General features: G+C 56.6%; 4 protein-coding genes and 1 long non-coding RNA gene across 9 annotated transcripts; 2 read left to right on the top strand and 3 right to left on the bottom strand.

The window, feature by feature from the left end:
- Nucleotides 1–523: 523 nt before the first annotated feature.
- Nucleotides 524–48,619, bottom strand: LOC124983942 (uncharacterized). Its single transcript, XR_007108511.1, has 3 exons — nt 48,469–48,619; nt 6,095–6,205; nt 524–1,020 (listed from the first exon to the last, which is right to left on the bottom strand). It is a non-coding gene; the product is annotated as an uncharacterized LOC124983942 (long non-coding RNA).
- Nucleotides 48,620–50,152: 1,533 nt separating this feature from the next.
- Nucleotides 50,153–61,181, top strand: Sox10 (SRY-box transcription factor 10). The gene is made up of 4 exons (XM_047551628.1): nt 50,153–50,345; nt 50,813–51,318; nt 55,558–55,826; nt 58,028–61,181. The coding sequence occupies exons 2-4, from the start codon at nt 50,891–50,893 to the stop codon at nt 58,729–58,731; spliced, it is 1,401 nt and encodes a 466-aa protein (XP_047407584.1). The 5' UTR covers nt 50,153–50,345; nt 50,813–50,890; the 3' UTR covers nt 58,732–61,181.
- A 2,161-nt stretch (nt 61,182–63,342) lies between these two features.
- Nucleotides 63,343–72,043, bottom strand: Polr2f (RNA polymerase II, I and III subunit F). Its single transcript, XM_047551635.1, has 5 exons — nt 71,923–72,043; nt 69,915–69,984; nt 68,113–68,243; nt 63,784–63,855; nt 63,343–63,532 (listed from the first exon to the last, which is right to left on the bottom strand). The coding sequence occupies exons 1-5, from the start codon at nt 71,940–71,942 to the stop codon at nt 63,442–63,444; spliced, it is 384 nt and encodes a 127-aa protein (XP_047407591.1). The 5' UTR covers nt 71,943–72,043; the 3' UTR covers nt 63,343–63,441.
- Nucleotides 72,044–72,123: 80 nt separating this feature from the next.
- Nucleotides 72,124–78,078, top strand: C4H22orf23 (chromosome 4 C22orf23 homolog). Of its 5 annotated transcripts, XM_047551634.1 has the most exons (7): nt 72,237–72,402; nt 72,518–72,625; nt 73,713–73,775; nt 76,659–76,841; nt 77,033–77,164; nt 77,270–77,370; nt 77,549–78,078. In XM_047551634.1, the coding sequence occupies exons 2-7, from the start codon at nt 72,583–72,585 to the stop codon at nt 77,618–77,620; spliced, it is 594 nt and encodes a 197-aa protein (XP_047407590.1). In that variant the 5' UTR covers nt 72,237–72,402; nt 72,518–72,582; the 3' UTR covers nt 77,621–78,078. The 5 variants fall into 5 exon arrangements, with proteins under 5 accessions (XP_047407588.1, XP_047407587.1, XP_047407586.1 ...); XM_047551632.1 differs by having other exon boundaries at nt 72,124–72,625; nt 77,033–77,370; XM_047551631.1 differs by having other exon boundaries at nt 72,124–72,402; nt 77,033–77,612.
- On the bottom strand, nt 76,182–105,565 carry Micall1 (MICAL like 1). The gene is made up of 16 exons (XM_047551636.1): nt 105,272–105,565; nt 101,005–101,053; nt 100,526–100,667; nt 95,267–95,358; nt 94,546–94,688; nt 92,886–93,328; nt 91,655–91,712; nt 90,554–90,921; nt 88,690–89,096; nt 85,461–85,595; nt 84,847–84,973; nt 84,679–84,769; nt 84,514–84,587; nt 82,595–82,709; nt 81,901–81,947; nt 76,182–80,517 (listed from the first exon to the last, which is right to left on the bottom strand). The coding sequence occupies exons 1-16, from the start codon at nt 105,415–105,417 to the stop codon at nt 80,396–80,398; spliced, it is 2,559 nt and encodes an 852-aa protein (XP_047407592.1). The 5' UTR covers nt 105,418–105,565; the 3' UTR covers nt 76,182–80,395.
- Nucleotides 105,566–114,998: the final 9,433 nt, after the last annotated feature.

Here is a 114,998-nt window from a genome sequence, read left to right as displayed (position 1 = left end):
GAAACCATGAGCCCTTAAATAAACTTTTCCTCCTCTATAATTGCTCTAGTTGGGTCTTTTAGTCACAGCAGTCAAAAAGCTGACTAAAACAGGAATTGGTACTGGGAATGGGGCCTTTGCTGTGCCTAATCTGGCCATGTGGTTCAGAAGCTTTTTGAGCTTTTTGGAATTGGTGGGAATGAATTTTGAGATGTTTAGCAGTGCAAGTTGGAAATGCTTTAGGTTGTTGTAAGTGGAGCTTAATGGCCGATTCTGGTGGGAGCTCAGAAGACCAGAATACCAATAGGACCATGGACAGTGAAGACAGGGCTCAAGAGGGTTCAGAAAAGGAGAACTTTGTTGGAATTTGGAGTAGAGGCCATTCATGTTATGTTCTGGCTGAGAAGTTGTCTGCATTTTGCTCATGTCCTGAGATTTTTCTATGAAGCTGAATTTAAAAGTGATGGACTTCTTAACCTGGTGGAAGAAATGTCTAGGCAGCATAACATTCAGGAAGTGGCATGGGTATTGTTGATTACTTTTAAACAAGTTTATTGTGATATTCAGAAAACAAGGCAGAAAATTTTTTAAAACTTGTACTTGAAAGGCAGGAGTAAAACTGGACCTAAGTTGTAATTTTTAAATTTTATTTTTTACAATCACTAAAGAAACCCTGAAAACTTTTCCTAGAGACAATAAGAAAGATCGCTTGAGGGCATCTCAGGAGTTAGCAAGATCACACCCATCTCAGGTTCAAGGGTGTAAAAGTGAAAATTCTCTTGAGAAGAGACCAGTAGGGCGCCCCTCTTGCACAAGAGGGCCTAGGAAGTTTCTTCAGCTTGCTTAGCCACCCACTCAAGGCTGCTGCAGCCAGGGTCCCTGGAGGCTTGGCTACTGCTCAAGATGGCAGCAAACCTTGGCGTCAACCATATGCTGGTTCTGCGGGAATGCAGGATGTTGAAGTTAGGGGGTCAAGGAGGCTTCCACCAAGATTTCAAGGTCAGGCAAAATGCGGCAGGGTCAGAGTCCTGCAGGCAGCCCCTGAGAAAGCAAGATGTGGAGATATGTGGAGACCCTTGAGATTAAGAAATGCCAGTAATGTGGGACATCGTCCTAGGAAAGCTGCAGGAATTGAGCAGAGACAAGTCAACAGAGAGAGGCCACTTGGGCTGCCACCAACCAGGCTTCAGGGGTGGAGCTACCCAAGCACTTTGGAGAGGACATCATGTCCTGTGCTCCAGATGGCGAACCCAGAACTATAGGACTTATCTGTCTTGCTGGATTTCAGTCTTGCTTTGGTCCCATCCCCTTTTTTTTTTTGGTGGTGCCGGGAATTGAGCCCAGGGCCTTGTGCAAAGCAGGTATTCTACCAACTGAGCTATAGCCTCGGCCCCATCCCTTCTTTCTATGCCCCTAATTTTGTAAATGCAAATGTTCACTCTGCACCATTATATATTGGATGCTTGTAAATTGCTTTTAATTTTAGAGGAGCTCACCATGAGAGATTGCCTTGAGCCTCAGAGAAGACTTGGACTTGAACTTTGAGCAATCTTGGAAATGTTGAGACTTTGGGGATTCTTGGGAATAGACTAAATGTATTTTGCATTGAGAGATGATTGTGAGCTTTTGGGGGCCAGGGGCAGAACGTCATAGTTTGGGTATAAGATGTCCCCCAAAACTCACGTGTTAGACAATGCAAGAAGGTTCAGAGGAGAAATGATCAGGTTGTAAGAGTCTTAACCCAATCAGCAATTTAGTCCCCTGACAGGGATTAGGCGCGTGGTAACTGAGGTGGTGGGCGTGGCTGGGGGAGGTGGGAATTGGGGCGTGGCCTGGGTGCACACCTGTATCTGGGAGTGGAGCCTCTCTCTGCTTCCTGATCTCCTGTGAGCAGCTTCCCTCTGCCACCCTCTCCCGCCATGATGCCTATGGACTGAGATCTCTGAAACCGTGAGCCCTTAAATAAGCTTTTCCTCCTCTACAATTATTCTGGTTGGGTTCTTTAGTCACAGCAGCAAAAAAACTGACTAAAACACCCTACGTCTCCCTCCTCTTCCCAGAAAGTCACCCAGAAACAGAACCATCTACACTGCTGTCCACACCTCCTCGCTCCCGGATGCTCCTGCCTCTGCCCCGGGGAAGGCTCCTCAGCACGGAAGCTTCCCCAGTGCCCTCTCCCCCGAGTCTCTAGAGGCCACTTTACTGGTTGCCCTGGCCTCTGTGACCCTGTCCTCGAGGGGGAGGTCAGCAGCCTCACCCAGGCTCACACCTGGGGGCACTGCGGCAGACCCAAATGTCTGTCTCTGGCCTTAGCCATGGGTAGTCACGGTCCATGGGTGCAGGGCAGTTGGGGCTGTCCACACTCAGTGGGATGCAGAGTGAGGGACTGGGTGTTGGCCTGATGGTGACAGTGACAGCCAGGTGACCAGAGCCTCTGGGACCAGGAGGGCTGGGAGGGAAGCAGCCCCCACTTCCTGGGGCCCAGCAGGCACTGGGCTGGGGAATTGTCTTTCTGGGAGAGGCAACTGAGGCCTTTTCCTGCCCCCAACCCTCCCCCAAAGACTCCCCCAAATCTCTATAGTAAGCATTGAAACACCCGATGGTTGAAAGCCAGGCACAGTGTCATCCCAGCTGCTCAGGAGGCTGAGGCAGGAGGCTCACTTGAGCCCAGAAGTTCCTGGGCCGCCTGGGAACCAGGGAAAACCCACCTCAAAAATTACTCAAATAAAACAATACTGGTGACCAGGGTTTACTCCTTCCTGAGAGGGAGAAACTGCCTCCCAGGAGCAAAGATGTCCAGGTACACAATGACGATGTCTTCCTGGGAGACTTTCACTTCCAGATGTGCCCGCCTTCCTGTGGGGCCCGGGGCCCCCACCCATCTGAGCCAGGTCACCAGGGAAGATCCAGGTCTCACCCTCGGACCAGCCAGAGCGGCTGATGCTACAGACCCTCCAGGGGCTGCGCTGTGGAGGCCCCCAGCACTCGGACCACCTCCCCCCACGCCCGGCTCCCGGCGGGGCCCGTGCTCCCTGCTCTCGGCTCTTGGCAGCAGCTTTATCGAGCGTGACTCCCAGGCCGCCTCATCCCCACGCGGAAGGCACAGGGCATGGGCTGGTGCCCTCAGGGACTGTGTCTCCACACTCATCCCAGAACATTTTCCCGCCACAGGAGAGAAGCCGCACCCTTTGGCCGTCACCCCTGGCCCCTTGCAACTGCTCACCCACTCTGTCCCTAAAATCCCTATTCCAGACATTCCAGAATGAACTTCTCTTGCCTCGGTTTCCCCCTCTGTAAAATGGGGGTGCTCATGGTGCCACCAGTTGAACACAGTGAGGCCGTGTCAGGGCCGAGAGCTGTGTCTGGCGAGGCCAGAGGCCGGCCTGCCCCCGGCTGCGGCTCCACCCGCCCGCGTCCCCTTGCCCTGTGAGCTCATTCCGCCCTCCTCGCCCCGCGCCTGGGCCCCCTCCAGACTCCAGACCTCCTGGCAACCCCTCCCTAAGCTCGACTGCTCTGCTGTGTCCCCGGCTCAGGAAATGGAGTGACCTTCCACCTGGCCACCCCCTGCCCTGTGCCTGCCCCCCGCCATCCGGCCCATCAGTCTGGACGGTCCCAGGCCACTGCAGCTCCTTCCCACCAGTGGTCCCCAGTCGCTCGGGGGTCTTATGCATTTCCATCCACCTGCTGGCCAAGGAGCCCCGGGCAGGGCACTCCTCTCTGAGCCTCAGCTTCCCGGATGACCAAACAGGAGTGACAACAGGGCCTTGTCCCAGCAGGAACGGAACCCACGCCAGCATCGCTGCCCTTGCCGTCCTCTCCCGCCAGGGCGGCTGGCGCTCCTGCCTCAGGGTCCCCAAATCCTACACGTGTGTCCGGGTGCCACAGGCAGGACGGGGACCAACCACGTTCCTTGAACCATCATGACACTTTCATGCCTCTGTTGCTCTCATCTCCCAAATGGGGAAACTGAGGCTGAGTCCCACGGTGGAGCTGACCGTGGCCCCGGTGTGCGGTGGGCAGCTGTGTATGGATCACAGGTGTGCCGGGCACCGAGGTAGATGCCGGGGAAACAAAAACCCAGACGGGCAGACCCAGCCACAGGACAGTGGCCTTTCCAGAACACACATCAGACCTCTTGGAATTCAGGGGCCATCGCTCTGCCCCCAGGCCAGACGACGCTTCGGAACACCTGGGCCTCAGGGCCCCGCTCTGCCCAATGGTGCCTTCGCCATGCTCAGCTGGGGCCGGCCCTGCCCTACTCTGCTTCAGCACTGGGGCAGCTCGGGCCTCACCCAGCGCTCCTGCCCCTTCTCCCTCTCAGGCTCCCCCAGCTCTTCCACCCTCCCTCCAGGTCTTTGCCTGCCGGACCCTCATGGATCTCATCTTGGTCACCTTCTCCAGGAGGCTTCCTTCTTATTGCTGGGCAGGGGTAGGGGCACTGATACCTCAGGCCTGTGTCTTGCACATGCGATTTATCTCTTGTCCTTGAGGGACAACCCAGGGCCTTTGTCAGTTCCGAATGGCCACCTTCTCCTGTGCCCCACGTCCCATCCACCACCCAGTCCTCTCCCCTCCCTAGGACCCTGGGCCCGGCATGGTGGTTTCAAGGGAGCATCTACACAGGCCCAGTGTGCTGAACAGGCAGTTATTTGCTGGGCCATCTTCTCTCTATACAGGGACGGAGGGAGGTGGAGGGAGCGCTGGACATTTGGGGGTGTGGGGCACAGCCTCCCCAGGGCTCTGGCTCCCTGTGACTCTAGACCAGGGCACCGGGGACTCTGAACCGCCTGAGTGTCCACCCCCTTCCCAAGTTCCAGGCCCTCTCCGGGGTAGGCAGCGTCCTTGATGAGATGACCAGAGTTACAGTCAGCTGGGTGAGCTCAGGTTCTGACTGTGCAGCCTCCCTGGGCCTCAGCCTCCTCATCTGAAAATGACGTCATCAGCCTGTCCTTGCCTCTCTCCCAGGGTGGTTGTGAGGGTCCATGGGAGGAGACAGTGACAGAAGCTGTCTTTTCAGAGAGCAGACACTTCATTGTCTGGCTGGCTTCCTGACATTCCCATTTTGGACATTTTCTGTTTTGTTTGTAAAAAAACATCCCAATGAATTAGGCTTTGGCTTTCTCTGGAGGCCCAGGCCCAGTGTGGGTGTTGCCCTGAGTCGGGGTCAGTGCAGGAGGTTCTTTCTGGAGATGTCTGAGGGAGCGTGCGACTCAGCCCAGCTGCAGCACCTGCCCACTGAGGCCCTGGGACAGACCTCACCCTTGGGCCCCAGTCTCCACCTCCCAAGACAGGCAGCTCGCTGGCCTCTGGAGGCCGCTGTGCGGATCAAGTGGGGTGGCCCACGGAAGGCTCCCGCCTCACGGTGCAGGGAGGCGGCCTGGGCCGGGGCTTTGGGAGAGGAGGGTCCCACCTCTTCCTGGAGGATAAGAAGGGGCCACAGGACACCACCCTGGGTCCTAGACACTTCCGATGCGGCCACCCTGACCCCGTGGCTTCAGAGAAGCTGGGACGCTCAGAAGGGCGCTCTCAAGATGGCCGCCGGCCGCCAAGGCCCGCTCTCCTCCCAGGCGCCTTGGGAGAGGGAGGGCACCGCGGCCAGGCCACGGTCACTCCTCACAGCCCAGGGGTGCAGAGTGGGGCGGGAGGCGTGGGGAGGAGGGAGTCGGGTGGGTGGGGGGCCGGGGAAGAGCCAGAGAGAGGGGCCGGGAGGGAACAAAAGGTCCCTTTGTGGCGCAGGGCAGGAGACGAGGGAGCGCATTACCCAATGCCCAGAAGCCATGTTGGTAACAAGAGAACCATTCTCTGCCTTGCTTGGAAAACAACTTGGAGCAGAGAGAGACAGGGAGAGATTTAACCCCATGGGCGCGGGCGCAGGGGCCTGAGGCCACTGTTGGGGTGGGGGGAGCGAGGGCACCTCGGGGCCTTCCAGTGAGCAGGCCATTTCCTGTCTCCCAGGCCTGGTCTGCAGTGGCCGGGACCAGACTCCCAACATGGCCGCTTGGCCAAATCCCAGCAGCCTTTAGACTAGGGACAGGAGCCGTGGACGGGCCTCTACCTGCCTGGGCCCAGTCAGGCTCCACGGCCTGGCCCACCCCCGCCTCTGGGGGATCCTTACATCTTCTGGCTTCAGGTTCCAGGACTGGTCCCAGTTCCAGGGCTGCCCGACTCCTCTTCCGCCTGGTTCTTCCTGAAACACTGCATACTTCTGTCTGGTAGAAAGTTTTCCCTAAAATTTAATCAAATGTCCTCATTCTCAGCCCAGTTTTCTCTCCTTCTCCCACCTTCACCCACCCACCCCGATGCCCAGGTCCTCTAGACCTCGCCTGGTAACAGGGCAAGGGATACCAAGAGAGCCTGCCGGCCTGCCTTCCCCAGCTCTGGTCAGGCCCCGGGGCTATGGCTATGGACAAGAGAGACACCCCTGCCCTCAGGGAGCGGGACAGTAAACCCTTGACCTCAGGAAGATGGACAATAACCCTGCACGAAGAGTCAGGTGGTCATCAGCTCCATGATGAGAAGCCAAGCAGGTAGAGGGGAGTCGCATTAGAAAGGTGGTCAGGGGGGTCCCTGTAGGAGCTGCCTGAGAGAGGAAGGAATGGGGAACGGCGTTCCAGGCAGAGGGAGCAGCAAGGGGAGGCCTGAGGGGGGCGGCCACTGGGCTTAGCCACAGCCAGAGACAGTGTGGCCAGGGGGATGAGGGAAAGGAGCCTGGGCGAGGGGGTCGGAGGGCCTGGCCAGGGAAGCCTAGGTGTGAGGGAACTCGGGGCCTTCGGCAGGGACCCTGTGGCTGGGACTCTCCGGCTGCCCTACACGGAATACCCTGAGGAGTCCAGGGCAGAAGCCTGGGACCTAGCAGGACATTGCTGCCGCCCCTGCACCCTGTATACTCCTGACCCCCGGCCACAGGGCCCTGGGCTGCCCACCCCTCCTCAGTGCAATCCAGCTCTTGCGATCCGTGTTGACCCAGCCCTGCTCTGTGCCAAGGGAGGCCCCTGTTCCTACAGGACAGGTGCCCAAGGAGAGCGGCACTGGCCTGCGGGGTCCACAGGCTCAGGTCAACTGAGCCACTCTGGCTGCATGTCATGAAGCCTCCCCCGCGGGTGGTTATTAAGCTTCAAAGGGCCCTGAGGACACCCCCCCACCTCCAACCCTACCTTGCAACATCGGCAGATTTCCCAGAAAAGCAGAGCCCAGAGCCCAGCCTCCAACCTCAGGCTGGTCCCTGGACTCCCAGAGCCTCAGTTTCTTATCTGTAAAATCGCGCTCACCAGGCAGGTTTGCCGGTAAGTGCAAAGAAGACAGCTCGCTCTCCACAGGCAGAAGGGACGCTCTGCCGGGTGAGGCCACAACTCTTGGTCACCTGGCTGGGAAGAGACAGCGTCTCCCAACCAGCCCTTGTGCCAGGGCTCGCCACCTGCTGCTGCCACCAAAGCACCTGCTGGGCCGCAGTTCAGTTCTGGGCATTAGCAGCAGGCAGGTGCCAAGTGCCTGCCTGTGTCAGCATCGCCCGGAGCGCGGGGCTGTCACCGCGGAGAGTACTGACAGCGTCAGGGGCTTCAGACGGCAGAGAGGCCAGTGGGCAGGAGGGGTTGCGCAGCTTGGGGACCGTGGGGCAGGTGGGTGACCCCACCTGAACTGAAAGGAGCTTGCCTGGGCCAGGCACCCACCCCAGCAGGCAAGGGGGCTGCTGGCTCCCGCCTGCCGCTTGACATCCTCCCCTATCCCAGGGCCCACAGGATGGCGGTGGGAGCCAGCCGTGTGCACGCTGAGTGTGTAAAGCCCTCTGTGAGGCTGCTGGTAGGGACATCCAAGCCGGCCAGGCACCATTTACAAAAGAATCCAGCAGGATCGATTCCTGCCCCAGGCAGTGTGAGGAGGAAAGTGAGAGTCGGGACCCAGAGGGAAAGAGATGCTGGGGCAGAGGCCAGAGGAAGGCCACGGGTGTGGCCGGAAGGGAGGATTCACCCTGACCAGAGGGGCAGGAGGGTGGGAAAGGCCGGAGCACAGGATCTGCTCCGAGGACAGGGAGGTCAGCCCCCAGCTAGCAGGGGGCGGGGTGGGGGCAGCTCTAAGCTGGAAACTCCAGCCCCCAGACCAAGCGGCCGGCTCACCTCGCCTCCTCACCTCCCCACATTCAGCCGAAAGCTCCCCGCTGGAGATTCTGCCCCAATTTCATTTCAGCCCTTCACTTGCCTAACTGTGACCTTGAGCAAGCACTGACTCCTTTACGTTATCTTTTTATCTGAAAAATGAGAAGGTATTGGCACCCACCTCTCAGGATTGTCCGGGAAAATAAACTTGAGGGTGGGGAGGTGGCTCCTCGGTAGAGTACTTGCCTAATGTGGGCAATGCCACGGGCTCTGTCCCCAACATCACACAAGTGTGCACGCACGGGCACACGCACGCGCACACACAGAGAGTAATAGCAATAAACTTCAATTTAGCTATAGTGCCTGATGCTGATATAAAATAAATACTAGTTCCTATTAAGAATAAATTATCAGTTAATTTTTTAAAAACTTCCCAGCTGTGGCCGATGCCCACCCAGTACTCCCTCCTGTCGCTGCCCTCAGGCTCCGACTCGCTGCCCCCAGCTCAGTGGCAGGACCCCTCCGGGAACCGGGGGCGGAGGGTCTCTGCCGCTAGTTCATTCCACCCCAAGGGGAGGGCACGGCCGTCATCCCCGTTTTACAGCTGGGCAAACCGAAGCTCAGAGAACTGCCGGGGTGCGTGCTGCCGCGAGGGCCGCTCCTGGAGACCTCCCGCCTCCCGACCCTGCCCGGGCCAGCTGCCTCCGTCTCACAGGTCCGCTGCCCAGAGGTCACTGGTGGCACGGTTACCTCCCACTTCTCAGAAGAGGAAGCTGGAACCCAGAGGCAGGCTGGGACTGCCAGCTGCCACCCAGCCAGAAGTGGCCGAGCAGGTCCTGGCGAGGCTGGACAGGTCTGCAGATGCAGGGGCGGGTGGCAGGGACAAGGCCCTTCTGATGCCCTGGCCAGAGCGTGGGACAGCCCAGGAAGGCAGAAAGCTACCCTGAGGGTGGAAGCCCCCGGTGGACAAGCCTGAGGAAGGGTGGGGACAGAGGGCAGGTGACAGAGGCAGCAAGGCCCGGAACCGTGGTCCCGGAAGCTGGACAGCAGGAAGGAGTTGAGCGGGCAGCTGGAGAGGCAGGAGGGAGCTGGGAGCTCAGAAGGTGACTATGCCAACCCCAGGTTTCAGGGTACGCTGCCTGTCCAGGTACTGACCCCATGTTGCGGAAAGTGGGGGTCAGCTGTGGTCTTGACTCACAGGATCAAAGGGGTCAGGGCCCAAGGACGCACTTGGAGACTGTGGTCACATGGGCGGTCACCCATGTGGGCCCAGAGCCCTCACCCAGCTGACCCACTCGCCGGCAGCCCAGGACGGAAGCCTCCAGGCACTTCCACGTGGCTCCGTGACAGTCGGCTGAGTCACATGGGGGCAGGCAGTAGGGGCTGTGGCGCCTTCCGGTGGCTTCCCCGCCTCCACCACGCCCCTCAGGATCCTGCCACCACGTTTGGAAAACAACTGAGGAAATCAAGTGGAAACACAAATCCGCCCCCAGGCCCCTCTGCTCCCCAGGACCAGACCCCCGGCCCCCGCACGGGAGGCCATGCCAGCCCAGCAAGCTGCCTTGGCCAGGCCCCCGGGGCACTGTTGCTCCATCCCAGGGTTCCCAGCAGTGGGCCTGTTGCCTGTCCAGTCCTCAGAGGGACCCGGGGCACCAGGTAAAGCTCCGGGCTCGGGGACCCAGGGCCAGGGAACCTCCAGGCCTGGCTCCCGGCAAGAAGCGCCGGCCACCCTCCCCTCTGGGGACACACACTGCCCGCCTCAGTGCTGGTGAACTGTGAAGTGCCACCCCACAGCGCTGATGCGCGGGAGGGCGGGGACTCCCAACCTGGAAGTCAGGGGCATTTGGGAAGCACAGATTATGGAGGGGACAGGGGTTCCAGCGGCTGCTCACCTCTGCTCTGCCGCCTCCCACCCTGGCTTCCTGGCCCCTCCTCACCCTGCTGCCCCAAACACCCTGGCCCTTCTTATCCCTCCAGGCGCGGTCACCTCCCCTGCCCACAGTACAGCTCTCAGACAGGACCCTCCTCCTTCAGGCCCATCTCTGCGGTCTGTCCTCCTGAAGCCTACAGTAAGGATTATGTGGGCGTGACATCATCCACTGTGTCCCCTCAAGTGCAGGAGCCGGGTAGGAGTTGGCTGGGGTCCCTCCTCCCCAGGTCGAATGGCATCAGGCCTCATGGCAGCCTCTCCTGGGCTCCTCGGCCTCCGGGACGCCAGGGGAGCGAATGGAGCCTCTTCCCTGCCTGGGAACAGCTGTGCACTCCTAGAAGGACTCTAGGGAGCTCACAGGGAGCTGGCTGTGGAGGGGACGGGAGGGGACGCTGGCCGTTAGAAAGTGGGCAGAGTCATCCAGACTGCAGATCAGAACAGACCAAGAGAGAAGGGACTGGAATCCGGGGGCAACAAATGTGAACCGTGTTTTGAAGGAAAGACTGTCATAACTGATGACAAGCCACGGGGGGTGACAGGGACCAATGAGTCAAATGTCTCTGAAGTTTCATGCCTGCCTGGGTCACGGAAGGACAGTGGGTGGTGGATGGGCCAGGAAGTGGTGTGGGGCTGGCTTGGGGGCAGGATGGTGACGCGGCCATTTTCAGAGATGGCCCGGGTCACATGGAGAGGGTGGAGCTGGGTGAGGAGCAGCCCTCGGCTGGGACACCTGTGACATGAGATGCCTGGGACAGGGTCAGCGTTGGTGTCGGTGCTGAGGCTGGGGACCCCCCAGCGTCCACGGCAGCCGGTGCTGGTCCAGGTCCTGGGTGGGGCTGGGGAGATGGCGGTGACTCAGGGGGAGACACACGTGGTCATGACTACAACTCAGCTTCCAGGGTTCCCAGGCCTGGCCGGGGCTCAGAGGGCCGCCCGCCTTGGGGCAGGATGTGGGGAAGGGGCGGGCAGCCAAGGGACAATGTCACCAGTATCAAAAGCAGGTGTCACGTGCATCTCACTTAATCTTGACACACCCGTGGCGTTCCTGCCCCCATCACAGAGATGAGATTGAGGTGAGCGGACTGTCCAGGGCCTGCGGGGCTGAGGATGCCCAGCTCCAGCCCTTACCAGGCTTCCGGGAAGAGCTGTACTGAAGTCGAGGCCCTGCGGCTCTGCCCAGGAGTGTCCCCGGTGACGGGAAGAGGGGAGACCCATCTCCCGCCCGCAGGGTCGAGGCTCTGGTGGTCTGTAGCCTCCTCCTCCTTTGTCCAGGGCCTCTGCGGCCCGCACCCTGTCCCCAAGCCCCTCACTACACCCTGCCTATCCCACTCCTCCTGGTGACAGCCTGCTGATTTTTCACAGATAGACCTGGGGCTAGAGTGGGCTGGGCCGCTTCCTTACTCCCAGGGGACCTTGCGCAGGTCCTGAGCCCCCCCATTCCTCTGTTGGTGGTCCCTTCTCTTCCCCGCTTCCCAGCAGCGATCCTGTGACAAGTCAGGCCTGGAGGGTTTGCCCCAGGGCCCTGCACACTCAGAGCTGAGCCGAGCCCTCAGAACCAGGGCTCAGACCCAGGCAGGAGGAACCACGGTGCTGATCCGTCTTCAGCCGCCATTTGCAGGCCACACTGGGACCCAGCCAGGGGAGGAGGAGCTAGCACAGGCTGGCCGGCCACTTGGGCAGCCGCATCTCGCCAGCCAGGTGCAGCAGGAGGTTGGCCAGCTCCTGAGAACCAGCCGCTGGGTTTTCTGCCGCCTTCCAAGACTGTGATTTTACCTCAGAAGCTTGTGCTGGCCCCATGGGAGTCACTACAAGATGGGAATCGCCTCTAACCCCAGCACCCACCGCAGACAGAGCTGACCCTTAACCTTTCCCAGCAAGCCGCTGACCCCGCGCCTGGCTGCCCTGCAGGTTTCTGGGCTGCCTCAGGCTTGCTGCCCAGCCTTGGGCCCTTGGGGGTGTTGCTGTCACTCAAAATCCCTCTATGTCTCCCAACTTGCCACCCGTGAAGGCCCCAAATACTGCACAGGGTTTCCCAGCCCCAGAGAAGGGTGGTCCTGGTGCCGTGGTGGAGGTGGGGCCCTGGGAAACAGAATCCAAACCCCCGCCATGGGACAGAGACATGGAGAACCCGCCTCCTGCCCTGGCTCGCTTGAGTCTGAGGACAGATCGGCCGCTGACTCCAGGAGTGCAGAAGCAGGCGCCAACTCGACCCTCCCAGGTGCCCGGGAATCCAACCCCTTCCTCCCCTGGCCATGCTCCTGAAGTCCTCTGCCTCCTTCAAAACCCAACCCAGATGCCGCCTCCACAGAGAGGTCTCGCCCTCTGCCTGGCTCGCCCTCTGGTTGCTGCACTCATGGCACTGGGGGATACTTAACTGTCCGTCTGTCTGTTGCCAAGCTAAGCACAGTCAATTGGCATAGAACCTAACTTAAGGCCGAGTCCTCAGCCTGATACCCCACACTTCAGGACCTGCATGCCTTTTCTGTGTGTGTGGTACTGAGGATTGAACTTTGGGACACTCTACCACAGAGCTACATCCCACCCCTTTTAAAATTTTTTCATTTTGAGACAAGGGTCTCACTGAGTTGCGGAGGCTGGCCTCGAACTTGTGATCCTCTGGCCTCAGCCTCCAGAGTGACTGGGATTACAATCACCACTGCACCCAGCAGAAACTGCTTGTTGAATCAACTTGAATTGACTCTATCACTGTTTGGGGCAAAGCACACTCTCTCCCTGGGCCTCATTTGCCCCTCTCTATGAGGAGACTTCAATAGCTCACCTCTGAGGACTTTCCAGGGTTCTGGGTCCCCACCTCCTCCCCTCATGACTAATCCCCCAGCCTCCCTCCCTAAGTTCCCAGCCCACAGCAGGTGACGCCCCTTCCTTGGCAGCCTTCACCTCCCACCCACCTACGGACCGCCATCACCCCTCAAGCCCCTGGGCTCCATTTTTCAGGGTGCTCTCTTCTCTCAGACTGCGGGTCCTGCTGGACAGGCTGAGGCCTTGCCCACTGCCCCTGCCCCGCTCCTCTCTGGCAGGGATGCGACCCGAGAGGGTGCCCACCCGCAGGCTGTGATGGGGTGGCTGGGCTCGCAGGCCTCTGGCGTGTTGGCAGAGTCCAGGTTCAGACAGGCCCGGAGCCGCCTGCCCATCACGGTTGGGGGTGGCTCTGCTGGAGCCCCAGGGCAGACAGCCACATACCTCTCCTCCTGTTGGCCTCAGCCCTCTCCCCAGCCTGCAGGGGGCTGTGGTGGGCCCTGTGGCCTCCGTCCTCCCTGACCCCTCTGCCTTCCTCCACCTCCCGGGCACAGGAGGAACAGAGGCATGAGTGTGCTTGCGCAGGGAGCACCCACGCACACCCACACGCACACCCATAGGAATAGCAGGCCCACACGCGAGGCCCCCGGCCGGCAGTCGCCCTGCGTGGTAGGAGGAGCCTGGCAGGGTCAGCGTGCCGTCCAGGTGAGCTGTTAGAAGGGCGCCCCATCCCTGGAGGGCCTTGACATCCCAGAACCAGGACACCCCCACCCGAGGCAGCCACCGGCAGCGGAAGAGAAGCCGACCCCGGCTCCCACCCAAGCCCCCCGTGCTCTCCTGTGGCGACCTCCCACATCTCGTTTTTTTTTTGGGGGGGGGTACCAGGGATTGAATCCAGGGGCACTTTACCCCTGAGTCACATCCTCAGCCCTTTAATTTTTATTTTGTTTTTGAGACAGGGTCTCCCTAAGTTGCGTAGGGCCTCACAAAGCGGCTGAGGCTGGCTTTGAACTCTAGATCCTCCGGCCTCAGCCTCCCGATTTCGCTGGGATGACAGGCGTGTGCCACCGCGCCCGGCTGAACTCCTGCATCTCTACCTCAGTCTCTCTGTCTCCCATGTGCAGGAATCGACGTCCTTGGTGCTGGGGAAACACCAAGGAGCTGACCAGGATGGGGCCAGGCGCGGGCGGGGAGAGCCGCGGCCCCACACGCACATGCGCACACACTGCATCTGCCTCTGGATGTCCCGGGACACCGGCGAGGACAGTGAAGAGGCCAAGTCCTGACAGAGAATCAGAAGCCATGAGGGCTCCTGGAAGAGGGGGAAGTTCCCAGAACAGGGAAAGGAGTTCCAGGCAGAAGGAGCAGCCTGAGCCACCGTGGGTGCGGAACTGGGGCCAGCGAGGGCGTCCACAGGACCACCAGCCTCGACACCCACGCCTGCCTGGCAAAGGAGCAGAGGCCCTGGGGCCGGCCTTGGCCAGCACCCATCAGGCACATGTGCCCCCAGGACCCACACAGGGCGACGCCACCCTTCCAGAGGTTCGCGCAGCCCCGCCCCAAGGCGCTGTCCTGAGAAGCGCGTGACCTGGGCTGTTCCGCGGGATGGGGGCCCGTCTCCCACCAGGCCGGGCACTCGAGACCCAGCCCAGTGAGTGATCCAGTGACTACCATCCCCCTGGGTCCGCCAGTCACCTGATGACTGACGCCACCGGCATCCGTGACCATGCCCCACAACCCACGGAGCGCTGACCCCCCGCCGGGCGGCAGCACCGCGGACCTCGCCACCGCAGCGCGGGAAGCGCAGCCGCTGGAGCCCCTCCCCACCCGCCGCCACCCACACTTTCCCCCTCGCCTGGGGCAGCTGGTGGGAGGGGGGCCGGGCCAGGGCAGGGGGCTGGGAGCTGGGAAAGTCCAGGCTGTCCCTCCTGGGGTGGGGGCGGTGGCGGGGCGCTCACAGGGATGGAGGGAGGAGGGTCGCCAGCCCCGTACAGCTGCGGTCCCCTCCCCAGCAGCCTGCCCGGCACAGAAAGGCCCCTTTGTTCTCCGCCTTTAAAGGGTAAGAGAAACACTTACGCATGGCAAATTAGCCCAAAAATGTATTTCTCTAAAGCACCCAATTGTCTCCCCAGCCTGCAGCTGCAGGGAAGTCCCAGGGAGCCAGGGAGGGGTGGCTTTGGGGTGACCCTGGGGGACAGGGAGAGGAGGTGGGGAAAGAGGGGCCATCTTGCCTTCCCGCCTCTCTCTCAGAACCTCACAGTCACAGAGGGCACAGCTGGGGGGGCCCAGGGTCAGGGTGACCAACACTGCCGAGTCACAGGAAGGGAAACTGAGGCCCAGAGAGGCGGTGCGACTGGCCTCAGGTGACAGCGCAGAGCGAGTGCTGGCCGTGCAGGGAAAGTTCTGTAGGACTCCCACTCTTCCCCCTGCTTTGCCCTTGCTTGGAGGGACAGGGCTCTGTGTCCCCTTGGTCAACCAAGCCAGCTGCCCCGGGCATGGAGAGAGCAGGGCTGGGGGCTCTGCTCAAAGGTGGCCCCCCAGGGCTTTGGGCCAGAGGATGGGCAAAGCCACCTACAAGCCCACCTGCTCCCATCCTGGTGGCCGCTCGCAGGCACCCGAATGCCCGCAGGCCTGTGGCCCGCCAGGCCCTCCCCAGGAGGCAGCAGGGGAGCCAGCCTCCGGGGACAGCCAGAGGTGAGGAGGAGGTCCCGGGGTTCTGCAGGGTGCTCCTTCTCCAGGAGCCAGCCTGTGGGCCCTGGAACTTTGCCGGACTCCCAGGGATGAATCAGACATGGTCCCTGTCCCCAAGGAGCTCCCCGTCCTGTGGGGGAGACAGATGATTAAACAGACACTCTGATGAAAGAGTCCCACCCAGAGAGGCACCAAGACTCGTCCAGACTCAGCCACCCAACCCTGAGGAGGGCATGCCTAGGAGGGCCCCAAGTGAGACCGCAGAGGGGGACATTCCAGCCAGAGGGGACAGCCAGAGAGCTACCCCTTTGACACTCTGTTCAGACTAGTTGATTTGGAAGGATCTGTTGACCACTCCCCACTCCCTGTCTAGCCATAGGTTAGAGACCTAGGAGGAAACAGGTCCTGACCCTGGGATCCTGTCCTCTGATTTGACCAAGTGAGTTTCATATATAAAAAATGGCACAAAACCCAGTGCAGAGGCCACACCTGTGATCCCAGTGGCTTGGGAGGCTGAGGCAGGAGGATTGTCAGTTGGAGGCCAGCCTCAACAACTTAGGCCCTGTCTCAAGATAAAAAATAAAAAGAACTGGGGATGGCTCAGTGGTAAGCACCCCTGGGTTCAATTCCCAGTACAAAAAAAAAAAAAAAGGCACCAAACTGACTACAGAAGACCCCCAAAAATGGTGCAGATTTGGTGCCCAGGGATGCTGCCTTTGGCTCCTGTGAGGCACCCAGGCTCGGCGTGAGCACCTGTACCTGGGGGTGATCATGTACCCAGCAGGACTGTCACAAAAAGCCAGGAGGAGACACAGAGGAGTCCAATCTGGTGTTGGTGCTCAGCCAACGTGCCCGCAGACTCCAGGGTCTAGAAGTGTGTGTCAGGAGGAAGGGGCAGGCGTGAGGGAGTGTGGAATTGTGTGTTTGTGCACACATGTGTGCATGTGTAGGAATATGGGCTGTGATCACGTGGACATGCATGTGCACGCGTGAGTGTGAACAGTGAGGGTGCACACACGTACGTGTAAGTGGATTGTGGTTGTGTACAAGTGTGTGAGTGTGTGTGTGTATGTGTTGTGGGTGTGAGTGTGTGCTCGTGCATGGTTGTGTGTGAGAGCGCCTGTGTGTGCAGAGTGGGTACATGCACCTGTATGTGAGTGTGCGTGTGTGTGTATGTGTGTGTTGCCATGAGGGGCTGGTGTTCCAGATGCTTCTCTGGAAGTGGACTGAGCTAAGCCTTAAAGTGTCAAATACATGAAGAGGCCCCGCTGTCTGGGGCATGTCCTTTTGGGTGGCAGGAGGGACCAGAAAGGACCCAAGAGACAGAAGGGACGTCCAAGAGGCCTGGAGATTCCGAGATGGGGGAACCTGCTGTGGGTGGAGGCCTCCCTGCCGCCCCACAGCAGGTGAGCCAGACCTTGGGGCAAAGCGGGTCCGCTCCCCACCAGCTGGAAGCTCCAGGGCTTCCTCTTCCCTCCAGCAGAAAGCCAGTCTCCTCACAGGACCAAGCACCGCCTGGACGGTCCCATGCTGCCTGTCCCCGCCGGGCTCCTGGGTGCCCTGCACCTCAGCCACCTGCCTCCGCCCTCCTCCCCGCCCTCCCACCTCCCCGCCCTGTGTGCCCACCTGCCCGCCTCCCGCAGCCCCAGCCTTGGCCTGAGCGGCACAGACGGCAACCTCTGGTGAGCTGCGGCCTGCAGACGGTGACCGCTTCGCCCACACCCGGAAACCTCGTCGCAGGCGTCTCTCTGTGAAAGGGCCCTGGAAGCGAAAGCGGGCATGTGCCCACACGGGTTCCCAGCAGCCTGTCCACGCAGTCCAAGGGGAAGCAACGCGTCCGCGACAGGCGGGTGGACAAGCTCTACCCGCAGGATGGACCCTTCACTCATCCAGAAGGAAGGGACTTCTGACACCTGCTGTGACCTGGGCGGACCTGCAGGGCGTCATGCTGAGCGAAATAAGCCAGAAGCCAAAGGAGCAGTGTGGTGGCTTCCTGGCGGCAGGAAGTGAGTGGTGTCCACAGGGGCTGGGAGCCGGAACCGGAGTCGGCCTCTCAGGGCACCGAGTGTCGCTCTGGGGGAGGAAAAGTTCTGCGACCGTGCCGATGCTGCACAGCGTGCATGTAGTTGACGCCACTGAGTAGCACCCTTACTTCATGGTTCAAATTGTAAATGTTACATATATTTTAACACACACACACACACACACACACACACACCCCTTTTTAAAATGTTTTGGGTGCTGAGGGTGGAACCCAGGGCCTTGTGCGTGCTAAGCACGGGCTCTGCCACTGAGCTCCACCCCCAGATCTTTTTATTTTTCATTTTGAGACAGGGTCTCATTAAGTTGCCCAGGCTGGTCTTGGACTTGGGATCCTCCTGCCTCGGCCTTGTGGGGACGATAGGTGTGCATCACCAAGCCTGGCTCACGAAGGCTTTCCTAAAAGGCACTAGGCCCAGACAGGTTTACAAGGATGTCCTTTTCATAGACTTAAGACCGCACGCTTGCTACGTAATCCGGTGTGGAGAGCAGAACAGATGTCCCCAACTGCCATCAGGCAGATGTCACATTTCATTGTCTGCTCTTCCAGTCCCAGCCCAGGGTGCAGGTGGAATGGGTCACGGTAGAGCGTGCTGATGGACAGATGGCTCCTGCGTGTGGGTCACTCTGCCCCGGGATGACTGCTCTGGTGGCTCCCTCTCCACCCCAATCCCCAGCACAGCTCAGGCACCTTCAGAGAAGGCTGGCGCAGCCCAAGAGGACATGGATGACCCAGTGGGGTACAGAAAGAACCTTGGTGTTTTCCTTTCTACTTTTACTCTCGTTATCTTAAAACTTCTACTGTGTGTATGTTTAATATAACAACATTATTTAAGTTGTAAACAGGCAGAAGCACCTTGGATCTGCCTCCGGAATCGAATCCACTCGGAGGATGTCCTCCACCGTCCAAAACGCAGGACCCACGTGCCGCACTTACAAGCCGGCACAGAGGTGCTCCCGGCAACCCCAGCTGTTTGGGAGACTAAGGCAGGAGGATCACAAAGTCAAGGTCATACAGGGCCAACAGGACCCTGTTCCAAAATAAAATATAAAGAACCAGGTTGGAGAGGTAACTCGGTAGTTCAGCTCTTAGTACATCCCCTCCCCAGGGATCCATCCTCGGCACCACAAAAACAGAAACAAAACCGAGAGGCGGCGGGCTGGGTGCAGCTCAGCAGCAGAGCCCTGGCCCAGTGTGTCCAGGACCTGGGTTCCGTCCGCGGCTCTCAAAAAAAAAAATGAGCAAATAGAAACGCATCTGATTCTGGTTCCCCATACTCAGAAGCTGGCGAGGACTCTGCCTATCCTGGCACCCCGGCCACACGCCTACCAAGAAGGAAGTGCCATAGGACTAGCCAGAGTCAGCTGCTCCAACCCAGGAGAAGTGAAGACTGTGGCCCCACTTCATAGGCTAAGAAGTGAGGCTCCCGCATGCTCACAGGGCCCGCCCGAGACGCCTCACCGGGTATGATCTCGAGGCCAGAGAGGCCCACTAGCTTCGCCAAGGGAACAGCGAGGCAGAGAGCCCCAGAGCCGAGGCTCACCCAGTCTCACCCGGACTCCACTGCAGTAACTCTCGTCCCAAGGCAGGGAAGAGCTCGGCGAGAGCACCCGCATCCACCAGCCCTGGGCCCCGCTGCCACCCCAACACAAGCGCACCACCGGCAGGTTCCTCCCTATCTCGCACCTCGAGGTCAACAGCTCTGAGGTCCTCCCTGCCCCGCACACTCCCTCAGCCCGGCCTTCCCTCCTGGCTGGCACCCCCGGCAGCAGTGGCTCCCAAGGACAGGCTCACATGGGGCTCCCCTTTGTGGCCTCGGTCCCATGCTCAGCCAGTAGCCTGGTACACAGTAGGTGCACAGCAAGTGACACTTGAGGGTGTGGGGCTGGGGGCCCCTCGGGTCCCTTCTGACCCCAAGCTGATGAACTTGCAGCTGACCCCAGACCAGAGCCCAAGGCTGCAAGCTCACGGGTGTCTTCGCCTCTGTACAACCCTGGAGTTCTGGAGCGGGGCTGGGAAGGAAGCCGAGAGGAGGACCAGGCAGGGACAGGGGCTGAGAAGAACCCGAAATGGCAGTGCTGGGGCAGGCGCAGGAAAGCCTCAGGACCCCCAGCTGCTTCTCTGTTTTTCGAGGCAGGGTCTCGCCAAGCTGCTGAGGCCTCCAGCCTCCTGCCTCAGTCTCCGGAGCCGCTGGGATTACAGGTGATCCCAGGTGCCTGCCACTGTATCCAGCCTCCAATTCTTACAAGGCCACGGAGGACAGGACTAATGGCTTCACCCATGCTGGAGGAGATGCCCCTTCTTCCGGAGGACAGCCTGACCCTGGCAATGCCTTCTCAGTGCCTTGGCCTTGGGCAGACTCTCACCAGCAGAGCCCTGTTTAGGCTCTGTCTGGGCAATCTGGCAGGAAAGCTGCGTGGGCCAGGGGTCACGACCAGGCAGCCCCCACGGCCCTGAGCCGTCTCCAGTGCTTTGCCTGGCGCTCGGCCCTGGAGCATCCCCAGCCACCCGGCCTGGTCACGGGCTCTCAGCTGATGGGTCGTGCAGAGTTCAGACGCCAGTCATGTGGGGAAGGTGAGACCCTTGGGGGCAGAGCCCAGGGGCTGAAGAAGCAGTTCTGGGTGGGGCAGGTAGCGGGTGTCACCTTACCCTCATCCTGAGCTGCCCACAACCACGCAGTACCCCAAACACACCTGCAGACACCATCACCCGACAGCGACGGCCACAGCGGACTTCTCCCCACCCCCACACACACCACCCTACAAGGCATTTGTGCCCATGTGCTCAGGAGTGAGGGCCGGATGTCCCGGGCCTCGTCCTCTCCTGTCCCACCCTCTTCCGTCCCTCCCTCCCTGGCCCAATCTCTTTCACATTAGCCACCGCAACCCCAAAGCACCCCAGGAGTCTTTTGGAAATCCTGAGGCCAGAGGCCCGGTTCTCATTGAAGAGTGGGGATTTCTCCTGGTCCCCCAGAGGTCCCTCTCCCGCCTCCCCGCACACACAGCACACCGAGCTCGCCAAGGGCCACCTGGAGAAGTGACACCCTCCTGCTCTCCAGCTGAGTCTGCACTGGCAGGTCCTAGAACCGCCAGCTCTGCAGGCGACTGCCAGAAGTAGGCGTCCACCACAGAACGCTTAGGTAGGCCGCGCCAGTAGGACCCAGCTGCGCAAAAGCCACATTCCAGAGGTCAGCCCCAACCTGGGGACTGACCCAGTAGTCAAAGCCACAGCCTCAGACCGAGTACTTGACTCATTAAAACTGGACCCTGACACCAGCCCAGCCTCAGGCGGACTCTGGTTAGATACTGTCCATCAAAGCTGGGTGAGAGCCAGTGGACTTGACCCCAGTCTCAGCCTGAAGCCTAATCCTGACCCTGACCCCCACCTGACCCCTGACCTAAACCCGGAATAAATGCTTACCAGCCTTGATCTTGGTGACAGACTGAACCTCCTTAACTCCAAAAATGAACAATTACCTTAGTCATAGCCTGAGCCCTGACCCCAGACTGAACCATTAGCCTAAATCCAGAATGGACCCTAACCCTCTCTCTGACACTATCTATAAGTTGAGCCCTGTTCCAAACCCTGATCCTGACCCTGGACTAGATCTTAACCTGGCCTACACCTCAGCCTTGATCCTGACTGAACCCTTCCTCCCTTCCAGAATGAACATTCACTCCAGCTACTGACGGAGGCAGCCCTGAACATAGATCCTGATCCTAATATAGACTGAGCCCTGATCTAGCCACAACCTGAGCCCTGAGCCCTCACCCTGGCTATCACCTGAGTCCTGACCCTGACCAGTCCCTTCAGAAACTCTGCCCTGTCACATAAGGGAAGTCCTCACCTGCTCCCAGGACAGGACTCCTAGCGGAAACCCAGGGGGTCTGGAGAACATCCCAGACCCACGTGATGGCCTGCTAGGTGGCAGGAGAGCAGAGACAATTGTTCCCAGGTGAGGAAACCGAGTCTGAGGGAGGCTTAATTTGGCCCAGGTGATTCCACTGGACGGAAGTAGAACCACAAAGAAGAAGCAATAGGGAAAACGAATTTCAGAAAGGACTTCCTAAAGGTCTGGGCTGGTCAAGGACAAGGAGGAGCCATGTGAGGAGCCGTGAGCTTTGCGTCACGGGAGGCATGCCAGCAGAGGCGGGTGACTCTTGGCTGGTGCTACAGAGAGGCCTACAGGAAGTGGCAGGGAGGGGCCTCTGACCCCAGATGTCAAGGGGCTTCATGACTTTCAGGGGCCCTGAGCTCTGCCCCCACCTGGATACAGTCCAGAGCATCAGATTTGGAAGGACACTCAGGTTGGTCACTTGAAGAGGGAGAGCCCCTGTCAGAGATGGAGAGCCACCTGCCAGCCCTCTGCCGAGCCAGGCAGGACCAGGGCTCCACCCTCCCGTGCTGGGCTCCCTCTTCCCCCTGCCCCGCATCTGTCCCAGGCCAGATGGGAGACAAGGCCCCCAGAGCCAAGCTGGCACTGGGCATGGTCACGCTGGGGGCAGTTCAGGATCTAACCCAGCATGTCCCCTACTCCACCCAGGTTCTCAAGTGCAGACCCAGAACTGTGGGGGACACGCAGCCCTTTCCGAGATGCCAGCACAGCTTCCCCCACAGCACCCGTCTCGCAGATCCTGGGCACCAAGACAAGCAAAGAAGGCTGCCTAGGGTGGCACAGCCAGGCAGGGCCACATTGGATGCAGACCCCAGACCCTGGCACTGCCCCGCTCAGGGAGAGACCCACAGCTGCCTCGGGAGAGATGGAGGATGGTGGGGGGACCTGGTGCCAGGCAGCAGAGGCTGGCGTGGGGCGCTGGATGGCCCCTCGCACCATCCCCCAGGCACCCCGGCCTGGTTCCATCCAGCCCGGCTGCCCAGCTGCCGGCACATCCGCCCGGGCCCAGACATCAATCCACACCAGGGCCCGCGCTCGGCTCTTTCTTTGCTGCCCTCTTCCCTCCCTAGCTCTTGTCTTTTTTTTTCTTCCCCTCTCTATCTCTCTCTCTCTCTCTCTTCCAACATGTCATTACAGTAGAAACAAAAAGCGCGGGGACAATGCGGGCATTGACAGCGGCCCCCTCCCGCCCCCTCCCCCGCGGTGCGTGCCAGCACTCTTTCCACCCGCCCAGGGCTGGAACCGCTGCCAAAGGAGCCCTGCTCATAAACAAGAGGAACCAGATAAACCAGGAACACAATAGAGGGATTTGTTGCACTTAGAATGGTGGGAACAATGTCAACGTCGCGCGCAGCTGCTTCTAAGCCCCCACCCCACCAAGTCCTGCCAAGCAGCCCCCTTGCCCCCAGCCCCTCTGATTTATGAAAGGTCAGAGGGCATCATGGCTGAAGGGCCCCTTCCTTGCATCCCTCGTTAACCCTTCGGACACAATGGTCCCTTCTCTGAGAGGTGGCGCCTGGGGGCGGGTGTCATACACAGCACTTCCTGGAGCATCCTGGGGCCGGCTGGTGGTGGTGCAGAGGGAGGAGTGGGCTCCCAGATTCCTTCAGACTGGGCTTCTTCCCCAGTGGTGAGTGAGGTCTCATTGATCTCAGTGATCCCTAAGGGCATGGCCAGAGCCCACATTGGGTCAGCAGGCTAGTGACCCAGGCTGCTTCTCCAGCTCTGCGTTTGAGGGCAAAAGTGATTTGCCAAGGTCCCAGTGGGTGCTGAGCCCTCACAACATACAGCGGGTGTGAGGAGGACAACATGGAGTCCCTGATCTGGGGGTGACGGGTCAGGGTGAGAGTGAGCCCAGGGGAGCAGAGCTGGCACTGCTGGCACTGGACAGGGAGTGGAGGGGACAGCAGGGAAGAGTTCCAGCAAGAGGTGATGCTTGAGCAAAAGTGTGACAGGCATTTCCCAGCACACTTCCTCCTCTACCACTCAGGGCGGAGAATCCTCTCCACAGCTCCCTCATGGTAAAGTGGAGACGATAATACCTGTCTCATGGGGAGCTTTAGGAAAGGAGTCGAATGAACACAAATAAAGTACTGAGAACAGAGCCTGGCACGTGGTGAGGTTCAACAGGTGCAGCCATCGTTGTTGTGTATTCTCACAGCAACCCTATCTTTGTATCATGGCTCCCACAGATGGGCAACTGAGGCTGGGACTTGCCTCAGGTCACAGAGCTGGCCTAACTTCAAATCCAGGAATCTCCTGTCCATTCAACTGCTTTGGGATGGGGGACCCAAAACTAGGAATTTGGGATTGAGGGAAAGAGGAATGATAGCAACCTTTTTCAGGGCTGATTCCAAAATAGGCTTCTTTTTTCCTTAAAACCAAAACCAAAACAAAAAAACAAAAACAAAAAAAAAAAAAAAAAAAAAACACGACATAAATTCTCTTAGTCCCTTCATATTTAAGCCCATTCCATTAGAAGGAAGACTCAAGAAAGTCTCTTGTTCAACCATCTCTCATCTCTGCTGAACAGGGAACTCTTGACAATACCCTGACCACCTCTCTGCTCCCCATAAATCATTCCCACCATGCCCACTGTGGTCACTGACTCTTTCACTAATAGGAGGCTGTTGTTCAAAATAATCACTGACCTTCAATCCTTTAGGAAATCCTGTCGATCTACCTTCAAATCACATCTAGAATGTTCAATCTCATTTCCATTCAACATTGTACTAGAAGTCCTAGCCAATGCAGTAAGGCAAGAAAATGAAATAAAAGGCATAGGAATGGAAAGAAGTAACACTGTATTTATTCACAGAAAACATATCTACATAGAAAATCTGAAACAATCTACAAAAAACAACTATGACTAATATAAAAGTAAGTTTAGCAAGGTTGCAAGATATGAGGTCAATATACAAAAGCAAATTGTATTTCTATACACTAGCAACAAACAGAAATTAATTTTTTTCAGAAATTAATTTTTAAAAATATTTTAAATTGCATAACAAAATATGAAATAGAGATACATTTGTATTATAGCCAGTGCCCCTGAGTTTAATCCCCAGTATTCCCACCAAAAATATTTGTATTATAAATGTATGTCATAATGACACTGAAGAAGGTAGAGAAGGAAAGAGATAACCTAAATAACTGGACAGTGGTTTTTATCTAAATTCTGGAGGTTAATGGCAAAAAGAACTATACATGAATGCTGTATTCCAGTTGGTAGGTTTATTTCTGATGATGTTACAGGTTAGCAATTCTGAGACCATTTTACACGTATACTAAGATTGAACAGATGGGTAAATACAGTATAAATAGCGGGAGCCAAGTTTCTTGCTGTTGGAGAAAGAAGGTGTAAGTGAGCAATAGAGGAAGCCTAGAATGAATCCCTCAGCCGGAGTGGAGCTTCATTTCCATCTCCTTGAGTGTGAATGGGCCTTCCACCCTCACTTCTAACAAACAGAATATGAAAATAGTATCTTTACGGGGAAGTCACCAGGCAGACAGCACCTTAAGTAAGTGGCCACGGTCGCCATCACCATTAATAAGATTCAGCAATACATGTACCCCTAAGATAATGCAATGACAATTCCCTGCTGTGGTGTTCTTCCCCCAAGTCCATAGCTTCTGGAAAGTGCCGTGGCACACGCCTATAATCCCAGTAGCTCAGGAGGCTGAGACAGGAGGATCGAAAGTTTGAAACCAGCATCAGCAACTTAATGAGACCCTGTCACTAAAAATAAGGAATGTTGGGTGGGGATGTAGCTAAATGGTAGAGTACCCCAGTGGGGAGGAACAGAAAGAAAAAGCAAAAACATCCACACCTTCAAACTAATAAGGAGAAAATAACAGAAAAAAATAAGCACTTGCTACAAAATGCCTAACTCTTCAAAATGTCAAGGTCATGAAACATAAGGAAAGGCTACGGGGTAACTGTTCATAGATTATAGGAGGACTGGGAGTGTAGCTCAGTAGTAGAGTGTTGGTGTAGCATGCACAAGGCCCTGGGCTCCATCCCGAGGAGCACAGAGAGAGAGAGAGAGAGAGAGAGAGAGAGAGAGAGAGAGAGAGAGAGAGAGAAGAAACAACAACAGATTGGAGGAGCCTAAGGAGACATGATAACTAAAGACTCTGTGGGATTCTGGCTTGTAGCCTGGAGGAAAAACTGGGCACATTTGAATAAGTCTGTAGTTTACTTGTTAGTACTTCAACCAATGCTAATTTCTTAGCTTTGATAATTGCATCAGAGTTATATAGGAAATATTAACATTATAAAAAGCTGGGTAAAGGATATAGAGAACTTGTATTATCTTTATAATGCTTCTAAAAAACTTAAAATTATTTCAAAAATGAAAACAAGAAAACTTTTCAGTTAAAAATGCATAAAATACCAAATGCTTAGGGACAAATTTAATAAAAGATATGAAGACTTATACATGAAATCTATAAAGTAAGAATGTCAAGTGGCTTAAAGTATTAATATTCCCAAATTGCTCTAGAGATTAAATCCAATCCCTGTTTAAAAAAAAAAAAAAAAAAAGGTATTTTTTTTAACAGAAAATGACAAGTTGATTCTGAAATTTGTCTGGGAATGCAAACATCTAGAATAGTCAAAACAGTTTTGAAGGAGAATTACAAAGTTGGAGGACTTATGCTACCTGATCTCAAGACTTAAAAAGCTACAATAATCAAAATGGCATAGGATTGGCATGAAGAAAGTTACAGACCAATGGGAAAACAGAGAACCCACGACAGAACTGCACATCACTTTTCAACAAAGAAAATACAAGAAAAGATTAACTAAATGCATCACACACATAAATGGAAAAAATCTAAGACTATAAGACTTCAGGGAAAAAATGTCGGAGAAAACATTTGAAACTTTAGTTAAACAAAGATTTCCTAGACACCTTCAATGCACAACTACAAAAGAAAAACAATTGATAAACTGGACTTCATTCATTTTAAAAACGTTTGCTCTTCAAAAGACACCATCCGAAAAGTGAAGAGAAAAACCAAAGGCTTGGAGAAAATTTTTGTAAAACGTGTATCTAACCAAAGATTGTGATGTGAACGTAGGGAGGACTCAGAACACACACAACCAGTTCCCGAAATGGGCAAAAGCTTTGCGGAGATGTGTCACCAAAGAAGACACACAGGTGGCAAATCAGCTCATGAGAAGAGGCTCAGAATGACCCACTGCTAGCGAAATACAAATCAAAACCACGTGAGACGCCCATCATATTTATTAGAATGGCTGACGTGTACTAGACCGTCCAACCCGGTGCCGTCCAGCACGTGGAGGACGGGAAGCCTCACACCCTGCGGGCGACATGGCACGGTCACTTTGGAACAGTTTGCGGGTTTCCTAAGGAGTTGATATTCTTGCCCTCTGACCCACTCAGTCCACTCCTAGGTGTTCACCCAGGAGAAGTGAAAGCCACGTTCACACCATGGTCCGCAGCGCTCGTAGCCCAATCTGGAAGCAACCCAGACATCCATCAGCAGACGAGTGGATAAACAAACTGTGGTCTGTCCCTACCGTGCGATGTTCTTGTGTAATAAAAAGGAAGAACCACAGGTACATACAGCACTGATGAATCTCAAAACGATTATGCCGGGGAGAGAAGCCAGATCCCGCCCCCCCCCCACAAAGTACGCACTGCAGGACTCCAAACAGATCAACTTCTAGAAGATGCAAATTGATCTGCAGTGACAAAGCAGTTCAGTGGTGGCCCAGGGATGGGGTGGAGGGAGGGACGGAGGAAGGGGGTCCAAGGAGCAAGAGGAAAATCGGGGGCGAGGGACATGCCCGTTCCTTTATTGCGGTGATGGTTCTGGTGCGTATGTGTACCTGGGTCAAAGCCCCCCTCTTGTATGTCAACTCTGCTGTTCAAAAGTCATTTTTAATGACTTTATTTTATGTGTGTATTTTTATGTGGTGCTGACGATCGGACCCAGTGCCTCCCACCTCTGTGCAAGTGCGCGACCCCCGCCCTCAAAAAGTAATAAAAGCCACGCACGCCTGTGATCTCAGCAACTCATGAGACTGAGGCAGGGGGATTGCAAGCTTGAGGCCAGCCTGGGCCATTTAGGGAGACCCTGTCTCAAAATAAAAACTAGAAAGGTCTGGGAGGGTAGCTCAGTGGTAGAGCGCCCTGGGATGTGAGCCCCAGCCCTGCAAAAAGAAAAGGAAAAACACTGTTTTATAAAGGACCAACAAACCCAACCAGGACTCTGTCAACTTCTGGCCTCCTCAAGGCGGCCACCTCCCTCCGCGGTTTCCCAGGGAGCCTCCTCCTTGGCTGCCCAGCTCCTGTCCTGACCCTCGGGCTGTTCACCAACGAGGGAGCAGGAAGTCCTTTGAAAGAGTAGGTCGATCCCTCCTTGGAACCTCCACGGCCACCCTGCCCTCAGAGGAGAAGCCCAAGTTGCACAGTGACCGTCTGGTGGCCTCTCTGACCTCTTCTCCCACCAAAACCCCTTGCTCCCTCAGTTCAGGCCTCCCAGCCACACGGCCCCGGGTTTCTCTGGGTTAGCTGTCCCCTCTGTCTGGAACATCCTTCCCCAGGCACCCCCCGCCTAACCGCTCAGCAGCTTCAGGTCTTCGCTCAAATGTCACCTCTCAGAAGGGCCTGCCGCGACCCCCATCACCGTTCTCGGCTCCTGACACGCCATCCCTGCTTGATCTTCCCCATATTGTACAATAAAAAATTATGTATTTTGGTTTTTGTTGGTTTCCCTCAGCTAGAATGTGCACGTTGCTCTGGTGCATTGAGTAGCCTAGGGCACCGCTGTTCAATAAACACTCAGCAAAGGAACGTTCACTGAGCACCGGTGCACACGTCCAAGTGCTCTCCATAGATCACAATGACCCCCCAGAAGTAGCACTATCGTCTCCCCCATCTTATAAATGAGGAAACTGAGGCACAGGGCAGTTAAGCATGCCCAAGGTTATTCGACCCTGGTGACCTCATTCTACAGCCTGTGCTCTTAATTGGCACTCTCTGCCACCTCCCACCAGTGCCAAGCTTGGGTGACCTGGTCACAGCTTCTGGTCACACCTGGATCCTGTGATTAGCCTCCCAGCACCCAGAGTCCAAGCCCCGCGCTTGCCCAATTCCAGGCATTGAGTCCTGTCCTAAGAACCACAGGAAGGACGACCCTTCGGTTTCTGCTGACAGTTCGTCCTGCTTGGGTCTCAGAGCACAGAACTGCCACATCAAGGCGCAGGGCTGGAGGCCAGTGGCAGAGGCTCGGCAGGTGAGCACCAGGAGGAGGAGAAACCCGGCAGAGCTCAGAGGGAAGTGGGGTACACCCTCTCTGCAGAGACCTCTAATCCCAGGCCAGTCAAAGGAGAGTGCCGGACAGCGCTGCAATGCCCAGCATCAGGACAGAGTGGGCGGTTGGAAAGGCCCCCTCAGGTGTCGCTGTAGTCAAGAAGCAGTAAGGGGGCTGCTGCCCACCCTGCAGCTCCAAAAGCCCCACGGTACCTGCTCTGCCCTTGCCCTGCGCCCACCCCTGGGTGGCCCTGCTTCCGATGCGGCTCTGCAGCTGTGGAAGCAGGTGTTGGAGATGCAGAGCCCGCTCCGCTCCGCTCCTGCGAGCCGGCGCCCCGCCCTCCTTCCCCGCCTCCTCCCACTGGGGCTTCAGCACCTCCGCCTCCCTCTTCCAGCGTGGCTTCTGCGCCTCTTCCCCGAGCCCGAAGCCAGATCCTGCCTTCTTCCAGCCCGTCCTCAGAGGTCAGGGTCTTGCCTCTGAACATCAGTCCCTGCAGCTGGACCCCCTGGTGCCTGGGCCACCTTCTGTCCCCAGGGGTCTGCCTGTCACCGAGCCTATTCTCCCTCTGATTACTGGTGAGCAGTGCAGGTCTGCAGCCCGAGCTGGTGCTGTCAGCCTAGTGAGGACTGGCGGGGGACTTGCTGGAGACACGCCCCACCGAGCAGCTCTGGGACAGCCCCTCCCCCAGAGCTCACAGTGCACTTTGCAACTCACACTGGCCACCTCAGTCACATCCCCTCCCTTATTTTTTTGTTTTGGGTACTGGGGATTGAACCCAGGGGTGTTTAACCACTGAGCCGCATCCCCAGCCCTTTTTTATTTTTAACTTGGAGACAGGACTTCGCTAAGCTATTTAGGGCCTTGCTAAGTTGCTGAGGCTGGCCTCCAACTTGTGATCCTCCTGCCTCAGCCTTCCGAGTGCTGGGATTATAGGCATGCACCACCACGTCCAGCCTCCCCTCCCCTTTTTAGGGTTTTACAGTTTCATTCACTGTAAAATGGAGCACAGTACCAGTAAGATCCAGATTCCTTGGGCTGGGGTTGTGGCTCAGTGGTAGCGTGCTTACCTAGCACGCATGAGGCCCCACATAAATATAAAATAAAGGTACTTTGTCCAACTAAAAAGAATTTTTTAAATAAAAGTAAAAGATCCAGGTTCCTTCCAGAAGCCCCAGAAGAAACTGGAAGCAAAGCCCCCGGAAGGCTGACAGCTGCTCTCTCCAAAGCTTCCTCTAACCAGATCCCATTTCCATTTTAGTTCTATGAGGTGAAAGCAGAGAACCCAGGACCCCCCTGGTACAGCTGAGGAAGCTGAAGCTGAGAGATGACAAACTTTCCCAGGACCACAGGATAAGCAGAGTGACACAGTTGGACCCGTGGCTGCTGGCCCAAGACCTAGCTAGCCCTGTCCCTTGCCTCTGCCTTGAGCCAGGCCTTCCTGGGGCTTCGGGGAGGGTGGATGGGGCCATGGTAGGGCACATGGAAGAGCTGCCCCTTGCTCCCGTCTGTCTGCTCCTCCAGGAACCAAATTCACATTTCCCTTCTGGCCAGATCCCTTGGGACTGGAGCAAGAAGCGGGCAGCACGATTGAAATACACATAATTAGAAGCTATTTTGAAAATCTCTACTCCAACAAAATAGAAAATTTCGAAGAAATCAACAGGTTTCTAGAGACATATGAATTGCCTAAACTGAACGAGGAGGACATACACAACTTAAATAGACCAATTTCAAGTAATGAAATAGAAGAAGTCAGCAAAAGCCTACCAACAAAGAAAAGTCCAGGACCAGATGGGTTCTCAGCTGAGTTCTACAAAACTTTTAAAGAAGAGCTAATTCCAATACTTCTCAAAGTATTCCATAAAATAGAAGAGGAAGGAACCTTCCCAAACTCATTCTACGAAGCCAATATCACCCTGATACCTAAACCAGACAGAGACACATCGAGGAAAGAAAATGTCAGACCAATATCCTTAATGAACATCGACACAAAAATTCTAAACAAAATTTTAGCAAATCGCATACAAAAACATATTAAAAAGATAGTGCACCATGATCAAGTGGGTTTCATCCCAGGGATGCAAGGTTGGTTCAACATCAGGAAATCAATAAATGTCATTCACCATATCAATAGACTTAAAGTCAAGAATCACATGATTATTTCGATAGATGCAGAAAAAGCATTTGATAAAATACAGCACCCCTTCATGCTCAAAACACTAGAAAAAATAGGGATAGTGGGAACATTCCTTAACATTGTAAAGGCCATCTATGCTAAGCCCATGGCTAATATCATTCTAAATGGTGAAAAACTGAAAGCATTCCCCCTAAAAACTGGAACAAGGCAGGGATGCCTTCTTTCACCACTTCTTTTCAATATCGTCCTTGAAACTCTAGCCAGAGCAATTAGACAGACCAAAGAAATTAAAGGGATACAAATAGGAAAAGAAGAACTCAAACTATCCCTATTTGCTGATGATATGATTATATACTTAGAGGAACCAGGAAATTCCACCAGAAAACTTTTAGATCTCATAAGTGAATTCAGTAAAGTAGCAGGATATAAGATCAATGCACATTAATCTAATGCATTTTTATACATAAGTGATGAATCTTCAGAAAGAGAAATTAGGAAAACTATCCCATTCACAATAGCATCAAAGAAATAAAATACTTGGGAATCAATCTCACAAAAGAGGTGAAAGACCTCTACAATGAGAACTACAGAACACTAAAGAAAGAAATTAAAGAAAACCTTAGAAGATGGAAAGATCTCCCATGTTCTTGGATAGGAAGAATTAATATTGTCAAAATGGCTATACTAACAAAAGTGCTATACAGATTCAATGCAATTCCAATTAAAATCCCAATGATGTACCCTACAGAAATAGAGCAAGCAATTATGAAATTCATCTGGAAGAATAAAAAACCCAGAATAGCTAAAGCAATCCTTGGCAGAAAGAGTGAAGCAGGGGGTATTGCAATACCAGATCTTCAACTCTACTACAAAGCAATAGTAACAAAAACGGCATGGTATTGGTACCAAAATAGAAAGGTGGATCAATGGTATAGAATAGAGGACACGGACACAAACCCAAATAAATATAATTTTCTAATACTAGACAAAGGGGCCAAAAATATGCAATGGAGAAAAGATAGCCTCTTCAACAAATGGTGCTGGGAGAATTGGAAATCCATATGCAACAGAATGAAACTAAACCCATATCTCTCACTATGCACGAAACTAAACTCAAAATGGATTAAGGACCTCGGAATCAGACCAGAGACCTTGCATCTTATAGAAGAAAAAGTAGGTCCAGAGTTTCAACATGTCGGCTTAGGATCAGACTTCCTCAACAGGACTCCCATAGCACAAGAAATAAAAGCAAGAATCAATAACTGCGATAGATTCAAACTAAAAAGCTTTCTCTCAGCAAAGGAAACTATCAGCAATGTGAAGAAAGAGCCTACAGAGTGGGAGAAAATCTTTGCCAATCATACTTCAGATAGAGCACTAATCTCCAGAATCTGTAAAGAACTCAAAAAACTCTACACCAAGAATGCAAATAATCCAATCGACAAATGGCTAAGGAAATGAATAGACACTTCACAGAAGATCTACAAGCAATCAACAAACATATGGAAAAATGTTCAACATCTCTAGTAATAAGAGAAATGCAAATCAAAACCACCCTACGATTCCATCTCACCCCAATTAGAATGGCGATTATCAAGAATACAAGCAACAACAGGTGTTGGTGAGGATGTGGGGAGAAAGGTACACTCATACGTTGCTGGTGGGGCTGCAAATTAGTGCAGCCACTCTGGAAAGCAGTGTGGAGACTCCTTAGAAAACTTGGAATGGAACCACCATTTGACCCAGCTATCCCACTACTTGGCCTATACCCAAAGGACTTAAAATCAGCATATTACAGAGATACAGCCACATCAATGTTCATAGCTGCTCAGTTCACAATAGCCAGATTGTGGAACCAACCTAGATGTCCTTCAATTGATGAATGGATAAAGAAACTGTGGTATATATATACAATGGAATATTACTCAGCCATAAAGAATGATAAAATTATGGCATTTGCAGGCAAATGGATGAAATTGGAGAATATCATGCTAAGTGAGATAAGCCAATCTCAAAAAACCAATGGACGAATGATATCGCTAATAAGTGGATGATGGGGGGTGGGAGGGGTTAGTGTTAGGGTTAGAGTTAGGGTTAGGGAGCGGGCCAAGAATGGAGGAAGTAAGGACTATATAGAGGGAAAAGAGGGGTGGGAGGGGTGGGGGGGAAGGGAAAAAATAACAGAATGAATCAAACAACATTACCCTATGTAAATTTATGATTACACAAATGGTATGCCTGTACGCCGTGTACAGAGGAACAACATGTATCCCATTTGTTTACAATAAAAAAAAAAAAAGCTCCACATGAAAAAAAAAAAAAAAAAAAAAGAAGTGGGCCGCTCCAGGGCCGGGGCAGGTGTGGCTCTCTCTCTATCCCGCGTGTGCTGCAGCACCCGGCTTGGCACCGTGTATGTGCTCGGTGAATATTTGCTGGATGATTGCCATGGGGTGGGTGGCCATGGTCGGTCACCCATGGTGGCTCTGACCCTCTGACCAGTCCCAGTGCCCTCCAGCATGTACATGGCCACCTGCACGCCCACTCGCTGCCCCTGACTCACTGCTCTCCCTGGACATCAGCCAGCCATCTAGACGGGAGCTTCTCCCGCTCACTGGGATAAAGGACGACTTTCTTAAAGAAGGAATCTTTTGTGGATCAATACTTTTAGAACATACAATAAAAATGAATGGCTAGAAACGAATTGCAGTCTTGGAAATTGCAGCCACATCACATCACTCCAGGGGTTTCTAAACTGTACCTATTTAAGTTCTCCACTTCTCGGTCACCTTGCTGGGGACCAGCAAACAATTCAGGAACGGCACCATCTGCAGACCTCGTGAGAGGAGCTGCTCTAGATACGGCCACCTCAGTGGTAGCTCCTCCCTTCACCTGTCACGTCCCTGCCACTCTGCCTGACGACCCCTTGCTCTCCCCACCACACGCACCAATCAACCACCCACTTCCTTCTATCAAGGTCTGGTTGGTGGACCCTCCTCTCCTGCCTCCAGTCTTGCCCCTGCCTGGCCAGGGCGAGCTCTCTAATGTTCTACGGGCCCTGATCACTCCTGAGCTGAAACCCGTAATGGCTCCCCATTAGGGCTCCAACCTCGAGCTCAGCATTCGAGGCTCTCCATAACCCAGCCTTAAAGACTCCCCAGACCCTCTCCTCTGCTCCTCACGACCCTGAGTCCACACAGGCTGCAGCCCTCGCCTGCCTACACAGGCACTGCGCATCAGGACTGCCTCCGCAGAGAGCCTTTGGACCCCAACCCTTCTTCAGCCAAGCTGGTCCTGCCCCTGCTCTGTCCCAGTGAGGGCCCCTCCCTGAGAAGCCTTCCCTAAAGACCCTGAGCTTTCTGCCTCCACCCTCCCAGCTCCAGCAGCCCCTCTGCCCAACGCTGCTGCAAAGCCTGGTGTCCCACCTAGCATTGTCACCAGTGCAGCAGATGAATATGCTCACCCCATGGACCCTGTAGCAGCTGCTCCAACAACCTCAAACCCTCCACTGCGCAAGGCCCTGCAGACAAGGAGTGCTCAGTCAGAGCGGTATTTCATTTTTAATGCAAGAATTTTCTCAGTAGTCACAACAACCCTGTGAAGGTCATACACCTAGTGAGTGTCACAACAGTATTCCTCACTGGGTGTGGTGGCGCACACCTGTAATGCCAGCAACTCAGGAGGCTGAGGCAGGAGGATTACAAGTTCCGAGTCAGCCCTCAGCAACTTAGTGAGACACTGTCTCAAAACAAACTGAGGATGTAGCTCAGTGATAAAGAATGACTGAGTTCAATCTCCAATACTCCCTCTCCAGAAAAATAGGATTCCAACTCAGTTTTCTTGGCCTCTGGAGTTCAAATTTTTAAGTATTTATGTGTAGCCAGACCTGGTGTTGCACACCTATAATCCTGGTGACTCAGGAGATTGAGGCTGGTTTGAGACCAGCCTTGGTAATTTATAGAGATCCTATCTCAAAATTTAGAAGTGGGGAGACTGAGAATATAGCTTAATGGTGGAGCAAGCACCCCTGGGTGAAATCCCCAGCACCTGAAAATAAATATGCACATGCATAATAAATATTTGTTGATAATAAACGCATACCAACCAAACACAGATCAGGGGTTCAAACTTGTGATATGACAAAGTTAAATTTAGGACAAAGAGCATTTAAACATAATGAGAAACATGAACTTGATAAAGCTAATAAGTTAATCATAATATAGACATAAAAACAAATATATGTGCACCAAGTAACATAGCATCAAAATCCATAAAGCAGAAACTATAGGAGATTTGAGGAGAAAACAAATTACATTAGCGAGACTGTAATCTACTTTTCTCAGTCCCTAACAGAGTGAACAAAAGGGAGAATTCAGGGCAGTATGCTGACACAAAAGTTGATGTAAACCCCAAGACTCATATGCACATGTAGGCAGATACAGACATCTACCCCTCGCCACTCTGAGACCAGTCATCTGCTGTGCATTTCACTGTTCAGGCAGACACAGACACATCCAGAGGTACACACAGCTGCACACACACAGGGATAAAAGTTTGGAAGTGTTCAGATCAAACTGTTACATTCTCTGGACATTGTAATTAGAGGTGACCTTTACTTTTTGTTTCTCTATATTTTCTATTTTGCCCATGGAGAATGTCCATGGCATGCTTTCACATTGTTTTTAAGTGCAAAACACTTGAGAGTTCTGGTTAGTTGAAGGTTCACGTGAAGCAGGCCTGCCCCGCATCTCTCCCTCCAGGCAGGCAGTTATGGGGACTCAGTGAGGAGACACACTCGCCGGGGACACAGAAAGTGCCAGGCCTGTGGTGAGCACTCAGGCCGTGATTCCCACCTGTTTCCAGTCGTTCACGTCAGCCATTGCTTCACCAATTCTCAAATCTCCCCTCTTCTCTCCCTTCCCACGAGGTCCTCGTCACTTTTTCACCAGGAGAGGCACTCCAGCCTCCAATGGTCTCCTGGCCTCCAGGCTGTTGCAGCACCTCCCTCCCCTCCCACCTCCTCCAACCACGAAGCTCCCATGATACTTTGAGAATGATTTTTTTTTAAGGCTGGTGCTGGGGGTGTAGCTCAGCGTGGAGCACTTGAACTTACCCAGCATGCATAAGGCCCTGGGTTCCATCCCAAGCACCACCAAAAAAAAAAAAAAAAGCTGACCATGTTGCCTCCCTCACGTTCCTCACATTTCCATGACTCCCCATTGTCTTTGGGATAAACCCAGGTCTGGTGCATAAGAGCCTGCCAGCCTTCCTGTTGTCACCAGAGCCGTCCTTGCTCTCTGCCTCCTCGCCCTTCACCTGGATCTCCACACGCCTTTGTTCACACATCTCCGGCCCCAACCCCCAACCGTCCTCAGGCCAGTCTTCCTTCTGCCCAGCCCCTCACCCTCTCTAAGGTTTGACCAAACACCACCTCCACTGGGACGCCCTCCTGGATTGGCCCCGGACAGAGCTGTGTGCGCGGAGCACCCTCAGCCTCTGGCCCTCGCTCACCCGACACATCAAGTGCACTGGAGTGTGCCCGCCTCACTTAATGAAGGGACTTGTTAGGCTACAGACAAGCTTTAAAGGACTTTCACAGGTTTCATTGGAAAGTTTGATTGTTTCTATTTGGCTTTTTTTTTTTTGCGATACTGGGGATGGAACTGAGCCACACCCCCAACCCTTGCCATTTTCTCTGTTTTTTGCAACTGGTTGTTGTTGTTTGTTTTCTTTTGGTTTCAAACATTTCTATGGGCCAAAAAAGAGCCTCCAGACCAGGACTCCCAAGGTTCCAGCGTGGAGGGTTTAGAAGTCCCCAGGCACATTCTCCAACCCAGCGCTGACCACCGCTAGGTGGTGTTTATCCACCTGCCTCCCCCTTGGGACTGGGGGCCTCAAAGGCAAGAAAGCGCCTAACTCCTCTCTGTGCCCTCAGAATGAATGAATTCACAAATTCCCCTAGAAATCTGCCACTGTCTCTCTGGGTCTAATCACACTGCAACTCACTTATTCCTGTGTCTGTCAACTGCGTCACTATAAAGTACTTCCACAGTTGTCATCTGTTCTCTCTGCAGCTCTGTTTTAGAAACACTAAGTGTCTAGCATTGTGCAGATGAGAGCCTGCCAGGCACCCGTGTGTCACCTCTCTGGAGCCTCATGACAACTCAATGACAGATTCTGTTATACAGAGAAGGAAACTGAGGCTCGGTGGAGGGAACCAACTTGCAAGTAGGAGAGTGAGCTCCTACCCCGGCCAAGCCCTGAGCTGGGAACTGAGGCTGAATGAATGAAGGCCAAGGGCTCCAAGGTGTGGGCCCCTCGAAGGCAGGGGCCTATCAGGGCAGGGGATGGACGGGCTTCATGGGCCCACCCAAGGGTACTCCGTGGACTCCGTATGTTCCAAAGAATTCCTGACTTTGAGAATACTGAAGAGCATCACCTTCCAACACCTACCACTCCCCCAAAGCTGAGCGGGGCACCCTGGGATACCCTGGCCCTCACTCCTGTTGGAAGTGTCCCTCTGGGTAAGGCCCCGTCTGGCAGCTGCCCGAGAGCCCCCTACCCGGTTTGCAGAAGAGCTTGGGCAGGCCTGGAATGCCTGCTGTCCACCTTTCGGGACACCCTTCTAGGCCACAGGACCAGTACCTTCTCAAGGAGTCCCGGAGAGAGTCTCCCATCACCCCCACACTTGTAGTTTACTGTTTGCAACAGGCTCACCTCCTTTCCACATCCTCCCCGCACTCCGATTGTGGGTGAGGAAGCATCCAGATCTACTGCTCCAAGCAGCAGCCTTCGGACCAGAACCCTCGAGTCCAGCTTCCCAACTTGGTACGTAAAGGCCTGAAACTCAGCTCAGCCCCAGGGCCTCGGCAGGGGCTGGCTCTTTTCTGGACCTCAGCTCCCCACCGTCTACACAATAAGACGTCCAGCAGGACAGCCTCTAAGGCCCCGTCAGGCTGCAGCAGGCCCAGAGTCGACCAGGAGGGAGCCTGGTCATTTTACAGAGGAGGAAACCAAGGCCCAGAGCTTTCCGGAGGTGCCACTGTGGCTACATGCCCTGTCCCAGCACCAGGGAGGCGGCGCATTCCACGAGGACCAGCAGGATGAGTCACCAGATATGGAAACGAAGCTGGCGAAGCTGGGGGAGCCAGGAGCACCCCCCCTAAACCTCAGCTGAGGAGGAGCCAGGAAAGGATCCCGCGCCTCCCGCAGGGGGCTCAGGCTGCCAGGTGCGGTGCGGGCAGCCAAATGGTGCGCACAGCCTGCCCTCAGCCCCAGGGCATGGAAGCCGCCCAGACTTCCAAGGATAATAATAATCACAATAAAAACAGCAGCACTCAGCCAGCGGCTCCCGTGTCAAGCGCTGTCCACCCGCTAGGGCTTCCACTGCAGAACAGGCTGCCTGCTGAGGATGATGCACCCTGAGGACAGGAGCCCAGGCTGGACACTCCGAGGAGCTCTGCCCGCTCTGACCGTCCCAAGCCCTCACCCTCTGCACCCCTCTAGCGGCTCCCGTTCTCTCCCTGCCATGAGGTGGAGGCACGTAGTCACCGGGTCCCTGGTGGAGACCCTGGGAGGGGACAATCAGGGTCTGTGATGACAGGCAGACCCAGGCTGACCCTGATTCAGCACCGCACCCTAGGGCAGGCCAGGGTCCCCTGGGCCTTCACGTCCACAAAGTCAAGCGTGGGACCGGAGGCCCTCTGAGGCTGCCAGGCACTGAGACATTCGAGATGTCTCCAGAGGCTGTGGCTGACACCGGGGGCTTGGCTGAGGGCTGGGGAGGCTGAGTCCCTGACGGCCAACCGCCCAGCGCCCCCACAGATAGGCAGCTAAAGGTGTCTGTGGTCACTGGCGGGATGTGTCTCAGCTGGACCTGGAGCCAGGCCAGCAGGTCTGAGACAGAGGACACGGCTCAGGAACCCAGGCGGCACCCCACAGCACCCACAGCTGCTCCCCAAGGGTGCACCAAAGACCCTAAGCAAAGATGGGGGACTTTGGGGATCCCCGGGAAGCTGGCCCGTGGCCAGTCCTGACCGGCCTACAGCTGGGGAGGGCTCCGGGCCTCAGGGGAGAGGGCAACATGGGGGTGAGCGTGCAGCCATTTGGGAACAAGGAAGGACAGAAGGGGAGACCCTGGTGTGGGAGCAATGAGAGGTCCCCTTCCTGCACACCTGGATGAAGAGCAGGCCCCACCTGGGGGAGGGGGCCACCAGGCGGCTGTGCTTACCAGCCGGGCCTGCAGCTCAAGGCCACCCACACACCTCTCCCCCCTCCCTCTCTCCCTCTCCCTCTCCCTCTCTCTCTCCCCCTCCCCCCCCCCCACTCTCTCCCCCTCCCTCCCCGCCCCTCTCTCGCTGTCATTCGCATCCCTCCTGGGAGTCGGTCAGGGCTGAATGACACCCCAGATGACTCTTGCTATTAGTTCCCACACAGAGAACGGGCCCCTTGTTCTCTCCCAGAGGAATGGCCGAAGCCATCCCAGAGCTCCGGATTAACCCTTCTCCCCGCTGCTCCCCACACCCAGGCCACGGGGCCAGCGGGCCGGAGGGTGTAGACAGGGAGTCTGGGAGGACAGGGGCTCCTTCCAGCCCGGAGTTCCTGGAACAAAGTCCCCAGGGAGGGAAAAGAAGCCCACCCCAGCCTGTCAGGGGAGCCTGACCCCCACCCTGTGCCTGTGGCTCTCAGCAGCCTCTCCAGTCAAGCATGGGAGGCCAGGGAGGCCCTCTGAGTGGCAGGTGGAGGCTCAGGCCCTCACCTGCACCAGCCCCGAGGGGTTAACAAGGTCTGGAGGCAGAACACGCCCTGTCAGCAGGTGCTGAGGACAGCGGGCAACCTGCCCCTGGCCTCATGGACCCTCGGAGGCTGGAGGATGGAGGCCCAGAGGCCCTTGTGCCCTGCCCCGCCCTCACTCCCACCAGAGGCTGGAAGGAAAAGCCAACTGGGATAACAAGCGGGAGGACTCCAGAGGACATGCAGGCCCACCTGTCACTGTGCAGCCCCCATCTCTCCACAGGCCTGAGGCACAGCCCAGCTCCAGGGCCCTGAACCTGACCTTCCTGCCCGCTTCTGCTCCGCCCCTTCTGCCCGCCTCAGCCCAGTCTGCAGGCCCGGCTATGAGACCCAGCAAACCATCTTGGGCTGGCGCATGAAGGGCAGCTGCCCTGAGGTCCCTGCCTCCCGCCTTTGCCTATTATGAGGATGAAGCTGAGACTCAGGGAGGGTCCTGAGGGTCGTGCCCCTGAGGACTCAGCCTCTGCGCCACCCTCTCCAGCCTCCATCCTGCCTGCAGACAGTGCTGTGGGGGCAGGGGGTTGGGGAGCAGGGCCACCAGCTGAGGGGGCCCAGAGGCAGGGGCAGTAGAGCTGGAAATGCGAAGAGGGGCCCAGGGTGCTGGGCAAAGGCCCGAGGGAGGGCAGGGTGATCCAGGTTATGCAGGTGGACTGGGCTGGTGGCCCGGGAAGAAGCAAGCAGGAAACCTGGGCTGGACCCAGGGAGGGAGTGTCCTGAAAGTCAGGTCAGGAGGATGGCCGCCAGCCCAGAGCAGCCATCTCTGCAGCCATTTGCACAGAGCTCATCTTTGTCTCCATCTCCCTTACCCAGGACCCCTGATCCCCAGGCAGGGTCCCTCCATCTCCAGTGGACAGAGAAATTCAAGGAGAGGGAGAGAGACAGACAGGTGGGGACCTCGAGGGCAGAGACAGGAGCCGGAGAAGGAGAGTGAGGACAGAGACAATTCTGGGCCAGGGCTAGTGAGGCCCCCAAGAGGGAAGAACCAACCCTCAAAATTCAGAAGCCTTCCAGAGCAAGACCGGACAAAAAGAGGAGGAAGCCGAAATAATGCGGAGAGGGAAAGAAACGTGGAAGAGACAGAGCGGAAGTGGGGGAGAAAGAAAGGCCAGGAGGGAAAGATCTCAGTGGGGTGTGGGGCAGGGCCGAAAGCCAGGGCCACCCGGCTCGGAGTCCCCGCAGCAGCTCTGCTCAGTCTTGCCACCAGGACTCCAGGTGAGGAGTCGCCCAGGAGATTCAGGGGTTTTCAGGCTGGGAGGGGCCTTAGAAGCATCTCTCCCAACAGTGCCCGCCAGGCGCCACGCAATCGGTGCTGAGCCCTGAAAACTGCTGATTCCCCCCAAAGCTGCAGCTCGAACGCGGCCCAGGAACCGGTATCTACAACTTCCCCAGCGATCTGGCGCTGACGCCAGGTTTGGGCCACTTTGGCAGCTAAAGAGAAGGACAGTGGCCAGAGAGAGCCAGGCCCCACCTGAGGCCAAACAGCAATCCTGGCGGAGCTGGCCTCCCACCTGGGGCCCTTCCTCCTGCAAGTGTCACCTCCTGCGAGGTGCGGTGACAGCACACAGGAGGGCTTAAGTAGGCCGCGTCCTCTCTGCTCCCCTCCGTCCCTCTAACCTCAGGGCTGCCAGGGCAGGGACCATCCTAAGGCCCAGGAACCAAACGGGAGAGAGGAAGGCACTTGGCCAGAATGGGCTTTCTGTCCCGCCCTGCTGCCTGCGTGCCAAGAGTGCCAAGGCCTGGGGCTGCGAAGGCTCGCCAGAGAAGGGTGGCAGGAGGGAGGAGGGGCGGACACCGCTTCCTGTCCCCCCTTTGCCCTGCCTCCCTAGGCTCAGGGCGGGATCCCCTGGGGCGGTGTGTCTGCCGCTGACAGATCTGCCCTGTCCTTCCTGCCTGCTGGGGAAACAGGTGGAGGGGGCTTGGATCCCCTTCCCTTCTCCCCTTCTCAAGGTTCTCAGGGGCCGGGCTCCCCCCTAAACCCAGCCAGAACCCCAGGGCCCCAGTCCCAGGGGAAGGAAGTGCTTTGGACAGGGGATCAAGCGCCCGCCTCATCACAAGGGGCCTGGACAAGCCTCGCCTCACCCTCAGCCTCCTCTCGGCTCTGGCCTCCCAGCCTCCCTCTCCCCATGGGCTTCATTAGTTTGCTCACTCATTCGCTCACTGGCCCCTCCCATGCACCTCGCACCACACTCCGGCGACCCCAGGACCACGAAGCTGACACCCTTGTGGGGAGACAAAGACTCCTCAGACAGTACCTCTACTGTCCTAAAGGCGCAGAGCGCTGGCAGGGAGTATCACTGGAACCGGAGGACCAGGGAGGTGTCGCCTCCACACGTGTGACCTATAGGCTGAGCCCAAAGGAGGCGCCAGCAGGTGGGGGGTGTGGATCCACAAGGCTCACAGGAATGACAGGACCCAGCCAGGGGACAGGCCTGCTGGGGAGAGATGAGAGCAGGGCTTCCAGTGTGTTACTCCACAGCCCACGCGTCCAGTCAGCGCTTACTGGGCACCTGCCTTGTGCCCTGTGTCCAACCCTCAGCAGCTGATTAAGTGGGAAACAAAACCAGATGTGAGTCTTTCCCTGTAGAACCCACAGACCCTCGAGAAGAGATCTGACAGAGTCCCTGGAGATGCCAGAGGCCAATTCCTTCATTGTACAGATGAGGAACACATCCAGAGAGGGCAGCTGATTTTCCCAAGAACACACAGCAAGAGCTGGCTCTTTGGCAGCATCAGGAAGAGTCCTATGGTCCCTGCCAAAGCTAAATCTACAAGACTAACTCCAGAACCCACGTCTGAAACAGCAGGCACTCAGACTCCCTGGTGTCTCAACTTGCCACCTGGAAGGATACCAGATGTCATGAGGCAGACCCAGCCCGGAGGTGGTGGTGGGCGGTGGGCATGTGGGGCCTCAGCCCGGCAGCCCAGCACTCTGAGGCTTGGGCAATGCCCCAGGACCCTGCTTTTGCTCTTGGAGGTCCTGGAGAGTGCAGGGCACCCTGCTCTCGTCGCAGGAAGCTCAACTCCTCACCCTAGGAAGGGAGGATTGTTCAGGGTCATGACCCCCAGACATCACTAGGGCCAGAACATCGGCCCCTGCCAGGTGGACACTGACCACTGAGCACAGCTCACTCATCACTCTGCCTTGTCCTCTGCACTGTGCTGAGCTTGCCCTCCCTCGATCCTCTTCACCTCTGGGACATCCCCCACGAGGCAGTTGTCACCCTCATTTTACAGATGAGGAGATGGAGGAGCAGGAAGATTGCATGATTTGGCCCCTTCCCTCTGTGGTAAGTGGGGCAAGGGCTGGCCTTGAACTCTGGCCTCTCTGGCTCCAGACCCCAGGTTCCACATCACTCAACTCCCTTTGTGACAAAGTGACACCATGGAAGAATAAGGAACCCCACTGTAGGGAGGGATCTGCAAGCTCACGCCAGTGTGAAAATCCTTCCAAATCCCCTTGGTCTCACTTCTAGGGGACAGAGGTAAATTCCAGGAGAGCAAGAAGGCAGCATCCTGGGGCCAGCCATGCCCGGTAGGGTCCTATGAAATGCCCTGGACTGCAGAATAAAGGGACAAGGTATCCCGAGTGGGAACTCAATGCCCAGTGGTCACCTGCAGGCTGGGCAACATCAGCCCCGCCCCCAGGTACCTACCTCTCAGGGGCCTGCCCTCCTCCCCTCCTCCACCGCCATCTCTCTCCATCCTCACACGTCTGCTCCGCGTGGCCCACGGGACTGGGGACGGATGAACAAAGGGATACATTCCCAGCCCGCAATAAGTTCTTCATTCACCCGCCGATGGCAGGGCCATGCCTAGGGTGTGATTTAGGAGAGCTGGAGGCAAAAGTCATGCAACATGTCCGGTTCCATGACCAAAGGTCACATGACCCCTGTCACCTGTTTCCCTTTGTTTGGTTCGGTGGACTGGCAACCCTGCCCTTGCTCTGCCAGCCTCCAGGGTTAGCAGGACTAGCTGGGGGACACACTTGATGACAGCACTTCCACAGGACGGGAAGCAATGGCAGCTACAAACTCAAGGTCAACCGACAGCCGCCTGGAGAGGCTCCTAGCAATCACTGCCGCGCCCTGGGCCCCTCAGGTGCCAGGCGCTGTGCTAAGGTTCACAGACGTGTCTGGCATACCCCTTGCCACAGTCTGGAAGGAAATGGAGATCCAGAGACCTTGAGCTATTTGCCAAGGACACACGGCTACCAAGTCGGGTGCGGGAGCCACACCAAAGCTGGGAGACTCGAGCACCTATTCACCCTCGCCCCCCACTACCTGCAACCTCCCTGCGTGTGTCTCCCTGTGTGTGTCACTGCAGCCCTCCAGGGCCAGGCATCGGGAGAGGGGACAGGGACACAGCCTGCAGGAAGGTGACCGAGGTAGGCCTTGGCAACGGGCGAGGGGCCCAGTCAGCACTGGGCCTGCAAAGGGCCGGGGGCCGTGACGGGGAGCAGGGTGGACACGGCTGAGGTTGGGGTGTGGGGTCGTGAGCTATTCTGGAATTGGAAGTGCTGAGGAACTGGACAGTGCCCTAAGGGACGCCCAGACCCTGCCTTGAGTCTTCCCTTCTTTGAGTCTTGAGAGGGAGGCCGGGGAGGGAGAGCAAAGGAAGCAGGAGGCCCCCCAAGTCAGAGGAAAGGAACTTGAGGGGAGAGCAGATGGAAGATCACCAGCAGGAGGGTGAGGACTCTGGTGGCACGGGACTTGGGACCCTATGGGACAAGGGTCATAGTCTGCCTAGCCCACTCCCTCTCCAGGCCTGACACCAAGTTGTCACCCAGCAAATGTTAAGCCCATCTGAAGAGAATTAGAAGCCAGGGCACATCTCACTCAGGTGCCAAGGTGCCTCGAGGTCATTTCCTCAGCTATTCCTGTCTGGAATAGGGTGATGCCATTCTCCATAAAACTATCAGACATTAGTAAGTGTTAAAAACAGTATTTAATTAATTAATTAATTTTTTTTTTCTTTTCTTTTTTTTTTTTTTTTTTTTTTTTGCGGTGATGGGGATTGAACCCAGGGCCTTGTGCTTGTGAGGCAAGCACTCTACCAACTGAGCTACGTCCCCAGCCCCTCAAAGGGCAATTTCTTACCCACAAAATTTAGGACTTTCACCACACTAATAAGCCCTGCATCTCTGGTAGAAAGCAACCTTCCCAAGCAAATCTTCCCAGGAAATGCATTTCGAGAGAGGCCTAATGATGTCCTGAGGAACACAAGGCTCTGAGACTCCACCATGGCGAAGCTGGGTCAGGCATGACCTCCTGTTTGAAATCTAAGGCATGGGCTCTCAACTCTGCAAACACCCTGAGGGAGATTCTAACCTGCTCCTCAGTTTATAGATGGGAAAACTGAGGCGGGCGACCCAGGGCCTCTGCAGCCATCGGGACCTGACCCATCCCTGGGGCTCCAGAGGCCCAGCCCCAGCCACCCATGCGGCTGTGAAGGACGTCAGCTGTTCCAGCCTCTGGTCTCCATGCCAGTCTTACCCATGGAACCCTGAGGTCCTCACCAGCGGAGCCTGGTCTGCATCACCCCAGCCCCAGCTCCTGGCCCAGTGCCCTGCACAGGGGCACATTCACAAAAGTTCACAGCAGCAGGAGAGGTTCAGGGCAGACCCAGGAAGGGCTTTCCACAGCTGGGCTTGGATGACAGGAACAAGCAGCCTCCTCTGAAGGCTTCTAAGAAAAGAGAGGCCAGGCTGCCCCAGGCAGCATCGGGCACTGGCCCCAGCTTCCTTGTTCCCGGAGAGGGTGGGGCTGAGAGAGAAGGAAGATCCAGGGCCCTGGAATGGCCTCCAGCGAAGACCAGAAACAGGCCCCTTCTGGGCCAGGCCCTGACACCTCCTTCTGCCCCAGAACTCAGACCCTCGCAGCCTCCAGGAAGTCACTTCCTCCTACTCTGGCCTCCCTTGCCTTTTCCTCCTTGGACTGCTACTCAGGAAAGATGACCCAAAGTCACGCTGGGCTCCGGAGAGGCCGACGAGGAGGGTACAGCCCTGTCCTCAGGGGGCTCCAGCAGGAAGTAGAATCTGACCAAGGCACCATGCTGGGCAAGGCTGCAGGGAAGAATTCCAACCAAGGCGCCCAGGAACACCGCTCTGAAGAGGGTGGGCCAGCAATCCAGGCCTGGCAGGCACAGAAGACTCCGGACCCCAGGGAAAGACAGCAAGTGCCAAGGCCCAGCAGGACAAGAGGAGGGTCAGGAGGAGGCAGCAGACAGAGAGCTCGGGGGCTGGGCTGGAGAGAGGCACGCCAGGCCCTGTCACCAGTCAGGGGAGCCCAGGCCCACACAGAACCTCCTCGCACCTCAGCTTCCTTCCCAAACGAAACTGATGAGGCCACCTGTTCACGGGATTGTTAGTAAGATGGAGACAAAGGACAGGAACCCTCTGACCCACGGGAAGCCCTGAAGTGTCAAATCCACTATTAAAGAGGTGCAGGCAGGCAGGGAGGCTCAGCTGTGAGGGAGGAACTTATCACACCTGGTCTGAGCTCTGAAGGTAGGTGGCTGCTCCGCAGGTACCGAGCACTGGATGGCGTGAGCACCCCTCCACGCCTCCCTCTGTAGCCTAACACTATGTTATTTTCTCTAATTAACATTTATTGAGCAGTTACTAAGCTAGGTTCTGTGTGTGTGTGTGTGTGTTATTTCTCTTGCCCACTCAGGGAGACAGTGGCTACACGAAATCACCCACGTCTTACACACACTGAACCCAGTCCTGGGATTCACAGCCTAATTCGACCGAGGCGACTTGGATACTAGTGTACTTTCTATTCCATCCATCCCAGACTGAGGAAGACAGCCTGGCCCAGAGATGGAGGGGGCCTAGGAAGTGTTCAAGGGAGGGCCTCACCCCCCAGGAACTCCCCCAGGCAACGCTGAGGCTCCCCAGGATGGCTTCTGTCGCTGCCGCAACTCTACCCTTGATCGCTAACCCTGCCCCTCGGTCCTCCACCTCCACAATGCACAGCCCTTCCGTGCCGTACCCCCAAACCCCCTGGATACCTGAGTGTAACCTGCAGGCCTGGCCTACAGTTCTGGGGTCCATAGCCCCAGCCCAGTCCCCTCTCCCTGGGCATCCTGGCTCTGGTGGAGGCCCTTCCCAGGCTGCAGAGACACCCCTCTGAGGGATAGCAAGTCTTGTTGAGGAACTACAAAGACCCCCATCTGCCTCTTGTCCCCAGACGTTCAGAATTAACCCGTCTGGGGTGGGATCCAGACCTCAGTGGGTTTGACTTCACATCCGTGACCCGGCAACTTGGGAAGCAAAGCGGGAGGATTGCAAATGTGTGACTGGCGTGGGCAACTTAGTGAGACCCTGTCTAGAAAAAGAAGAAAGAAAGAAAAAGAAGAGGAAAGGAAGGGAAAAAAGAAGGAAGGGACGGAGGGAGGCGACAGGAGGGAGGAAGAAAGGGAGAAAACACCGCCACGCACGATGCTGAAGGGCAGGCGCGGGCTGTGGGAACGCAGACCCTCGGGCCCGCAGAGAATCGTGTCTGAGAGGCACTGGCCAGTCCCTGCGCCCAGGAAGGTGGGCAGGGCCGCAGGCCTGGGGAGACAAGCGAGAGGGCAGCGGGGCCCCAGGTGACATCCCTGGCCCCTCCTCTGAGCCTCACCTGTCCTACAGGGGGTCTGGAGGAGAGGCTCGTGAGTGCGGGGCGCCAGGCTGGGCCGAGGCGCACCCCTCTCCTCTGCACACCCCCACCCCAGTTTGCTACGAAGCAGATTTCCTGACCTTCATACGTGCCCAAGGCAGGGCGGGGGCTGGGTGGGAAGGAGAATCATGGTCCCATGTGACAGACGAGGGACCTGGGGCCCAGGGCCTTCCACAAGGCAGCACCAGTGAGAAAGAGGGCTGGGAGGGAGGGGTTAAGGGTCACTCCGACCTGGTCAGTGGGCTTTGCCGACTGGCAGCACTGCATCTCCTCTCCTGCCCCCAGGGCCAGCTTCTAAGGACATCTGGGAGCGGCCTGACAGGACCCAGGCTGAGTCCCAGGAAACCCTGCTGCTCCTGAAAGTCCTCCTAGGGGAGGAAGGAGGCCTGAACCCCAGCACGCCTCAGGGCCCAGCCCCTCTCTGCTCCCAGCACACCAGGAGAGAGGTGGCCATGGAGCCCGCCAGTGCCTTACCTTGGTGAGGACAAGCCCTCCTCTCAGGGCAGATTTGGGGGTGGTAAGGACACGGCCACTCCTGGGGGAGGGTCAGGAATGAGGGGTAAAGAGACCCCTCACACCACAAGCAGGGAAAGCAGCAGAAGGTGACATTGGCTCTCCTGGCCATCTTTCCAGGGACAAGGCCTAAGGTCTTTGCCCAGGACCCCCCACTCTCCAAACTCCCTGTTCTGCAGGGATGAATGGTGGGAGGAAACTGGGTTCCCAGGGCCTGGGGTGGGAAGGAGGGGATCCCAGTTGCCAGCCTGGTGGGCAGGGATGTGTTCCCACAGGGGACCCCCACCATGAGCACAGCCCTGGTTGTCGGGGAGCCCTTCCCCGCTCCTCGGCAGGCCCACCTGCTTCGCCCCAGACTTCTCCGCAGAGAGCCCAGGCAGTATGCTCAGGAGTATGGAGGAGAGGGAGAGAGGGCGAGCTGCCCCGGCCTGGCAGGGCTTCCCTGGGGACCAACATGCCCACTGCTATTCCCACCCCTTCCTGGCAGCGGGGCCAAGGAGGGTGAAGGGGGCAGGGAGCTGGAGAGGGGAGCGGCCACGAGACCCCATGTCCAGCTCACTAACCCTGGGCCCTCTCCCTCCACAGCACCCCTCCCTGCCCCAGGGTCTCAGGCCCAGTCACAGACACAGTAGGGAGCAGGGAGGTCCTTCCCCACAAGAGGAGGGACCAAAGGGTGGGAAGATGAGCAGGGACCCACCGGGAGTGAGATGCCGGGCAGACGGGCAGGCGGGCGGGCAGCAGCGGGCGTTGGAGACCGCTGTGGGGCCGCTGGGACACGACTGGCTGGATGCTCGTCCCTCCGTCCCTCTGTCCATCCAGGGCGGTTCCTCTCCGGGCAGTTCTGAGGCCGGGCGGGCGCTGTTAAAAAGCTTTTTATGTGTGTGTGTGTTAATCACATGATTGCCGTTCACCTGTATTTCGAACAAAGACAGCTCACTGTTTCAAGGCCCCGAACAAGAGTCTGGGCACAGGGAAGAGAAGGGAGGCGGGGGGAGGAGGGTTGGCAGCGCCGGGGGTGGCGTCGAGGAAAACTGGGGGGAGATTGTCCAAGGCCAGCAAGCGAGAGAAAGAGAAAACCCTTATCAAACTCCTAATTCACTGGGCTCCGAGGCCCCAGACACACTGGCCCGATTGTCTGGCTGGTTGTGTGTGTGCGAGCATGTGTGTGTGTGTGTTCCAATGTCCGCCACCCCCCCAACATGCCTTTGCCTCGTGTGACTACCTCATTGTGTCCCCTTACCCACCCCCTCCACCCCCTGGGCCTTCCCAAGCATGAGGCCTTGCCTCCCCAGACCCCTGTTCCAGCCCCACTCCAAACAGGAGCCCCTGGGGTGGGCCCGGGCCTCACCCACCTGTGGAGGAACTGGGACACACAAGGTCCCCAGGCAGCCAGGCGCTTCCATCTGTCCCTACACGTGCTCCCACCTCGGCCTAGTCACCCAAGTGGGACTGCCTTCATGGAGCACAGAATGAACCTGTGACCTCTGGGCGGACACCTAGGAGAGAGGAAAGGAAAAGGTGTCCTGGGGTGACGGGGGAAGAACAAGCAAGGGCAGGGGCAGGGAGGAGGGGCAGAGCCAGGGCGGCACCAGCTCTCCTCAGGGTGGTGGAGTGGGGGGCTTTGGGACATGCAGGACTGAGCCCAGTGTGCAGGGGGTTGGGTCCCAGGAAGCAGGACCCCAGAAAGTCTCTGAGACCTACTTGAAGAGCACCCCAGTCCTATCCCAGCCCAGCCTCCTGTGTCTTCACCTTGGGCCAGGCCCGCCCCGCCTGCCTGTACTGGGGGACAGGGACCAGGGGCTGAGCAGGTGCCCGCTGCCCACTGCCTTGCCAGGCGTGGACCTACACACTCTCTCTTACTAAGCTGAGGCAGGGAAGGCAGGGGAGGGGACGGAGGGAAACTGGCTGGAGCAGTGCCGCGCACGCAGGGGCACTCATGGTGATTTACCAGGTGAAGCGACCGGGCCTGTGGCCCCACAGGTCTACGGGACCTCCCTGCCTCTTTCACAGCTCTCCCCAGTCCTCCGCCAAGCTCCCATCCTACCACCTGAGGACCCTGCCGGGCTCCCAGCTGGGTCTGATTTTCCTCCAAGCAACAGGTTCTGACCCTGCCCCGGCACTTCTTCCCTCCCTGGCCTAACCACCCCACTCCTCCGCCTGCCTGCCCAAAGCCAGGCTAAGCCCAAGGAGTTGGGCCTGGGCAGCAGGGCAGGAGCTGGGCTGGGGGGGTCTGGGCGGGGTGGAGCCCTGGGTGCTGGGGATGAAGGCAAGAGCTGGAGGCTCCACCTTCTGCCCTTCCCTCCCTCCTCTCCCCCTCCCCCTCCCCTCCTTCCTCCCCAGCCCTCCGCAGCAGCTCAGTCGCTCAGTCAGTCTCAGGCTGTCCGGCCAGGGTGGTTGGTGGTGAGGATTCAGGCTCCGTCCTAACCAGGAGGTGGCCTGAGGCTCAGGGCCCCCCAGCCCCTCCCTCCCAGTCCACCAGCGTCACCCCCCAGCCCCGAGCTGGACCGCACACCTTGGGACACGGTTTTCCACTTCCTAAGGACAAGCCCCAGACTGGAGGAGAGGTCGGAGGAGGTGAGTGCAAGCCTGCTCCTCCCTGGCCGGCCAGCCTGGGCCCCCCTGTGGGGAGAGGCTGATACCTCGCCCGCTCGCTCCCCCCATTCCTCCAGACCCGTAGGGGTGGGCGGAGGGGAAGAAGGAGAGGTGAGAGAAAAGGTGGGAAATTCCAGGGGCCGGGATTAGAGCAGAATAAAGGGTCCGTTTTTCTTCCTTTCCATCAACAAACCTCCACCCAAAAGGAGGTTAAAAAAAAAAAAAAAAAAAAAAAAAAACCCACCCACACCACGAGACGGTTAGGACCAGCGGGTGGGACGCACCCACCTAGGGGCTGGCATGTGCTGGGGCCCAGAGGCCCGAGAGGGTAGAGCGCGAGCAGGAGGGCCGCTACCTCGGGGCTGCGCCCGTGTCCCGCCCTGGGCCGCCCCGGGCCGCCCTCGGGGCCGCGCACGCCGCCTCTCCATCGCGCCCTTGTTCCCATCCAGGTGGGCGTTGGGCTCTTTGCGAGGACCCCGGCGGCGGGCCCGGGCGAGGCGGCCGAGGCGGCGGCGACCGGGGCCGACATGGCCGAGGAGCAGGACCTATCCGAGGTGGAGCTGAGCCCCGTGGGCTCGGAGGAGCCCCGCTGCCTGTCCCCGGGGGGCGCGCCCTCGCTGGGGCCCGACGGCGGCGGCGGCGGCTCCGGCCTGAGAGCCAGCCCCGGGCCGGGCGAGCTGGGCAAGGTCAAGAAGGAGCAGCAGGATGGCGAGGCGGACGATGACAAGTTTCCCGTATGCATCCGCGAGGCCGTCAGCCAGGTGCTCAGCGGCTACGACTGGACGCTGGTGCCCATGCCCGTGCGCGTCAACGGCGCCAGCAAGAGCAAGCCGCACGTCAAGCGGCCCATGAACGCCTTCATGGTGTGGGCGCAGGCGGCGCGCAGGAAGCTCGCCGACCAGTACCCGCACCTGCACAACGCCGAGCTCAGCAAGACGCTGGGCAAGCTCTGGAGGTGAGCACCCCGAACCACCCGGGAGCGCCGCGGGCCCCAGCTGCGGGAGCATTCGCCTAGACTGGCAGCCCCCGCCTCCTGCCCGCTCAGGGGAGCCCAACTCTGGAAGACCAGGTGTGGGGACCATGCCAGCCCATCTGCCTCAGGTGCCCTTTGGGGCTCGGCTCACTGCGCACCCTGGAACTCAGAACTCCAGGGGCTAGGCCGGGTCTCGCCACCTGGGGCCGAGGGCGGGAAGGCGCCCCCTCGTGGTTGGAATTCCGTCGGTGGCAGACGCAGGGCGTCTGGGGCTGCCTACTAAGCAGGGAAGGAGGGACAGTGGAGCGCTTCACCGACTCTTCCGGAAGGCCTGGGGCCTTCACTGAGTCTTCCTATGTTCCACACACACTCGAGGAGCCACCGTCACCAGTTCCGGTAGTCAGGCGGATATTAGGGAAATGCTTGGGAAAGAATGGAAGGCATGGCTGAAGACCTAGGAAACTGAGGCAGCTGGATGGAGAACTGCGGGGGGATCAAGGAAAACAAGGAATCAGAGGAAAGTCTTGGGAAGTGAGGGTTACAGAACTGTGCTCGCTGCCCCTTCAGGGTCTCTTCCTGCCCCTACTGTCTTCTGGTGCCTTCAGGACACCACTCTCCTTTGGCTGATGGCTTCTTTATTCCCCAGAGGGAGGGGCACACAGACAGGGGCTCCCTACAACCACAGGCTATTCTCTTGCTCCCTCCTGCCACCCTGAGTCCGGCGCCATCTTCCCTCTCAGGGCCCCACCCAGTGTTGAGCAACCTCTTCACCAGAGCTTGGGAGCTAGAGCTAAGTGCCCTAGTCAGGAGGAAACCTTGGCCTCCTCCCTACTGAGGGTCCTTCAGAGTCCCAGGCTGCTGGGACGAGCTGTAACTTCTGGAGAAACATTTCCCTGGGGGGAAGTCTCCAACCCTTGGCTCTGGGGCCCAGCCTGGCCCCTTGGGGATGTGTGAAGCAGGGCAGCCCCCATCCCACCCTAGGAGTCTCAGGGCAGGTCCCAAAGAGAACAGAGGCTCCAGCAGATGCCAGTTTTCAGAGGTTACCTGATCCCCACTAGACTACCCAGGAGACAGGCCCAGAAAAGGACTGCAAAGGTCACAAAGCAGTTGGTGGCAAAGTCAGGGCCAGAATTCAGGTCTCCCAACTCTTCATCAGAGATCTTCCCTATATAGTCCCCGATGACAGTGGTGGGTCACCCTTCACTCTAAAGAGTGGTCAGGAGGTGACGAGGGTGGGGGTGAAGAAGAGGAGAGCGGGAGTGAGGCATATCTGGAATTGAGGAAGTCTGGGGTCTGCAGAGCAATCTGCTCCCTCATTCCGTCCCTGCCCTTTGCTGGCTCGGAACAGTACAGATGTGGGTCAGTGGAATGGGTCTAGGAGGTCAAAGGCTTGGAATGGTGGACTGAGCAGGAGGGTCCCCTAGAGTCCGTCTCCCTGGCCTGTCCTTGCCATGTGCTTGCTGATGGTCTGGTCCCTCCTCCAGTTTCTCAGCCCTCAGCCCTGGGCCTACCCTGGCTGGGTAGCTGGCTCTGTATGGACCCAGAGAGTCTAGATCTGCCAAGAGCAGAGGTCACAGCTAACTCTCTGCCCAGGGTCCATCTAGATCCCAGTGGGGCTCAGCCCAAGCTAGGGCCTTTGGGGCTATGGGACAAAGAAGAGGAAGCGAGAGACAGATGACCAGGAGGGAGGTAGGCAGTGGGCAGAACAGGCCCTGGGTGCCTGGGCATGTGAGGAGACCAATGAGAGACAAAGCAAGGATGGACTCCGGCTTTCTCACCCCCATTGCCAAGGGTTTAAGATGGGCCCTCCATTCTTTGTCCCAATTCCCCCACCCCAGAACCTTAGGGCTGGGCCCCCTTCAGCAGGACTTGCTCCTTGGCCACCACTCAGGCTGTGTACCAAGGGGCTAACCTGGGGCAGGGCAGTCAGGAGAGCAGACCTTGCTGGCTAAGGACTCAGTCCCAGAGGTAGGAGGTGGCAAGACAATGGCAAGGACTGGAGGCTGTGCTAATAGGTAGTGGCTACCTAGGTCCCAGGTGGGGGTCCTGAGAGACCCTGGGATGTGGGCTGGGCTGGCCAATCATTGTAGGGGCTTCTGAACACTCTCTCCCAAGTTTGTGACTCCCAGGACATCAGAAAAAGGGATAGCTGGGATCCTAAACTGAACAGTCAGGGACCGCATGCACAGGAGTATAGGTGCTACGTGGCTGGGTGAGCCCCCCAGGCTCGCTAACCTTGGGGACATCTGGGGAGGAGCCGTCGGCCATGGATCCATGGGGTGGCTGTGGGCTGCTTGACCTGTCTGGGAAGAACAACCGGCACCAACACACTGGGAAAGCAGTCGCAGGCTGGCCTCTCCTGTCCCCCAGTTCCACAGGCCCCTTCCCCTGGCTGGAGGGGAAATAGATGCAGCAGCAGCCAGTGCCCCCCATGGCGACCCCCACTTGGGGTTTCCAACTTGAGTGGGGAACCAGCCCTCCTTCTCCCTCGGCTTATTCCAAATCTTGGAAACCAGGAGGAAAAGGGCTGGTGAGGGTGCAAATGAGCACTGGGCTGGGGGTGACATGGGGTGGCAAAGCCAGCGAGGGCTGGTGCTGGCGTCGTGATCAGCTGTAGGCTGGGTCTGCCTGGTGGGTAGGCAGCCTGGCAGAGCTGCGAGGGGTTGGAAGTAACAGCTGGCGGAGCGCGGCTGGGATTGGAGCTGGGGTCAGGGCTGGCTGTGGCCTGGGTTAGGTTTCTGTCGGGGTTACATATGGTACTGCGAGAACTAGCGTGGGAGGCGACAGCAGGATCCAGGGCTGGAATCTTCTCTCCTTTCTGGCTTGTGCAGCCCCCTCTACATCCCTTGCCATTTTTCTGCTGATTGCTGCTTGCCAGCTGGGCAGGGGCCCAGGTAAAGGTTGGGGTACAGAGTGAGCTCAGTATGGCCAGCCACACGGAGCCTTCACTGCTGCTGGCCAAGCTGCTCTGCTGGCAGAACTGTTCTTCCAGGGCAGGTGCCCACATCCCACCCTCTGGCTCCTGGGTTCTCCTCTGCCCATCCCGAAGGTGTCTCTGACCCTGATAGTCCTGCTTGGCCAGAGGGTCTCTTGGAGACAGCTGGGGCAGGAGCAGGGGCCAACGGGCAGGCTAAGCTGCCGAGGAATGCTGCAGCCGGCGAGGAGGTGCCTGGTATGACCGCCCCCTCCCAGCCTCGGGAGCAGGCTCGGCCTTCTGCTGCCTGGGAAGAGAGCACCCACCGGTAGGGAGTGGGGGTGGGGTAGCTGGAGAGAGGGCCCTGGGACTGCGGGCCCAGGCTTCTCCCACAAAGACTACTGGGCTGCTGGCCCCTGTGTCTGGGGTTCTATAAGTCCTTGTACTTTCCCCTCAACCCCCTCTGCATCCCATGTGCCCTCCTCGCCCTGGGGCAGCTAAGCCCTTCCATTGCTGGCCTAAGGCTGGGCACCACCTCCAGGGTTCCTGCCCACCATGGGCAGATCCTGAGGGCTGCAGTAGGTCCAGAGCCTCCTCTACCTCTTGTCACCCCTGGACAAGGAGACAGTGCCCCCCACAGTGAAGAGGACTCACCCGGTCCCCCTCAGTCCCACCGCACTGGAATTCACCAAATCAGGGTTCCAGAGTCGAGGGGCCCCCTAGGTACCATAAGCCGCGTTAGAACAGCGCGTTTCTCAAGGCCGCCCCGCCCAGGCCCCGTGCGAGGCACTTCACGCCCCTTTCCCAGGTGATGCCTCACCCCAGTGAAGTAGTCTTCATCCTCGTTTCAGAGGTGAGGAAACTCGGGCTCAGAGATGTGACCTGCTCAAGGTCACGCACAGCTAGGGAGCAGCAGAAACGGGGCGCCCCCCAGCAGAGCTGCTTCCGGTGAGCACCTCCAGTCCCCGAGCCAGGCCCACTGGCAGAGGCTTGGCGACGCTGATGTTCTTCCCTTCCTTGAGCTGTCACCTGCACCGTACCTCCATGCCTACCTCTGACCCATCCTTGGGGCCCACCCCTCTGGCCTCCAGCCTCTCAGCGACTGGGGGCAGAGATTACAGCTCTCTTAGTACCCAGGCCTCTCATCTTCCATCTCCAGCCCAAGGGCACAGTCCCCACAAGGGTGCTGTCCTCGGTAGTCCCCCTCCAGGGCCTCGGCTTCACACCTTCCACAGCAAACGCTCTGGGAAGCTGGCTGGGGCGATCTGACATTCAGGGTGGCCCTGCTGTCCTCACTGCCCGCCCAGGCTACTGAATGAGAGTGACAAGCGCCCCTTCATTGAGGAAGCCGAGCGGCTCCGGATGCAGCACAAGAAGGACCATCCTGACTACAAGTACCAACCCCGACGGCGCAAGAACGGGAAGGCAGCCCAAGGGGAGGCGGAGTGCCCCGGCGGGGAGGCGGATCAGGGAGGGGCCGCGGCCATCCAGGCCCACTACAAGAGTGCCCACCTGGACCACCGGCACCCGGAAGAGGGCTCTCCCATGTCCGACGGGAACCCTGAGCACCCCTCAGGTGAGCGCGGGCTGGAGCTGCCAGGGTGCTGAGGATAGGCCTGGGCTGGCTCGGGGAGGCTGGGCAGCGCAGAGGAGAGGTGGGTGGTGGGGGACACTCCCCAGCGGCCCTGGGCTCTGGATGTAGGCGTCCCGAGGGAGCTCATGGCGTCCGGGGCCGGGGAGCAGGATGGCACTGGCCAGGGCTGACAGAGGGCACAGAGCAGGTTAAGGAGAACACGGATGCCACGGGCACGCATGGCTGCAGCAGTTACGACAAGCAAAGGCCAGCACAAGGTACTTTGAGAAATGGGAGATGGAGTGGAGGAGAGGAAGTCGCTGCCTCGGGTCCTCCTGCTCTGACGGGAACGTGCACATGATTTGAGCACGTGCCATGGACGAGCCACACACACGGTATCTTGCTCAATTCTCCTTAATGATCATGAGAGGGGACATTTATTGAGCACCTACTGTATGCCAGGCACCATGCTAACTGCCTTTTATGTACTAACTCATTCAACAATCAGATCAGTCCTGAGCCATGTGGTGAGGTACCTCACTGCCTGAGCTGGGGTCTCAGCCTTGTGGCAGGTTACTGTCAACACAGAGGAGGAGACAGAGGAACCGCTGCACAGCCGAGATTGGATCCAGGCAGTTGAGCTCCTGGGCTCCGCTTAGCCCTATGGCTGCCTCACTTCCTTCCTGACGTACAGAAAGTGCCACACTTGAATCCAGCACACAGAAAGTGCTCAGTCACCTAAGCTCTGCCTGCAGAAGACACACTGAGTTCTACTTTGTGTCAGGCACTGAAGGGGACACCAGAGGTACCAGCAATAGAAGGCCACAGTCCCTGGCCTAAGGAGCCCACGGTGTAGAAGGAGGAGCAGGGATGAAAGCAAGTGATGAAACAAGTACACCCAGAGGTGGCAGCCTCTGAGGAGGAGCCATGTCCCCACCCTCCAGCTAGTCAGGTCTCCAGGAACACCCAACGACCCACTAGACTACCGTCCGAGAAGGCAAGAGGCAGTGTCCACGCTGCTTGCTCTCATCACTGTGTAACTGATAAGGAAACTGCTTAAGAGAAGACAGGGGACCTTCCCAGGTCACACGGTAAGGCAGCCAGGACCCTCACTCAGGCACACATCTGCAAGTCCAGAACCTTGGCCAGGGCAGGACTCAGCGCTGCCCCTGGCCTGAAGGGGAAGGCGCAGGCTGCCTCGAGAAGCTCCCGCTCTCATAAGGCTGCGAACGCATCTCTGTGATGGAAGCCCAGCGCCACCCTCTCTCCCACATACCTGTCCTCCTCGCCTTCGGAGATTCAGGGACACACACACCTGCACACGCACACACACACAAACATACAGAACCACCACCGTGGAATGAAACTGTGCCGTGGACTTTTTCTCTTCCAGACACTCTTCCTCCATGAGACTTCCCCAAATTGCCAGGGTGGGGAGTGGCTTCCTCCTCTGGTCTCCCAAGTCCTCCATATATCCCCTCATCAGAGCACTTCCTGCTCCATGTGCGCAGGTCTCTACTCTTCCCCAGATGATAAGCCCTTGGAGAGACGCCCTGTCTCATGACTGTCTGTAGCTCCATACGCCTGGCGCTTAGCAGTGCCCGAGTGTTTGCCAAGTGTGTAGATGAGGAAATGAACAAAGAACAGAGACCAGTGGATCTCGGTCCCCTCTGCACAGAAGGCAGCTCGAGGGCCAGTGGAGCAGCACAGACCAGCATGTGATGGAGCTGGGTGTGGTGCGCAGACAGGTTCTGGGGGAGTAGCCGGGTTGGAGGGGACACCACACCATTCGAGGTGCAGGGTGGTGAGAGCACAGAGGAGCCAGCTAATGAGACAGCACAGAGTGGAGAGAAGAGCAGGCAGGTACAGGGCCACAGACCATCCCGGGTCACAGTTGAGGAGCAGCAGGAACAGGAAAGAGCAGCTTCGCAGGAACTGTCCTCAGTGAGAGGAAGAACTTGCCAACAGAGCAAAGCCAGGTAGGTCAGAGTGGGAGCCAGTACCATCCAGAAGATTCGAGACTTTTACCAACTAGAGGCCAGTAGCCAAACAGAGGTGACTTGCTGATGAAACACGTAAGCCCAGCCCGGTGGAAGTCGGACCCTAGCTTCCAGGAGGCTCTCTGCATGAGTGGGCCGCTGGCCACTGCTGCTGCCTGCCTCTGACATATTTTCTCCTTGCTCTTCTGTCTCCCTTCCTCCCAGGCCAGAGCCACGGCCCGCCCACCCCTCCAACCACCCCAAAGACAGAGCTGCAGTCTGGCAAGGCAGACCCCAAGCGAGATGGGCGCTCGATGGGGGAGGGTGGGAAACCTCACATCGACTTCGGCAATGTGGACATCGGTGAGATCAGCCACGAGGTAATGTCCAACATGGAGACCTTTGATGTGGCTGAGTTGGACCAATATCTGCCACCCAACGGGCACCCGGGCCACGTGGGTAGCTACTCAGCAGCTGGCTACGGGCTGGGCAGCGCCCTGGCCGTGGCCAGTGGACACTCCGCCTGGATCTCTAAGCCGCCGGGTGTGGCCCTGCCCACGGTCTCACCACCTGGTGTGGATGCCAAAGCCCAGGTGAAGACAGAGACCGCAGGCCCTCAGGGGCCCCCACACTACTCCGACCAGCCATCCACCTCGCAGATCGCCTACACCCCCCTCAGCCTGCCGCACTACGGCTCTGCCTTCCCCTCCATCTCCCGCCCCCAGTTCGACTACTCTGACCATCAGCCCTCAGGACCCTATTATGGCCATTCGGGCCAGGCTTCTGGCCTCTATTCGGCCTTCTCCTACATGGGGCCCTCTCAGCGGCCCCTCTACACCGCCATCTCTGACCCCAGCCCCTCAGGGCCCCAGTCCCACAGCCCCACACACTGGGAGCAGCCAGTATATACGACGCTGTCCCGACCTTAAAGGGAGCTCTGTCGCCACCAGCCCCAGCCTGGTCCCCACCGGGCCCCAAGTCCCTTCCCCCAGCTGTGTGCCCTGTTCCTCACCAGTCTCCAGTCTGGTGGTGGCCGTGGAGGATGCTGCTGAGGCTGACAGTGGAGGGAAGGTTGCCCACCTGCTCTCTGCCCTCATGACCTGCCATGGCCCTGGCTGACAGCCTGAGCAGAGGAGGAGGAAGTTGGCCGATGCCCCCAGACTGAAGGATGAGGCTGTACCTCCCCAGAAATGACCCTCTATCCCAGGATCTGAGGAGGGTCCTCCCACCCCCTGGGAAGGGAGGAAGCATCCAGGGTTGGACAGCGTGGGAAGCCGGGCCACTCCTGTTTCCTCTCACGGACAGTGAGGGTCTGCAGGCCCCTGTACCACCATGCCTAAGTTAGGCCACCCAGGGACCTGTATCAGGGCTTAGAGCCCCTGGCTCTGTCACTCAGGGGCCAAGGACAGCTTTTAACAGCCTTGTGGGGTGGAGTGGAGCTCAGTGGAAGTTCTTATCCCTTCAATGCCCCTTCCCTCCTGAAACCAGGAAGGAACTGGCACAGAGCCCCACCCCCATCCAATTCTGTGCCAATAACCTCATCTTCTGTCTGACCGAGGACGGCCCCTGGTCCCCCACCATGAGCTCCCAGGTCTTGAGGCCAACCCTCCAGGGAAGGGTTCAGAGACAATTCCCCAATTCCTCCTCCCTGGCTGCCGGTCCGCTCCCTCTTCCTCACTCGGCTCTCTGCAGCCTCCTTGGGCTCCGGAGTTAGAGCTGTGCAGGCCCAAACCCTGGCTCCAGAAGGAGCCCTGGGCCAGCACCAGGTTGCTGGCAGCAGGTCAAAGACCCTGAAATCCTGCCACATACGTTCTGCCCTTGCCTTTTGCCCTTGGCCTCCAGTGGTATGTGAATGAAGTATGTAGCTCTACCTGCCCTATGCGCTCTGCAGCCCCATCCACACATAACACATTACTACCCCTTATTTATCTCAGTAGTCCCCGTGCCTGCTCCCCCCTCTCCTAGCTACTCCAGCCCCTATTAACTCTGCAGTAAGCATTCCAAGTAATAAAATTAAAGGTTCCGGTTACCTGCTTAGTGGGTCTGACCTGGCCTGTTTCTTGATCTCTTGTCCCTATACCTGGGCTTCCTCAAAGACTCTGGGAGTAGCTAGGAGGAGGGTGTAAAGGGGAGATAACCCAAGAGTCTGTCTCTCCTATAAGTGGGGAGGGTGAAGTGGGTAAGGGCAGCTGGCCCCCAAAAGGTGGGACTGGGCACAGGGGCTAAGGCTCAGAGGGGAGCCTTTGACCAGACCAGCTAGAACTGACCAGGGCGGCAGCTCAGCCACACTGCTCACCCAGCAGGGGAGAGTTTGGAAAGAAATCCAGGGACAGCTATTTGAAAAGGGAGGTGGGTTGAGTCTGACTTGCAGTCAAGCCTGGTCCCTTGGGATGCCTAGATGACCTTCAGTTGCCACACCCCTCCACCTGTCACCTCCAGCAGAGGTCACGCAAGCCAGGTTCCAGCTGAGCCTTCAGAGCAGCAGCCTGTGCCTAAGTGTGAACCAAGGGTGTCGAGTGCAGTCTCATCCCTGGATGCTCACCCCCAAGAGCTCTGTCCTCTGCAGGGCCAGGAACCCCTCTGGCCCACGTCCCCAAGGAAAGGGAACTCCCTTCATGTCCTGCTCCATTGATTGGCAGCTCTGATGCCTGTAAGTTCTCTACCACTTACTACGTGCTGTCTGTCAAGGGCTCTGCTGAGTTTTTATGTCACTTGGACCTAGATGGGAGTGGGTCCTGTGTGCCTCCCTGAGTTCCAGATAGGAGACTGAAGTTTTGGGAGTTTGAAGCTCAGAAGTGCTGGCAGCAGAATCTGAACCCAGCACTGACTCCAAAGCTTGTGCTCTCCCTCACCCCTCACCTGTCCAGGGCTTCAGGCTCTGCTTCCACTTCAAATCTAGAGCTTTAGTCTTCATCTGCTGCTCCAGACTGAGCTCCTCCTTTCCTTCTGTGGTCTCCAGCCCCAGGAACTAACCCAGTCCTCCCTGGGTGGCCACACCCCACCTGGAAGCTGCACCAAGCTCTTCAGGTCACCTTCCCCAAACTGCTGGCCTCACGAAGTCTGGTAACTGCGACCCCTTCTCTCTCCATCAGTATCTTTTGCAAAGTCACACCACCCACATTGTATATAAGTTGTTTTTGGTGTTTTATTTTGTTGTAGATAAATGCAGAATTTTATGCTGATCTTTAACAGATGTCATCCTGTTGGCTTTGACCCTTTTCCCCACCTATGTTAAGTCCCGAACTCCGCTCTCCTTCAGAGCTTTATGTATCTGCGAACTTGAATATCCTCCTCTAAGTCACTAATAAAAGTCAAAATGAAGAGAGACAGGGCCCTGTGTACAACACTCAGTACTGCTGCCCATTCACTCCCTTCCCCACAGTCTCAGGGGAGGACTGTCTAGTCAGCTCTGAGACACCTCATGTCACCACTCCGCAGCGCAGCCTCCATCCACCACAGCTGCCCGGAGACTGCCCAGCGACGTAGCGACGTGCTGAAATCAAGTCACTGATATGTGGCACTGCCTAGACCCGGAGACCAGAAATCACTGGAAAAAAGGACAACTGCTGTGGCAGTATTGACCTTTAGACACTATCCTGGCGCGGGGCTGCAGTTCAGGGCCAAGGCGCTTGCCTACATACGCAAGGCCCTGGATCTGTCCCAGTGCTGAGAAAAAAAGCAAAAGCAAAAGAAACCCTCTGCTGGACCAGATTCCTGCAGTGTGATCTGAGTGCTCAGACGTGTAACAGTCTATTCTAGAATTCTGCTAGGTCCCCACTGGTACAAACCTTAGGTGCTCCTGCTTTCTAAAACTCCTCATCCTTTCCCCTTTATTCAAAGACAGGACACTTGTCCGTTTTCAGTCTTCACCGCTCCTGCTGTTGGCGGGGGGCTGTGGACACGGAGATGCAGGTGCACATGGAGAGGCTCACGCCACCTCAGGGACCCTGCGCCTCAGGAGACTGGTTGGGAAACCACTAGAGTTGTGGGAGGGCAATGACCCCAGGAAAGGACAAATAACCCCACAGAAGCCAGAAGACCTGGACTGTACACAGCCCTTAGACCAAAGGTTCTGGGTGTGTCTGGGCCTTGGTTTGGTAGGAGCTCCATCTGTAAGGAGAGCAGAATCCAAGAGTTTCTGGAAAAGACTATGCCCAAACCCTAAGAAAATACAGAGCCAATAGTGGTGGCAGGTGACTTTACACTCAAGAAGTAAAACCTAGGCCTGGCCCACTGAATAACAAGGGGCTCCTCAAAGAAGAGAATGGGAAGGGGGAGGTGAGAGAGAACACCCCTTTCCTCCTGTTTCCTTTTGCCCTATCCCCCAAGGGTTAACTCCCCTCCTCTCCCGCCCCAACCCCATCTCCCTTTAATCACATCTGATACTGAGCGGCCCAGCAGGGAACAAAGAGGCCATTTAGAGAAACGGGGCCAAGAAAGTGACCCCCGCACTCTGGGGCGGCTGCCTGGATGCCGGCACAAAGGCGGCATTTCAGAGCTGAAATTTCAGCACCCAACTTGATTAAAGGATTCCATAGGCTTGGAGGAGGGTGGCGGGGTGCGAAGTCCACTGCTCCCTGAATTAACCCTTCTCCAGAGCAGAAAGCACCCCGCCCACGCTGGTGGCCACTCGTCTTTCCAACCTGGGCGCGACAGTGGGGGCCCTGCCTCGTACAGAGGTGAGGTGAGTGGGCTCCTCCTCTTCCTGGAAGGCAGCTGACAGTGGCCCGGCCAGGCTGGAACACTCGGTGCCAACCTTCCCTTGGTCTCTGTGGGTGTGCGCACACACCTTCTCCCTGCCCCCGGAAGAGGGAGGAGCCAAGGCGACAGGGCTCCTGGGGAGGGTGAGTACTGGGGAGAAGAGGCAGCCCACAGCACCTGAGGCCAAGGGAGGGAAGCTCCAGCCAGAGGACCTGGAGCCCCACGCCCCACAGGAGGGAAAGGGCCTCTTTCTGCAGCCTGGGAGGGAAGGGCACAGGTGTGGCAGACCAGAGGCGCACCAGGAAGGACAGTGCTCAGCAGTCTGAGAAGTGGGACAGAGGGGCTGGTGAGCAGGTGCTTAGCCCCTGCTCCAGCTGCGGACTTGCCCAGCAGGGCTCTGCTCGGGAGGGTGGCAATCCAGCAACCCCAAGCTTCCTGCTGGGGCGCTGCTCCTGAAAGGGGATCCGACCTGATAAGGGCCCCAGGCAGGTCCTTAGGAAACAATGGTGGCTTGATGAGACCTGCTCTGTGATACTCCTGAGAAGGGAGAAGCCCCTGCAGCCAGTCCCCACTGGAGAGGAAATTGGGGGTTTCCCTGGCAACCAGCTCCCTGGGCACAAAGACTCTCTGTCTGCTGGGAAGGCAGCTGAGGTATCTCCCCTGCAGCCGCCTTTGCTCTGGTGAAGGGCGATGGAGGGAGGGATGTAGGGGATCCACAGGGGCCAAGGGGCCCTGATGCTTCTTAAAGAGCTGACGGTCACAGGGCCAGTGTGGTAAGTGCTAAGTGTGTGCTCCAGGCAGCAGGGCGGGAATGGAGAAGCCGCAGGAGGTGGCATCACGAAGCTGGAGGAGGAGGTGGGGAGGCGGGTTAGTTTATTATTTACATGTAGAAAATGGTACTAGAAACGGGGCGTGGGGCGAGGTCAGGAGACGCCAGCTCAGTCGGTGATGATGAGCTCGTCCACCCCCCAGTCTTCATAGCTCCCATCGGGTAGGTAGCGGCGAATGATGATGGGGATCTTTCGGGCCCTGTGGTGGGGAGAAGTCACAAGCACATGAGATGGTGCCTCCAGCACTGCGGCAGAAGGGACAGTGTCCAGGCCCACGTCTCATTGGGGCCCTCCGCTCAGCCGGGCCCCCTTCCCTCGCCCTCCTCCCTCCTGGTGGGGTGACTCTTGAATGGACCAAGCTCCTAGGAACAAGCACCAACATCCCCGCCAGGGAAGCCCAAGGGTGCCCGCCGGGGCTCTGGAGGAGGGACTGCCAGCTGGGTGACTTACTTGAGTTCCTTCATGGCGATGAGCAAGGGGTCTGTCTCCCCCTCCAGCTCCACCATCACGGGGGCACACATCCTGCAGGCACAGGACAGGTGTCGGGAGACTGCGCGCAGTAGGGAAGGCCCAGTGGGCAGCAAGCATGGGACTGGCATCCAAGTCCTCACCTAGCAAGGTCCCCTTCTAGGTAGGCAGGGGCGGGGAGTGTGTACAGGGCACTGCCAGAGACCTGCCCCCAGGGGAAGAGAATGGGACTTGTGCAAATGTAAACGACAAGTCACTTCGTTACTCTCCAAATCTCCGTGTCCCCATTGGAGATGAAGGAAACAATCCCGCCTGGCCTCGGCGACGCTCACAGGCGAGGGCTCACTCCGCGCCAGCTGCTGCTGTCTGTTCTTTGCATACACTATCTCACCTGAGGTGAGCACCATATTGATTTTCATTTTACTGACAATAAAACTAAGGCACAGAATGGTTAGTTACTTGCCCAAGTCACACAGCCAGGAAGTGGCAGCACCAAGATTTGAGCCCCACGTGCTTCCCATGTAATAAGCTCAAGACCTATAAACGTAAGGTGTTATAAACGAGACAAGCGTAAGCTTTTATCACTAGGCCACATGACAAGCATCCTGTCAGCTCTCTTCCCAGAACCCTGCCCCACTCCTACTGCAGACCCCGAGCCCCGCGGCCAGGGCAGAACATCCCACCAGGAAGGGCGCTACTTGGAACCCCACCCAGCACCACCGCCCTGTTCCGTGCCCAGCTCCCTGTTTCTCCTACTTACCGTGTGTCCCACTCTTTCAGCCTGGCTCCTCCCAGTCCGCCCAGGACTCCCCATGGCCATTAGGCCTGTTAACCTTTGCAGCCGCTGCTCTTGCCACTTGCCCTGACTTATCCCACGCTGGCGCCATACCAACTACTACGGTTCCCTGGTGCATTGGTTTCAAAGTATCCCCCAAATTCCCATGTTAGTGGTCTAGAGGTGGAACCTCGGGAAGGTAATCAGTATGAGATGAGGTCATGAGGGTGGGCCCCAAGATGGCGTTAGTGGCTTTATAAGAAGAGGAAGAGCCCTGAGCGAGCTCGCTTGCTCTCTCCACAACGCCCTCTTCTGTGACGATGCAGCATGAGGCCTGCCCGATGTCACGCCATGCAGCCAAATGACCCAGTCTCAGATATTCTGTTTCAGCTGAGGTTCCTGGACATTCACATTGCGTCTGTTCCGAGTCCCCTGAGCGCCTCCTCTGCCTGCCCACGCAGAGAGCTGCCTGCCTCCTGGAAGTAACTGCTGCACCTTCAGCACCCGCTCTGTGCGCGCTTCTCCTCTCACTGGCTCACTGCTGGGGTCCAGGACTACATGTGACTCTCCACAGGGGGAGATGGGGCAGGCCCTAGCCAACACGTGACCCACAGCAGAGGCTCCAAACACATACAAGGGAAAACCAATTCCAGGCTACCACCTCTTCCAGGAAGCCTGTCCTGATTACTCCAGCTTGAATTTATACCAATAGATCCAGAATTACTAGGCGAGCACAATAAAAATACAGGTTCATGGTCCTTCTCCAGGTCCCCTGAACAGAATCTGTCATGAAGGGGCTTGAGTTTCTGCATTCACAAATGACTCTGATAATCAGCCAGTCTAAGGGCCACTACTTAGAAATTTTATTACTAAATATTCTGATTCCCATTACTTTCAAAAGTCTGAATATTTCCCAAGAACAGAAACCACGTGTTTAACTTTCCCTATAAACTCTCTCAGTAAGTACTTAGCCAGCAGCAGTAAGCACCTATAATCCCAGCTCCTGGGGAGGCTGAAGCAGGAAGATTGGAAGTTCTAGGACAGCCTGGGAAACTTAGCAAGACTGTCCAGAATAAAAAAATAAAAAGGTCTGGGCATGTAGCTCAGTGGTAGAGCATGTGCTTAGCATGAGTGAGGCCCTGGGTCCAATCCCTAATACCAAGAAAAAAATCAAACAAAAGTCCCCAAAATATAAAGTTTTAAAGAATGTGGCCAAATGCTTGTCCTGATGTTCCGCTGCCTTCTTATATTCAAGACATGAATGGCTGGGGCTGTAGCTCAGAGGTAGAGCGCTCGCCTAGCATGTGTGAGGGGCACTGGGTTTGATCCTCAGTACTGCATGGAAATAAATAAACAAAATAAAGGCATCAAGTCATCTATAACTAAAATATATCTTTTAAATAAGAAGATATGAATAACTCAAGGCCATTCATTCATCCAGCGCCAACCACATGCCCACGACGTGCAAAGCAGGTGGACCCTTAAGTCATCTGTGGCACCACAGCCTCCACCTGAGACATCTGGTTAGGAAGAGGGTACAACCACCACCACCAGCCACCAGGTGGTGCTAACCAACCAAACTGAAGCTGCAGCTCGCACTGCACAAGCCTGGCTGCCCAAGGGCACAAGATGGCATGGCGTCCCTTAACTGCAGGGAGCAACAGAGTGTTCTGTGCTAGACCACGCCTTGCTCCCCAAGAGAAACAGGCCCTCGGACCTGGGAGTGATCTGGACGTGGGCGTCGACACTTGTAAGTGCTCCCCACTGCCTGCCAGACCAACGCCAGTCACTCTAGGCACTAGTGCATCTTTCCAGCGTTGTGGCCCAGGCTACCTGCCACCATAACCCACACCCGCCTGCCGCCACCTGGACCTTTCTGGTGCTACTTCCTGCACCTGGGATGCCCACAAACCACCTCCCTTTACCCATCCCTGAGGAAATTCTAAGCCCTTTAAGGGGCCCCCATCTCTCTTTCGTACCCCTTGTAAAGTACCACCACCCACCTCTGCCCTGGGTCCTGGGTGCTGGCACAGGTCCATCCCTCCTGCCAGAAAACACCCAGAAGGCTGAAGTTACAGCCTTACCACTGTGATGGATCTGATGGCGCCAGCAGCTTCTTAGGCTGAAAGACTGACTTGCACATATCTTTTAGTTATTTGTTTGAAAAATAATTTAGGAAAAATTCTTCCTGCTAGGCCATTTTAGCCTAGAGGAATATGCCCTGCACAACACTCGGCCATGAGGGAGACGGATCTGTGCTCCCTTAGGGTGACCACGAGCCACATGGGACTACTGAGCACTTGATAGTGTGGCCAGTGAGACAGGAACCAAACTTCTTATTTTATGTGATTTTACTAAATTTCACTGGCAACATGCAGTTAGTGGCTACCATGTTTGATACTGCAGGCCTAGAGGATCTGACCCCAATGGAACCAATGCACAATGCCTCTCATCTCACTTGGAAAAGCATGCAGTACAGCCACACTGGTGAGGAGGCCTTTGCTGAGAAATGGGTAAGAATATTGCCTTCCCCTGAAAACCTTCAAGAAGGTAGACAGGTGGTCATGCTTATCCACAGGACTGGAGGAGATGAAGTCTAGTGCTGGACAGACCACTGTTCCTCCTTCATGCAGCCCCAGCTGTTCTTCCTGGCCTGATTCCCTCCTTGAGCTCCCCCCTCCTCCAGGTACCCACAACCTCTGGAAGTCTAGGGTAGGGACTCCTTTCCTTGTCTCACGCATCCCCTCGTATCCCTGTGGTGACATTACATTAAAGAACCACTAACACTCCTGACCTCGCTCTGTCCCCTCCCTTACTCATGCCCAGGTGAGCCAGGGGAACAGCAGGCCTGTGCCCTGCCTCTTCGAGAGCACTGCTTGCTCAAAGACATCTGCCAGCAGAGGTCTGTTCTCCATGTGACCAAGACCTCAGAGGCACGTGGAGACTGGCACTGCCTGTGCTCATTAGGTGACAGCCCACTCTCCAACCAGCTACTGTCTCTTCTTGGATCTTCTTCTTCTAAACTTGGGAAAAAAGGAAAGGCTGCTAATGTTCAAGTCCCTAAAGCCCATCACTGTTCTGGGTTCTGGCCATGGTCTCCCTTGAATCAAGAACCAGTTAAATGCACAGGCGCTGGGTTTCAGCCCAGCACCAGGAAGGGAAAGAAAGGACCAGCATAAGCCTGAAGGTGCTGCCGCAGCCTCACCAACAACCCACGATCGTGTAGGGCTTTCTGAATTCACTCGTTTGCTTCGCCAATGTAACGGGCAATCCTCTAGCTGCTTTTTGTTAATTTCCTCCCATCCTGTCACTTGATTCTCGGGAATGTCTCAGTTACTTCTCATGCCCTCCTATTAGATGACAGGCTGCTGAGGGCTGGAGTCCAGCGCAATGCCTGGCACACGGGCAGCACCACTTTGTTCAGAATCTGAAAGCAGGGAGCTTCATTCCCAAGCACCAGGCTGGGCAGGACCAGTAGCGTGGGGACTCACTGTGGCCTGCCAGATGGAGAAGACAGTGAAGGGGCCCACACTCACGCGATCTGGAGAGCTCGGGTGCCCAGCACGCGGGCCCGCTCGTACTTGGTCATGTACGGGGTGGTGATTCGCTTCTGGTTGGCCTGTGGCCGCTCCCCAGAGGGAAGGATCTCGACGTTCTCCTGGCCCTCCTGGCCACCAAGACAAAAAAGGAAAATCTCAGGGTACATTCCTTAAGTGGGGGAGGGTGAATGATGACAATGACAACCATCACCACCACCAGCACTTTTTTAGGGGGGCTACGGGGTACCAGGGATTAAACTCAGGGGTACTAGACAACTGGGCCGCATCCCCAGCCCTATTTTTTTTTTTTTCCCCCAGAGACATGGTCTCACTTAGCACCTTGCTTACCACCTCGCTTTTGCTGAGGCTGGCTTTGAACTCTCAATCCTCCTGCCTCAACCTCCTGAGCCTCTGGGCATGCAGCACCACCCCCAGCACCACCACCACCATTAATGCTTACTGGATGCCAAGGGCCATGTGATTGCTAATATCTTGTTAATCCCCACAATAACCATATGAGGTAAGACTGACAGTCCCCATTTCAGAGTTCTGGAGAGTCAGCTAACTTGGCCAAAACCTCAAACCTAGTTATAGAAAAGAGGAATTACAAGCAGTATTCCAAAGTTAGGTACCTGATCCAGAAGAGGGATAAACAAAAAGCTTCTAGGACCAGATGGGATGGTCCCAGAATGGTGGCCCTATAAGAAATCCATGACACACCCTAAGAAAGCTAAGCAAAAGCACCCCCTCTTTCAGATAGGGTCACTGAGCCAGTGGACTAAGTCAGGGTGAAGGCAGGAAGAGCTATACATTCCCACACTAAGAACTACTCATGGCTGAGCATGGTGGCACACTCCTATAATCCCAGCAACTCGGGAGGCAAAGGCAAGAGAATCTGGGGCCAGCCTCATCAACTTAGTGAGGCCCTAAGCAACTTAGTGAGACCTCGTCTCAAAATAAAAAATAAAAAGAGCTGGGGATGTGGCTGAGTGGTAAAGCACCCCTGGGTTCAATCCCCAGTACCAATAAAAAAAAAAAAAAGTAAATAAATAAATAAAAGGAAGGCTCTGAATGCTCTGTTGAGAACATGCCTAGGGCAGAAGCAGAGACCACTGAGGAGGCCCACTAGTAATCAACCACATAGCCAGGTACAAGAGAAGACTGGCAGCAGAACAGAGAGCAGAGGAGAGCTGGGTGAGGCGCGGGCAGGCAAGCCAGTCACACGCTTCTGCTGGAATGTGAGTGAAGAGCAGTGACTTCAGCCAGGCTAAGGAACCAGGAGGGGAGAGACAGGCAGAGTGGAACCATATCTAAGAGACAGAATCAAAAGGACAGGGATGGAAAGGGGACCAAAAGGGTAAGAAAGCTTCCGACTCAAGTGAATAGATGGGTACCTGAGGGTGTCATGCAGAGAAAGAAAATACAAACAGAGGGCTTCGCTTCCCATTGCCTTTAGGCTACAAAATCCTGTCGGATCTGGGCCCTGCTGACCTATGCAGCTTCATCCCAGGTCGCCCTCCCTCACGCGCCCTATAGTGGCCCGCCTTGCAGAGCACCTGGCAGATAACAGACATCCCACGTGTTTGCTCAGTGAAGGATGGTGATGTTTCAACTATTAGTTTTGGGCTATGGACCAAATGGCAAAAGCCTTGAGGCCCACCCCACAGGGCTGCTCTGCTACCCAGGACTGGAACACTTCAACTGGGAATGATTATGGCAGTGTCCTGGACCACAAAGAAGAGGCAGAAACAGTCGGGCAGCCGGGCTGCAGAGGTAGGGGCCGAAGGCTAAATACTGACCTCCTCAGCATTCTCCAAGTCATCTAGCCCTTCATCCTCCTCCACGTCATCAAAGTCATCACCATCAAAACTATACAGGAGAAGAGATCAGTTTGTTAGAGCCTTATCAGAATCAAAGCAGCAGAGCCAGGCGCAGAGGTGCACGGCTGAAATCCCAGTGGCTCAGGAAGCTGAGGCAGGAAGATCACAGGTTCAAAGCTAGCCTCAGCAACTTAGTGAGACTGTAAGCAACCTAGTGAGACCCTGTTTCAAAAAAAGAAAACAAAAGGGCTGGGGATGATGGGGATGATGTGGCTCAGTGGGTAAGTGCCCCTGGGTTCAATCCCTAGTACCATTAAAAAAAAATATATCAAAGACACAGAGATCTGTTGTGTCCCAGCTGATCTGTAGGTGGAACTTGATGAATATCTACTTAATGATCAAATCAAACTTTCATTTCATTTTACTCCTTCCATCTTAACCCATGTGTACCCCAAATTTCGCTAAGACTCATTCATTATCACTGTTTCCTTCTCTACTGAATTACTCCTATCAGCATTTAAACATAGTTATTTCCCCAACTTTTTTTTTTTTTGGTAACGGGAATTGAACCCAGGTACATTTAACCACTAGGCCACATTCCTAGCCCTTTTCTTATATATCTTATTTAGAGACAGAGTCTCGCTAAATTGCTGACACTGGTTTTGAAGTCTCCATCCTCCAACTTCAGCCTCCTGAGCCACTGGGATTACAGGCATGCGCCACTGGGCCCAGGTATCTCCCCATCTTAAAACAAAACAAAACAAAAAACTTACCTAGAACTGGGCAGTACAGTTCAGTGGTAGTGTGGATAGCATGCATGAGGCCCTGGGTTCCGTCCCCAGTACCAAAAGAACAACAACAAAAAAACCCATCTTTTTTCTCTTTTCCCTCCCTTCCACAATCCTAATCCCATGTTCCCATGTTTCCTTTTGGAGCAAAATCTGCAGAGAGCTGTTCAACTTCATAACTGGGTGTCCAACTACAAGCTGGGCATAGTGGCACACCTCTATAATACAAGACTGAAACAGGAAGAACACAGATTTGAGGCCAGCCTCCACAACTCAGCAAGAACCTCAGCAACTTAGTGAGGTTCTGTCTCAAAATTTAAAAAATTAATAAGGACTGGGGATGTAGCTCAGTAGTAGAGCCCTTAGGATCGATCCCCAGTAACAACAAAAAAAAAACTTTTCCCTTTCACAGTTCCATCAAAACCACTCAAGTTCACTAATGATTTTCGGTTGCTGAATCCAGTGCGCAATAATTCACTCATTCAGCTTAATCTACCAGCTGACACACTAGGCCCCTCTCTCCTGCTTCATATATTCTCTTCACTTGACTTCAAGGGACACCTCATGATCTGGGGGTTCTCCCCTGGGGGGGCTCCTTCTTAGCCTTTGCTGGTTTCTCCTCCTTTCCCCCCAAACACTCAAGGTTGAAGTGCTGTAATGGTCACAGTCATCTATTCTCTGCTGGTACTCACACCCCTAGTGATCCTTCTAGTTTTGACTAATGGGCTGACGACTCCCATATTTTTACCCTCAGAATTGATCTCTCTGACCGCACACATTCAATCCATCAGGAAATCCTTTTGGCTCTACCTTTTAAACTATGCAGAATTCAGACCTACTTCTTACCACCTCTACTACATCACCCTGTCCCACCGCACACACCAGCCTCTGGATGACACTCCTCACTTGCTAATTCCAAAACCACGACCCCCTATGCTGCTTACGGGTCGGTCCCTCTTCCAGACAGTGAGCGCCTGGAGAGCGGGGGTCCGCTGAACTATCTCAACGTAGGACTCCCAGCCCGACACGGCCTGGCTCAGTGCGGTCTGCCGAAGGCCGGTTTCCCGCGGCTCCGCTCTCTCCCGGTGCCCGGCCCCTGGACACACCGCCCGAAGCCAGGTTCCCCAGCCGCCTTCATCCAGGCCGCCTCACCCGTCCCTCCCGAGGCTCAGCAAAGGCCGTTCCGCTCCTGCACTCACTTGTCTTCGTTGTCAGACATTTGCTTCAGCGACCCGGCTTCGCTCCCGGGACACGCGCGAAGACCCACAAACACCGACCCTCCGCCTGGCGCGCTACCCGCGTATCCTGCGCCTGCGCGGTGACCCCGAAGCAACCACTTCCGGGAAGCGGGCGGCGCGGCAGAGATGCGCATGCGCCGCGGGGCTGGTTACCATAGTAGCCCGAGCCGCAGCTGGAGCAGTCAGAATTCGGCGGCGTTTCTGCCGGTCTCCGGCGCTAGAGCGGCGGTCCCTCGAAGCCCGGCAGCCGCTCTCCATGAGGAGGGGACGCCCGCCGGGGCCTTCCGTTAGGGGGAGGTTTCAGCGTTAGCTTATCACCCAGTGGGGACCACGGCCGTCTGACGCTCTCTCCTCCCGAGGGATTCACCTGCCCCCGGCACCGGGGTCCGGATAAGGGCTCTGTGTCTAGCCGGTGGATCGGCGCTGTCGCGGTATTAACCTGTGTGTCCCGGTTCTCTGCGGCTGGACCCCACTCCCAGATGCAAGGATGTTGGGGGTGAAGGAGCAGAGGCTGGGGCTGGGAAACAGGGTGCGCGCGCGTGTCTTTCCCTTCTAGGCTCTCCGGTGGCCTCACGGAAGAGTGGAGGCAGTGACCAAAGGACAGGGTTCTGGCGCTGCCCCATGGCGGCTGCTTACACCCCAGGGACTTGCGAGCTGCTCAGAGGTGAGTGTGTTAAGAGGACACAGGTGTGGGAGCAGTAGTTAACAGTGACCCCGTGTAGCTCACGTCTGCATGACCTGGGGTTCAGAAAGGCTCAGTGTGCAGCTGCTGACCAGGAGCCAAAAGACAAAGAACTGAGAACTTTGGAGTAGTTTACTTCTACGCATTCTTTACCTCACACTCAGCATTCCCGGGGAAGTCTTATCTCCTCCCCACACCACCACAGCGGACCAGTGGTTAAGTGCCCTCACAGTGCCAGATACATCTCCCTTCACTGGGCTCAGCACGACCCTTAGTCAGATATTTAGTGTCCCACCTACACCTGCCTGATGGTGAATTCCATCAGGCAGGGAGTGTGTCAGCTTCTGCTCACAGTTGTAACCCCAGCCCCTGGCACATGAATGAACAAGTATTTATTCATTTACTCAACAACACAAAATGTTTAAACCTACTTTGTACTTTGGGCACTGTTCCAGGTGCTGCTGGGGATAAGCAATCAAAAAAAAGACTAAAAATTTTTGCTCTCACGGAGCTAATAGTATAGTAGGAGACTAATAAATAATAAAATTTAGGACCAGGGTGTAGTTTAGTGGTAGGGCATGTGCTTAGCATGCACGAGGCCCTGGTTTTTATCCCCAGCTTGTGCACACAGGTGTGCAAACATATCTACAACACAGAACTTAGTCAAACCCTGGAGATGTGGCTCAGTGGTAGAGCACTTGTCTGGAACGTATGAGCCCTGGGTTCAATCTCCAGTACCGCAAATAAATTTTTAAAAAGGCCGCCAGAGCCAGGCATGGTAGCACACACCTGTAAACCCAGCCCCTCAGGAGGTGGGGGCAAGAGGACTGTAGGTTTGAGGGCAGCCTCGGACAACTTAACAAGACCCTGTCGCTAAAAATAAAAATAAAAACAGGTGGGGATGCAGCTCAGTGGTAGAGCACCCCAGGACCACAAATGAAAAAAGCAAGAAAGGGAGAGGGGCATGCGCAGTGCAGAATGGGGGGCAGGAGAAGATAGAGTTTCATAGGGTGAGATGAAGTCACCTGCTGTAGCTCAGGTGGCCTCACGCAAGTGCTTTATTTTGCAGCGATGATGAAGGAATCCAAACTGACCAGCTTCCAGCAGCGCTACATCATGGATGCTATGAAAAGTAAGAGGCGCTCAGTCCACAGAGGCTGCCCGGGTGGAGGGGTTGGGGACACTCCCCTTCCTACCCCCCACCCCCAGTATTGGGGATTGAACCCAGAGTGCTTTACCACTGAGCTACATCCCCCAGCCTTGTTTTTTTTTTTTTTTCCATTTCGAGACAGCATCTCACTAAATTGCTGATCCTCCTGCCTCAGTCACCTGAGTTGCTGGGATCATAGGCATGCCACCACCACATCTGGCTTGGGGCCACATTTTTAAAGCTCCTCCATGTTAGGGGGACAGGACCTCATTTTAAAAGACCAAAAAAAATAAAATAAAATTGAACATGTAGTATTCCTGGCCCCTGATCCTTGGGAGTTGACCTTTTGTATGTCCTTTGTTGCTTTTGACATGCTCTGGCACAATAAGGCCCCTATAGTCAGGCTGTGGCCCAAGCAAGACTTCCTTCCCAACCACAATCCCTCAACTCTGGGGTGTCTGCAGTCTGCATGTCTGAGGCAGGAGGATCACAAATTCAAGCCAGCCTCAGCAATTTAGTGAGACCTGTCTCAAAATAAAAAGGGCTGGGGATGTAGCTGATCAGTAAAACTCCCCTGGGGGGAGAGAGGTGGGGAAGACATGCTAGAAGGTCCAAGCTTGCAGAATTTCGCTTGGATCTGCCAAAACTGCTGCCTTCTCTAAAGAAGACAAGTGCACATTGGGAGGGCACCTGATCAGACACAAGCAGGGGGAGTGGTCAGAGGCAAATATGGACAGGGAAGCTCTATTCCACTAGATTAGGGGTAAGATCTCCTTCCTCATTTTGGACAAGGACAACTCAGACTGGCAAAGGCTGGTGCCATCACACGTAAGTCACACAACTCAACCTTCACGTCCAGCAGTCTAATAGTGTGGTGTACCCTGTAGCATAGCCATAAAGAGACTGTGCTAGAAATTCCACTGAGAGTAAATCCCATGAGACCAAATGGCCTCCTTTGTTCAGCACAGTAACCAGCACCTAGCACAGGTACCCAATTATTATGGAACTGCTGGTTAAATCAGTGGTTGGCCAACACAAGCAACTGCTTTGCCTAGCAGCTTTATTCTCCTTAGATATTTTCTTTTTAGAAATTTGCCTTCAAGTCTCGGTGTTGAATCTGGCTTCTCTTGGAGTTCCTTCTCTTCTCTTAACCAAATCCTACCAGTTGCTTGAGTCTTAGTTCAAATACTGTTGCAAGCCACAAATCCCTCTCACTGGAATTCCAGAATTACTTAGCCCCTAATTATTTGCTGAGAAAGGGCCAAAGAAGAGGTTGAACTGGGGAGTGGGAAATGTGAGGGACATTCCGGGAAGCAGGGCATCTCTTCAGGGAAAAGAAAAAGGCATGGTGTGGCTGGAGTCCTAGTAGAGGGCCCGTCCTTGCAGTTCCTTGGAGTCATCCTTGATTCCCCTCTTTCTCCCAAACCCCACATCCGCCCCATCAGCGACCCTTTCTACTTGACCTTCAAACCACATCCTGACTGCCTCTCCCCACTCCCCTGTTGCCGCCATGACTCAGCCCTGGACTTGGGATTTTCAACAGCAGCCACATAGGGTATCTTTTTCTCAAAACCCTCTAATGGGTTCCCACCTTGCACAAAATAAAAGCATCTTTCAGAGGCCTCTGTCACTCTGACCTCTGCTCCCTGTGATCCATTCCTGCCACCCCAGCTGTTCCCGTAACACTCCAGGCACACTTCCGGTCAGCACCTTTGCTCCTGCTGTCCCCTTCACCTGGAATGCTCTTCCCCAGAATATCCACAGAGCTGGCCCTCCTCACTCTCTGGTCTTTCTCAAATGTCCAGTTCTCAGATTCTCTTTGTGAGGTCCTGCCTGGCCACACTGTTAGGACTGACAATCTGTAACCGCCCGTGCCCCAGCCATCTAGCACACTCTGTTATTTGTGCTGTCACCACCCCCACCCCTCCCCAACCCACGTCCCAGGAGGGCAGGACTTGGCCTTGCATCTCACTTCCCCCAGTGGCTGGGACCTGGCAGAGAAGTTCTATCCATATTTGAAAGCCAGAGAACTAGAAAGGGCCACATCAAAATAGTGGGTGGGGCCTGGGATTGTGGCTCCGTGGAAGAGCATTTGCCTCACACTTAGGAGGCACTGTGTTTCATCCTCAGCACCACATAAAAATAAATAAATAAAATAAAGGTATTGTGTCCATCAACAACTTAAAAAAAAAAAATAGACGGGGTAGAGGAGAAAAGGGGCCAAGTGACCAGATAGGAGACACACCTGGATGGCCTGGGGAGGAGCCCCAGGCACGGGGCAGTGGCGGGTGGGCAGCAGGAGGCACACATGCCTGTTACCATCCAGACTGTTCCTGTTATCCATGGACCAAGAAGCAAAGAGAAAACAAGTAAAAGCCAGGACAGAGACTCAGTGTACAGAGTGTTTATTGCAGCTTTGTTTGTAGTAGTAAAAGACCAACAGAAAACCTGGAAACAAGTTGAATTTCCAAAACTAGGAGACTAGCTGAATAAATAAGGTAACCATTGTAATGACTAGTATATAGCTATAAAAAATAAGTTATATATAAATGGATTTTTCTGGAAAGATGTTCACAATAAATTGTTATGTGAAAAGGGACTGTTATTGACCATTATACAATATGATCCAGTGTTTGAAAAAAGAATCTTATGTGCACATAAAAAATATATGTGCACATTTTTGAGCCTGTTTATATAAGCATCAAAAAGCAAAGAGACCACCAAATTGTTGTTACCACTGCTCTTTAGAGAGGGGTGGGCTTGGTGGGGACAAGAAGACTGCTGCACCATTTGACTTGTAAGAAGATGTCACTTTTATTAAAAAAAAAAAAAAAAAAAAAGGCCACGAGACCCTTCCATCCCCAGGAGGAGACTCTCTGCCGCTACAGTGCAGCCCAACATCCAGCCAGCAGGGCGCACCTTCCAAGCAGCGGCCACCAGCCACCTACCTGCCTCTCACCCTGGCAGCCCGGTCTCACCTCCGGCCTGCCAGCCTGTGCCGAGCCAACGGGGCCTATAGCCGCGAGCAGTTCAAGCCTCGAGCCACCAGTGAGTTGAAGCCACCCACTTCGGCTGGGGCAGGGGCTGGAGACTATCTTAACTTGACAAGCTCGGGAGCACCCAGGAGAGGCTGCTGCGTCTGCAGAAGCCCTGTCCCTTGCCAGACAGGCTGTGTGCCCACTGGGACACGTGAGTGGGGAGACCTTCATGCCTCAGCCAGGCCATTTCTGGCCCTACAGGAGATCTGGAGAAGGAGAAACGAAGACTCCAGAGTATCTTTGCCACTGGGAAGGAGCCACCAGAATGGAAAAAAAAGGCTGCCCCTGCGCAGCAGAAGGACCCAGCCCCTGAGCCCGATCGCTTTGAAGAACGTGAGTCACTGGGGCGGGGCAGAACCCCTGCCTCCCCCGCCACACACCCCACAGAGCCTGCGACCCCCAGGACCCCCGCTCTGACAGCCCTTTCCCTCTGTCTAGTTGTGAAGGAAATTCAGGAGAGGAAAGAATTCCTGGATGCCATGGAGGCCCTGGGGCAGGGCAAAAAATACCAGGGCATTGTCCTCACTGAGATCTCCCAGGTAGGAGGAAAGCCTGGAAATCAGGCAAGGGGTGGGCCCAGGGCTGGAATCAGATGTGAGGGGAAACCCCAGGCTGATGGTGGGTGGTGCCGAGGGTCTCGGGAGGTGAGCCGCAGCTCATCCTGATGGTCGTCAGGTTCCTAACCCTGGTATCGACCCTCCCTGATGCCCTCTGCAGAAACTACGGGAAATGGAAGACATCGACCACAAAAGGAGTGAGGAACTTAGGAAGGCTCTTGCCACCACTTAATCAGAGGCGGGCAGGGCAGCTCACCCCTGACCGCGGCAGCATCACCCCAGGCTACCCACTCATACTGGCCATAGCCACGTCAGATGGCTGCCCAGCATGGCACTGTCCTGGCCTGTGGTGGCCCAGGCACAGACACAGTACTCCAGATGCTGCTCAGCAATGCTGGGGGCCACGGAGTCTCTGAGCCACCTGATTACAGGGCTTCAAGCCTTTTCTAGGGGAGAGTCCCAGATGCAGCAAAAGGCCCGAGTCTTCAAGTCTCCTGAAATGCGTCTGAGGGCCTCTGACGGCTCTTCTCCCACCACCTCCACTTCTGTGTCCTGCTCAGTTAGTTTCCAAACTTAGGGATGAAGAGGATGCCTTTCTTCCCACCTGTCGTAGGACCTATTAGATGACTTGTAGCCTGGGGCAAATATTTAACCACGATGATTAATTGACCAATAAAACACATTTGCCGTGGGCCATTCCATGTACACTTGTTTTCAGAGGGATAACGCTTATTTGTTCAGAGTAAGACTTTGTCAAACTCGGATAGCTTCCAGCTGCCTGTTGCCATATTTCAAGAGGAGATGGGAACTGACACTCTTGAGTGTCCCATGGCCAGCAGCCATGGCAGGTGAACTTCAGTTAATGATCTCAAGACTGCTGTGAGGGTTCATTATCCCTGTGTGAAAACTAAAGTTCAAGGGCGTTTAACCAGCAAACAGCCTTCTCAGGATTAGGTCAGCTTTATGCAGACCACAGAGGAAACACAGCTGAGAGGGAGCAACGAAACGTGCCCTGGCTTTGGAGTTCTAGCTCTAGCAGGCGCCATGTGATCTTGGCACCAGCAGCCTCAGCTCCATTCCCGCATGTGGCCAGCCCTGGTCTGAAGGGGAGCGAGCAGTCACCTGACCAGGAGAGCACACGCTGGCCTGGCACCACAGCACATCAGCCCCCTCCCCTCAGGCTTCCGACGCCCACAAGGCCCACCTCCTCCAGGGCTCTGTCATTTTCCTAACCCCACAAATCACCCCTGTCTGCTGTCCCCTGAGCCTGGAAGGAGGCACTAATCCTATCAGGTCACTCGACCCATATTTCGTGTGCAGAACAAACGTGGCTGTGCGGCAGCCAGCCAAGGGCGGGCTCAGGAACCCACATGGGGACCCTATGTGCGTCCACACCCACAAGAGCCCAGAGCAGAAGCTGCAGGGTGACAGCAGCATTACCACCACCTACATCATCACATGATCCAGAGGCAGCCAAACAGGGGCCCACAGGACAAATTCAGCCCAACCTTGACCAGTTCAGAGGAGGCGTCCACGAATTACATATAAAATCTGAATTCCCAGTTTCTTCTGAAAAAAATGGAAAACATTGGGCAACCCTGGGTCCACATTCATTCCCACAGGCTACAGCGGACAGTGAGGGACCCTGACAGTGGGGGAGTCCTCCCCCAGTCTACACCCAACTCAGGTCACGTATGCTACCTGCCAGATTCCTGAAAGGCCTTAGAGGGGGCCCAGCTCAAGGTCAACAGGCACATCAGCAAGAGACTGGCAGGAGCTACCCAGGGTCGGGAATCGCCTCCCTGCAGGGGAAGGGAATCGTGCCACAAGGAGGCGGTGAGGGCCAAGGTCCCACTCGGTGGCCAGCCTCAGCACAGTCCCAGACCCTCTGAGGGAAGCAGATACCTGGCCATGGAGCTGTGGCACAGGCAGGCAAGATGGCAAATGTGGCCATGGCCTGAGGCTGTCCCCATGGACTTGTTGAGGAACGTCCCCAAGTTAACACAGTGCAATCTTGTCCCCCAGGTGCATGGAGGGAGGAGGCCTGGAGGCCCCAGAGAGCTTATGAAACAGTGCTTTGACCAAGAGCTGCCACGCACGTCCCTGGGCAAAAGTGACGTTCCCATCACTTGTCCTCTCCCATGGCCACCCAGTAAGCGTGTGGTCGTCAGTCCTTGGGTGGAAATGAGTTGGGAGGGGACATACAACAGAGGAGACAGACTGGTGACAAGCATGTACGGAAATGGGCCTATCCTGGGTCAGCACCCTGGAGCACGCCCTCCCTAGGCCCTTCCCAGGGGACTCAGCACTGGGGCAGCTAACAGGCACCTAACTGCCCCAGCACGTCCACCCGGGCACTGTGGCTTCTGGGAAGTGAGTCTTCCATGGAACAGGGAAGACGCGGGCAGAGCTCCTAGAAGTCAGAGGAGAGGAGGGAGCTGCCCCCAGGCCCAGCACAGGCCACTCACAGCTCATCTGAACGTAACTGGAGACTTTATAAATAGAGCTCCTGAGCAAGGTGACATGAGGCTCTGGGCACCTGCACTGGACAGAAAGACGGATTCAGAGCCAGGCTGGGCAGAGCAAGTCAGTAAAGGCCACCCCACTGTGGCCTGTTGAGGGGCAGAGGGAGGCCAGAGCCTCCAGAGGAGGAGGGAGGGCCGAGCTGCCCTGCCTCGCAGGGCATGTGGAGCGAGTGCCTCCACATGTGGAGTGTCCGCCTGGCCACTGCGACCTGGAGTCCCTGCTTGCCTTTTGGGTCTGTCACAGCATCTGGAATCATCAAAATCTGACTGGGCAGGGCTGAGTCACGGCTGTCTGGAGTGCAGAGAAGAGGGAAGAAAACTCTTTGGCCCAGACCAGCCGGAGGACCCTGAGTGGGGGAGGCTCACCCAGAGACACCCGCCCCTTAAGTCACCTTCCCCCTTGACGGATCCAAGGGCAGCAGGGTGCTCCCTCCAGCCCATGAGGATCCCAGAGGAGACAGTCCCAGAAGCTTCCCTCGCTGTCAGCTCTTGTCCCCAGGGGACTTGCTCTTTGTATCACGCTTATTTCCCAGCAGCTTCAGCATCTTCATGGTCTTGAACTTCCCCTTCTTCTTGCCCTCGGGTTCAGCCTCCCTCTGGAACTCTGAGCAGAGAAAGGGAAAGATTTGACTCGAGTACATGGGGCAGGCCAGGGCCAGTGACTTGTGTCACTGACCAGCGTGTGGCCAGCAGGGCTCAGCCCCACACCAGCCTGTGTGAAACTGCAGGCAAGTCACATCACCATCCCAGGCCTCCCTCTTTTCCCTAGAGGATGGGGATCATCCTCTCCCAGTGTCTTGGCAAGGGCCACAAGGACAATCTGGTGCCCTGACACACAGACACTTCAGCTAGATGGACTCACAACTCTGTGGGCTGCAACACAAACACCAACTAGCAGAGCCAGAGGAAATTCAAAATCATCTGTCCCAGCTCCTAGTTTTAGCAACAAGGAAAACGTGGCCTCTGAGATGAACCAATCCCAGCAGAGCTTTTGTGGGTGCCAGGCCCTGGGCGACGTGCTTCCCACAGGTTCCTTCTGACCCTCAGCACGTGCCAGGGAGACAGCCCTCAGTGCCCCCACTGTGCAGATACAGAAGTGAGGCCAGGGCTGGAGTGACTGGCTTCATGTCACCCAGTTCATTCATGTCAGAGCTGGGACTGGATCCAGGCAGTCAGACTCCAGCCCAAGTGAAGACTTAGCCACAGGGCCACAGAGTGAGCCCCTGATGGAACCAAGATCAGACCCAGACCCAACCTGCAGGCCCGCCATTCCAGGCACTGTCTGATCCTGGGCAGGCACTGCCATTTGGGCCCACAGACCCCACACACACCAGCTTGCAGACCAGGAGGAAGACACCCTCAGGGCAACCCATGCTGGGGGCTGGAAATGTCCCCCTGGCGGTAGGCTGGCCTCCCTTGCTCCACACAGCCTTCCCAAGAAAACAGACTGTGAGTTTGCACACAACCATCCCTATCTGTGGGCACCTGCTCAACCCGCCCCTCACCTTGCACCCCCAGGCTGAAAACGAGCTGGAGAGGGCCAGGACCAGCACTGTCCTCCCCAGGTGGCAGGCTTCACCTTGCTTCTTTTTGTATTATTTATCTTTTTCTTGCAGTGCTGGAATCAAATTCAGGGTCTATGCATGCTAGGCAAGCTCTGCCACAGCTACGCCCCCACCCCTCTTAATTTAATCCAATTTTTTTTTTTTTGTACCAGGGATTGAGCCACTGAGCCACGTCCCCAGCTCTTTATTTTTTTATTTTGAGACAGGGTCTCACTGAGTTTCTTAGGGCCTTGCAAAGTTGCTGAGGCTGGCTTTGAACTCATGATCCTCTTGCCTCAGCCTCCAGAGTCACTGGGATTACAGGTGTGCGCCACCATGCCTGGCTTGACTTTTTTGAGACAGGGTCTGAACTGCCCAGGCTGGCCTTGAGCTTGAGGTCCTCCTGTCTGAGTACAGGTATGTGCCACCAGGCCCAGCCTCACCTTTCTTCTTGATCATGGCTTCCAACATCTTGTCTTCCTCCTCTTCTCTGAAATGAGAAAAGGAAGCTGAGAACCCACAGGAGGAAGGACCATGTCATGGTTTGGATCTACAATGTGTCCCCAAAGCCTTGTGTTGGAAGTATGGTCCCCAGTGCAGCAAGGTTGGGGCTGGGACTCCTGGGCAGTGACTGGATCATAAAGGCTCCGACCTCGCCAACTTATTAATCCACAGGGTTAATGCACTGACAGCTGGGATGGGGAGGACAGCGGAGGACGCAGTCCCTGGACATGCCCTGGAAGGGCTCGTCCTCCCCGGCCCCTTCCTTCCCCTGCTTGCGCCGCCACATGTTGAGCGGCTCTCCCCTGCCCACCCTCTGCAGTGACGCCCTGCCTCGCCTCAGGCCCAGGCAACAGAATCTGCTGCACTGAATTCTTTGAAGCCATGAACCAAAATAAATCTTCCCTCCTCAATATTGTTCTTGACATGTTTTTTGATCACAGTGACGAACTGACCAACACCGTATCTCTTTTAAGTCCCTTCTGGGCTCCGAGCCCCACAGGGCAGAGCATGAGTGTGCCCGGATTGCTGGTGGTCCAGGCAGAGCTGGTGTGGCCCTGGGCTCTGCTGGGGACTTGTCCCACCCATGGGGCCAAAGGCCTAGCCCGCTCTGGGCCCCTCTCCCAGCCCTGTCACCTCTGCCGGTCCTCATCCAGGCAGTTGACAATGGCATTGCGCTGCTCGATGAGGGTCACGAGCTCCTGCATCAGCACCTTCTCCCGGCCCCGATCTTCCTCCGTCCAGTCCTTCTCTGCCAGGGAGAAGCGCCAGGGTGTGAGTGGGGAACCCTCCTCCCCCGAGCACAACAGGAGCTGGACCCGAGTGCGGCCGGCCAGCTGCAGGCCAGCCCAAGCTGCCGGCACAGGAAGGAGGGCCCGGAGGGCAGGCCTTAGAAGCATTCGGGGGAAATGAAGGCAGCTACGGAAGAGACCAAGGCTGCTCGCCAGCAGCACCCTCCAGGGCCCAGGAGGGCCAAGCGGGACACGAACTCTTGAGAGCAGAGGCCAGCACCTCGCACGGCCTCCCACTCAGTTCGTGCATCTGGGCAACAGATGTGCAAGAGACGGCTTCTTGCAGGAGGCAGAATGGGGTGTGGAGCCAGCAGGGGACTCCCAGGGGTCCAAGGGGCACTCTGCGACAGTCACTCAAGCCATGGAGGAGGGAAGAGAAGGGGACACAGGAGCAGGAGCCCAGCTAGGCGGTTCCCCTGAAGTGCACACCTGCTGCCCCATGGCCTCCTCTCGCCTCAGGCCCAGAGCTGGCCCAGAGCTGTCCCACAGGACCACCCTCGGACCCGCCGTGCCCTTGGTTCCTCTCTCCGAGCCTGCAGGTGGCAGTGTGGTGGCCCACTTGGCATTCCCTCCCCAGCATCTCCCACACATCTGAAATGACATCTGGGCCTCTGGGCCACTGCCTCACCTTGCCAACGTTCAGGTGCAGGGGGCCCAACCTAGTTCTAGGGACAGAGTCACCATCCAAGTTCATATCCCACTCCATCACTTCCCAAATCTGGATCCTGGGTCACTTATGTCCTCGTCTACATATGGGGAAACTGAGGCTTAGGGAAGTTAAGTCCTTGGCCAGCATATGCAGCAAAGGTGGGCTAGTACTTGAAGTGGGGCAGCATGTCACCCCCAAGGGACGGCCATGATGGTGCCTTGTGGCTCCATAAGCCAGTCACACCCCAAAAGCAACATCTGGGATGAGCCCAGAACGTGCTGCTGCCCACAGACCGGAGGCTGGACCAGCGACAGAAAACCTAGGGCCAGGCTGGTCAGGGAGCGGAGGTCCTGCACTCACTGGCCACAGGGTGTCGCTGTGGCTCCCTCTGCGTGGCCACACCCCAGCCTCTTGGAGACCTGGGAGTGACTCACAGCTGGTAGTAGGCCTGGGACATTCTGTGACTTTCCCAGGGACACTTGCCTCCCAAGTTCCCCAGTCAATGGAGAGGCAGGACCACAGGAGGGGCTGGGTGTGCGGGGACAGGTGCAGGCCAGAGATGTGGGTGGGAGGGCAGCTCCAACACCCAGGGGCAAGCCCCTCCGCCCCATCTGTTAAGGGGCCACGTGGTCCCCCGCGTGGGGCTGGCACCAAGCCCGCCACGGAGCAGGCCAGAGCTCTGGCTCGCACAGTCCCGAGGTCTCTGCCAGCAGCTGCAGTGAGGTGCCGCCCTCACCGGACCCCAGGGGCGGTCAGTCCCAGGAGCACGTGGAGCTTTCCACGTTGACTGTCCCAAGAACACCCTATGAGATGTGTCACTTCACTCACGTCACACATGAAGCCACCGAGGCCCCATCAGCAAAGCAACCAGCCTAACACCACAGCGAGTCAGTGGGCAGGCTGCTCCTGTCCCGTCGTTCACCGAGAGCCGTCACCCGGACACCTGGACACCCCAACTGCGCCAGTCCTGAGGTCCCTCCCCTGCATGGCACTCGCCATTTGCCACCCACCCTAACTGCTCCCAGCCTGGGAGGCCTCGGGGCCCCTGCCAGCCCCTTCCTCTGGCTGCACCCAGCCCACCACATGCTGCCCGTCAGGCTCGGAGAGGGTCTCACCCGGCTTGTTGAGGAGGCAGCGGAGCTGGTACTCCACGTCGGCCTGTCGCTGCTCCAGGTTCTGCTGCTTGAAGCTGCCGGGGGGAAGCAGGGGCGTGAGGACGCTGCCTGCCCAGCGGTGCCCGGCGGCGCCCGGCAGCACCCACCCCACAGGCCTGGACTCACACGTAGATGAGCTCTGACTCCCGCCGCACCAGCAGGTGCTTCTCGTGGATGAGCCTGAACCAGTCCACCAGCGTGTCGTCCTCACTGCCCTCTAGAAGCCAGACACCCACTGAGGCCAGGGCTCCCCCAGGGAGGCTCTGCCGCCCCCCAGACCCCCGCGGCCCGCACCGTCCGCTCCGCCTCGCAGCTTCTCTTCCAGCACCACTCCACGGTGTTCCAGAGCATCCAGCTGGCGCTCGATGGTGTCCATCTCTCCGTAGATGTCCTCCTCGGGGATGTACTGGTCAGCCTGGACCTGCCCCAAGTGTCTGGTCACCTAAGGCCAGCTGGCCCTCTGCACATGCCCTCCTCCTGGCTCAGGGTCCAGGCCCCGTTGCGCGTGCCAGTGCAGGATGGGCAAGGGAGGAGGCTGGCATGGGGTCACCCCACCCCCGCACGCCGTGAGGCCGGCACCAAGACACCCCCAGTTTCCAGCTTTGTGGAAACTCCCCTCCCTGCCACGCTGAAGGACTTCACAGCAGGAGTGACAGTGCCCTGTTACAGGGATGTCCTGGAGGACAGTCTCATCAGGAGCGCTTGACGGCTGAACTGCTGCAGAGTGGCTGCTCTAGGCTGCGTGGGGTGGGTCTGCTCTGAATCCCCCCGGCTAAGCTTGGGCTTCCAGCACAGCTGCCCGGGAGCCCCCGTGAACCTCAGGGCAGCAACCCAGACATTCGGCCTAAGGCTGACAGGGAGAGTGATGGGCCAGGCTGGCTGTGTCTCTGGGGGTTCCCAACTGGCACCTTGCGTTTGATGAGCGGGAAGCCATGTCCGGGGGCCGGTGGCCTCACTGGCTTGGATCCCTTGGTGGCCTTCTTTGCAGTTGGTGATGCTGCGGGTGATGGCTTCCGATTAAAAGGATTCTCTTTGCAGGAAGACTAAAGGCAGGGACATAACAGATTAAGTCTGGGAAGAGGTCAGCATGATCACAAGGGGAACAGAGAAAGCAAGCCAGGAGCCAGGCATGGTGGATGCAGGCCTGTAATCCCAGCTTCTCGGGAGGCTAAGGCAGGAGGATTGAAAGTTCAAGGCCAGCCTCAGCAACTCTGCAAGACCCTAAGCAACTTAGCGAGACCCTATCTCAAAATAAAAAACAAAAAGGGCTGGAGATATGGCTCAGTGGTTAAGTGCCCCTGGGTTCTGTCCCTGGTACCAAAAAGAGAAAGAGAAAGAGAGAGAAAGCAAACTCAGGACCTCAGAAGAGGGAGGCCCAGGAAGGACAGAAGTTCCCCCAAATTCCACCTCTGATGCACTCATTCAACAAATATTTCCATTTCTCTCTCTCTCTCTCTCTCTCTTTTGGTACTAGAGATTGAACCCAAGGGCACTTTACCACTGAGCTACATACATTACAGTCTTTCAAATTTTTTTATTTTGAGACAGGGTCTTGCTCTTTGCTGAGGCTGGCCTCAAACTTTTGATCCTCCTGCCTCAGCCTCCCAAGTTGCTGGGATTACAGGTGTGTGCCAGCATACTCAGCATTCATTCTTTTATTCTTTTTTCTTTTCTATTTTTTTGGTGGGGGAGGGGGAGGCAGGGGTAGGGCGGGTACCAGGGACTGAACTCAGGGGCACTCTGAAGCCACATCCCCAGCCCTATTTTGTATTTTATTAAGAGACAGGGTCTCACTGAGTTGCTTAGTGCCTCGCTTTCGCTGAGGCTGCCTTTGAACTCTCGATCCTACTGCCTCAGCCTCCCAAGCTGCTGGGATTACAGGCGTGCCCACCGTGTCCAGCTGCCTTTTTTCTTAAAGCTCTTACTTATCTTGTGGAGGGCTGGGACTAGAACCCGGGGCCTCGTGCCTGCTCGGCACAGGCTCACCCCTGAGCTGCGGCCCCCGACTTTCCATTCCAGAGCACCTCCAGTGGCCAGTCTACTGCGCTGGAGGCTCCGGATACCTTCCTGCCCGACTCTCCAGGCAGGGCTGCGTGAGGCGGGGAGCGCTTGCCTAGCACTTGAGACCCTGGGTTCCACTCCCAGCACCATCCGTAAAAAAAGTCGTCTCCCAACCACCCCACAAGGTGGGTACCCTACAGGCCATTTTACAGCTAAGCAGGGACGCTTAGGCCCGCAGGCCTCCAGTCCTGAGGAGCAGGGCTGAGCCCGGAAGAGCCGTCTCGGCCTCACAGCAGATGCCCTTGCCCCGCTGAGACTCTGACACTCAGAACTAAGACCCTCACGCAGGGTCACCCGGCCAGGAAGTACAGAAGGAGGAATGTGACCCTCTCTCTGGCAGCAGGTGGAGAAGGCAGCTCCCCTCATGGCTGGAAGGGGCCCCCATCCTCTGCTCGCAGCCCGTCAGACACCCGGCTCTCGGGCTCTGTGTCTTTCTGCCCCTCTGGGCAGAGCCCTGCCCCAGGCCAACAGGCCAGGCAGCCCACACGCACTGCCAGCGCATCCCAGCGGCTCTCCACAGCTCCTGGGAGGGAACAGGAGCGCTCACAGGCCTTCCTGGGACCACTCCTGAGGCCAGCAGCGCTGGGGGTGGGGGTGGGCCCTGCAGCCTTCTCCCAGCAGCTGGGCAGGGAGGGCCCAGCTCAGAAGGCCACCTCTGAGGCGGGGAGTCCCTCGGGGACACTGAGGCAGGGAGTGTGCCAGGCAGAGTGCAGCCCATCTCTATCCCACTGTCTCTTGGCGTCCGTGGGGTGGGCTCTCCAGAAGCAGGGTCACTTGGGTTCTGCTTCCTGCCTCCAGGAACACCCAAGGGCCCAGCAGAGCCAAGCAGCCTGGAGCCTAGAGCCCCTCAGGGGAGTCAGCCTCCGACAGCCACAGGCCACCCTCTCACCAGTCCCCACACGGCACTGGCTGGGAACAGAGGCCTGGGCAGGGACCCCAAGCTGAGCCACCCCACCTCTGACCACCAGCAGGCCCAGGAGCTCCTCAGAGCAGCCTGGAAACCTGGTACTGCCCAGCCCCTCACTATCAAGGGGCCTGAGGCCCAGAGAAGGGCAGGGCCTTCTCGAGGTCACAGCAGGTGGCAGAGCCGGGATCACTGCACCGGAGGCTGTGGCCCAAGCCAGGCAAGGTCCAGTGGTGTCCGAAAGGCACACAGGCAGGTCCGGAGTGGCCAGTTAGGCCTTGACAACAGCTGCCCCACACGAGCAGCCCTGCCAGCCTCCACTGGGGACTGGACAAGCCTTGGGGGCTGAGAGGCCAGCAGGGTGTGCACCGGGGACACAGGAGACCCGAGCTAGGTGCCCAGAGCACATCCCCATCCTGGGCGACCCCAGGTTCTTGGCACAGGGCAGGGAAACCAGTGAGCCTCTGGCTGACCAAGCATTTGGAAACAGCTCTCCTCCAGCACTGCCCGCGAGAGGACAGGGCCCAGCAGGACTACGGGGCCTGAGGACGACGGGTCTCCCTCTCCAAACACCCAGAAGGAGCACAGCCAAGGCTCTTGGGAACTGGGCTGAGCCCTGCCAGCCCCCCAACCTGGCCGAGGGCCCCTCAAGGACAGGGAGCACCTGGCCTGCAGGACTCCGAGCCCAGCTGCCCCATCCTGTGACAGGTGGGTCCCTTCCCCACTGTTCTGCCCAGATCACTTTCTAGAACAAGCACATTCGGGCCTCCCTGCGCAGACCAGGAGCCCCCGGAGGGCAGGTCAGGGTCTTCATGCAACTATGACCACAGCCTGACAGCCTGAGCCCGAGTGGATGGAGGGGTGGGTGGGGCCGGGGACAGACGGTCCCAGAGGCTCAGTGCCCAGGTCCAGGGACACCAGGTATACCAGTACTGGGACACCTAGTACGCAGATGGCCAAATGAGTGGACAGGTACACAGATGGACAGAGGACAGACGGATGGATTTGCGCCCCACTGCAGGGGGTGGGAATGGCTTGGTGGACGTAGCCAAGGCCACTCAAGAATCAGGAGCCAGCACAGACGGCAGGCCCTGGACATTCTTGCCTGGAAACCAGACCCACGTCCGTGAGAAAGGACGCAGCTGGCGAGGGAGAGTGGGGTGGACACTCACCTTCACCTGCAGCTGTGGGGACGCGCTTCCAGGGGAAGGTGCAGGGCTCCTGTCTCCAACCAGCACCAGAGGGGTGGGGGTGGCGCCGCTGCGGGGCTTGGCTGGCAGGGGACTTGGGCTGGCCCTGGTCCTGGCCTGTGGTGTCCGCTCTGGGCTGGGCTGCACCATCTCCCCAGAAGATGACAGGGAGGAGTCAGCGGAGAGGCTGGCGCAGTGCCCAGGGGTGCCGGGGGCCTCGGGGGCGTGGACGGCGGGCTCCGAGGAGCTCTTGGGCACAGCGGGCGGCTCCAGAAGCTCCCCGCGGGCAGTCTGGCTGCAGCTGTCCGATGACAGGCTCTCCACACTGAGTGCCGGCGACGGTGTGGCCGAGGGGGGCTCCGAGCGAGAGAGGCGGGAGGCGTGCAGAGCTGCGCGAGGAGTGCGGGGTGAGCTCAGGCCACCACTGGGCCAGCTGAGCCTCCACTCCCCAGAGCTGCAGGTGGCCAGGAAAGCAGGCCCATCCCCAGGGGACCGCAAGCCCGCAACACAGCACACCATGGCCCGACCCAAGTCCCAAAGTGCAACCCGTCATCGGCCTGTGCTCTGGGGTACCGCCTCACGGCACGTTGTGACCCTGGCCTCCCTTCCCGCAGGACTGCTGCCTCCACTTCCCCACCACCCACAGCAAGCCCACGGCAGGGAAGGTGATTCTGTTGCAGCAGAAGACCAGAAAAGTGAGGCCGGTCTCCCTGCCTCCAATCTGCAGTGTGGGAGGGTCAGAGAGAGGGGGAGGGGCAGCAGCACTGGCCACAGACAGCACCATTTCATCCTCCTGCCGATGACAGAGACCAAGTCTCCAAGTCCCTCGTCTCCACTTTCCAAAAGAAGCAACAACTCGGAGGAGAGGGCACTTGTGCCAACAAGGGCTGGCCTTGAACCCGGCAGTGGCCAACTCCAAGTTCATGCCCCTCGGTTCACCTGAGCCTGCCCACTGTCCGCAACTGGGCAGAGCAAGTGCAGAGCAAGTGCAGCTGGCGCAGCCCAGGGTTCGGAATCCTGAGCGGTGACCTGCCTGTGACATCTCTAACGTGCTCCTGACCCCACCACCTGAGTGGTCCCTTGAGCTCTCAGAGGCAGCGACCCCAGCAGAGAAGAAAGGCGGGTGAGAACAGAAGACAACTGGGAGACCAGGAGAGCCCCGGGATGCAGCATGCCCAGGTGAGGAAGGCAGAGGCCAGCACCCCGGAGCTGGCCCAGCCCCGAGTCCCAGATGGGAGGCAGCAGACAGTCAGAGAAGGGAGGGCTCATGGCCACTCTCCGAGTCCAAAAGCGAGAGCTCATGGAGTTGGCAACCAGAGCCACAGTGACTGAGCGCGGCAGCGCGAGAGCTGACCCTGACCATGTGCCCTCCAGGGGTCAGCACTGGGCTGTGCCAAGTACTCCCCTGGACCCACGGCAAGAGCAGGGACTCAGACTCTGGAGTGGGCAAGGAGCAAGAGTGCAGAGTCAAGGCCAGCCTGGGCAACCAGGGAGACACCGTCTCAAAGTAAGTTTAAACAGGGCCGAGGACGGAGGCCAGGCGAGAATACCTGCCTGTCACGGGCACAGCCTTGGGTTCCATCCCCAGGACCACAAAGAAAAAAAGGTCCCTAGAGTCAGACTGCCCAGCTCCACATCCTGCTCCACTGGGCACTAAGGCCTGGGGATGGCTAGTCCTCGCCGCGCGCCTCCCCGCCTGCCAGCGTCCTGACACCTACTCACAGGCCTGCTCCAGGCTCAACAGGACACGGTGCGCCCCACGGGGACCCTGGCCCGGAGAGCCTCCTGGACCACAGCCACCTAGCCCTGGGCCCACCCCAGGGTCAGGGCAGCGCAGGGCAGGTACTCACCGAGGGGGGACGTGCTGGGCACTCGGGGGCAGGGCGCTTCTTTGTCTTGGGGCTGCTGGTGGGGGTGATGCCATACCAGGGGTGCAGGGTCTTGGGTGTAGACTCTGGGTGGGCCAGGGCAGGGCTGGGGGCCGGGCTGGGGGCCGCAGGGAGAGACTCCTCCTCTTCCTCCTCCTCCTCCTCAAAGGGGTTGTAGGGCCTGGGCTCGCGGCCCTCCGGCACGGCCCCATTCTCTACCCGCCTGCTGGCCAGGGCCGGGCTTGGTGGCCCAGGGCTGCCGCTGGGAGGCAGCGGGGCTGGCTTCTTCTTTGTCTCTGCCTGAACCAGGGTGATCCATGGGGGGTCCTTCCTGGGGGCTGGTGTCCTGGAGGCCAGAAGAAGCAGAGTGAGGGCAGTGGTCAGTCTGCTGCCTACGGGGACAGTTTCAGGTCCACACCAAAGGAGAGGGATGAGGGTTCCATCCCTTCTCCCACCCGCAGCCCAAGGGGCTAAAAGGGACTCTTACAATCACATCCCCTGGGCACCCTGAGGCCACACAGCCCAGGAAAGGAGAGGGGGTGGTCTGGGAACACTGGGACAGTCACCCGGCCTGTGTCAGCGTCCTCATCTGCTAAATGGGGACAGTAATACTCTGTGGGGCTGGTGTAAGAATCCAATTAGTCCCGCGACCAGGAGCTCCACAGACATTAACCCGAGGACAGCGGGGCCCACCTTCCCTCCCAGACCCGCCACCCAAAGGCTCCTGAAGGAGAGCTGGACATTGATGTCCTGCCTGCAGGGCGGGGGTACTGAGAGCCGTGCGCCACAGCTGAGTCCTCCAGGCCTTTCTATACCCTGTGAACAAGGCCCAGGTCTCCCGAGGCCTCCCTGTGGTGGAGGATGTGGAGGGATTCCAGAGGTAGCTGTCCCCAACCGGGGGCAGGAAGCAGCAGCAGTGGGAATCCTGGGGGAGCCGTGGGGGAAGGGGCCATGGGCACGGCTCCCCCACCCACCCAGACAAGCCTCCCTCCTGAGCATCCCAGGAAGCCCTCCCCAGGCCCCAGGGACCCTGTTCCCACCACCAAGACCTCCAGAAAGCCTCTCAGAGGCCAGCATACCTGTCTGACAGTTTGGGTGTCCCTCTCGGCTTGGGGACAGGAGGGTCCTGCAATCTTCCTAGATGGGAAAGGACCGTGAGCCAGACCTTCATGGGCAGAGGGGGGCCCCCGGAGCCAGCCAGAGAGCCGGCCTTGCTGAGGAGTGCCCTTCCTTCCCACCTGGGAGGTCATAGACCCCAGGTGGCCATGACAACCTCCCCTGCCCAGCCCTCAGAGATTAGACAAGCACCTAGGGTGACCAGGAGGACAGTCAGGAGGACGAGGCCAGGCCTCCTGACACTCCATCCACATTTCAGTTGAGAAGTGGGAACCCTTGGGATCATCCCCAGTGTGGCTAGAAACAGCACGTCAGTATAACCAAGGGCCTAGCTCCTCCCGGAAGCCTCCTGGCTCCCAGTGTCCCCCATGAAACCCACAGCAGCCCCTGCTTCCTTCCTTCCCCGTCTCAGCAAGCTCCTACGCTCTGCGTCCGCCCGCCCACCTCCCCTCAACACTGCAGGGCACAGGGGGTCTGACAGTATCTGTGTCCCCAGTGCCCAGCCCTAAGCCCACCCTCAGGAGTGCAGAGCAGAAGTGAACAAACAACATTCTGGTGTGAGATCCAGGGAGACCCTGCTGCCTCAGGCCTCCAATGCCCTCACAATAAGGGCTGCCCAGCCCATCTGAGTTACAAGGAGCCTCCTTTCCATGAGCAACTGGGGGTGAGGGGGGACCCGGAGAGTGAGTGGGCAGGGGTTTCCACTGCAGTTCAGGTAGTTCAGAGCTGCCCTGACCCTCTGCCTCCCCCGGCGCCTCAGTGCTCCTGGGCCAGAGCCAGTTAAGCACACCTGCGGGGCCTGTGAGGTCACCGGGAGCCTGCCTCAGGACTAGCCAGGACATGGGAGTGACACCAAATGCACCAAGTCCCAGGACACTCGGACACGGGCACACAGTGAACACTCACTGCCCACCCTGAAACACAAGACCGACACACAACACAAATCCCCAACGCACGTAGGACAGGGCAGCCCAGAGGCGGGGACCTCCTCGACTATCATGAGCTGCACTGGCTTGGGGACAGCTTGGCTCAGAAAGGGACACGGTAGCTACTTGCCGTAGGAATTATTAACCTCGGAACGGGGGATCCTGGCACACTCACGGTGCACACAGGCCCAAGTGGAGAAAGCGGCTCACTAATGCTCCAGGTGCACCTGGACATACGGACCGCCCTGCCCGCGGCACCCGGGCTCACCATTCACGAGGTCACTGCCACCCTGCTCCACTGGGCTGTCCTGCTGCAGGCTGGACCGGGGCCGGGGCGTGGGGGGCATCAAGGCTGTGCTCTCGAAGGGCTTCCTGGGGGCAGGCGTGGGCCGGCTGGCCGGGGGGTTGGCCAGTTCCTGGGGTTTGCCGGGAAGCGGGGGTTTGGTGGGGATCTGTGGCCGGTCCTCGGGGCTGGCCTTGGGTCCATCGGCCTCAGGCCCTGCAGCCACACGCGGGCTGGGGCAGCCTCCCTCGCTGTCCTTGGCTGCTTCTGCGAGTTGCTGCTGCTTTGGCTGTGAGGGGGGCCCAGGCCTGGTCCCTGGCCGTCCCCCGGGGCCTAGCCTGGTACAGCGCTCTGCACACACAAAGGTGCCCTCCTCGGGCCCGCTCCTGTAAGCCCCCGGGAGCAGGGTGCTGGAGCAGTGCCGACACCTGCAGGACAGGACGGGTTCCCTCAGGCAGGCAGCTCTGCCACAGGCCGAGGCTGACCCCTCCCTTCACCCCAGCGCCAGGTGGATCCCAGCCCAGGACTTGGGGCTCCCCAGATAAAACAGAAAACGATAACTGTCGGAAACACATGGGAACAATGAAATCAGCAAAGAAATTGCGAAACACAACTTGAGTTTGTGCTGCAAGAGGAAGAAGCGAAGCTTTGCCTCAGAGGTGCATCCAGGGGCAGGGCTGCCACCTGCTAGCGGCTCAGGGGATCAATCTGGTGGTTTTAAACCAACACGGCTTTATGAAAGTCTTACTCTGCATGTGCATCTATCGACACAAGTTTACTCCAGGTATTTACACCCAGTCACCAATGTCAAATGTGTGTCTTACTGAGTCACTGTAAAGTTTCTCAACACTGCCAAGGTGGCCAGAGGTGACCGTACTGACGTAGCTGTTTCCTTGTGCCGGGGCCCTAGGTCCAGCTGCTGCCCCACTTGCGCACAGGCACCAACCCAGGTCAAGGACATGCTGAAGCTCCGTGCCTGGCTGCCCTTGCCTGTGTATTTTCAATTTCCCTTTCTGGTTCCTTTTTTGTAACATGAAATGTTTGGGGCCGGGGGTGCAGCTCAGCCGTAGAGCACTTGCCTCACATGCACAAAGCCCTGGGTTCCATCCCCAGGACAGCAATAAAACATGGCTCCACTACGTTTTGCATTCTCCTTGTTTGTTATATTCTACTTCCTTAAAGCCCGGCTTGCACCAGGGAGCCAACTTAAAGCAAGTTGTTACTGTGATTTTTAAAAACTTCTTTCTTTTTTGAATGGCTTTCAGATAGATGCTGTTCCTTAGTCAAGTAGTTACCCCCAAGAGCTAGGCCTACAGCAGAAACCTGAGCTCCAGCCCTGTCGGTCACGAGATTTTGATGCAATGATGTGACTGAGCTGGTGTCTTCTGTCACTATGCCTCCGTTGCTCCTCAGTAAAATAGGGACAAGCCAGGTACTCTAGCACAGAGCCCATCAAGATGCCTGCACAAACCAGGTGCAGAGGTGTGCACCTGTAATCCCAGTAACTCAGATGCTGGGGCAGGAAGACCCAAGTTCAAGGCCAGCCTGGGCAACTTAGTGAGACCTAACTCAAAAAAATAAAGGCACCAGCACACTGTGGGGACTGAGGCAGGGTGACATGGGACATGCCTGAGCCCACACTCACCGGAAGCAGTGCCGATGGTACAGCCTGCCCTCGGCCAGGTACCGCTGCACCAGATGCACGTGCTGCTGGCAGGCCGCACAGGAGCTGCTGGGGGCCCGCTGGGGCGCCTGCTCCGACAGGCTGCCCGGGGAGAGCACCTTGCCCTGCAGGGAACGGGGAACAGTCAGCAGCCATGCCGCTTAGACCCCCCTTTCTCCTCCCGTCACGGCCACTCCCTTCACGGTGCTAACAGATAAGGAACCCTAGGAGGGCAGAGGACAGGAGCTGTCGCTGTCTCCCAGATGAGGAAGCCAAAGCCCAGAAAGAGGAAAGACTAGCTCCGCGGTCACCCAGCTAGAATGGAAACACAAAATCCCGACTTCTGGTTTCTGAGGGTCCCTGCCCCCCGGAAAGGCAGCTCCGTGGCTGCTGTGGCCTCTCCTCCTTCCCTCTGGGGGCCTCCCTGAAGGCTGGGTTCTCCCGACTCCCCTCCTCTGCCTTCTGCCTGCCCCCGGAGCTGCGGATTTGAACCGCACGCAGTGCCTACTGCCCAGCCCTGTGACCTCGGGTGTCTCTGAGGCCTGGGTCCCGCCTACGAAATGACCTTGCAGAACCCCTGCCAGTCTCAGTCCCACACAGCCTGCCTGGGCACCCAGAGGGGCCTGGCTCTCTCTGGAGCACGTGACGATGACTGTGAGGACAGTCGACCCCCAGCCCACTCCGCGCCCAGGCGCCTGCATACCTGAACCTCGTCTCCTGGTTCCGCCACGGGGGGCGCTGCTGAGGGCAGCGGGGAGGGGGCCAGGTCCTTTCTGGGTGGGGAGACACCGCCAGCTGCCATGAGACAGGAAAGGCGTCTGAGCAGGTGGGGGGCCTGCAGCCCCAGGAGCACCTGAGCTGCCCACAGCCTGCAGCCTGCAGCCTTCGCCTCGGGCAGAGCGCCCGAGGTCTCGGGAGAGGAGGAGGCTCCCCCATCACAGGCCAGGGACGCCATCCGAGTTGTGCGCTGAGGGCAAGCCGCTAATGTCACTGAGCCCCCACAGAAGGGGGACAGCCATCACTACTGCACACAGCCAATAAGAGCAACAGGACAGTTAGAGTTGACACGCTGCGTGGTAGGAGAGCAGCTCCCTGCCAGCCCAGCAAGAGGGCTGGAGGAGGGAAAGTCGGGCAGGCGGGACGTGGCCTCTCCCGCGGCCACCTGCTCTCTCCCCAAGTGAGCAGACGCAGCTCCAAACGCTGCCCCTGCCCCTCAGAGGAAACCCCCAGCCAGGGCTCCTCGGGGACCCAGCTCCTTCCTGCCACAGCACACGTTGAACTGAACACCTGCTCTGGACCCCAGGAATCAAATAAAACCCCAAACCCACAGAACTGTGTCCCCGAGCAAAGGCCACTGTGTGGTAATTTAAAAATTAGTACAAGTGCCTTGTTGTCGACAACAGCACGGACCCAACTTCAGGCCACACCTCAAATCCTTGAGCTGCCAAGCAGCACATCGACGTGATGTAACAGAACAGAGAATACCCGCGCGCTGTGAAGAGCACCACATGTTCTAAGGGGAAGAACCGTTTCCTGAAACTTGTTTCAGTCGCATACGTGTGTGGACGGGAGTGTGGTAGGAAAGCTCCTCACTGTGAGTCACCCTCAAAGGTCTGGAAGCCTGGCAGCCAGCCTCGGCAGGTCCCTCCACGACTCTGCCTCCTGCCCCGTCCCTGCCTCCCCCATCACTCCCCAGCAGCACATGACCCCTGCGACCCTGGCCTGCAACATTTCTCCCCAGATCTTCACAGGGCCACCTGGGCCCCCTGACCACCCATCTAGGATACCACTGAGTCACAATCCCAGCCCTTGTTATTTCTATTTTGAGACAGGGTCTCATTAAGTACTTCAGGGCTTTCTAAGTTGCTGAGGCTGGCTTTGAACTCTCGATTCTCCTGCCTCAGTCTCCCACGCCACTGGAATGACAGGCAGGCACCACTCTGCCGGGCTTTTATTTCCTTCTTTTGAGGTGAAATCTTGCTATGTTACCCAGCTGGCCTTGAACTCCTAGGCTCCAATTGATCCTCCGGCCTCAGCCTCCCAAAACCTTTTTTTGTCTGTTTTTCAGTACAGCCCGTTGTTTGTTTGTTCTTTGAGATAGGGCCTCACTACCTTGTCCAGATTGCCCTTGAACTTTGGATCCTCCTGCCTCAGCCTCCCCAGTATCTGGGGGTATAAGCATGAGCCCCCATACCCAGTTTCCCCATTGCCCTTTAACCTGCCCCCTATCTTAGTTCCTTTGAAATGATATTACCTGTTCTTCCTTCCTCCCCGTCATGAGAATGAAAGTCCTGGGCCTGTCGCCCTCTTAGTGGTCTCCCCAGAAGCTGGCACAGGGCCTGGCACATAGTAGGAGCTCAATAAATATTGGCTTGAATGTGTGAGAAAGTGCCAGGTGCTGGGGCTGCGCAGCGGTGTGCGGGCCGGGGCGTGGCTCAACAGGAGAGCCTAAACTCACCGCACACCAGGCCCTGGGTCCCACCCAAGCATCGTACTCCAGGATGGCGGTCCCCAGGAGGCGGTCAGAGGGAGGGAGCCGCTCAGCAGGGATGGGATGTGAGGCTCAAGGAAGCGCAGGAGACCCAACAGGGCTGCAGCTGGGCAGGGAGTGGTCAAGCCGTGGAGTGAGGCCACACGGGCATCTGGGCTCCATCCCCAGGACACCACCCTGCACCTGTGGACAGGCACCCCTCTGAGGCGTTCCATGATTGCTGGGCTCCCTGGCAAGGCGGGGTCAGCGCCCAGGGTCACCGGCACCCCAGCCTGCACAAGCTGAACACGCACAGAGCTGGATCTCAGCCAGGGTCAGGCTCCACAGCCACCAAGTCCAGGGACAGTCATGTCTGCTCAAAATCACCCTTGAAACCCCTTTCCCTGGCCAGAAGGCTCAGTGCAGGACCATCTGGGTAGCCACCAGCCAGCTTTGCCTCCAGGGTTGGAACACATCTCTGTTTCTGTTGCTTGAGCAACAGATGGGATAAAAATGGTTTCCATTTAGAGACCAAGTGGTGAGCATGAGAGGTACAAGTTGTACCCTTCTCAACGAGAAGCCCACAGGGCCGGCGGGACTGGGCCCACCCAGGGTCCCACAGGAGGGGCCCACCAGAAAGGGCTTGCTACAGGAGGCCACTGGGAGATAAGGCTGAGCCGAGATTCAGGTCACAGTCCATTCACAGATCCTGATCATTAAGCGAGAGAAACAGGGATCTGTGGAACAAAAGGGACACACCTGTTCCCCGACTTGAAATGGGCTGCACCCTGATAAATTCATCACACCTTGGAAATTTCCTAAGTCAAAAATTCAAGATTACACCTGAGCTACACAACATCATAGCTTAGCAACACAACACACTGAAGAGTATCGCTGTTCCCAGCCCAGGAAAAGGGCAAAATTCAAAACTAAAAAACCATTTATAGGGCTGGGGTTGTGACTCAGTGGTAGAGCACTTGCCTAGCACGTGTGAGGCACTGGGTTCGATCCTCAGCACCATATAACAAATAAAATAAAGTTATATGTCTATCTACAACTAAATATATTTTTTGAAAAAAGAAAAAGAATGCATATTTCTTTCATATCACAGTAAAATTGAAAAATCAAGTTGAATCATCCTAAATTGGGGATCATCAATAATCTAGTTTTTAGGGTGTTTTTTTGGTTTTTTGGTAGTATTGGTGGTTGAACCCAGGGTTGCACTACCAGCCACTAAGCTGCATCCTCAGCCCTTTTTATTTTTTATTTTGAGATAGGGTCTCTCCAAGTTGCTGAGGCTAGACTTCAACTTGCCATTCTCCTGCCTACGCCTCAGGAGTAACTGGGATTCCAGACGAATACCACTGTGCCTGGCTAGATGGGCACTGTTTTCCCAATTGCAAAGGGGAAACTGAGGCCAGGCATGGTGGTGCACGCCTTAATCCCAGCAACTGGAGGGGAGGCTGAGACAGGAGGATTGCAAGTTCAAAGCCAGCCTCAGCAACTCAGGGAGGCCCTAAACAACTTAGTGGGACCCTGTTTCTAAATAAAATACTTAGAAAGGGCTGGGGATGTTGTTCAGTGGTTGAGCACCCAGGTTCAATCCCCAGTACCATTAAAAAAAAAAGGAGGCAGAGGCTGAGAAAGAGAGGTTAGGTAGATGGTCCATGATTACTCAAAGAGCAAATGGCAGAGGAAACATTTTGAGTAAAGCTCTTAATCTCCACCCTAGCTAGACTGCCTCACCAAAGTCTGTGGTGTCTAGAAGTGCAGTGGTCTTAGGTATGTGCAGATGCCCAAGCTCCCACATGCACAAGCCCCTTATCTAAAACAGTGCATAGAACCCTGGTGCAGGGTTCACGTCCGTTATCCCAGCAGCTCAGGAGGAAAGGAGGAGCTCAAGTTCAAGATCAGCTTCAGCAACTTAGAAGGCACTTCGCAGCTGACTTAGGGACACCGTGGCTACGGGGGACGTGGTTCCGTGGAAAAGCACCCCTGGAGTTCAATCCCCAGTACCAAAAGTATTTTTTTAAATAAAATGGTGACAAACTGGCATATAAGCTATGTACAGCCTCCTGTGCACATGTCTGTACATCCCACTGTATACTTCAAATCATCCTTAGATCACTTTTCACACATAACACAACGTGAAAGTGGCTGTTCACACATAACACAACGTGAAAGTGGCTGTCACACTGGGTCTCTTCGTTGGTCTGTCTGTGGTACTAGAACTGATCTCAAGGTGCTCTACCCCTGAGCCACATCTGCATCCCTTTTTATTTTGAGACAGGGTGTCATTAAATTGCTTAGGGCCTTGCTCAATTGCTGAGGCTGGCCTCAAACTTGCCATCCTCCTGCTGTAGCTCCCAAGTAGCTGGGATTACCTCGCCTGGCTTGTCGTACTGTATCTTTAGGGAATGACAACCAGAAAGACCTGTAGTTGCTCAATACAGACCAAACTTTGTGCTGTGTTTTTCTCTACAGTGCCAGGGATGGACCCCAGCGTCTCCAGCATACAAGGCAAGTGTTCCACCACTGAGCTGCACCTCCAGCCCCTTGAATGATTTTGGTCCAGTTTCCTAAATCTGCAGGTGCAGAACCTGAGGACACACAGGGCAGCAGTACTTTCATTCTGATTTCTACTAAAACGCACAACGCTACCTGTCCAGCTGTAATATTAACCCTAGTGTTGCATGGGGGAGGAGAATAATAAATTCTTTTAATTTTTATGCTTTTTCTTTGTTCTAAATTTTCTATAGTAAGAAAATAAACCACTGACTTCAGGAAACACCTTTTTCGTCTTTCTTAACAAATGGGATGGGGCTGTTCATAATGGAGAACAGAGGCAGGAGACAGGACCCACGTGGGGACACTGAGGACCCATGGGCAGCAGTGACCCCAAGTAGGATTTGGGGCTGCTGGATTCTCCTCCCAGCTGTTCAGCTTTTCTGCTGTGTGTTCTTGAGCTCTCTGTTTCCCCTCTCTGGGCCCACTTCCTCTCTGCAGACGGGGAGGCCCAGCTGCCCCAGGAGAGGCTTCTGCACAGGACACCCAGCCACCTGGTTTGGAGCAGAGAGGCAGCCGCATAGCCCCCAGCCCAGTTCCCCAGGCTCTCTGTTCTCAGGTCTCAGAGATCCTCTGTGGAGGACACTGCACATAGCCCCACAGGACAGGGCCACTGTCTTTCTAGAGGAAAGCCAGGGAAGCATCTGCAGACAGGAAGTCAGGGTGGAAGTCAGGGTGGGCGCCCGCCAGGAAGTGAACTCACGGGCGGACGAGCGCACGCTCTTTTGTCTCCTGACACTGTTTTGCTCAGGTTCTGGTTTCTCTCTAGCAAGAGCTGCGGAAGGCTAGAGGCAGCGCTGTTTCCCTCCCTAACTATTCAAACGTGAGAACGGAAGAATGGACCCCGCCTCCCAGCCGCCTGCTTACACCCAGAACACAAGGAACCAGCCCCCAGCGCCAACCTCTGGAAGGCAGGTCCCCTCTCACCTTGGCCAGGGCTGGAGAAGTAGTTGTAGTACTGGGACACATAGGTCATGATGCTGAGACAATCAGGGACACTCATGGAGACCATGTCGTTGGGGTCCAGGAGAGCAGGGATCCCCAGCTCCTTTTCAGCCACTTCAAAGGCCTGGGGTGGGGGAAGTGCAGGGGTGGGAGCAGAAGAGCCATGGCAGACAGGACAAGGAGGAGGTAGTTAGTGGGCACGCCTCAGCCCAGGCCCAACTCCACACAGCAGGACAGGGACACGCGCTCGCCTCAGGATGGCCTGCGGGGGGCTGATGCTCCCGGCACCCGGGCCAGTAAGAAGCTGTGGGGAGCAGGAGCGGCCAGGGCCTTTTCTAGGATCTGCGCCCCACATGCAAAAGCAGCTGCCCTCACCCCCAACACACAAATACACACACACACACACACACACACACACACACACACACGGGTGCTTGGGCTGCATCGATCCGGGGACTCACCAAACGGTTATTCTCGTAGACGTTGTCCTTGGAAAGTAAATCAAAATCTCTGCAAGAGGCAAAGCAACGAAGAGCACTGGTCAGTGAGGAGTGAGTGTGGAGTCTGAAAGAGGAGGCAGCCTCAGCCTCCGCAGTGCTGGGGGAGGGGCTGTGGCCCCCTGAGGAGCCAGCACCTGCTACCGGAAGAGTGGTGGGAGCAGAGGGTGACGCATGCCCCTGGGGGTATCCAGGCAGAGGCTGGGGAATCACTGGGAAAGGAGGGCTTTGGACCCAGCTTTCAAGCCGAGGCTCTTCCCCGGAAGCCTCTCTTGAGTCAGTGGCAAAGATGCACCTAGGCCAGGACAAACGCCCAACGCCAGGGCCTGGCCGGGGCCTCAAGTGCCATGCCGAGTTGAGCCCCTCTGAGCTCCTTTGTCTCACTTGATCCTCAGCAAGCGACCCTCTGGCAGGCACTTAGTCCACAAGCGAGGTCACTGAGGCCTGCAGAGAAGAGGCCACCAGCCCTGAGGACAGACCTGCGCTTTCTGCTGCCCGTCAGATCCACGCAGTCCCACCGACTCACTGAATCGGAACCCTGCCCCGCCCAGGGTGGATGCGTTTCTTAACTGGGCCAGGAAGAGAACAAGTGTGAAATGAACAGAGTAAGAGTGGAAATGGGGCACACTCCAGAGCTGCTGGTCCTCTAGGGCTGGCTTGTCACTCCGGGCCACTCCTGGGGACAACGTCCCTTGATGTGGGGCAGTGAGGGCTCCCCAGTTTTCTAAGGTGGGCCAGGTGGGAGGCGGCCTTAGCTGGCCCCCTGCTGCCCTCACCTGCCCCCCACCGCCCCTGCTCCAGGCTTCGCGGAGGCAGCCCAGCAGGCAGTCTCCTGGGTGCACCCACGTGGCCTCTCTTCCTTCTGTAGGTGAAGCTGCCCCAGAGACAGGTGGCCCAGGTTCTAGACCTCAGGTCCTGCTCTTGCAGGCCAGGCTGTGTGACCACGGGCAGGCCAGCAGACCTTCCAGCCTTCACTGTCCCATCTGCAAACTGGGGAAGCCGAGCCCCAGGCTGGCACGAGGGCTGGCAGAGTCTGGGCTTGGTGAGGGGCAGGCCTCCCAGAGGCGAGGGAGCAGGAAGCACACCCACCCGCCGCCCCTCGCCCCAACACTTTCTGAGGCAGAGTCCAGGGATCAAGGGCCCTCGGTGAAGGCAAGAAACGGCTGCTGGAGGACCCTAGCGGGCTCAAGGGCTGGGGCCATGCGCGAGCTCAGACCCCCTTGGCCAGTTCTGGCCTGGATCCTTGGTCGCCTCACTAAGTCTACTTGTAGGTGACCTTAGGCAAGTCGTTTAACCTCTCTCTACTCAGTATCCTTGTCTGTGACACCTGGAAAGTTCTAGGCTCTAGCGGAGCTAAAGAAACAAAAATAAAAATAAAACCCCCATGGTTCCTGGCCTCAAGGGAGCTCAGAAATTCCTGCACTGGGGAGAGGGGCATGGACAGCCTTCCTCCCCAACAGAGGCCTGGGTCAGCACTGGCTCCACCCTGCAGGGCCCACTGTTCAAGACGTTTCTGGCCTTCACCCCTGGCCCCATGCCTACTCTCACAGAGACCGGCCCCTAGCATCATTCTCCCCTGTGGGGCCTGGGCCTCAGCTTCCCTTCTGTGCAACAGGCTGGCCACCCGAGCACTGGCCTCCCTGGCAAATGAAGGTCTAGATTTACTTCTAGGTCTCTTCTTGGGGAGGGAAGTCGCTCTCTCCTCCACACTCCCCCCCCCCCCCCCGTACTGGGGACTGAACCCAGGGGTTCTTACACTGAGCCACATTCCCAGCCCTTTTTACTTTTGTTTTGAGACAGGGCCTTGCCAAGTTGCTGAGGCTGTCCTTGAACTTGCAAATCACCTTCCTCAGACTCCCAGGCTGCTGGGATTACATGTGTGCACTAACACATCCAGCTGTGTTGTTTTGTAGCCTGGTGTCTCTATTAACTGGTACAGTGTCCAACACAGACCACTCTAAATACTGTTGAATGAAGGAGTAAAAACACTCTCATCCATCCCTGCTGCCTAATAACACTGCTTATAATAACTAATGGTGATTGAATGCTTATTATCTCATTTAATCCTCACAACAATCCCTATTATCTATCTTCTTATGAATCAATCCCACCTTACAGATGCCTGGAGGAACACAAACACTTCCTAGACCTAAGAACCAGGTAGTCTAGCCCCACACTAGATGTAGGGCTGCATGCCTACAATCCCCACAGTTCCTGAAGCTGAGGCAGGAGGATCACGAGTTCAAAGCCAGCCTAAGCAACTTAGCAAGGTCCTGTCTCTAAAGAAAACATAAAAATATAAAAGAGTATTCCGGATGTGGCTCAGTGGTTAAGCACTGGGTTCAATCCTAGGTACCAAAAAAAAGAAAAATTAAAAAAGAAAGAACCAGGTAGCCTGCACTTTCGAGGATGCCAACAGGCTCAGGGTCACCAAACAGGTTAGCTTGACACCCAAGACCATTACCACTCTAGGCTTTGTCCCTGCCTCCTGTCTCACCACTGGTCCCCAGCCAGAAGAGAAGAGCCCTAGAGTCTCTGATCCAACAAAGGGTCCAGTCCTGGCCCCCTTCTCCTCCATCTCAAGCCCCTGCTCCTGAACTCCATTAGCATAGTGTCACATGCTCCACAGCAAGCAGCAGGCCACCTATGTCCCTACCTCATCTGTTCCCTTCTACATCTACACCCCCAAAATCCTCTCCTCCAGGGCCCAGCCCACCCCACAGACACTGTACATACGACAGAGTAAACTGGGAGCATGTACCATCCAACTCTTCCAGAGCCCTGCCAGGGCAGGCTGGAGGTGAAAGACCACAGAAAGACTCCAGGCCCTGCCAGGCCAGGGCAGGAGGGAGTCCTGCCAGGGGACTGTAAGCACAGAGAGCTCAGGACCAGGGCTTTTGATTCACAATTTGCAGAAAAGACCAAAAGCAAAAGAAATGGTGGGCACCAGATAAACTTTCACTCATCATTTTATGAATGAATGAATGAATGAATGAATGAAATGAAGGGGTTCCAGGTCTCAGGCCAGCAGAGAGGGTAGAGGCAGAAGCCCAAGTCAATTGCTCTGGGGGTCTGAATACTGTTTCCTATTAGAACCTCACTGGGCAGCTCCAGGCAGGAAGGGGCCACTTCAAAACCTGGAAAAGCTGATTGATGGCTCTCAAGGGGAACTGGTGAACCCAAGGCACATGCCTGGCTCTTCTTCCCTGTCCCACCTCATGCCTTGCTGAGGACAGTAGGGGCACAGGGCTCATGCTGGGGAGACAGGTCTGATTCCCAAGGGGAGGTGTTCTGGGCATGGTGTGCTTCCTGTTATCCAGCAATCATTAATTTAGGGGGCTCCTCTGTGCCCAAATGGTGCACTGGGGCATCAGAAGTGAGGGTTCACCTATCCTCCCAGAGCAAGAGGCCCCACAGTGATCAGCCCTAAGTGCCTTATGGGAGTGTGGGGAAGGAGGGTGGCTTCTAGATTGTTTGGCTGGCCTATGCATTAAATTGACATAAAATAGTTGAACAAGAGAAACTATATTTAGGGACATATGTCAGTCACAAAATGTGTGACTCCAAGAAGAGTGGGATTGGGCCTTCTATAGCATCCAGGACAGCAAGGAACTGGGGCTGGGGTTTCTGGGGCTGGGGGAGGGGAGGCATTGAAGGTCGTGCAGATAAGGTCCCTCGGGTAGCAAGCAGTCAGCAGCCTCCTTCCCAGAGCCACTCGACTCCGGTAGATTGCCCCCACAGATGCAGATTTCCCTAACAGATGTAAATTTCTTTTACAAAAGGACCGAGCTACCCCAGAGTCCGCAGTTTCTCAGATTCGCTCAAACCTGCCAAGAAGTCTATCTTGGGCGGACAGATTCTGATCTCCTATTCAGATTTTGGGGCGGTGCGTCCTGGGCACCAACAGGGAAAAGGGGGACTCCGTGAGTCCAGAGAGAGGAGTTCAGCGTCAAAGACACCGCGGGTCCCCGCGCGGACCCTACTCCTTCGACCGGGTCAGGGCCTGCGGGGCTGGGCGACCTTTCGCCCCGGGCCGGCCGGGCCGGCGTCCCGGCGGGCGGGGTCGCGGCTCGGTGGGGGAGGGGTGGCCGGGCCGGGGTCTCCGGCCCGCCCGGCGTCCGGAGCCGTCGGCGGGGTCGGGGTCTGCGTCCCGGGGCGGCGCCTGCCACCGCGTCACTGAGGGGGGCGGCGGTCCCACCCGCCCGCCCGCCCCGCGCGCCCCGCCACTCACAGCAGGTCGGGCCGGTGCCGGTGCAGGATGGCGCAGAAGGCCAGGCCGTCCCGGAAGGAGCTGCTCAGGTCGCGGATCTCCACGCCGCGGTAGCCCTCGCACTGGCGGCGGCACCAGGCCAGCAGCGCGCCCCGCGGCCCCGCCATGGCGGTGGGAGTGAGGCACCGGCGGGCGGGCCCGCTGTCCTCGCTGGCTCCGCGCGGCGCCGCTCGGCTCCCGCCGCCCCGCCCGCCGGCCTGCCCCGACCTGCCCGAGCAGCCGCCGCCCGCGTGGCCCGGCCGGCCGGCCGCCGCTTACTCACCGCGGCCCGCTGCCCTCATTGTGGGCCGGCCGCCGGCGCCCGTCGCCTGCGTCCCCGCCCGCGCCGCGGGGAGCCGAGGCGGCCGCCCCACCCCGCCGCGGCCCCGCCCCGCCGGCCCGCGCCCCATGCCCCGCCGCCCGCCCGCTCCGCTCCGCTCCCGCGCCGCGCCGCTCCCGAGCCCGCCTCCCGCCTGCCCCCGCCGGCCGCGCCCGCTCCCCACCGACCCGCAGCGGGCTCCGCGCGGACTCCTCCAGAGCCCCACCCGCCCCGGCCTGAGGCGGCCTCCCTGCAGACCCAGAGCCCACCCACTCCCGGAGGCCGCCCCCTTTCTTCATCCCGTCCCACCACCGTGAAGCACCCCGACCACCAGCCAGCCAGTTCTGGCCTCCACCGTCCCCTCCCGCGACGGCCTGCCGGGCCCCACTGCCACCTTCTACCCAGGTGTCCATGCAGCTGAGCCTGCACAGTTCCCCTCACCCTTGTGCCAGTTCAGAAGATTCCCACACCCCTTTGGGGTCCCTTGGCCCTGATTAGAGTGGCAGCGAGCTGGCTGTCCCTGGAGGGACCTATGGGAAGCAGGCCCATACAGGCCATTCATATCTGGCTTTGGAAGCTCCCCAGCCCCACTGTCCATCTGCTGGCCCCTTCAAAACCCGGCCAGAGGACCCCTCCCCCAGGCCTCTGCTGACCACAGGCAGGCAGATGATCAGCTGCAGGCAGTGACATCACTCTGACCCGTGCAAAGGCTAGTTGGAATGGGTCTGTCACCAGCTTCCAGGAGAAGGAACAGGTCTCAGTCATCTGGAAGTGGGTTTGGGAGTCATTGACCCCTGCTCAGATCCTGGTTTTCCCAGACTCAGATCCTGGTTTTCCCACTCCCCAGCATGTGGTCTTGCGCCTGCCTGGATCTCAGCTGCTTTCTGCTTTAAAAGGTGGCTGAGAGGATGGAAATATAAAATGCCCGATCCCCCTACATTCTAACTATTGGTTCCTGGTACCTGGTAAGCATGTGATGAGATCCATTGAATCCTTTTCTACCCAACTTGTCATCTGAGCCTTTTTGGGCAAATTATCAGAGAGGTCAACTTGGGGAATTCCACCTCCTCAAAGTCAACAGAGTCCAGGTCCAGAGTATAATTATGACCCAGAGTTTAGGGACCCCAGCTTGTCAACCTGGACCAGCCTCATACCCCTGGACTTGTCCAAAGCCGGAAGGCCACTATCTTTGCCCAGAGGTGAATTCTCAGGCCACTCAGCAAAGGCCTGCCAGGACTCAAATGCCCAGCCAGTCCTCTTGGCTCCTTACCAACCCTGAGCTGCCACCCTCTGTCCTGTCCACTGTAGAAAGCAACTCCCGGGAAACCAAAGTTCCAGGTGCACCCATTAAATCATGAACTTAGACTCAGGATTCTGATATCAGACCTTGGTCTTCAAAGACCAACCAGGACACTCATTGCAATCCAGGAGGGCCTGGGGATGTGGCTCAGTGGCAGAGCACATTCATAGCATGCACAAAGCCCAGGTTTCCATTCCCAGCACCCAACAAAAGGAAAAATCCCAAAAGGAATTGTACCCCTGTCCTAAAGGGCTCCCAATCTAACTTGGATCCCTCCCATTTCCTTAATAACAGCTTACACAGCACAGCCCTCTGGGCCCCATTAGCCCTTGTGGGCTTTATAAACTCAGCCTGAGTCAGCTCACCACATTCTGAAGGGAGGACCTGCATCACCACAGCTGTGTGACCACAGCTGGGTGACTGCAGGCCAGACAACTCACCCCCGTGAACCTCAATTTCCTACCCTGTAAAATGGGGATGATAATCTCTGCCTGCCTCCCAGGGTTGTGGGTAAACAGGTGAGGTAATGGATGTGAAGACACTGGGCAGACTGTGAACCAGGGTTCAGGAGGAGGGCGGGTCTGTATTCACAGGGGAGGCCAGAGGCCACAGGCAGGCAAGTCAGGCCACTTGCCTGAAATCAGGCTGTCATTTCAGGATTAGGACTGAGGGACTTGAGCCCTTAATTCAGTGCTTTTCTGTTTTATTTTTTAACTGTCATTAAGTGGGGCTGGATGTGTAGCTCAGTGGGAGAGCACTTGCTTGGCATGTGTGAGGCCTTGGGTTCTGTCCCCAGCACCGTGGGAGCCCAGAGGGGGCTGCTGGTTCCGGTGGGAGGCAGGGGGCTGCACTTTCCTTCTGCGCACCCTTCTTGCAGCCACCACTCTTTGCAGGAGGGTTTAAAAAGAGGAAGTGAAGGCAAGATGAAAAAGGTACCCATTAGTCAGGCTCGGTGGTACACCTATAATCCCAGGGGCCCAGGAGGCTGAGCCAAGTAGGGTGGTAAGTTCAAAGCCAGCTTCAGCAACTTAGAGAGGCCCTAAGCAACTTAGCAAGACCCTGTCTCCAAGTAAAATATAAAAAGGGCTGGGATGTGCCTCAGTGGTTAAGCACCCTTGGGTTATCCCTGGTACCAAAAAAAGAAAAGAAAAAAGCACCCATGGAGGGTGGAGAAAGCTCACATTTTGGAGCACTGGTAAGAATGAATGAGTGCACCCTGACCAGGACCTGCCGCTGGCTTTTGTTTTCGCACACAGATCCAAAGGTAAGATCAGAGAAGTAAAAAGGAAAGAAGATGTAGTAAACTCATAAACTGGGGAAGTAGCTCAGCAGTGGAGCGCTTGCCAAGCACAGGGGAGAAAGAGGGAGAGGACCCACCCTGAAGGGGGAGAGGTGGGGGACAAAGATACCTGTTCCTGGGGGTGAGAGCAGATGCCCGCCTACCTGTTCTCCCACTCTCTGCCACTGACTTACTGGAGGTCACCTGCCCAAGGTCCAATGTCAGCAGCATCTATAGAGGGGAAGATTTGCCACTGTGAAGCAGCAGGTCCACTGTTCCCAGGACTCTGTCTTCTAGAAGTGCTGTCCAGGGGTCCTGTGACTTACATGCTAGAATGTTTATGGTGGCGGGCATGTGGCTCAGTGGTGGAACACTGGCCTGGCACATGTGAGGCCCTGGGTTCCATCCCCAGCACAAGGCGGGTGAGTTTTTACCCACTGACAGCAAAGCACTGGGAACAGCTTGAGCGTGGAGGTGCTGAGGTTCAAACCCAGGATCTCACGAATGCCAGGCAAGCACTCTACCCCGAGTTACATCCCAGCCCTTTTTAAATTTTATTTCGAGACTGGGTCTTTCAAAGTTGCCCAGGCTGGCCTTGAACTTGTGATCTTCCTGCCTCAGGCTTCTGAACGTATGTGTGTTTTTTAGTAAGGTACTGGGTGACTAAGCTTCAGCACAGCTAGACCCAAAAAACCCCCAAATCATACAGCTGTTAAGAATGTCATGGCAAGGGCCAGGAGGGTTGGGGAGCACCTGCAGTCCCTGAGGCAGGAGGATCACTTGAACCCTGGAGCTCAAGGCCAGCTCCGTTGCTCAGCCAGACACCATTGCTTTAAAAAAAAGGTCATGGAAATATATCCTCAAAAGAAGTGAAAAAAAAAAAAAAAAAAAAAAAAAAAAAAAAAAACTGCAATGTAATAGGTATCATAGGATCCCAGTTTTTTGTTTTGTTTTGTTTCACAGTGTCTTGCTAAATTGTCTTAAGCTAGCCCAGAAATAATGATCCTCTTGCCCCAGCCTCTGGAGTAGCTGGGATAATAGGCCTGTCCACCATACCCAGCAGGATCCTGAGTTTGCACACACCTCCCTCTCTTTCTCACCCCCTATGTGTGTATGTGTGTGTGTATAAAATGTGTATGTGTGAATATATATGTATGTGTATATATGTGTGTGTGTGTGTGTGTATATATATAATGTATATTTATGTATCTAAACACTTAAATACAGAGAGAATTTTAAACATCCAGAAAAAAGGATTCATGTCCAAATGCTGTCAGTGTTTAACTTTGAGAGTGATATCGAGGGTTATGGCAGACTCTATTTTTGTAATTATGGTTTTAATTTGTAACAACCAATAGCTGTAACTTTTTTATAACTTTATTTATTTTTATTTTTTTTAGTTGTAGTTGAACACAATATCTTTATTTTTTTTATGTGGTGCTGAGGAGCAACCCAGTGCTTCACACATGCTAGGTAAATGCTCTCCCACTGAGCCACAACCCCAGCCCTGACTTTTTAAAATTAACAACTGTAGTGCCAGGTGGGTACAGTGAATCATGATAATCCCAGGAACCCAGGAGGCTGAGGCAGAAAGATCCCAATTTTGAGACCAGTGTGGGCAACTTAGTAAGACCATTTCAAAATAAAAATAAAAAGGAGTGGGGATCGGGGCTGGGTTGTGGCTCAGTGGTAGCGCACTTGCTTCGCATGTAAGGCACTGGGTTAAATTCTCAGCACCGCATATAAGTAAATAAAAGGTGCACCAAAAAAAAAAAAAAAAAAAAAAAAAAAAAGGAGTAGGGATGTAGCTCAGCGGTAGAGCGGCCCTGGGCCCTGGGCTCTATCCCCATACAAAATTAAAATTAAAATAATAGCTGTATTGAGATAGAATTCAATGGTGTAACATGATTTTAAAGCACACGGTTCCCTTGTTTTTCATATATTTACAGAGTTGTGCAACCATTACTACTATTTAATCTTAGAGCGTTTTCATCACCCTGAAAACTATGTTCCCATTACTAATCACTCCCAATTCCCCCACCCTCCACACGTCCTCCCCAGCCTCTGGCATCCCCTGATCTGCTTTCTGTCTCTGTGAATCTGCCTATTCTGAACAGTTCATGTAAATGGAATCCTACAGCCAACATGTGGTCTTTGGGTCTGGCTTTTTCACTTAGCATAATTAGCTAGCATAACAATTAGCTAACATAGCTTTCTTTTAGTAATCATTTTTTTATTGTGGTAAAATGTACAGTGACATAGAATTTGCCATTTTCTGTTGACGTTGGCCTGCCGTCTCACCTCCAGCCCTCTCCGGATCCCCACACCCACGACTCACTTGCTCCTGGGCCCTCTCCCAGCCCCCACAGCCACCAGCCCACTTTGTGTCTCTGTTTTTTAATATTTTTAGTTGTAGATGGACACAATATCTTTATTTATTTTTTTATGTGGTGCTGAGAATCGAACCCAGTGCCTCACACGTGCTAGGCAAACGCTCTACCACTGAGCCATGACCCCCAGCCCATCCACTTTGTCTCTGAATCAACCACTTTAGGGACCTCATATGGGTGGAATCATAGCATATTTACCACTAGTTAATTTTTAAACTTCTGCTCTGGCTACAGTAGTAAGCACTTGTTCATTTTAAAAAAGCATTTTAAGCCAGGCATGGTGGCACATGCCTATCATTCCAGCGGCTCCGGAGGCTGAGACAAGGGGCTCACAAGGGGAGGGCCAAGTATAACTTTTATGATGAGAAAAAGAGATAAGGGCGTAGGCCCCACGCTCAGGCCACAGGTCAGGGCTGGACAGACTGGAGCCACGGCACCTGTGGCTTCTAATCCAGGACTGCATCTTTCTTAGCGTCCCTGAGAGTCAGACTCCAGGACCCTGGCTTAGGATCCCCCAAGGTCCATGGCTTCCCCTGTGGGTTTGAGCGCTCTGGTTTTTCACCCCAGGAACCAGGCCCTGCCTAGGCTCTGAGCTGTACCCTGGGGGCAGCCTGGCAGGGCAGTGGACAATGGGAGCATTGTGGGGCCTCCCCAGCTAGGGCGAGGACCAGTGGAAGACGTGGGAAGCTTGGGGTCAGGAGTGGCATCTGCCTCGCTGAGCCAGAGGCAGCGCCGTGCGTGCCAGCACAGCACCCTGCATCTGCATGGGGCCTGGGTCCCTGGAATCGCAGCTGTGTCTGAGGACAGGCGGCCTCTCTCCCCAGGCCCCCTGCCTCTACATGTACACATTCTAGAACATTCTCCTGGGATGGGGCTCGTCACCTTATCCACCCCCCCAAAAAAAACTTCCAACTGAGCCCTGGGGAACAGAGGAGTACGTGCTGCCTGTCACGGGAAGAAGCAAGCCAGTTACCCCTGGAGCTGTCCCACGATGGAGTCAAGTCCGAGAAGCTACTGACACGTCAGATCTGGCACATTCCCTGATCTAGCAAAGCCCCCTCCATGTGCTGAGAGGAGACACTGGAGCGAGGGGAGGTGACCACTCAGGGTCGCAGCGGCACTTGGAAGGGGAACCCACACAGGATCGAAGACCTGGCTAGACATCGCCTCCTTCCCGAAGCCTCCCCTGCCAGCGCTGGATTCCCCCAGAATCCCATCCTCCGCATTAACTGCAACCTCAGGGGACGCCAGTGCTGAGTGCAGGAGGGACCGGCGGCCAGGGTGGAGACCGTCTGTAAGGAACAGGAGGACAAGACGAGGGATGTGATGGAGACTTGGGCAAAGTGCTACAGGGCTTCCAGAAGGCCTGTTCCTAAGCCCTCCCACCCCAAGGCTCTGTGGGCTGCTCACAAGGTACTGAACGTGCTGAGGTAGGCGGAGCCCACTGGATTGTAAGGTGCCCACAACACAGCTGAACCCTACCACCTACTGAGTGGCTTCTCCTTAGGTGAACTGCCTCGAGTCCTCCGGACCCTTTGAGCTAGACTCCACCACATTATATCCACTTGCTGCTGAGAATGCGACTCAGAGGCTACACAGCCCGCAGGAAGACATGACGTCACAAGGTACAGTCACAACTCAGCCTAACTCTCTCTGGGCTCACAAAGAACGGTCTTCACTACCAAGATGTGTCCCTGCCAGACGCACCAGCTCCACAGCACAGAGGCACTGACCCATGATGCTGAAGGCCAACCTGGACAGCCAGCCTTCCAGCCTCCAGCCTTGGGCTTCTGGGGACATCCCATCTCGCTTTCAAACGTGACACATATTGTTAGTACTGGGGTTTTCCCAGCAAGGCAGCAGATCTGAGGTCTGGTGCTAATGTGGGCTTCTGGGCCCTAAGGGTTGGGCTGCTGTTGCTCTGTAGGAGAGCAAAGGGGCCCAGGGACCTGGTGTGGGCTTGGTCTGCATGGCAAGCTCATGCTTTGGCTGTGGTTTAGGGTCGAGCTGGGGTCCCGACCACTAGAGCCCTCCCTTCTCCACCTGGCCCCTTGGCAGGTGGAAGGTGGGCAGAGCGGAAGCAGTTCCTAAGCCCTGCTGACACAGCCTGGTCACCTCTCAGGGGACTGAGCAACAGGAGGGTTGTCACAAAGCCACTGCTGTGAGAAACAGAAAGTGAGACTTGTGTGTCTCGGAGCTCTGGGAGTCGCTTAGCTGGCCACATCTCACCCCCAGGTGACACAGCACGTGAGTTAGCACCTTGTCGCCTCCCGAGTGTCAGGAGCTGGGACTTAGAAAGGCACTGGTGGGAGGACGGCTGGCCCCATTCGCCCGAGAAGGAAGCAGAAGCCGAGTTCAGCCACGTGCCTCAAGTCTCCCAGCAGTAAGGGGCAGCATCCGGGCTTGGACCCCACCCGCAGGAGCTCCCTGCCAGCCCCCAGCCTTGACAGAGGTCTCCAAGCACCCGGCCCGAGGAAGATGTCGGGGTGTAGCCCGATTTTGATCAACTGACTGGGTAGGGTTAGGGAGGGGCCCAAAATAATGAAAAGCCAGTTTTTTCCCAGCAGGCTTGGTAGGAATGCGGAGCTACAGGAACCACGACAAATCGATGCTTCCCTAACCCCCTCCTCCCAGAAGACCTCAGGAAACGCCGGTTGAGCTTTGGACCTCACCACTGGCTGTCCCCTGCCTTCCTCTCAGCCTCTCCCTGAAGCCCGTCCCCCATACCCCAGGCCACAGCACACTGTGTGTCCAGTCTGCAGGGTGGGCTGGGGCAGGGGCAGCCACCATGAGGAAGCGCCAGGCAGGCAGCCACAGCCTTCCTGCACTGAAGGCCATGCTGGGAGGGCACCCGTCCATCTGCCCAGGCACCCCACTCTGCCTACGCCTCTGCGGTCCAGAGGCTTTTAAGGCAACTCTGCCACTACGCAGACCCCAGATGTCCCCCTTGGTTCCCACTCACTTATTCCCCCATCATTCATGCAGCAAGGTCCCTCTCTGCACTGCCAGGGTCATGGCTACCGGGTTCTGCCTCCCTCTTCTCAGGTGTTCACAGGGTTCCTGGTTTTTAGATCCTAGAGGTCACCCAGAATTCTATAATGGCAGGGCTGCAGCCCGCGGGCAGCCTGGCCCACTGCCTCCTTGTGCAGTCGAGGTGGTCAGAAGTCACTTAGGGTCCAGGATGGACTGGGAGGAAAGCCCCATCTTGAGTTCACAGTCTAGTGTGTGAGCAAGACGGAGGGAGGGAGGGGGACACAGACAAATCAAAGGGAGGACCAGTGGAGAGGGAGTGCAAGGGCCAGAGAGGCTGAGACACTTGTCTAGAGCAGCCCAGCCACCATTGTGCCACAGGCTCCTCAGATTCCGCTGTAACCTGGCTCTTTACCCACCTGCGCGAACCTCCTGTTCCAAACCTGCTCCCATCTCAGAGGACTCTGCCCTGCCACCATTCAGCTGCAAAGGCCAGGGAACCAGGCTTCTCCCTTACCTGTAGCCCCACATCCAAGCCCTGTCCTCCATCTCCACGCCTGCTGCCGCCATTGTGCGTAAAGCCCTGTAAAGCCCAGCTCCTCTGTGGCTGGGCTGCTCTAGGTAAGTGTCTCAGCCTGTGAACTGGTCTTTGCACTCACTCCCTCTCCACTGGCCCTCCGTGTGCCGTAGAGACTGAGCCCAGAGCCTCCCTCAGGCTAAGCAGGTGCTCTACCACTGAAGGACACTGCAGTCCTGACCTGACCCACCTGAAGCCTGGTGTCTGGAGGTCACAAGCCCCAGCTGCACCAGGAAGTTGCCGTGCTGTTCCACACATGACCTTTCTGCCAAGGTCACAGCCAACTAACAATGGCCTCCACTCCCTAATTACATGCCAGGTGCTGCGCTAAGAACTTCACATAATTTAATCAACAGAACGATCCTGAGGCAGGTGCCATCCCCGTCAGACAGAGGAGAAAGGTAGGGCACTGGGAAGTTAGGTCGTCTGGGCCGCACACACAGCTGGTATGTGGTGTCGACTCAGAGCCGGGTCCGACCAAGCCCGAGCCTGCACACCCGCTCGCTGTACTGACGCAGAGACTTCTGGTCACACACCACCCGGCGCTCCCCATTTCCTGGTGGTAAACGCCTTGCTCTTGCTCTCGTCATGCATGGGAGGATTCTGGACCTGCTTGCTCTGCTCTGGGCAAGATGGAGCGAGCGCGCTGCAGCTGCTGAGCGCGCCACGTTCCTCCCGCGGTGCCAGGCGGAGTGCAGCGGTGCCTGCCCCCTCCCAAGCACTGCTGGGCCGGGAGGTGGCCGGGAGCCAGGCCCTCACACACACTGGGCCTGTGTGGCCCTGGGCTCCTGAGACGGCTTGTCTCCCAGCAAGGTAGGAGTGCAGAGAGGCTCCATCGCCAGCACTTTAACACCACTGAGGTACAGAAAGGGGA

This window comes from Sciurus carolinensis, chromosome 4 (genome assembly GCF_902686445.1).
Source record: "Sciurus carolinensis chromosome 4, mSciCar1.2, whole genome shotgun sequence".
Classification (NCBI taxonomy): Eukaryota; Metazoa; Chordata; class Mammalia; order Rodentia; family Sciuridae; genus Sciurus; species Sciurus carolinensis.
The sequence above is the reverse complement of the archived record's forward strand: the minus strand, read 5'-3'. Positions and strand labels throughout refer to the sequence as shown.

Excerpts from the sequence above, each read along its gene's own strand:
- Sox10 (XM_047551628.1), top strand. The coding sequence starts at position 50,891 with ATGGCCGAGGAGCAGGACCTATCCGAGGTGGAGCTGAGCCCCGTGGGC. Across the intron at positions 51,319-55,557 it reads ACGCTGGGCAAGCTCTGGAG|GCTACTGAATGAGAGTGACA; the intron begins GTGAGCACCCCG and ends CTGCCCGCCCAG. Across the intron at positions 55,827-58,027 it reads GAACCCTGAGCACCCCTCAG|GCCAGAGCCACGGCCCGCCC; the intron begins GTGAGCGCGGGC and ends CCTTCCTCCCAG.
- Polr2f (XM_047551635.1), bottom strand. The coding sequence starts at position 71,942 with ATGTCTGACAACGAAGACAA. Across the intron at positions 69,985-71,922 it reads ATGTCTGACAACGAAGACAA|TTTTGATGGTGATGACTTTG; the intron begins GTGAGTGCAGGA and ends TCTCCTGTATAG. Across the intron at positions 63,533-63,783 it reads ATCGCCATGAAGGAACTCAA|GGCCCGAAAGATCCCCATCA; the intron begins GTAAGTCACCCA and ends TCCCCACCACAG.
- C4H22orf23 (XM_047551631.1), top strand. The coding sequence starts at position 72,583 with ATGGCGGCTGCTTACACCCCAGGGACTTGCGAGCTGCTCAGAG. Across the intron at positions 72,626-73,712 it reads GACTTGCGAGCTGCTCAGAG|CGATGATGAAGGAATCCAAA; the intron begins GTGAGTGTGTTA and ends TTTATTTTGCAG. Across the intron at positions 73,776-76,658 it reads CATCATGGATGCTATGAAAA|GAGGAGACTCTCTGCCGCTA; the intron begins GTAAGAGGCGCT and ends TTCCATCCCCAG.
- Micall1 (XM_047551636.1), bottom strand. The coding sequence starts at position 105,417 with ATGGCGGGGCCGCGGGGCGCGCTGCTGGCCTGGTGCCGCCGCCAGTGC. Across the intron at positions 84,770-84,846 it reads GCTGCGAGGCGGAGCGGACG|AGGGCAGTGAGGACGACACG; the intron begins GTGCGGGCCGCG and ends TCTGGCTTCTAG. Across the intron at positions 82,710-84,513 it reads CTGCCTCCTCAACAAGCCGG|AGAAGGACTGGACGGAGGAA; the intron begins GTGAGACCCTCT and ends TCTCCCTGGCAG.